At 44.0% G+C, this 110698-nt stretch overlaps 2 protein-coding genes, 1 non-coding gene and 1 pseudogene across 15 annotated transcripts; all 4 read left to right on the top strand.

Annotated features, from left to right (window-relative positions):
* Positions 1-10136: 10136 nt before the first annotated feature.
* On the top strand, positions 10137-10207 carry TRNAG-CCC (transfer RNA glycine (anticodon CCC)). Its single transcript has one exon. It is a non-coding gene; the product is annotated as a tRNA-Gly (tRNA).
* Positions 10208-10506: 299 nt separating this feature from the next.
* TIA1 (TIA1 cytotoxic granule associated RNA binding protein) lies at positions 10507-51328 on the top strand. 13 transcript variants are annotated; one of them, XM_062209594.1, is made up of 13 exons: positions 10510-10773; positions 29041-29137; positions 33207-33305; positions 33810-33864; positions 34037-34069; positions 35270-35357; positions 38567-38642; positions 44419-44527; positions 44923-45018; positions 45134-45218; positions 45848-45971; positions 46800-46942; positions 49860-51328. In XM_062209594.1, the coding sequence occupies exons 1-13, from the start codon at positions 10748-10750 to the stop codon at positions 50014-50016; spliced, it is 1188 nt and encodes a 395-aa protein (XP_062065578.1). In that variant the 5' UTR covers positions 10510-10747; the 3' UTR covers positions 50017-51328. The 13 variants fall into 13 exon arrangements, 12 of the variants coding, with proteins under 12 accessions (XP_062065587.1, XP_062065588.1, XP_062065589.1 ...); XM_062209596.1 differs by having other exon boundaries at positions 49856-51328; XM_062209593.1 differs by having other exon boundaries at positions 46797-46942.
* A 5925-nt stretch (positions 51329-57253) lies between these two features.
* LOC133772353 (acetyl-CoA acetyltransferase, cytosolic-like) lies at positions 57254-65357 on the top strand (annotated as a pseudogene).
* C13H2orf42 (chromosome 13 C2orf42 homolog) lies at positions 57292-106723 on the top strand. Its single transcript, XM_062209592.1, is given in 11 exon segments — positions 57292-57437; positions 69953-70226; positions 72800-73634; positions 75680-75790; positions 80311-80415; positions 83576-83680; positions 90754-90833; positions 90835-90862; positions 92471-92571; positions 93918-94080; positions 105703-106723. Coding segments are annotated over 9 exon segments (1725 nt in total). The 5' UTR covers positions 57292-57437; positions 69953-70226; positions 72800-72811; the 3' UTR covers positions 105912-106723.
* The last annotated feature ends 3975 nt before the right edge of the window (positions 106724-110698 follow it).

The following is a 110698-nucleotide window of genomic DNA, read 5'->3' as shown; positions in this document are numbered from 1 at the left end:
AAACCCAGAAGAAGCTCCTGGCTCCAGGCTTCAGATCAGGATAGGCTCAGCTCCGGCTGTTGTTGCCATTTGGGGAGTGAACCAGTGGATAGATAGAAGACCTCTCTCTCTCTCTCTCTCTCTCTCTCTTTCTCTTTCTCTTTCTCTCTCCTTCTCTCTCTGTAACTCTGACTTAAAAATAAATCTTTTTTAAAAAATATTTTATTTATTTATTTATTTGAGAGACAAAGTCACAGAGAGGGAGACGCAGAGAGAAAGGTCTTTGCTGGTTCACTCCCCAAATGGCTACAACAGCCAGAGCTGGGCCGATCCAAAGCTCAAAGCCAGGAGCTTCTTCTGGGTCTTCCATGCAGGTACAGCACTTGGGCCATCTTCCACTGCTTTTCCTGGCCACTAGCAGAGAGCTGGATCAGAAGAGGAGCAGTCAGAACTCAAACCAATGCCCATATGGAATGTGGGCACTGCAGGCGGGGCCTTAGACTAGTGTGCCACAGCGCTGGCCACTATTCATTCTTTATTTATGTGAAAAGCAGAGCAACAGAGAGATCTTCCATGCCCTGGTTCACTCCCCAAATGCCCACCACAACTGGAGCTGAGCCAGGCTGAAGCCAGGAGCCAAGAACTCCATCTGGGTTTCCTATATGGGTGGCAGAGACTCAAGTACTTGAACTATTATCTGCTGCCTCTCAAGTGCATTAGTAGGAAGCTGGATCAGAAGGGGCAGGAAAGACCTGGTATCCCAAGTGGCAGCTTCATCTGCTGCAGTACAATGCCTACCCCGATAGTAAAAACTTCTAACATAAAGATAGGAGGAACAAGTCACCTCTTCCACTACTTCTAGGAACTACAAACTAAAAAAAACAACTGTGTATATTTTGCTTCCTTTTTTTCCAAACTGCATTATGACCTCAATATCTCAGTGCACTAAGTCCAATCGATATTCAATAAATATGTGTTGGTTGATTGGAATGGGCTACTTTAGAAACCTTGACCCAGGTTTCATATTTGGAAACTTTGACTTCTGATATCAAAACCTTGGAAAACCTTGTGAAAGGGTTTGCTGCAGTGAAGAGACAGTTCAGAAAGCTCCCCAGGACAGGGAGGATGGAAGGCTGTTTAATTCTGTTCCCTTGCTCTTTCAAAATAATGGTGCAAATAAGATTCAAAAAGGCTTAAAAAACATGGGGGGGGGGATGTTACCTAAAAATTAAAAAAAAAAAAGTGTAATTACCAGGTAATATATAACAAATATTTAGTCTTATGAGTGTTATGCAAAACAATTTCCCAGGGAGCCTAACACTGAAGATTCTCTCCTTGACCAAACTCCACCCAGGCGCTTCTAAGCTTTCTTCAGCTGTACAAATGAACAAAGCACGAACAGGGGTTCTAGTAGCGTCAAGCTGCAACCCTAGGTTGACCCTACTGCACCCTCCCCCAAAGTACCTGCTTGAGAAAACTCTTGGCTTGCCAGGTGTTTAGCTGTTCCAATCAGCATCTGAAGATAGGGTTCCTGTCTCCCAGCCTCTGTGGGAGTCACATCACAAATTGCCTTCAGAGCCAGTTAACAAACCCAGACAGCTTTCACAAGTTCTAACCCTAACTTCTCACCCCCCTGACTCTGCTGCTGAGCCCCTTACCTATCCTCTTCCCTAATCCCTCATTCTCCCTTTAAAAGGTGCAGGTGCCTCAGTACCCAGGGAAGTTGACTTCTGTTCACACTGGACTTTTTTTCCCCTATTGTGATAATATGTTACAGATTAACATCTGTTCCTACTGAAACCCAGCCCCTAAGCCTTGCCCTGAATGCCCCTGTGAGATACCATCAGGCCCCTTGTCTTTCATGACCTCCCAGCCTTCCTCCATTAGCTTAAAGGGTTTCTGCCCCAGCTTTTGATAATCAACTTTCTTTTTTTTTATCTTTTATTTAATGAATATAAATTTCCAAAGTACAGCTTATGGATTACAATGGCTTCCCCCCCATAACTTCCCTCCCACCCGCAACCCTCCCCTTTCCCGCTCGCTCTCTCCTTCCATTCACATCAAGATTCATTTTCAATTCTCTTTATATACAGAAAATCAGTTTAGTATATATAAAGATTTCAACAGTTTGCCCTCACATAGCAACACAAAGTGAATCAACTTTCTTTTAACATTAATTCACAGAATGGAGGGTGTGGTGCAGTCTTCAAGGTTCTAATCATCAGACTCATGCGGTCATAGATTGCATCCTGATATTTGGTCTTGTCTCCAGAAGTTTCTTTTCCAGGAACTCCAAGCCCAGAGCACAAAAGCACCAGCTGCCTGTAACCTCCAAACTAACAGAAATTCACCTTGCCAGCATCAAAATCCCTAAAGGACTCCATATCGCTGACCAGTCGAAGGAAGTTCATGAACGCTGCAGACCAACTAGTAACTTGCACTTTTTTTTTTTTTTTTTTTTTTTTTGGACAGGCAGAGTGGATAGTGAGAGAGAGAGAGACAGAGAGAAAGGTCTTCCTTTTTGCCGTTGGTTCACCCTCCAATGGTCGCTGCGGCCAGCGCATCGCACTGATCCGAAGCCAGGAGCCCGGTGCTTCTCCTGGTCTCCCATGGGGTGCAGGGCCCAAGCACTTGTGCCATCCTCCACTGCCTTCCCGGGCCATAGCAGAGAGCTGGCCTGGAAGAGGGGCAACCAGGACAGGATCGGTGCCCCAACCGGGACTAGAACCCGGTGTGCCAGCGCCGCAAGGCGGAGGATTAGCCTGTTAAGCCACGGCGCCGGCCGTAACTTGCACTTTTTTAAAAAAATTAATTTATAGGCGCCGGCACTGTGGCACAGCAGGTTAAAGCCCCAGCCTGCAGCATCGGCATCCCATATGAGTCCTGGCTGCTCCTCTTTCAATCCAGCTCTCTGCTATGGCCTGGGAAAGCAGTAGAAGATGGCCCAACTCCTTGGGCTCCTGCACCAGCGTGGGAGACCTGGAGGAGGCTCCTGGCTCCTGGCTTTGGATCAGCTCAGCTCTGGCTGTTGCGGTCATTTGGGGAGTGAACCAGCATAATGGAAGACCTTTCTCTCTTTCTCTGGCTCTACTTTTCTCTGTAATTCCTCTTTCAAATAAATAAAATAATTCTTTTAAAAAATAAAATAAAACAAAATGAATTTATTTGTTTTATTAAATGTTGATATGATGTATGATCTATAGATATTTATTTGATTTACAAGACAGAATGAATGAAGAAAATTTATCTATGATTACTTAATCACATATAAAAAATAAATAATTAAAAAGAAGCCACGAAAGGCGCCCAGGGCAGTCTCATGTCACAGAAGTTGAAGGCAATGACTAGGCAAGTGCTCCCCAGAGAGAAGCAAATGAACACTTAAGACATTTCTACTTCGTTCTGGAGCAAAGGATTCAGATTTTTAAAAATAATTTTTAAATGTGTATAAGGGAAGAAATTTCATGCATTTCGTATAGGTACAGTTTTAGAGCATGATACCTCCCACTCTCCCTGCTTCCTTGTATTTAAGAACTTGGCACTTCTCAGCCACAGATTCAGACTATAAAAACCTTTACTCCTAACCCTTCGGGCAGCTCAGGAGTCAATTGAGGGCTGCCTGGCTCCTTGCTCTGCTCTTTGCAATAAACTACTTTCTTTCACCATCCTGGGGCCAGTAATTGGCTTTCTGCACATTGGGCAAGTAGATCCAGTTTGGGGGATTCTATAGCAACTCCACCAACCAGTTTTTGGGGCTGTTCTGTATCATTACCATTTTAGAGTATCCTGTTTCTTTGACAGTAGTCAGCTCCTAAATTCTGCCATTGCTCCATATGTTTTGATTCTTCTTTGGAACTGCCTGGAAAGAAAGTATTCTGCTTTCTTCTTCACATCTAGTTTCTTCCTTTTTCTCAATAGTCTAAGCGATATTTATTCTATCCTGGGAAAGACAGGAAATTCAGAAGCGCTATAAGAGAAGATAAACATACCTGACTGCATAAATCGCCACATTTTCTGTGTTCGTGGAAAACAATCCTTACAGAGTAGTCTGCGCTCACTTTTAACCTAAGGAAATGGAAGCTGTTTAAAGCTGATCGCTGTGCTATGATGGATAATGGTGAAATGTAGGAAACAATGTATTTTTTTTTTAATTTTTGACAGGCAGAGTGGACAGTGAGAGAGAGACAGAGACAGAGAAAGGTCTTCCTTTGCCGTTGGTTCACCCTCCAATGGCCGCCGCGGTAGCGCGTTGCGGCCGGCGCACCGCGCTGATCCGAAGCCAGGAGCCAGGTGCTTCTCCTGGTCTCCCATGCACTCCCTGGCCACAGCAGAGAGCTGGCCTGGAAGAGGGGCAACCAGGACAGGATCGGTGCCCCGACTGGGACTAGAACCCGGTGTGCCGGCGCCGCAAGGCGGAGGATTAGCCTAGTGAGCCGCGGCGCCAGTCGGAAACAATGTATTTTTAAAGATAAGAATAGTTAAATACACAGGGCTACATCCTTACAGATTATTATACAGCCATTAAAAATGTTGTTCTGAAGAATCCTTACATGAAAATACTACATAAGATAATGTGAAATCAAACAAGGGATTATGTATAAAGTGTTTCATAGTGGAGGAAGCAGATAATAAGGTACTTGAATGCATGAATTGAACACAAGAAGGGAAAATATAAAGGGGCCGGCATGGTGGCACAGTGAGTTAAGACACCTATTGGGCCGCCAGCACCCCATATCTGAGCGCCAGTTCTAGTCCCAGCTGTTCTGCTTTCAGGCCACTTCCCTGTTAATGCTGCTGGGAAAGCAGCAGAAGATGGCCCAAGTACTTGGGTCCCTGCCACCCACGTGGGAGACCTGGATGGAGTTCCTGGCTCCTGGCTTCAGCCTGGCTCAGCCCAAGCCCTTGCAGCTATTTGGGGAATGAAGCAGCACATGACAATTAATCTCTCTCTCGCTCTCGCTCTTTCTCTCAGTCTCTAGCTCTTTTGCTCTTGTTCTCAATCTCGCTTTCGCTCTGCCTTTCAAGTAAATAAATACATCATATATATATAAAAAAAGGAGGGAAATACATAAAATGTAAGTTATCTCTAACTTACATTCCCTGATGGCTAAGGATCTCTAGCCTTCAGGGAAATGCAAATCAAAACCACAATGAGGTTTGACCTCTCCCCAGTAAGAGTGGCTCTCATTACAGAAATCAACAAACAACAAATGCTGGAGAGGATGTGGGGAAAAGGGCACCCTAACCCACTGTTGGTGGGAATGTAAACTGGTAAAGCCACTGTGGAAAACAGTATGGAGATACCTCAAAAATCTGAATATAGACCTACCATATGACCCAGCCATCCCACTACTGGGGATTTACCCAAAGGAAATGAAATCAGTAAACAAAAGAACTATCTGCACCTCCATGTTTATTGCAGCTCAATTCACAATAGCTAAGACATGAAAGCAACTGAAATGTCCATCAACCGAAACTGGATAAAGAAATTGTGGGATATGTACACTATGGAATACTACATGGCGTTTAAAAAAAAAAAAAAAAGGATGAAATCCAGTCCTTTGCAACAAAATGGAGCAAGCTGGAAAACCTCATACTTAGTGAAATAACCCAATCCCAAAGAGACAAACACCGTATATTCTCCCTGATTTGGGAGAATTATTAGCACACCTAAAATGAAAGATATAGAAGCGAAATTGTCACTTTCAGAATCAGTGTCTTCAAGAGTCCTTGACCTGATTGTCGAGGGACAGTTTACCATTGTTACTTTTTACTGTGTATATCCTTTTTGTTTTGTTTTGTTGGGTTTTTTCTCTGTTTTCTTTCTTTCTCTCTCATTTCTCCTCTTCATACTATATGCTGAACTCTCTATGTAACACAGTTAATTATATGTATTTTAAGGCAATTGGAAAAAGATCCCAGTTAAAAAATAAGAGGGGGGAATAAGAGATGGAGGAGGTAGTTTATAACTACAGTCTAGTTCTGCATACAGTCATACAGACTTACCTCTAAGGGTACAGCCTAAGAATTAGTCATGGGGTTCCAAACCCATAAGAATCGGTGGTATAAACACGATCTTCACTATTAAAATGATCATATTAAATGTTAAAGGCAACAGATAGATCAGTCTAAGTTTAAATATATAAATAACATCAAGTACCCGGTAAAAATAATGGAATTAAAAAGGAAGGAAAGACCAACATGGGATGCAGTCCACACAGCACACTCCTAGAAGGACATTCGCAGTAAATAACACTCTGATCTCAGAAACAACCCTTAAGGCTTCCTGGTCGGGCTGAAAGGCCTGTGAGAGCGTTTCAGGCAAGGAAAGCCAAGACTCTGACAGAAAAAAATATCCTACACTGAGGATCTCTGTGAGACCTCAGAGGAAAGAAAGGGTCATCAAAGAAGAGACACTCTTCTCTGAAGGGAGGCCAGAACATCCGCTTTGCTTATGGCCCTGTCCAAATACTGATGGAGTCTATGGTCACAAAAGGCTTCCATAGCCTTGGCAGCCCATGGCAAGAGCCTCAGATGATCACTGCCATCACAAAAAAAAAAGAGTGTTAATTGTTAAAGGAACAACAGTAGTCACTGTGCACTTGCTCCCCAGGAAGGACTTCTGTCCCTAATGAATTATATGAGAATCAACTGCAAATTCTCTCCCCAAACTGTACTCTATATGTTGTGTGTGTTCATGGGTGCAAATTGTTGAAGTCTATGATAAGCATGGAATTGGTCCTCTGTATATAGTCATACTAAAAGTGAACCATAATGAAGAAGGAGATGGGAGTGTAAGAGGGAGGTGGGATGGGAGCTGGTGGGGGGGAGTATGAAGGAAAGAACCACTATATTCTTTAAGTTGTATCTATGTAAAAATGCATTCATTAAATAAAAATTTTAAAAAGTTATCTCTAGGGTATACAATTTTAGGCAACATTTATTTCTACTCATATTAATTTTCTGAATTCCCAAATTCTTTCTAAATATTTGTATTAATATTAAGAAGCATACAGAAACTTACAGGTAAATTTCATAAGGCTCAAAGGACTGTAAATGAGGCTTTCACTGGAGGGAAAAAAAGCCTAAACTTTTTCAGGTGGCAAAGAATAAAATTTTAAAAGTAAAAACAAAAAATAATGCATGAGAGGATTCTATCCCGGTTGCCCCTCTTCCAGGCCAGCTCTCTGCTATGGCCCGGGAAGGCAGTGGAGGATGGCCCAAGTGCTTGGGCCCTGCACCCGCATGGGAGACCAGGAGAAGCACCTGGCTCCTGGCTTCGGATCAACGAGATGTGCTGGCCGCAGCGGCCATTGGAGGGTGAACCAACGGCAAAAAGGAAGACCTTTCTCTCTGTCTCTCTCTCTCACTATCCACTCTGCCTGTCCAAAAAAAAAAAAAAAAAAAAAATGCATGAGAAAAATGCCGCCATTAGGACAAAAGGGTTGTGATTATTATCACAAACATTCTAAGAGTTCTACAGATGGATGGGAAGTGAACAATTCAATATAAATACAGACAAATGTATGAATAGGCAATTTGTCAAAGATGAAAGAAGTGTCAATGGTTTAAAAATTATATACATATAATATATATATGTATGTACATATATATAGAGAGAGAGGGAGAGAGAGAGAGAGAGAGAGCTCCACCCCAGTAGCAGTTTAGGTAAATGCGAACCAAAACAAGGATATACTATTTTTCATTTATCATATCGGCAAAAATTAGTAAAATACAATATCTTAGTGCAGAGAAAAGTGGGGTGGGACGGGGAGGTCTTAAGAACTGACTTTCCAGGCCAGCTCTCTGCTGTGGCCAGGGAGTGCAGTGGAGGATGGCCCAAGTGCTTGGGCCCTGCACCCCATGGGAGACCAGGAGAAGCACCTGGCTCCTGCCATTGGATCAGCGCGGTGCACCGGCCGCAGCGCGCCAGCCATGGCGGCCATTGGAGGGTGAACCAACGGCAAAGGAAGACCTTTCTCTCTGTCTCTCTCTCACTGTCCACTCTGCCTGTCAAAAAAAAAAAAAAAAAAAAGAACTGACTTTCAAAGCTCGTTAGTGGAGACGTGAATGGCTACAACCTTTATCTATGAAGATTATGTACATGCCATTTAATTCAGTGACTCCAGGTTTGGCAACCAATTTATATTTGTACCAGGATGCTACTGTAATGTTGTTTGTAAATGGGGGAGAGTAGAGTACCCTACATGTCCATCAATACCATGTATGGTAGTTTACTTGTTCACTTTACCATCGAATAAATGTAATTTATTCTGTGTGTTACTGGAGACAGCTGATCAGAAGTCCTTGTCTTCATGCAAAAAAAGAACACAGACAGGGGACAGGGAGTAGCAGTGAGCTGCTAGCCACATTTAATGAACGCAATGCCCCTGCTAGGCAGGCATCTCAGCAGAGAACTGGGGGCCCTGCCTGGATTCAGACTGGAGATTTTATGGACATGGGTATAGGCTCACCGTTTCTCCTCCACTCCCCTCTTCTGGGATCATCCTGGGCTGAGGGCTTTCCAGGTGTGGCAGGATTTGTGAAATTCCTCCCAGAACTTCATTAGCACAGTGTTATTGGTCCCGAGAGAGCAAGATTCCACTAAGCTGCCCCCGGAGAGGGAGAGGGCTGGAACCCACCTAACTAGGTTGTCCAACGAGGGCAATGGCTAGCTTCCCAGGTGTGCTTCTACTTTTCCTTTTTTTCCCCCCTCATTCAACCACACAAAAATTCCCATTTTATTCAGCCTCTGTCACATACTAATCTAATATCTACCATGCCACCTAGTATACAGGCTGTTATGCAACTACTGAAAAACAGTTAGATCTGTATCTGTTGAATTGGAAAATATGCTAAGCTTAAGTGAGAGAAGCAAGTTACAAAGTATTACCTCTGGCATTATTTTCTAAGTAACTGAAAATCCCAATTACTTATATACATGTGCCTCTCTATGCATATCAAACAATATATGGAAATTTACAAAAGGGGAAGAATGAAGAGAATTTTAATATTTTCCTTATATATCTATATTGTTTTACTTGTCAGAGCGAGCATATATATTACTTTGGTAACTTAAAAAAATACTGTACCAAAGAAGTACTTGTGCAATATCCATAGAGAGAAATTTTGTTGGGCAATGAAATGAAGAACTGATATGTGTTCCATGGATGAACCATGACAGCATAATGCTAAGTGAAAGAAACCAGCCACCTGTGTGATTCCAGGAAATGTCAAAATGGGCAAATCTATGCGACAGAAAGATGAGATGGGGAGTGGCATGGAATGGGAAAAAGGCAGTGACCGCTGATTAGTAAGGGTTTCCTTTTCGGAAATTAATTGTGGTGATGGGTGAACACCTCTGTGAGTAAACTGTGAATTAAAACTTAAGTGAGTATCTCAAGTAGGTGTTAAAAATACCCTTCATTATTAAAATGTGTCTTATTCATGTTCAAGAGATGAATATTTCATATATTTGAATATAATATAATAATATAATATAAATTGAAATATGCAAAGACTAAAGATAATTTCCAAAAATAGAAATCCAAAATGTATCACTACTTTGAAGAGGAATTTGTAAATTCCCTCTTTTTGGGATGCATAAATTCTCCTTTGTTTTGAAAATATTTCTATTACTTATAAAATGCAATATGAAATGCACAATGAGTACACTGAATCACATTTCAGAGCCCTAAATTTTCTAGTTCCTAAAAGAGGACTGAAGCTTATGTATTTTCATTTACTTTTAAGATTATTGTGACCTGTTTGCATACTGTTTCTTAAAATATTTTTCAAGGTACATTGATTATACCAAAGAAATGCAAATATAAAGAAATACCCTTTACTTGGAAATATTTTTCTGGCTCTCAAAAATTTGATTTTAGCTCTAACAAGGCAAACACTTCTTAACTAAATTCTTCTTTTTAAGTAAAAAAAAATTTAATTGAGCTTTTTCTGCGCTTAAAGAGTAAAAACATGTATTCAACTGTATTGGGATGAAAAAAAGATAGTTTCTTGTATGGATGAAAAGTAGATCATAGACTGTCAAATTTTCATTTTTTATGGGTAAATGAATATGAAATTCGTCCTGGCTTCGGAGAGAACAGCTGCTTGCATTTTCTCATAAGAGTTTCTTGTGAGCCCTATTCTCAACAGCGCCGCTGGTGTAGTGGTATCATGCAAGATTCCCATTCTTGCGACCCGGGTTCGATTCCCGGGCGGCGCACAGCTCTTTTGCTCTTCAGGAGTCCATTGAACAGTCAGGACGAATCCTGCTGACGGAAATATTGCGGTCATTTACCATCTCTGTAAGCTTCTATTTCATTAGAATTCACTATTAAAACCTTAGGATCCAGACGGCAGACAAAAGTTTAGGCAAGCTCCCTAAAAGGTAACCCTTACCCCTGCGCAGTCCGCGGCATGCCTCGAGTCAGTGCAAGAGCGGCTGCGCAACAAGTGAACCTATGGAAGGAGGGAGAGCCTTGCTGCCGCGAGGTTGAGCGCGCAAAGTTACTCTGCGCCTGCGCGGCCGGGGTCACTCCGCTGGCGGCCCCAGGGCTCCCGGCTGGCCGCCATCTTGTATCGGGGCTTCATTGTTCGCGCTGGGCCAGGCGGTCGAGGGTAGTCGCCGCCACGGGAGGAGGCGGAGTAACCTCTAGTCCACGAAGAAACCCTGCTATTCCGCAGCCATAGCTGCCCAAAGGAGTTGGGAGGTAGTAAAGGGCAGGGAGCTGGACCTGGAGGCGCCGCCGCGACAGCAGCAGCCATGGAGGACGAGATGCCCAAGACTCTGTGAGTCTGGGGCAGCGATGAGGGAGGCGGGATGGTGGTCGTCCCGGAAGGAGGCCTCGGCCCCGCGCCGCTGCCCCGCCTAGTGTTCTCCGTGGCCGCCGCGAGATCGCGCTTTCCCTCTCCTGAGCGCACACCTGGCTGCTTGGGACGGAGACCCGGGCTGTGAGCGGACGCTGCGGAGGGCGAGGGGTCAGCCCTGCGAGTGCGCCCCGGGTCTGAACCGCACCGCCGCGGGGCGCGGCCCCTCGCCGGCCCAGACCCGGAGCAGAGACTTTTCCATTCAAACCCCGTCTTGGAACTCGGCAGACCTCCCTTCCGACTCGTTCTCTTCCTGCTCTTCTTCCCGCCCCGTCCTGGTGTTTCTGTTTCTTGGTGATCCCCTCATTATCTTTGTAGTCCTCTCTGATTTTACTCCGGTCCTCCGCCCGCAACTCCTCCTGTCACGTTCTCGTTGATAGGATCTTTTATTCTCGCGGCTGCTCGTGTTCCCTTTTAGTGAAGTAAACTTTATTCTGGCGGTTGCCAGCTGGACAAAAGCCAGGTCTCCTTCGTTAACCACTCGCTGGCTTTCCTGCCGTAGCACCCCCGAACAAAAAGCCGAACGGGACGCCCCAAGGATTTTGAAACTGCTTTTTAAAAAATGGAACCTCCCCACCCCCGGCCCCGGGGAGTGGATTCACTCGTTTCCACCGTCGCCTGCTCCTGCTGGCATTGACATGTGGCGGAGAGAACGGGCGGTTTTTTGTGAAGCAACAGTTAATGAATATTCAGGTCCGGGGATTTCTAGAATTAGTGTTACAGGACCTGAGTTTGGGCTGTTTGTCTTCTAGCCCACCCCCTCCCCCTGCCTCTTTGTTTTTCTAAGCACTATTGCATGAGTGATCCTGCCTTTGTTGCATTTCTCTTAAAAAAAAAAAAAAAAAAAGCTCAGTGGGGGTTTTGGTTTGTTTAAAATACATTTTGTGTATATCTGAGGTCTACAGTGATATTATTGGATTCATCTAGTTAACATGTTACTGTAGAGAAACATTGCTGTGTATCATCTCATAGTTACTTTTCAATGGGTTCTTGACTAGCTTTTTGTTTTCATTCTTCAGAAACTGCCAGTTTGAGAGCCCTATGCATTAATCATGCAATTTTAGATTGTTTTTCCAGCTGTCTGGATATTCAAGTTATTCTAAAGCATTTATCTTTTGTAGGATGCAACAGGACATGGCCTTTGTTTTTGGAAATATTGTATCTGTAGAGGACTACTCTCAAAAATTATTAGCCTCCTTAGGTGTGAAAACCTTTTTTCTCCACTTGCCTCTTAGGTAGAACTAAAGAGAGTCAGCAGCTTATTGGGTTAAACATTTTCCTTACTAATGCCTTCAAATGTAAGAATCTTTCATTACTTTGAAATTTCTTAATTTCAGTAACTGCCAGAAATATGTGGGAACTTTTTAGTATTTTTGATTTGGGGCTATCAAATAATGAAGACAACTTCAGCTGTCTCAGGCCAGTCTATAGAAACAGGTAGTTGCATAGTACTAGCCTGGGGACAAAGAAGGAACCCATTGCAGGAGAAGTAGTGGAGTTTTATTCACAGGCAGCTATTGGCTGCTTATTATATACCAGGCTCTGTGTTGAGTGCTTTACATGCTCATTTACCCTCTTCAAAACTCTTGAAGTGTTTCCACTTCATAGCTGAGGAAAAACTAATCTTCGAGTTTGAGTAGCTCACCCATGATCATATATCTTTTGTTCTTAGATTTCTGCTGTCCTCAACTTTCAGCTGTTGATGTTTCTAATTGTGCTTTGTAGCCCTCAATAGAACATCCCTTCCAAGAATCTTCTCCTCCAAAGTAGTCCCTGCTCTAAGATGTCTTGTTAATCACTCTTTTGCTTCTACCTTCCACAAATCCAAACGCTCACTCTTCCCGAAGATTTCCCAGCAGGATTTTTACATTTAATGTAAAATGCTTGCTTTCACAACCCTGGAAGTTAGCACTTTAATATGTTCTTAGTACAGTGTCTGGTACATGGTAAGTAAATAAATTTGTCCCAAAAACTGGTACCATTTCAAGGAATGAATCAAGATTTTACTCATTCTTGAGAATAAAAGAGAGTCTGAATCTTAGTGTCACCTTGTTAAGTTGAAGGTTGCCAGTATTCAGTTTCTTGTCAGCAGTACTTTGGAAACATTGCAAGCAAAAAAAAATCTTCAAGTTTATACTGCAAAACTGTTTTGAAGAGTATCCAACGTACAATTAAGAAGTTCAAACATATGTAGGGAGTGGATGGGTAATGTGTACATACTGCTATTCTCTGCTATTCTCTACTCATGTATAAATTTGAAGTTTTTCATAATAAAAATGTATACAGTAAATCTGCATTGGCCTTGGTCACTTTACAGACTTTGAGTTTGTGATTTAAAAGGTACACACTTGATTAGAAATACATTGCTGGTGCAGAAGTGAACTGATGGACATTAATTCTCTCAAATCCCAGCACCTTAGCATCCTTTGTGTGGCCTTGTAATCCTTGTGAAATAGCTTCTCTTTTATGTTGAGTTAAATGCGCTTGTTGACTCTTATCAAAGGTTAGGTTGAGGTTAGGATAAACTAAAATAAGATATTTAAGAATCGTGTAATACTAAATTATTTAAGAATGCTAGAAATATATTCATTCAGTAATACTTAAGAGCATATACCACATGGCTGTCACTTTTCTGGGAGCAGGGGATACAACAGTAAATATAACAAATCTTAATGTTTATTTAACAGCACTTACATTAGTAACTGTGTTAGTGCTGAATGAGTGACATGGATAAATGTTAAGGCAGGGTCAAGGTGGATGGGGTGGGTACTAATTTATAGGGAGTGGTAAGACAAGAGATAAGTGACATTTGAATAGAAAACTGGAGGAGAGAGACATGTACCTAAGGGAGAGGCTCTCTAGAAAGTGCTAGGGATTCTGGGGAGACACACTTCTCAGATAACCTGAGGAGAGTGAATAGGAGAGAAGCAAGAGATGAGGTGAGAATGAGGGGGGCGGGGGGGCAGAATATACTGGATTATACAGGGCATTCATTGTGAAGGCTGTGTCTTTCTGAGTGGGAATGGAAGCCATAAGAGGGTTTTAGGCAGAGGCCTGATATAGTCTGTGTGTTTTTGTGTTTTTTTTTTTTTTTAATAGGCAGAGTGGATAGTGAGAGAGAGAGAGAGAGACAGATAGAAAGGTCTTCCTTTTTGCCGTTGGTTCACCCTCCAATGGCCGCTGCGGCCAGCGCATCTCGCTGATCCGAAGGCAGGAGCCAGGTGCTTCTCCTGGTCTCCCATGAGGGTGCAGGGCCCAAGGACCTGGGCCATCCTCCACTGTACTCCCGGGCCATAGCAGAGAGCTGGCCTGGAAGAGGGGCAACCGGGATAGAATCCGGAGCCCCAACCGGGACTAGAACCTGGTGTGCCGGCACCGCAAGGCGAAGGATTAGCCTGTTAAGCCACGGCGCCGGCCTTGATATAATCTGTTTTAACCTTTACAGTGGCAGAAATAAGTAGTCAGAAATCCAGACCAGGTGAAACATACAATGGTGGTGGCTTGTTACAAAGGAGTAACGGTGGAAGTGAGAGGTGGCTGGATTCTGAGCATGTTTTGAAAATGTTAACAGTAACTGCAGTGGACTGGATTTTTTTTTTCCTCCTAAAGATTTATTTACTTGAAAGGCAGAGTTAGAGAGAGAAAGAAATAGATCTTCCATCCATTGACTTACTCCCTAAATGACCACAATGGCCCTGGACTGGGTCAGGATGAAGCCAGGAGCCTGGAACTCCTTGCAAGTCTCGCATATGGGTGCAGGGTCCCAAAGATTACAGCCATCTTCCACTGCTTTCCCCAATACTCTAGCAGGGAGCTGAAACAGAGGTAGAGTAGCCAGGACTCAGATTGCTGGGATATAGAATGCCAGTGTTGCAGGCAGTAGCCCCAGTGAATTGGATTTGATGTGAGAATAACACATCAACAGTGAGTTTATTTACAAATATGTATAATCAGTCATCTAATAAGTTTCTTGCAAAATATAAGAAAAAATTTAAATAGTCCTGAAAGTATGTATATCCCTCAAGCCATCTGCAAACACAGTGTTAGATACATCTGTTCAAGGGTTTGTTTTGATCTCCAAGTGAAGGAGGTACTAGCTAATAGGCAGTTCCTGCTATCAGTGCAACAGATTATTTGTGAAAAGCAGACAGTTGTGAAGTACCTAAGGGAGTAAGGTTGAGGTGTTGATGTATTGTATCCTGTGTCACTATTCTACATAATTTCTTAATTAGTAAAACATAACCTTTTACCCTGAACTAGAAGAAGTGAGGTAAAAAGAGGTTATTGCCTAGCAAATTGCACATGTTCAGAAGTCATTCTGAGAGACTATAAGTTATCTCTCTCTCTTTTTTTTTTTTTTTAAGATTTATTTATTTATTTGAGAGGCAGAGGCAGAGACAGAGAGAGGTAGGTCTTCCATTCACTGGTACACCCCCAAAATGGCCACAACAAAGCCAGGAGCCAGGAACTTCTTTTGGGTCTCCCACAGAGGTGCAGGGGCCCAAGCACTAGTGCATTAGCAGGGAGCTGGATCAGAAGTAGAGCAGCTGGGACTTAAACCAGCGCCCATATGGGATTCTGACACTACAGGTGGCGGCTTTACCCGCTATGCCACAGCACCGGTAACAAGAATCTCTAACAGTTCCAGGCAGTAATCTGGACAGAAAATACTGATATGATTAAAAATAAAAATCTCTAAGGGAATTTATCAGTGGTAAAAACCTACTTATTTATGCTTTTTTTTTTTTTAATTTGACAGGCAGAGTTAGACAGTGAGAAAGGTCCTCCCTCCGCTGGTTCACCCCCCAAATGGCTGCTACAGCCGGCACGCTGTGCCAATCTAAAGCCAGGAGCCAGGTGCTTCCCCCTGGTCTCCCATGTGGGTGCAGGGGCCCAAGCTCTTGGGCTATCCTCCACTGCCCTCCCGGGCCACAACAGAGAGCTGGACTAGAAGAGGAACAACCGGGACTAGAACCCGGTGCCCACATGGGATGCTGGCACCGCAGATGGAGGATTAACCAAGTGAGCCACTGCACCGGCCCTTATTTATAATCTTCACAGGAGCCTCGTTGCTAAATTCTGCTTTTTAAGTTTTATTTGTAGGTTAGTTTTCTAGAGGTGTATTAATAAAAAGGAACACTTAGGTGTTTTGGATCTACTTTTTTTTTTTTTTTTTTAATTATTTATTTGAAAGAGCCACAGAGAGGCAGAGAGAGAGAGGTCTTCCATCCACTGGCTCACTCCCAATTGGCCACAATGGCTGGAGCTGTGCCGATCCGAAGCCAAGAACTTCTCCATAAACAAAATAACAGGGTCTTCCCACACAGGTTCAAGGGCCCAAGGACGTGGGCTGTCTTCCACTGCTTTCCCAGGCCATTGCAGAGAGCTGAATCAGAGGTGGAGCAGCCAGACTCGAACCAGCGCCTACATGGGATGCTGGCATTGCAAGCGGCGACTTTACCCACTAGGCCAGAGCACTGGCCCCTACTTTTTTTTTTTAAGCTTGTTGATTGATTTTTGAAGCTTTTGTTTTTCTTTTAAGATTTATTTATTTGAAAGGCAGAAAGAGAGATTGATCTTCTGTCCCCTAGTTCACTCCCCAAACGGCCACAACAGCTGAGGCTGGGTTGGGCCAAAGCCAGGAACCAGGAACTCTGTCTTGGTCTCCTGCATGGGTGTTACAGAAATCTGAGGTGGGAGGTAGATATATTAGGACAGATGTATGGCTGGAGCTGACAGAAGCAGAGCTTAGGACTTCTTCCCTCTCTAGACAAGATAACAGTGGGCAGTTGCTTTGCTGGTTAGTTGTGAGCAGACACTCTTCAAGGTCTGTGTTGGGAGGAGGGGTCTGCTTCTCTTTCTTTGTCTCTGGTTGCAGCCATATTTCCTCTACATGGGGAGCAGGGGCCCAAATGCTTAAGCCATCTTCAGCTGCTTTCCCAGACGCATTAGCAGGAAACTGGATCAGAAGCAGAGCAACCAGGACTCCGGCCCCCACTCTAATGTGGGATGCTGGCATCTCAAACTGTGGCTTTAACCCGCTGCACCACAATGCCAGTCCTGGATTCCACTTCTGGAAATATTTGATGTTAGCTTCAAACATGTGTAATGCATTTACACAAAGTCTTATTCCTGGCAGAATTTTCACTTAGTAATTTTGATGACTTTTTCCATTGAGTCTCACTTCTCATTCATTTCAAAAAGCTAAAAACCTTCAGAATACTAACAAAAATAAAACATTGGAGACTTACAGACCTTTCATGTGAAATTGCTGATTGCTGATATTTACCCAGATTGCCATATTTGTGTGTGTGTGTTTTTTTTTTCTAAACCATTTGAGAGAGTTGGTTGAGGATATGACACCTTGGACTTAAATACTCTACCATTAAGAACAAGGACATTGGGGCCGGCGCTGTGGCGCAGCAGGTTAAAGCCCTGGCCTGAAATGCTGGCATCCCATTTGGGTGCTGGTTCTAGTCTCGGCTGCTCCTCTTCCAATCCAGCTCTCTGCTAGGGCCTGGGAAAGCAGGAGAAGATGGCCCAAGTCCTTGGGCCCCTGCACCCATGTGGGAGACCCGGAAGAAGCTTCTGGCTTCTGGCTTCTGGCTTCTGGCTTCTGGCTTCTGGCTTCGGATCAGTGCATCTCTGGCCGTTGCAGCCATCTGGGGAGTGAACCAGCAGATGGAAGACTTCTCCCTCTGTAAAACTCTATCTTTCAAATAAATAAATCTTAAAAAGAAAAAGAACAAGGACATTACATAATAAGATATTTTTTCACATTAAGGAGATTATATTTCTCCTGCATTATGAGCTAACATATAGTGCATATTCATATTTATCCACGTGCCCAAGAAGAATATATTTCAGTTCATTACCTAAACAGTTAATTCTCTTCTGCTGTCTTTCCACTTCTGCACAGGATTGAGAAGTGATCTGAGGGGATTCTGTAAATACATGGGATACTTAAATCCATACTCTTAAGTTTATGGGACAGCTAAAAAGACACATTTTAATGTTCAAAAACAATTTGGAAAACAAGATCTGTAAGAAAGCTTTACACTTTTACTTTGCAGTCCAGCAGACTTTGTGAAAAAGACACTGGCTTGAACCTGCTCAGGTACAAATTTTTGTGTCAGTCAATATTTTAAAAGCAAATAACAAAGTAGCTGACTAGTTTATGCATCAAATAAATTTAAAAATGTATTAGGTACTCCCCGAATTTGCAGGAAGGGCACAGAACTTGCTTTAGAAAATGTTCGGGAAAGAGAGGCAGCTCTTAGTTCCTTGGTGATCATCAAGCCACAGACCATCCCCGGAGGAGTACTGCTCTTCTATCCACTGACGAGCAAATACCACAGCTTCCACTAGCACTGGACATGGGACTCCACTGCTGTGATTTATTACCAAAATGGATTCTTTCCAGTCTCTGCTTCTTTAAGGCCTGTGCACAGTTTCTGTGTTAAGATATCTAACTGGCCTAGCTGCATCACATGCACTTGCTCATGCTGCAAGGGAGGACACAAAACCATAATTGGTGTTTTCAGATCCTGTAGGGAGTCAGGCTTTGCCCTCGGGTGACGATTTCTCTAAAAATAGCAAAGGAGGTGTTTGGTAGCCAAAAAGAAAAAAAAATCCACTACACATACAACTGAAATTCATACTTTTAATAGGAAGTCCTTTGGCTTCAGAAACAAAAAAGAATGTGATAAAGTATGTGCAAATGAAAGAAGCATTTGTCTATGTAAATGAGGGTGAACTCTAAAGTATTCTACAAACTTTAAGAAACTTGTGGGCTTTTTTGTTTTCATGAAAATATCTTGGGTCTGAAAAGGGGCTGCAGATTTCAAATTTGGGCTGTTTCAAATTACAGTGCTTATTTAGCAAATAAACGAATAGTAATAGCATTGAGTTTCTAAAAATTTGAGGTAGGTATTGGCAGTTTACTGGTAAAAAAACAAGACTAATGTTTTCAGTCCTCATTTATATTTGCACAGACAAGAAAAGGAGATCTTGTCATTTCTTTATTAAGAAAACGTGCGGTGTTACCTGTAGTTTATTGTAATAAAGACACAGATTTGCCAGCAAATCTTGTATGTGATTTCCTCTTCAGACCATTTCTCTAAACAGCTGTGTATAGTTAGTTGATAGCTGCTCCTGGAGCTTAGGGCATGCAACTGATCATGTTAAGTGAATTCAAGTAAAGACAGCACAGACCTTAGTGCTTCTTTCAGAGTAGTTTTTTCTCACTGCCTTTTATTATCTATCTTTAAACTAGGTAGTATGACTCAGAAAACATTTCTCAGGAAACCTTAGAGACAGTTTTATGTAAAGAGCGATAGAATTTAGGTGCTCTAACCACTCTCCACTTGTCACTAGATTGTCTAGCTTCAACAGAGTAGTACCCCAGTTAGCTTCAGAAGAGCCATTTTTGTCTTACATGCAATCCTGAGGGCTTCTGTTTTCATTTATTTTTAATAAAAATGCATGAATAAACCTGTGTATGTGGCAGTTGTTCTTGATAATATTTTACAAATGTAAGAGATGAGAATAGACACAGAAGAGTTGAGAAGATAGTAGAGTTCTCACGTAATCTGCACCTGCTTTCCTTAGTGTTAACATCTTACAAAACATTGGCCTATGTATCAAAAATTGAGAAATTAACATTGATACAATGCTGTTAACTACAGGCTTTCATATCCCCAGTTTCCCCGCTGATATCCCTTTTCTATTCCAACGTTGGAATTTTGTTGCCATATCTCTTTATTCTCCTTCAGGCTTCGAGTGGATGTCTTTGTGACCTTGACACTTTCCAAGGACACTGGTTGTCCATTGTACAGTGACTACTTTTTTATTAACACACTTTGATAGAAACGAATCACTAAGGTTAGCTCACACTTGAGAGGAAAATTAAGTTACACTAACTAGATGGAGGTATATCAAAAGAATTTGTGGTCATATGGTAAAACCACCATTTCATTGGTTAAAACCAATAATATTTTAGAGAATATGCAAATACTCTGTTTCTCCTAACATTTCATCAGCTAATTTTAGCTTCCAGGGGTAGATCTTGCCCCTGGTTATTGCTGTGATATTTTACTGGTGATTTTTCTCTCATTCCTTCAACATTTGTTAATTTTCGTTCTGCAAGAGAAAGCCATTTTCCTCATTCAAGATCTGTTTTTTAAAGATTTTTTATTTGAGAGATAGAGTTTACAGACAGAGAGAAAGGTCTTCCACTCGCTGGTTCACTCCCCAAATGGCCGCAGTGGCCAGAGCTGGACCAATCCAAAGCCAGGAGCCAGGAGCCGGGAGCCCCCTCCAGGCCCCCAACATGGGAGCAGGGGCCCAAGTGCTTGGGCCATCCTTCACTGCTTCCCCAGGCCACAGCAGAGAGCTGGATCGGAAGAGGAGCAGCCAGGACTTGAATCGTCGCCCATGTGGAATGCTGGTGCCACAGGTGGAAGATTAACCTACTGCGCCACAGTACCGGCCCCATAATTGTTTCTTAAGGATTTTATTTATTATTATTTTATTTACTTGAAAGGCAGTTACAAAGAAGGAGACAAATATCTTCCATCTGCTGGTTCACTACCCAAATGGCCACAAGGGCCAGGACTGGGCTGGGCCAAAGCTAGGAACCTGGAACTGCACCACACACTGGTCCCCTGTATAATTGTTTTATATGCCCACTGTCCCCAGATCTAATTTAAATCTTGGTTAAATTTATCTTAGACTTTTGATGTGGCCGCCTCATTGGTATACTATAATTGGTATTACACACTCCATGTATCATTGCCCATCTATAAAATGACTTAGTTTGGGGCAGGTGTTTGGCACAGTGATTAAATTGCTCTAGGTATACCCACGTTCTATATCAGTGTCTGGTTTAACTCCTGGCCCCTCCTTGCTGATGCATACCCTGGAAGGTGATGGCTCAAGTACTTGGGTCCCTGCCACCCATGTGGGAGACCTGAATTGAGTTCAAGGCTTCTGGCTTCAGCCTGGCCCTGTCTGGTTGTAGTGGGAATTTGGGGAGTGAAGTAGTGAATGGAAGGCTTCTTTATATATCTCTCTCTCTGCCTTTCATATGAAAAGAAAATTTAAAAAAACGATTTTCTCGTGACTTAAAGCTTAATCACTGGGGGGCCAGCTCTGTGGCACATCAGGTAAAGCCACTGTCTGTAGTGCCAGCATCCCACTTGGGCACTGGTTCAAGTCCTGGCTGCCCCATTTCCCATCCAGCTCCCTGCTAATCTGCCTGGGAAAGCAACGGAAGATGGCCCAAGTCCTTGGGCCCTTGCGCCCGTGTGGGAGACCCAGAAGAAGCTCCTGGCTTCCAGCTTTGGATCAGCCCAGCTCCAGCTGTTGTAGCCATTTGGAGAGTGAAACTGCAGATGGAAGATCTCTTTCCCCTCCTCTCCCCCTCTGTAACTACCTTTCAAATAAATCCTTAAAAAAAAAAAAAGTTTAATTTGAAAGGCAGTAACAGAGATCTTTCATCCACTGCTTCATTCCCCAAATGGCTGCTGCAGCCCCGGCTGGGCCGGGCTGAAGCCAAGAGCCAGGAACGCCGTCTTGGTCTCCCACAACTTGCTAGCAGGGACCCAAGTACTTGGGCCATCATCTGCACAATACCAGGAAGCTGGATTAGCAGTGAAGTAGCCAGGGCTCAAATTGGTACTCCACTATGGGATGCCAGCGTCGCAAGTGGTGGTTGAAGATGCTGTACCACAGCACTGGCCCCCCAAAGCTCTCATTTTTTAGGTATGATTTTTTCATTTGGAATAGTTAAATAATCTCTGTAACTTTGATCTCTTATAAATACCCTTTCACACAAACCTTTCACCTAATGGTTTTAGCATAAATCAGTGATCCTTGCTTGAATCAGTTACTTCATTAGGGCTTGTACAGTGTTAATCTAATACTGTTTTTCTACACTTATTAACTAGCATTCTTTGTAAAGAACTTTCCTTCATTTGCTACAGCTGATACATTACATTGTTCTTGAGTTGCTATTGAAAAGACAAAATAAATGCTTAATTTCACCTTTAATTACTTAGTCACAATATAGATTTGGTATAATGATAACCTCTAATACTGTTAAATTGCTGTTGAATAAATCTTGCTATTTTTTGCTTTTTAATGTTTATTTTCACATATTGCTTATTACATTTTTCTTGTTACAATTTTACCTAAACCAGGCAAAAATCTTCCTGTAAGGCACTTTTTAGTAGTATATGCTTTTCAGATATGAAATCCCTTTGATAACATGCAACATTTAAATTTCTGTTGGTATTATACTTCTACTTACGGCATTTTATCTAAATAAACCTCAATTGCGTCACCCCACAGCCTGGAGAGAAAAACATTATGAAGTCACAAAAACGTTACCGGTAAAGTGTATTTGGCTAGTACTGATTCACTTTAAAATAGCCCTGAGAGGGGCCGGCACCGTGGCTCACTTGGTTAATCCTCCACCTGCAGCATCGGCATCCCATACGGGCACCAGGCTCTGGTCCCGGTTGCTCTTCTTCCAGTCCAGCTCTCTGCTGTGGCCCTGGAAAGCAGTGGAGGACGGCCCAAGTCCTTGGGTCCCTGCACCCACATGGGAGACCAGGAAGAAGCACCTGACTGCTGGCTTCAGATTGGCGCAGCGCGCCGGCCGTGGTGGCCATTTGGGGGGTGAACCAATGAAAGGAAGACCTTTCTCTCTCTCAGTGTCTATAACTCTACCTGTCAAATTAAAAAAAAAAAAAAAAAAAAAAGCCCTGAGAGCGCATTTAGCCTAGCAGTTAAAGCGCCCGCATCCCATGTCCAAATACCTGACTCCAGCTTTCTGCTCATTCAGACCCTAGGACGCAGCGGTGATGGCTCCAAGTGATTGGGTTCCTGCCCCAACATTTGAGACCTGGGTTGAATTCCCAGTTTCCGCCCAGCCCAGCCCAGCCCCTGCCATTGTAGGCATTTGGGGAATGAACTAGCTGATAGGACACACTCTTTTTCACACTCTTTTTCTCCCTCTTTGCCTGTAGGGTAAATTAAGGAAAAAATAGCATATAGGTGGATTCAGGACGAGTTTAAAGGAGAGAGTCAAAAGCTGAACTGAGGGGATGGGCATTGTGGTGCCGAAGGTTAAGCTGCTGTTTGTGATACCCAGATCCATATTGGAGTGCCAGTTTTCAGTCCTGGCTATGCTACTTTCATTCCAGCTTCCTGATGCACCTGGGAAGGCAACCCTGCCACCCACATGGGACATTCAGATGGAGTTCTTGGCTCCTGGCTTCCTCCTGGCCCCGCCCTGGCTGATAGAGTCATTTGGATAGAAAACCAACTGATGGAAGATTTCTCTCTCTCTTTTTCAAATAAAAATAAATAAATCTTTAAAAGAAATAAGTTAAACTGAACACGGAGGGTACTGAGTTAGTTAACAGGACAACCCTAGCTGTTGGAATAATCAAAACAAGGCAACCCATAATTTAAAAGCCTATATGGAAATTCATTATATAGTGACCTTGAGATAAGCACCTCTGTAGTGCATTTAATTTATTTTTTAAAAAGATTTAGTTATTTATTTGAGAATCATAGTTACACAGAGAGAGGAGAGGCATAGAGGGAGAGAGAGGTCTTCCATCCACTGTTTCATTCCCCAAATGGCCGCAATGGCTGGAGTTGCACTGATCCAGGAGCTTCTTCCAGGTTTCCCACGTGGGTATAGGGGCCCAAGGACTTGGGCCATCTTCTCCCGCTTTCCCAGGCCATAGCAGAGAGCTGGATGGGAAATGGAGCAGCCGGGACTAGAACCGGCGCCCAGGCCAGGGCGTTAACCCACTGTGCCACAGCTCCAGCCCCTCTGTAGTGCATTTTAAATATGATTAGATAAGTGATGCTTGTTTTGTCTTCCAAGGCACATTAGTAGGGAGCTAGATTGGAAGTGGAGCAGCTGGGACTCAAACCAGCACCCCTTTGTGATGCCAAAGCCACCAGCTCTGGTATAACCCATTACACCACAATGCCAACCCCAATGCTTTCTTTGTCTACCACCAATTTAGGATACTATTTTTGGGTACTGCCTTCAGAACTTAAGACCCATTCTTATGAATACTATTTTGATGGCAGGTTTAATCATTGGAGCATAGATTTTGGAGTACAGAGGGATGGGGAAAAGCTAGTGGCATCTCCTATGATTCCTAGTACATAGAAGCTGCTCTGAATATTGGTTAAATATGGTAATCGAGTAATTAACACATTTTAAATTCAATAAAAATATATGACATTTTCTTATATGTCTCTTAAATGGAATGTCCTTAGATTTATATCTATTAATTTGTATAAAATTGTTTAATCACCTTCAACATGATGCAGTGTATGTAAAGGATAAATATATTGAAATAATTTCCTTTTTTTTTTTTATTTTTTTATTTTTTGACAGGCAGAGTGGACAGTGAGAGAGAGACAGAGAGAAAGGTCTTCCTTTTGCCGTTGGTTCACCCTCCAATGGCCGCCGCGGTAGCGCGCTGCGGCCGGCGCACTGCGCTGATCCGATGGCAGGAGCCAGGTGTTTATCCTGGTCTCCCATGGGGTGCAGGGCCCAAGGACTTGGGCCATCCTCCACTGCACTCCCTGGCCACAGCAGAGAGCTGGCCTGGAAGAGGGGCAACCGGGACAGGATCGGTGCCCCGACCGGGACTAGAACCGGGTGTGCCGGCACCACAAGGCGGAGGATTAGCCTAGTGAGCCGCGGTGCCGGCCTGAAATAATTTCTAAGTTAAGTAAAAAAGAAGCTAGTGACATCCATCCTTACATACCTGAGCTTACCTCAGCTGGTTCTGTAGCCTGAAGTCAGTAGAGATCTATCACAATTCAAGAAATACAGGCCAGTGCCGTGGCTCACTTGACTAATCCTCCACCTGCGGCGCTGGCATCCTGGGTTCTAGTCCCAGTTGGGGCGCTAGATTCTGTCCCGGTTGCTCCTCTTCCAGTCCAGCTCTCTGCTGTGGCCCGGGAAGGCAGTGGAGGATGGCCCAAGTGCTTGGGCCCTGCACCCGCATGGGAGACCAGGAGAAGCACCTGGTTCCTGGCTTCGGATCAGCGCGATGTGCCGGCCACAGTGCGCCGGCCACAGCGGCCATTGGAGGGTGAACCAATGGCAAAAAGGAAGACCTTTCTATCTCTCTCTCTCTCTCTCTCACTATCCACTCTGCCTGTAAAAAAAAAAAAAGGAGGAGCCAGTTATTTGTGGACATTGTACTTCTGCTATCTAAAAGCTATACTTTATTCATGATTATTGACCTACTAGATGAAAGTATCACTTCTCAGGCGAGGCTTCACAACTATTCCTGGTACCTAGGTCTTTGCCTGTCCCTGTTTTTGCCCTGACCCCATCATGATCAGTGCATCATACTCTGAAATGTTATAAAGAGTTCAAAACTTCAGGGGTTCCTGACAGTTGGTATTAAATTTAAAAACAGCCAAAGCTATTTGCAAATGACTTTTCTGATAGGAACATTAGAACATTTCCAGCTGCATCAAAGGAGAATTTTTTAGGTTCTAGGAAAGAGTATAAAGGGCCTGAGTATATTAGTCAAGGTCGTTTGGGAAGTCTGTCGCTTATATGCTGAGCCCCCGAGTTCTCTAACCGTGGTGCACCTTGCGAGAGGTGCAGAAAATAGGGCCTACAGGCCTTGTCACTTCATCTATTCCTGCAAAGCCAGCTGCGGGCAGGACCTGAAATTCAGTAGCTCTGTAGCAGGCTAATTTTTAGGTTGATAATTTTGTATGGCTTGAGAATGATGGGTTTGTTTGTTTGTTTGTTTTTATTTGACAGGTAGAGTTATAGACAGAGAGAGAGAGAAAGGTCCTCCCTCCATTGGTTTACTCCCCAAATGGCCATCATGGCTGGCACTGTGTTGATCTGAAGCCAGGAGCCAGGTGCTTCCCCCTGGTCTCCCATGTGGGTGCAGGGGCCCAAACACTTGGGCTATCCTCTACTGGCCTCCCAGGCCACAGCAGAGAGCTGGACTAGAAGAGGAGCAACCGAGACTAGAACCCGGCACCCATGTGGGATGCCGGCGCCGCAGGCAGAGGATTAACTAAGTGAGCCACGGTGCTGGCCCCGAGAATGATGTTATAAATATCCAAATGACCATTTTTCTTAAGAGATTTATTTATTTATTTATTTGAAAAGCAGAGTTATAGAGAGGCAGAGAGAGAGAAAGAGGTCTTGCACCCTCTGGTTCACTCCCCAGATGGCCACAATGGCCAGAGCTGCGCCGATCTGCAGCCAGGAGCCAGAAGCTTCTTCCGGTTCCCCGACTTGGGTGCAGGGGCCTAAGGACTTGGGCCATCTTCTGTTGCTTTCCCAGTCCATAGCAGAGAGCTTGATCAGAAGTGGAGCAGCCAGGATTCAAACTGGCACCCATATGGGACACCGGCACTGCAGGTGGTGGCTTTACCCGCTAAGCCACAGCACCCTCCAAATAACTTCTGACAGGAAAAAGGTTCCCTACCCCTAAATGAGCTAACAATTTAAAAAAAAAAAGGCAGGCATGTGGAACCTTCTACTGGAAATTGCCTTCCCAGTACCAGCTTAAGTATAAGTCTTCCCCAAAGTGGAGTTAACGCTGTTCAAGTGCTTACTCAGTACAAAGAGCATTTGTAAGCCGGTAAAGGTAGAGAAGTGCTGGTGGATCTGATGGAGAGGGCCCTTGCCTGTTCTCAGCCCATTCTCGTGCCCTTGAGTGGCCATGAGCACGGCATGGTTGCCAGAAGTGTCTGATTCCCCTTTTGTTTCGTGGCTGTACATAGTGAACACCATTGCCATCGTGCATTAAGTACACATATAATTCCAAAACATGCTCATGCTTCATCACGCCTAGGATGAAGACATATACATCTGTGTACGAAATGTCGGGTACCAAAGTACACCGTGGATAGCGATTGTTTCCCCTCATGATCATCTGGCTAGCTGGGAGCGCCAGCACTGCCCTTGCTCAGCACGGCCAGAGAAAATCACACTGCGTATCACTAACCCAAGGAGAGATCCAGACACAAAGCATCCTTCCTACTGAGTGCATATTCCTTTCCCGCCATCATAAAGTCACAAACTCCTAAGTGGAACTTTTTTTTTTTTTTTAAACGATTTATTTATTTATTTGAAAGAGTTACACAGAGAGAAGGAGAGGCAGACAGAGAAAGGTCTTCCATCCACTCCCTGTTCACTCCCCAGTTGGCCATGGTGACCAGAGCTATTCCGAAGCCAGGAGCCAGGAGCTTCTGGGTTTCCCACATCGGTACAGGGGCCCAAGGACTTGGGCCATCTACTGCTTTCTCAGACCATAGCAGAGAGATGGATCGGAAGTGAAGCAGCTGGGACTTGAACTGGCACTCATATGGGATGCAGGTACTACAGGTGGCGGCTTTACCCGCTACACCACAGCACCAGCCCCCTAAGCCAGACATTGTAAGTTGGTACCGTCTGTATCTGTAAGTGCTGCCAAGTGCATGTGAGAGCAGGTGGAGTCACAGGCAGGCTGTAGGGGCCATCATCCTACCCTGTCTTTAAATGCTATTTGTTCCTGAAGAGTCAACAGTTTTTTGGTTTTTTTTTTTTTTTTTTTTTTTTTTTTTTTTTTTTTTAGGGTTTGCTTATTTGAAAGGCAGAGTGACAATAACAGCTAGGGCTACTCCAGGCAAAATCCAGGAGTCAGAATTCCATCTCCCATGTGGGAGGCAAGAACCCAAGTACTTGGGCCATTAGCTACTGCCTTATAGGGACGTTAGCAGGAAGCTGGATCGGAAGTGGAGTAGCCAGGACTCTTAGCAGGCACTCTCATGTGGTGTGCTAGAGTCCCAAACTGCAGCCTTAACCACTGCGCCATGACACCAACCCCAGCACTTTTCCTTTTGCCATCTTCCAGTGGCTTCAGAGTGAGAACTCTATGTGTTTGATAGAGAGAAGAAATCGAATCCATACTCAGTGGGCTTGTATAGATGTTTATTTTTCTGGTGGGAGTTTATACCTTTCAGATCCTCTGAAGGCTATCCAGCAGAAGGATGAGAACACTTCTTGGGAAACTGTATGGTTTGATTTCAGAAGTGATATAAAACTCTAACTCTGTAACATAGTAGACATAATCTCATTTCAGAATCCCATTTTGGGAAAATTTATGTGTAAACTCTTTACATAAAGATATAATAGGCTGGCGCCGCGGCTCAATAGGCTAATCCTCCACCTTGCGGCACCGGCACACCGGGTTCTAGTCCCAGTCCGGGCGCCGGATTCTGTCCCAGTTGCTGCTCTTCCAGGCCAGCTCTCTGCTGTGGCCCGGGAGTGCAGAGGAGGATGGCCCAAGTGCTTGGGCCCTGCACCCGCATGGGAGACCAGGAGAAGCACGTGGCTCCTGCCTTCAGATCAGCACAGTGCACCAGCCACAGCGCGCCGGCTGCGGCGGCCATTGGAGGGTGAACCAACAGCAAAGGAAGACCTTTCTATCTGTCTCTCTCTTTCTCACTGTCCACTCTGCCTGTCAAAAAAAAAAAAAAGAGTCATGTGGTCTTGTATAATTTATGTTAATTTTGTTAGTCATATTATCTGGTATCTCTCTATTCCCTTTTACCCTTCCAATCCGGATGTTCAAGGAAAGGTTTCCCATCCCTTTGGGAGCCTCCACACCACCTTGTATGTGGCTCACATGTAACTTTTCAAACATTTGTTCATTGCATAAGCAAAGTCTACCTAAATTAAACAGTATTAGTGGAATCATATGAATTAAAAATTGAAGGAAAATTAATTTTCTCAGTAATAGTAGAAGTAATTGCAGGGCTTCCCAAGATAGATTTTATCAAATATTCTGTACATCTAATAATTATTCACTGGAGAATTTTAAAAGCATATCTTCCTAAGATAAGTCTAGATATTTAGAAACATGCTTTAATTTGCAAACCCTTGACTCAAACATGCATATACGAAGAGACTAGCTTCCCCTCTACCAGCAGTGTCTAATATATTTGCAAATAACCTATTTTACCTTTATTTTGGAAGAGATTTTTAGATATTGGCAGATTTATAAGTTACTCCTAAATAGTATAGTTTGAGCAGAGATCTACCTATTCTCTGAAATCATTTTTTTAGTAAGCGACTTGAAAAAGAAGCAAATCTAAAATGATAAATTGTTTTTCTTTGTGTTTCAGATATGTTGGTAACCTTTCCAGAGATGTGACAGAAGCTCTAATTCTCCAGCTCTTTAGCCAGATTGGACCTTGTAAAAACTGCAAAATGATTATGGATGTAAGGGTATTTTACTTATTCAACATTATTTTGATAACATTCATTATGTAAAGCCCTTACTTCTGGAAATTCTTAGTTTGAATAGTTTAAATGCAAAGGGACTTTAGTGAACTGGTAATGAATCTCTTGGTGGCTGAATTAATTTGATTTACTAAATGAGGGAAGAAGAAAGTAAAACTAATTTCTAGAACAGATGAAAAGAATATGTATGCTCTTGTTTTAAGAAGCATTGAGGCATCCGAATTACTTACCGTGTGGTAGGCTTTTGGTGTAGCAGTTAAGATGCCCATTGAGATGCCCACTTCCCAAATCAGAGTGCCTAGGTTTGAGTCCCAGCTCTGCTGTCCATTTCAGCTTTCTGCTGATGTGCAACCTGGGAGGCACAGGTGATGTTGCAGGTAGTTAGTCCCTGCCACCCATGTGGGAGACCTGGGTTGAGTTCCCAGCTCCTGACTTTAGCATGGACCAGTCCTGACTGTTGCAGCCATTTGGGGTGTGAACTCCATCCTAGTCGCCCACAGAGGTGGCAGGAGCCTAAGTACCTGGGCCGTTTTCTACTGCCTTCCCAGGCACATTAGCAGGAAACTGGATTGGAGGTGCAGCAGGCAGGACTTGACCCAGTACTCCAATGTGGGATGTTGGTGTCACAAGTTGTAGCTTACCTCCTGCACCAGAGCACCAGCCCCTTCTGTAAACTTTTGGTTTTCTTTTTTCAGGGAAAGAAAATTGTGTGTTTGTGTGTGCGTATCTGCTACTTTTCGGACTTTTTTGTGTTCTGATTTAACTGTTTTATAATTCATATTTTAAAAAGTGATTGTTTGAAAAAATAAATAAAATTTAAACAATTTTAAACAAAAGTAGTTGAGAGTAGCATTAAGTCTCACAGTTAAGATGCCTACTTCTGCATCAGAGTGCTGAGGTTCAATTTCCCAGCTCTGACTGCTTTGTTTGTTTGTTTGTTTGTTTTAAGAATTATTTATTTATTTGAAAGGCAGTTATAGAGAGAAAGACACCTTCTCTACTGGGTCACTCCCTAAATGGCCATAACGGCCAGGGCAGGCTACAGCCAAGAGCCTGGAACTTCACCAAGGTCTTCCACATGGATGGCAAAGGCCCAAGCACTTGGGCCATTTTCTGCTGCTTTCCCAAGCACATTAGCAGGGAGCTGGATCAGAAGCAGGACTGGTACTCATAGGGATGTTTGCCTCACAGGTGGTAGCTTAACCTGTGCCAAAGCACCAGCCCCACTGCTCTGGTTCATGACTCCAAGTGTAGATCCTGGGAAGTAGCAGTGGTGGCTCAGATGATTGGATTCCTTGCTCCCAGCTTTGGCCCTGGTGCAGCCTTGGCTCTTGCAAACATTTGGAGAGTGAACCAGCAGATGAAAGCTCTCTGTTGTCAAGGCTGTCTCATAATACTGCAGGGTCAGGTACATATCAGAGAGCTGGAATCAACAAATATTTTCGTGCTTTCCAATCTATCACTTTTAAAAGGGATTTGCTTTGAATAAAGTAGAAGAGATATCTATACTTGAAGAGAAAAGACAGGGAAATGATGTGGAATTTAAAACCAGTCTTTCCTTGATCAAAGTTTCCTTCCTTATCCTAGTAATAGCATTTATGTAATACTTGCCACTGTCAGTTATTTTAATATATTATAAGAAATGCCAGATGGAAATATAAAGACATATTATTAAGAAGTTATTTCATGTGTGAGAAAATGAAGCAAAACAAGAATTTGTAATTTTATCTGTTTGAATACAAACCCTCTCCATTAGTTTATGTACTGATATTCTCCTTTCTCTCTATCTGGTCATATATTTCTTTCCCTTTCTTTCAATTAATTAATTAGATATAACTTCCATCTGCTTGTTTATTGCCCAAATGCCTATGGTGGCCAGGGCCAGGCCAGGCCAGAGCCAGGAACTGGAAACTCAGACAGGGTCTCCGACACTGGCAGTAGGAACCCAACCACTTGCACCATCACCTGCTGTCTCTCTGGGTGCCCATTAGCAGGAAGCTGAATTATAAGTGGGGCTGGGACTCAAACTCAGGCTCTCAAATATGAGATGCAGGTATCCCAACCAATACCCTCACTGTTCCCTCAGGCACTCACTCCTGCTCCTGTATTTCCATGGGTGAAGCTCACTAGACAAAATGTTAATGACTGCCTAACCTACTGAAAAGACCGACTAGGCTAGCCTTTGCTATTTGTTATAAACCAGGGTGCCTAAATTTGAATCCTGTCTCTACCTCTCCATTCCAGCTTCCTGCTAATGCATTCTCTGGGAGGCAGTGGGTAATGGCACAAATACTTTAGTCCCTGCCACCCATGTGGAAGATCTGGATGGAGTTCTTGGTTTGGGCCTGCCCTGATTCTGGCTGTTGCAGGAATTCGAGAAGTGAACACATAGGTGGAAGGTATCTCCCTCTCTCTCTCTGCCTTTGAAATAAATAAATAATAAGTAATTTTTAAGTTAAAAAGAAAGAAATGTAGACTTATTTTGTAAGTCCACATTCTAAAACTTCACTTACCAGAGATAGTTTTCAAGACCTATTTACTCATATTTCTGAAACAGATTTAAGGATAAGCTAAGGTCTTCTACCCAGCATGTCAGAAGCAGCAAAGACATGTATATTTGTAGCAATAAAAAGTAACATAGGGTGCTGGCACTATGGCATAGTAGGTTAAGCCTCCATCTGGGCTGCAGGTCTGGTTAGTGTCCCGGCTGCTCCTCTTCCATTTCAGCTCCAAGCTGCTTACGGCTTGGGAATGCAGTGGAAGATGGCCCAACTGCTTGGGCCCTGCACCTGCTTGGGAGACCCAGAAAAAGCTCCTGGCTCCTGGCTCCTGGCTCCTGGCTGCAGATCGGCTCAGCTCCAGCCATTGCAGACATTAGGGAGTGAATCAGCAGATGGAAGATTTCTCTCTCTCTCTCTCTCTTTCTCAAATAAATAAGTAAATAAATCTTTAAAGAACATGAAAACAGAAAAGTAACATATAACAGGGAAGGGATAGAAAAATGATAGAAACCAAAGAAAAACTATACATGTCTAGTCAAACTTCCGTAGCTGAAAGAAATGGTTATACTTACAAAGTAAGAAACTACAAATTCAGTAGTTGTAGAGGAAGAAACTACAATTTCAGTATTTATAGCTATATAACCACTTAGGACACTTTAAAAACTTTTAATTTGGGGCTGGTGTTGGGACTTAGTGGGTAAAGCCACTGCCTGCAATGCAGGCATCCCATGTGGGTGCCGGTTTGTGTTCTGTCTGCTTCATTTCTGATCCAGCTCCTTGCTAATGACCTGGGAAAGCATCAGAAGATGGCCCAAGTTCTTGGACCCCTGCTACCCATGTGGGAGACCTGGAAGAAGCTCCTGGCTCCTGGCTTCAGCCTGGCCCAGCCCTGGTTTTTGCAGCCATCCAGGGAGTGAACCAGCAGATGGAAGATCTCTCTCTCTGTAATTCTGACTTACAGATAAATAAATAAATATTTTTTAAAATTTATTTTTATTTATTTGAAAGGCAGAGTAATAATGAGAGAGAGAGAGAGATCTTCCATCTGCGGGTTCAGTCCTTGGATGGCTACAACAGCCGGGGCTGGGCCAGTCTGAAGCAAGGAGCCAGGAGCTTCTTCTGGGTCTCCCACAGGGGTGCAGGGCCATCCTCTGTTGCAATTCCAGGTTCATTAGCAGGGAGCTGGATCAGAAGTGGAGCAGCCGCAACTTGAAGCAACGCCCACATGGGATGGAAGCACGGCAGGTCGCAGCTTAACCCACCACCCATAGCACCAGCCCCATAAATAAAATCTTTTTGAAAAAAATTCTTAGTTTAAAATTTAATTATACAAATATCATAATAGCATGTCAAGAAGATAGCTTTCCATAAAATGTTTGTTTTTAAGTGTTTACTGTTTTCTCTTAAAATTTACTTATGGAATGGTCTCTTCATTCTCCATGACCCGGTAATTGAGTTATATAAAACTTAACTTTTCAAATGTGCCTAATTTTAAGGTAGTGGGGGAATAAAGCCTCACGCTGGCTTTTGTGGTTCTTCTCCAACAGACAGCTGGGAACGATCCCTATTGTTTTGTGGAGTTCCATGAGCATCGGCACGCAGCTGCCGCACTAGCTGCTATGAATGGGCGGAAGATAATGGGTAAGGTAAGCTGTCATGATTAAAGTAGGTGACTTGCACTGGGAAATTTAAGATACATATGGTCCTGTTTCCTTTTGGAAGCATTAAATTCACTTCATAGCAGAAGGTCCATTCATCACATTTCAGATTTAGAAGGGGGGAAAAGGGATTCAGAGGACAGAGGTCCATGTTTGTGTTAGTATTCTCCATGGTGCCTTGTAATGGTAGATACTAAAATATTTGTTGAATTACTGAAACTTGGATGAAATGTCTAGTAACATTGGATGCTAATGAGGAAAAATAAAAGAGAACAATTTTACTTGTACTTTAGATGAGAAAGATTAATTAAATGCTAACAGAAATGTATAAAAATTAGGATTTGTCAGCATTTAAGTGTAGGAGACTTTAACTGAATTGGCAGTCCCTTGAGTGTTTCATCTGAAACGTAGCACTTCCCTGTGTGTTCATAAATGCAACTCTGATTTTGAGCTTTATTTTCACAAAATATAAATGTAGAAAAATTTTTTTAGGAAGTCAAAGTGAATTGGGCAACGACCCCCAGCAGTCAAAAGAAGGATACAAGCAGTAAGTACATCCTGTAAACTTCAAACCTTTGTTTTTATTATACTCATTAGTTTTACTATAAAGCATATAAACATCATACATATTCGCAGTAATATTTTGATCGTTATCCTAAGATATGATTTAATGTGTTTGTGTTAATAAATTTAAGAACAAATCTAATCTTTGTCATCAGGTAGTACCGTTGTCAGCACACAGCGTTCACAAGGTAATTGTATCTTCTTAAACATAAAATGAAATATCTTGAAAGGGTATTCACTAACCATCTGAAGTGTTTTTGTTTGATGTTGGGGGAGGGAAGGGGTGGTGGTAATATTTCTATTTGTCTCTGGCAGTATTTTCCCCCCTTCTTCCCAGTGTTGACCAAGTGTGGCTTGTCCACTACCTTGGTGCTAGTTCAAGCTCTGTGCCCTTGGTAGCAGCTGATGCCTTAAAAATACTTTCACCATCTAAAGGGCAAGATACCCTGCTTCCTTGAGGTCTCCATCTGGACTTCCTATCCAGATCTTCCAAGTGCTTGAGTTGCTCCTGAAACTGTTTCCCAAGGAGCAGCGCAATATGTTGCTTAAGGCCTGCCAGAAAGGGGTAACTTCTTTCCAAATATGCCTTGTCAAAAGTGATATGTGTGTGTTCATTTTGAAGTGTTGGTCCAAGGATTTTGCATTTTTAAAGTGTTTCTTTTATGAGAACTGTCTCTCTTTTTAAAAAACTTCAAATATGGGTTGGTTATTTCTCTCCAATGCTTTTTGATGGTTCTGATATAAAGTGAAGGGATTATTGTTTTCATTCTGTTGCCTTCAGTCTTAGTTCACTTGCACATGGATTCACATAAACTGAATGGTGTAATGTCTGGGCAACCAAAACTGTTGGCTTTTGAGAAAACTGTCAAATACTTTAACATCAAACTGTTGCAATGCAAGGTATTTCTTTGATTGTTCTTCACAAAATATGGTTAAACCAAGTGTATCATGTAGCTAGCTTCAGTCAGTTGTCTTAACTGAGGCAAATCCAGTCTACATAACTCACAGTACCACTATTTTATTTTAATTTGTAAAGTCTTAGTATAGTGGTAAACCGAATAAAAGTAAACTACTGTTATAATGCTAACTAAGTCATTATACTTTTTTTTGCAGAACTGAAACTTGTTTATTATTAGTTCTTAGGCCAGTATAATAATTGACTATTAATAGCAATATAAATGTCAGTTTCCAGCTAGAGATATCAACCTTTTAAGGAGGTTCTTTCCCATGTTGTTACTGATTCATTGTATTTAAAATTTTATGGACAGGACTTGTATAGATATAGACTAGTGTTTTATTTATACTTTTTTATAAACCATGAATTATTTTAATATTTAAATTCTAAAGTTTTATTTTTCTTTTCACTTCCCCTTCCTTCCCCTTATAAGATCATTTCCATGTCTTTGTTGGTGATCTCAGTCCAGAAATTACAACTGAAGATATAAAAGCTGCTTTTGCCCCATTTGGAAGAATATCGTAAGTAACAAATGTTAATTAAAAACAGTCCTATGTAATTTGAAAATAATTTTATTGTTAATTTTGGGCATTGATTTTAACACTTGAATATAATACATTACATTGTTTAGAGATCATTCAGGAAGTTAAGAGCCAAAGATTGTTTTCCTATTGGTGGAGAGATCTTTCCACTTAGGCAATTTTGGTACTTTTTCAATTAGCATTAGCTTTTAAGAGAGAAATTTGCCATTGTATGTATTATAGTTTCTTACATAAATGTTTGCTAGCTTGGTGATGATCTTTGGTAAACTTGTGCTGGGACTAAGGAATTTAGACCATTTGGGCACTTCTGTGATACCATGCATTTTGTGTCTAGATAATTTAACAAAAAGAGACCTTAACAATTGAACCTTTTAAAACGCAGTTCCATGTTATTCCTTAGGTATTCCACCCCCACGCCCTTTTTTAACTGTTAACAATAATACTAGTGCCTTATAGTATTTTTGTGGAGCACTGTCTTGCTTGCATTTGTTATTAATCATACATTCTAGGCCCATTGTAACTGTCTCCCTCAAGATAGCGTTCATCATAAAAGAACTTTACTATTTTGGAAGGCATACCATATTGGAATAAGAATAAAAAGTTGCTCAAAATTCTTAGGAATAAATGTTGAATTTAGAAAATAATTTTTTAGGGTTTCTTGTTGCTTTGTTATTGTTTCAGCTAGAAGAGTAGTAAAAAGAAAATGGCTAGCTTGGTTTGAACAAGCAGCAGAGATGAGAAGGTGAGGATACTGGAAAGTAAATGCCAGTGGCATTGGTGATGAATCTTGGGAGTTTTATCCCTTGAAGAGTTGTAGTTCCTTGGTAAGAGAATGACAATGCATTGTGAACAAGGAATGGCCAACTTTGAAGGCATTCACAAAATTAGGGCTTATAAATGGACTCTTCTGGTAGACGACATTTTTGTTGTGAGAGCTGATGAGGACGATAAGTGAGGCTTTAATTTCTATTACTCTGTCTTAGAATTGTAATACTGGTGAACTTGCTTTTAAGAAGATACCTAGACATAGAGGGTTTAGTTTTTGGCCTCTCAAAGTCTCTGTAAATCTCTTTTCAGAATTTTGTGTGTTTTCATTTGGTGCAGAGAATCGTAAATTTCATCCCATTCTCAGTGTGCTCACAGGACCATAAGAGGATTGAGAACCCTGATTTATATCTTTGCTATAGCTTTTTCAGAGAGAACTAGTAAGAGTTGAATGTATTTCAAGGCTGATATTTCCTGAAACTTTAAGAAGAAAAAAATCAGCAGTGTGTACACATTAAGTTAGCTAAAAAGTTTACTAAATGCTTTGATTTGAAGTAACTTTTTGAGAACATGGTACTTTTAGTTTGGGATTAGCCAAAGGTCATTTAATAATTGACCTCCTAATTTTAGGCGTTTCATGACTTTTTAATTGTGGATTAGTAACCACTTTGCAAAATATATTGGTGTCCTGTTTTTAGTCTGCAGATTTTCTGGTTGTCCCATGGCTGTTGACATTCGCACTATTTTTCTTCATAGGACCTTTTTTAAGTTTTAGAATTTTCAGTTAAGATAATATATGAGGGTACTTGGAAAAGTTTAAGGAAAAATAGAATTAAAAGATAAGGGTTGTTTTGCTGCAAATGGTTTTTGAAGTTCTTTTATGATTTTTTTTGTAATAGATGTTTTCCATTAACTTTTGGAAGAGTCCTCATGTGTTTGAGCTTTAGGCTATGCAAAGAGTTAGCTTTCTGACGTTTAAAGGAACCAATTAGTAGCATATCTTTGCTGTTGTTATAGGTGCTGTATTGATAACTGTCTGTTGAAGGGTTCTCATGATTCTCAGATACTTTCTAGAGAGTACCTAAAACTGTGCTTGCTTTACAGAAGCTGTGTAGTAAGTGGCAGTCTATTAAAATATTTAAAAATATGCTTTCCCTAATTCACACAGTTTAAATCCTTCCTGTTTCTTGAGTTTAGAGTAGTCTAGCAAATAGTTGTAGACATATATCAGTTACCAAAATAAATGCATGTACCGTACAGATAACTCAAGTGTTTTTATATATAGAGAAGTGACTTACATTAGTTTTCCCTTTTCACCACCACCTCTTTGTCATTTTGACCCTAAACACTTAGTAAATAATTCCTAAATTGACCTAAACTATGCTTGTGTACCCTAATTAATATAAAATTACATTGCATGGCTTTTTGACTTTTGTTGTACAAGTGCCTGTTTTGTTCAAGTGTCCTGAGAGAACAAGCATTGTGACATACCTGGCTAACTTAAAAGCAAATTGCCTAGGAAGCAAAATTTGAGTCCAATTTTTTGAGGTATGGAGTTTTAGCTGTCATGGCTGGGTTTTTACTCAATCTCAAATAATAGGGCTCTGGTTATTTTGCAGAGTGTCTCTGAAGAATGGACAGAATTGCCCTGGCTAACTACAAGCTACGGTTCACAGTGGATAAATGTTGGCGTGCTTTTTTACTTTCTGACTTTTTAAAATTTTGCTTTTATATCTTGTAGTTTTCAATCAATCTTATATAAATGAATGCTATTAAGAAATTCAGTATAAAATCTTCTCTTGTATAGTTTAAAACTAAAGTGTGTGTCTTAGAATTTTTCTTCAATGATTTAACAGTTCTGAAAATGTCAAGTTCTCAAAATTTACCCTAGTCCAGAAAGGGGGTATAAAATTGATCTGAGAAAATGAAATAATTACTTCAGGGAATATATACCTTTTTAAATCTTTTAGTTTTCAGTTTTCTATTTTAAATTTTTAATGGTTAGGTGGAATACTCATGATATCCAATAGCAAATTATAAATTGCATGGTTAAAGAAAGCCATTCATTTAATGTGACTATGAACCTTACAAGTGATAAGTAATTCATGTGAATAGCTGCTTTCACCATGCTTCACATTTAAGTTTAAAAACCCTTTCGAAGTAGGAGGCCCTTTCTGTACAGCATATATATATGTGTGTATATATATATATATATTTTTTAAAAGTTACTGAGATTTGCATGTTTATAAAATTAAGCCTCATTTGCTAATAAATGATAAGTTTTATAGAATAAATGATGAATTTTCATTAAAGGTTCACTTTAATGAAGGTGAAAGAACATGAAAATGAGTTGTATGAAATTGTTTTATATCCAGAGGACTGTTTACAAGCCTGAATCCACTTCTCATGGTTTCTGTTTTCAGAGACGCCCGAGTGGTAAAGGACATGGCTACAGGAAAATCGAAGGGATATGGCTTTGTCTCCTTTTTCAACAAATGGGTGAGCTCAGTCAAAAGTGCCTGTGCAGTGCTTGAAGAGGAAAGAGTGGAAACAGTTGGCCTAATTATTCATCTTCCTTTCATCTGCTGTTGTTCATTTCTCTGAAAATTAGCATGCTTCTTAGAGGGTTCTTATTTGGTTATTTACTCAATATTTGCTTATTAGCACCTGATATATACCGGTACTGATTTTCACACTGTCGATAATAGAAATGCTTAAATTGTCAGCCAGCCAAAGGTAGATGTTGAAAATCTCATGTGTGGATGTAATTCATTATCTCCATTTGTATTTCCATGTTAATTTAAAAGTAGGTGATAAATGCTCCAATAGATGGGAACTTCTGCATGTTTTTAATTTCTCATTTTCTCCTCTCATTTGTGAACCCTCACGAAAATCAGTTTGCATGGGCTTGAAATTTCTGGTTCTCATAGAAAAAAGAAAGAATAGTACAGTACTAATTATGGAAAGGTTTCTACCAAGTATTGTTAGATAAAAAGTTAATTTGTGTCAAAAGGAAAAGAGACCGATTTAGTGAGAGGGGTGTATGTGTGATTTCCCTGAAGGGATAAACAAGAAATCTGTGATAGAATTTCCTGTTTGGTGGTAGGTTATCAGAACTAAACAGATAGAGGATAGGCTAAGAAGCTTCTCAGTATATTATACTTTTTGAAAAATGTTTATTTTTATTTAAATGTAAGAGCAACAAAGAGAGTGAGAGACCTTCCATCCATTGGTTTTCTCTCCAAATGCCCTCAACAACCAAGGCTAGGCTAGGCCAAATACAGAGCCAGGAGCTCTACCTGGATCTCCCAAGTGGGTAGCAGGGACTCAAATTCTTGGCTATTACCTGCTCACACCCCTCCTGTGCATTAACAGGAATCTGGACTTGAAGCGTGGGCAAGACTCAAACCCAAGCACTTCCATATGGGATGCAGGTGTTCGAAGCAGCAGCTTAACCCACCAGGTCACATTGCCGGCTCCTGTATTGTACTTTTTGGTGTTTGAACCTTGTAAATGTATTGCCACTTCAAATAATAAAGAACTTTGAACATTTTTAGTATGCTAACTGAATGTTCAAAATAGTTAAATATAGCAGAACCACACTTTCAAACACATAGATAGGCATGCTTGGTGGGAGAATTTATATGATTAGTCTTGGAATATTCCCCAGGGCCTCATTAACCTTGGGTTTTACTGTGTTTTTTTTTTTTTTTTTTTAATATTTATTTATTTATTTGAAAGGCAGAGTTACAGAGAGGCAAAGAGAGAGAGAGAGGTCTTCCATCCACTGTTTCACTCCCCAAATGGCCGCAATGGCTAGAGCTGCACTGATCCAAAGCCAGGAACCAGGAGCTTGTCCCGGGTCTCCCACGCGGGTGCAGGAGCCCAAAGACGGGCCATCTTCTACTGATTTCCCAGGCTGTAACAGAGAGCTGGATCCGAAGTGGAGCAGCCAGGACTCAAACCAGTGCCCATATGGGATGCTGGCACTGCAGGTGGTGGCTTTACCTGCTACACCACAGTGCCAGCCTTGGTTTTATTGTTTTACTTTTATATTACAACTATTGGCTGCCAATGATATGTATAGAAACACTACCTTATATGTTAGACTGCTTTAGAACAAGCCTTTAAAAGTTTTTTAATAGTGTGAAATATATTTTTGAAAATCTTATCTTTAGTAAATGGAATATTTGAAGTAAATAACTCCAGGTCAAATTTATGAACATCATTTATAATGATATACTATGCTATAGTGGTTCCTTCTGGATTCTTTTTCTGTTAATACATCTGTTTCCCGCTATGCCAAATAGTGTCAAACTGCCATGATTTTTCTAGTTCCTGTGTCTACTTGCATTGTAGTACTATCTGATTATTCCTAACTGAACTTTGACTACCCAGATATTTGTTGAAATTGCTTGTAATTATTTGCCCAAAATTTACTGTCCACATCAATAATTTGCTCTAAAATGTTTTCATACTTCTTTTCATACTTCACAGATCTAGGCAAGAGAATATAAGTACATAGCTGTATGTTAGCTGTTCTCATAGTATATCTTATGATCAGCTCATTTAAATAAGTTATGCCGTGTAGTCTTACATTCTCTACATGAAGTGAAAACATCAAATAAAGTAGAAAACTCTATGAAGAAAGAAGTCTAAGAAATTGGAGAGGGACTGGCGCTGTGGCGCAGCAGGTTAAAGCCCCAGCCTAAAGTGCCAGCATCCCCTATGAGCACCAGTTCTAATCCCCAGCTGCTCCTCTTCCCATCTCTGCTATGGCCTGGGAAAGCAGTAGAAGATGGCCCAGGTCTTGGGCTCTTGTACCCACTTGGGAGACCTGGAAGAAGCTCCTGGTTCCTGGCTTTGGGTTGGCACAGCTCCTGCCGTTGTAGCCATTTGGGGAGTGAACCAGCGGATGGAAGACCTCTCTCTCTCTCTCTCTCTCTCTCTCTCTCTCTCTACCTCTCTGTAATTCTTTCAAATAAATAAATCTTTTAAAAAAATAAAAAGAAATTGGGAAAACTCACATATTAGAAGGAAGTTGGAAGCAGTTAAAGTATCACAAGATGGTACATGTACCATCTACCAGTTAGGAGATTCTACTTTTCTGAGATATGAAAATGAAAATTATGATAGTGTGGTTGGATCTGCTCTACTGTTAAACATATTGTAATATTTGGGAAAGGAGAAAAATACTCTGTACAATGGGTTTATAACCACAATTAGTATGTGTTCCTTAGAGGATTGATTCATAGGTTTTCAGAATGTTTTTAGTGCTGTTTACATAGTAGGTTGGTGGTTGTAAGTGGACTAGGAACCCCCTTTTCCATTTAAGATTATGGAATAGGTGCTGGTGTTGTGGTGTGGCAGGTGGGGACACTGCCTGCAATGCCGGTGTCCCATATGGACACCAGTTTGAGTCTTGGTTGCTCCACTATCAATCCTGCTCCCTAATGGTGGGGCCAAGAAAGCAAAGGATGATGGCCCAAATCTTTGGCTCCCTACCACCTGTGTCGGAGACCCAGAAGAAGCTCCTGGCTTCAGCCTGGCCCAACCTTGGCTGTTGTGGCCATCTGGAGAGTGAACCAGTGAATGGAAGAGCTCTGTCTCTTTCTCTCCCTCTCTGTCTGTAACTGTAACCTTTCAAAATAAATATATATATTTTTTAAAATTATGGAATATAGGCTTCTGCTATATAAAAATCACTATTGAGTGCATATTTATTAGGAATTAGAGTCAGATGATCTTCATTAAATGTCTCACGCATATCTCAAATTTAACATCTCTTAAATAGAGTTTTTTTCTTTATTCCTCAAACCTGTTGCCCTCTTCTCTCCTAATCTTTCTCTCCATTTCAGTAAATGCTAGTACACTGTCCTTCCAATTTTCCCAAGCAGGAACCCAAGAGTTTTATCTTTGATGGGTCCCATTTTCTTTGCTGTGCCCTCCTCCCAGCCTGAGACCCCAGTTCTGTAGGGTGTTATTTTAGGTTCCATGTGCTATTGCACTGCTCCTGACTGGTAGCATGTTCTTTATCTGGAATATTGCATCAATCTCATGAAGTATCTTTTCTTTTCACTGCCCATATTCCTAAGCCATTCTCTTCCTAGCATTAGGAACAGTCTCCTTAAGACATGAATTAGATTGTAACAATCCTTACTTGAAATCTTTCCATGCCAGAGAAAATCTGTCCAGTCCGTTCTATGGCACTCTTCCTTTTTACTCTCTGGATTCCACTAAAACTAGTCTTCTTTCACATTCTTCTTTCAGATGCATTCCAAACTCTTTCTTGTCTTAACACACTTGGCAATGCTTTTCCATCTTCTGGGGCTTTCTTTCCCATCATTTTGGCTTGGCTAGCTTCTACTCCTCCCAGTCTCAGCTTGACTTCATTCCAAAGAGGACTTCCCTAACCATGCTGTCCAAGTCATTCCCCATGCCCATATCCTCTATCGTAGCATTCCTTTTCAGTCGTGGTACTGACAACAATTTGTAATTATTTTGTTTGTTGGCCAAGAAGAACATGAGATCCATGCAAGAATATAAAAGGACATGTGTGCTTGTTTACCTATATATCTCTCCCTCTTAACCTGGTGCCCAGAAACTAATAACGGCCCCGTGTTTATTTGTTGAATGAATGAAAAACCAACAGCAGTCATAAGTAACCTTGTTGGGTTGTGTAAAATAACATTTTCTTTCATAATAGTCTGAGTTGTTGTATCAAGTTTTTGTTTTGTTTTTTTAAGATTTATTTATCTATTTGAAAGTTAGAGTTACACAGAGAAAGAAGGAAAGGCATAGAGGGAGGTCTGCTATTCACTGGTTCACTCCCCAATTGGCTGCCATGGGGCCGGCACCGTGGCTCACTAGGCTAATCCTCCACCTGCGGCGCCAGCACCCTGGGTTCTAGTCCTGGCTGGGGCACCGGATTCTGTCCCGGTTGCTCCTCTTCCAGTCCAGCTCTCTGCTATGGCCCGGGAAGGCAGTGGAGGATGGCCCAAGTGCTTGGGCCCTGCACCTGCATGGGAGACCAGGAGGAAGCACCTGGCTCCTGGCTTCGGATTGGCGCAGCGCGCCGGCCGTAGTGGCCCTTTAGGGGGTGAACCAACAGAAGGAAGACCTTTTTCTCTGTCTTTCTCTCTCGCTGTCTAACTCTGCCTGTTTAAAAAAAAAAAAAAATTGGCTGCGATGGTTGGAGCTGTGCCGATCCGAAGCCAGGAGCCAGGAGCCTCTTCCGGGTCTCCCACGTGGGTTTAGGGGCCCAAGGACTTGAACCGGTGCCCATATGGGATGCCGGCACTTTAGGTGGCAGCTTTACCTGCTACGCACAGCACCAGCCCCAACTTTTTTTTTTTTTTTTTTTGGAAAGATTTTTCGAGTTAGAGTTACAGACAGAGAGAGGGAGAGACAGAGAGAAAGGTCTTCCATCCACTCTCTCACTCCCTATATGGCTGCAATGGCTGGAGCTGAGCTGATCTGAAGCCAGGAGCCAGGAGTTTCTTCCAGGTCTCCCTTGCATGTGCGGAGGGTCCAAGCACTAAGGGTATCCTCCATTGCTTTCCCAGGCCATAGCAGAGAGCTGGATCAGAAGAGGAGTAGCCAGGACACGAACCAGTGCCCATATAGGATTCCAGTGCCGCAGACATAGGCTTAGCCCACTATACCACAGCACCAGCCCTGTTGTATGAACTTTATGAAAGCTACCTCATCAGGACTTTTGGGCTTAGGACTTTCAGATGATTGACATTCCCAGTGTCTGATATCCAAATAAAATAAAGATGTTTTCATACAGCTGTTAAGTCACTGCTTGAGATTCCCACATCCCGTATCAAGTGGCTGGTTCAGGTCCCAGCTTCCCAGCTTCTGATGCACTCTACTGCTGATGCGCATCCTGGGAGGCAACAGTGATGGCTCAAATGCCTGGGTCCCTGCCACCCACATGGGAGACCCGGATTGAGGTCTAGGCTTCAGGTTGTAGCCTGTCAGGGCCCTGGCTGTGGCGGGCATTTGAAAGGAGTGTAGCAGTGGGTGGAAGATTCTCCCCATCTGTCTCTTGTTTCTTCAGATGAAATGAAAATAAATGAACAAAAAGGATTTTTGAAAAGGAAAGATACGTAGCATCATTGCATTTTAGGAAGGCTATCTTCTGTTGTCTATTCCATACAGCATTTTTACTTAAAAATCTTATGTAAAGTGCCAGCTTGTTGCTACTGCTAACAGTTGTCCTAACATCAACTAATGGTGGCTTCTTTGTCCTTTCTCATGTGCGGAACAGGATGCTGAAAACGCCATTCAGCAGATGGGTGGCCAGTGGCTTGGTGGAAGACAAATCAGAACTAACTGGGCAACCCGAAAGCCTCCAGCTCCAAAGAGTACATATGAGTGTAGGTGTATTGGAGAAGAAAAGGAAATGTGGAATTTTGGAGAAAAATACACTAGATTTTAAATGTTAGAGCTGTTCCCGGAGACTTATTGCAGAAATAGATGAGAAGCAAATCAAGACTACTGTTCAAAAATGTACTTAGTTTTCATTTTTGTAATTATAAATAATAAGTTATATTATTTCTAATGTCAAGTCTCCTATTAAGTAGAGAGTACTGGGTGATGTTTTAGACATTCTTGGGGGAGGTTTTATCCTGAACTCAAATGTAGTATGTATTATGTAAACATTTTGGTCAAGGTAAATGTTACCATTTACAGTGGTATAGTCAATATTGCTTTTCTTTTTTTGGACATTTTATTTCATGTATTAAAAATAGAAAACTTTTTCTTTCCTCAGCAAACACCAAACAGTTATCATATGATGAGGTTGTAAACCAATCTAGTCCAAGCAATTGTACTGTGTACTGCGGAGGTGTTACTTCGGGGCTAACAGGTATGGGAGCTTTACCTGTGTGGCATCTTGAAATTAATTTATAAATGGAGAAATTTAATATTTGTAGTATCTTTGTGTAATGTGGTTTCTTTTGTTTTTCTTTTTGTCCCAACAGAACAACTAATGCGTCAGACTTTTTCACCATTTGGACAAATAATGGAAATTCGAGTCTTTCCAGATAAAGGATATTCATTTGTTCGGTAGGGGTGGTTTTTTTGTTTCTAAAACATTTTGCCTCTAAATAACTTTGGAATATTTAGCTTCATGGTTTTCTTTCTTTTCATTCTTTCTTTCTTTTTTTTTTTTTTTTTTTTTTTAGATTGATTTATTTATTTGAAAGGCAGAGTTACAGAGAGGTAGAGACAGAGAGGTCTTCCATTCACTGGTTCACTGCCCGAATGGCCACAATGGGTGGAGCTGCACTGATCCAAGCCAAGAGCCTGGAGCTTCTTTCCGGTCTCCCACGTGGGTGCAGGGGCCCAAGGACTTGAGCGATCGGAAATGGAACAGCCAGGACCCGAACCGGCACCCATATGGGATGCCAGCGCCGCAGGCAGCAGCTTTCTGCACTACACCACAGTGGTGGCCCCTGCCCCCACCTCCTTTTTTTTTTTTTCTCCATTACTCCCTCCTTTGAACATAAGACCAGTGAAAGGCATCCTCCATTAAAACAAGTTTCTCTAGAACTACAAGATCTTTGGAAAAAATAGCAAAGGAAATCTGACATTTTTATTGATTATATGCAAACTGCTTGTTTTACTTCAGGCTCACCTTGATTTATAAAAATACATTTTATTTTCATAAATACTCTTAATACTGTTTTCAACAGGTTCAACTCCCATGAAAGTGCGGCACATGCGATTGTTTCTGTTAATGGAACCACCATCGAAGGCCATGTCGTGAAATGCTACTGGGGCAAAGAAACTCTTGACATGATCAATCCTGTGCAACAGGTGAGGGCCTTCAGCTCTGGGAGGTGTCGTGGGTTTGATAGCGAGGTGATTTTTAAATGAGGTTTATTGATAATCCTTATTTACATTTCTAGTTCAAGTGAGAGCATGTGAGGGCTCTTCCTCCATGCACTGTAGCTCCGGAGTGGTGTTCATGGACTACAGTGGTAATGTGAGGAGTGTGACTGCCTCAGCTGATTCATGCTCACACAATGAATTTTAAAATGCTCCGACAAACCTAACGGATTATTACATTTTTTTTTTTATACTTGGTAGATTTATTCATGTACTATTTGGAGAACTCAGAAGAATGTTTGACTCAACTGAAACAAAAATGAAGATATAAATACATATAGAGGGTCCTGGCATTTTCTTCCAGATGTAGCTGCCTTTTGTTTTCCAGGCAGCTGTGGTGGTTCCAACTTGGTCCCAAAAAGCTTTTATTAAGGATTTGTAAATAGAACACAGAGATGGGCGTAAGAAAATCCTAATTTACAGGTTTAATTTAACCTGAATATAGGACTCAGTAATCTTCATAAGTAGTATACCAGACACTTAAACATTATACTAAGTTTAATATCTTACTAAGGCATTACCTGCTACTTTACAAAGACTGTGCCATTCAGAGCATCACCATAGTGTTAGTAGAAGTATTGCCTCACTTTATTTTTTCCCGCAGTCACTTGCTAAACTCCTGTTTATCCTGTCATTTTAATTATAATTGTGCCCTATGTGTTTTGGCTAAGTATTAGTGATGTATTAGGACTGATTGTAAATACAGATAACTTAAATTAATACTAAATGATCTATTGTAATTTTACTTAATAGCAGAATCAAATTGGATATCCACAAGCTTATGGCCAGTGGGGCCAGTGGTATGGAAATGCACAACAGATTGGTCAGTACATGCCTAACGGCTGGCAAGTACCTGCATATGGAATGTACGGCCAGGCCTGGAACCAGCAGGGGTTTAAGTAAGCACGTTTGATCTTTTCTTTTACTAACCTTTGAAGACGTCAAAGGAAATTTTATAGTTTTAAATATTTCTCTAAAAATTTACCTAGAAATATGTTGTTTTGAATTGAACCAGTCATAAATTTAGATAATGGATAAGCTAATTTTTTATAAGAAAAGCAGTTTAGTAATTGTTAAGCTTTTTGTGTGACTAATGGTGACTTAGCCATGCTTAGGTGCTTCTATTAATGCTAGTTTTATTATGCTTCATTTTTTCTTTGCAGAAGGATTTATTTGTATACTTTTTTTTGACAGGCAGAGTGGACAGTGAGAGAGAGAGACAGAGAGAAAGGTCTTCCTTTTGCCGTTGGTTCACCCTCCAATGGCCGCCGCGGTAGGCGCGCTGCGGCCGGTGCACCGCGCTGATCCGATGGCAGGAGCCAGGTGCTTCTCCTGGTCTCCCATGGGGTGCAGGGCCCAAGGACTTGGGCCATCCTCCACTGCACTCCCTGGCCAGAACAGAGAGCTGGCCTGGAAGAGGGGCAACCGGGACAGGATCGGTGCCCCGACCGGGACTAGAACCCGGTGTGCCAGCGCCACAAGGCGGAGGATTAGCCTAGTGAGCCGCGGCGCCAGCCTATTTGTATACTATTAACATATCAAGATTCCTTATATTCCTGGCATTATACCATTTCTGATTTCTTAAAAAATATTTGTCTATTTGAAAGGCGGAGTTACAGAGGTAGAAGCAGAGAAAGAGAGAGAGAGATATCTTCCATCTGCTGGTCCACTCCCCAAATGGACACAGTAGCGAGAGATGGGCCCATTCGAAGCCAGGAACCAGGAGCTTCCTCCGGGTCTCCCACATGGGTGCAGGGGCCCAAGCAATTGGGCCCTCTTCTGCTTTCCCAGGCCACAACAGAGAGCTGGATCAGAAGTGGAGCAGCTGGGACTCGAACAAGCGCCAATATGGGATGCCAGCACTGTAGGCAGTAGCTTTACCCACTACACCACTGTGCCGAACCCCATTGTTTATTTTATTTGAAGGAGTTACAAAGAGAGATCTTCCATCCTCTGGTTCATTCCCCAAATGACCACAATGGCCCAAGCTGGGCCAGGCCAAAGCCAGGAGCCAGGAGCTTATTCCAGGCCCCCACAAGCTCTGAGGCCATCCTCTGCTGCTTTCTTAGGTACATTAGCAGGGAGCTGGATCAGAAGTGGAGCAGCCACAACTTGAACCAGTGCCCATATTTGATGTTGGTGTCATGGGTGACAGCCTTACTCGCTGTGCCACAGTGCCAGCTCCTTTTTCTTTCTTTCTTTTTTTTTTTTTTAAGATTTTATGCCTTTTTTTTGTTTAAATTTCTGATGGGGGAAACTGAAAATAAAAATACTTTTCAGTTTTAAAAACAATCTTGTGTTTGTAATGTTGAGAAAATATATGAGCTTACATATACTTATTTCTTTGAGTAAAATAAAAGTTAGCTCTGTGCCAGATGATCAAATTTTTTTCAGGTAGTAGCTGGGTGAATGTACATACAACCCAGGTAGAGATGAGAGATAGGTGTTTCTGAATTCAAAGGGAATAAATATATGTGTGTGTTTTTGTTGTTGTTGTTATAATTTATTTAAAGATTTATTTATTTATTTGAAAGTCAGAGTTACACAGAGAAGGAAAGACAGAGAGAGAGGTCTTCCATCCATTGGTTCACTCCCCAGTTGGCCACAATGGCTGGAGCTGCACCAATCCAAAGCCAGGAGCCAGGAGCTTCCTCTGGGTCTCCCACACAGCTGCAGGGGCCCAAGGACCTGGGCCATCTTCTACTGCTTTCCCAGGCCATAGCAGAGAGCTGGATCAGAAGTGGAGCAGCCAGGACTCGAAGCAGTGCCCATATAGGATGCCAGCACTGCAGGCGGTGGCTTTACCTGCTACACCACAGTGCCGGCCCCAGAGTAAATATATGTTAAGAGTATCTTTTTTTTTTTTAAGACTTTGGATTTTTTTAGTTTTTATTTTTAGTTTTAAGATTGATTTATGGGCCGGCGCTGTGGCTCAATAGGCTAATCCTCCGCCTTGCGGCGCCGGCACACCAGGTTCTAGTCCCGGTCGGGGCGCCGGATTCTGTCCCGGTTGCCCCTCTTCCAGGCCAGCTCTCTGCTGTGGCCTGGGAGTGCAGTGGAGGATGGCCCAAGTCCTTGGGCCCTGCACCCCATGGGAGACCAGGAGAAGCACCTGGCTCCTGCCATCGGCTCAGTACAGCGCACCGGCTGCGGCAGCCATTGGAGGGTGAACCAACGGCAAAGGAAGACCTTTCTCTCTGTCTCTCTCTCTCTCTCTCACTGTCCACTCTGACTGTTAAAAATATAAAAAAATAAAAAACATTGATTTATTTGAAAGGCAGAGTTACGGAGAGAGAGGAAGAGATTCCATCGGCTGGTTCACTCCCCAAATGGCTGCAATGGCCGGAAATGGGCCATTCTGAAGCCAGGAGCCAGGAGATTCTTCCACGTTTCCCACTCTGGTGAAGAGGCGCAAGTACTTGGGCCATCTTCCATTGCTTTCTTAGATGCATTTAGCAGTGAGCTGAATCAGAATTGGAGCAGGCAGGTCTTGAGCCACCCATAGCGGGTGCTGGCATCACAGGTGGTGGCTTTACCCATTCCACCACAGCACTGGCCCCAAGGGTATTTTTTTTTTTTTAGCTGTAATTTCTAACAAAATGAAACTGCCTACACTAGACTATGAGGATACTTGCTTTTACAAGGAGAAACTTCCACTTTTACCCTTGGTTTGCGTAACATGGCATTTACTGTTGTGTTGGGATTTTTTTAAAGTAGGTTTCCCCTTTCCCAGTGCATTGCTGTTGCATTACATGGTTTTAATCAGTGCGTTCCCCTTCCCCTCTGCTTCTTTCCTTCACATTCTCCCCCAGCCAGACGCAGTCTTCCGCACCGTGGATGGGGCCAAACTACGGCGTGCAGCCGCCTCCTGGCCAGAACGGCAGCATGCTACCGAGCCAGCCTGCAGGCTACCGAGTGGCTGGGTATGAAACCCAGTGAAAGAGGACTCCAGAAGCTAAAGCCAGTGGCTTGAGGCTACAGGGAGCATAGTAAAGCCGTTGTTTACTTAAAGATTTATCAAATCAGTCAGTGCAAATGTCAGATACAGTGTATTTATTTAAAAGATTCATTTTTTAATCATGAAATTACTTATCATCCACATTGTTTTAAAAAAGAAACAAGATGCTGGATGTCTGCCAATTTTTGCCTTCATGACCTTTTTTGATAAAGTTTCTCAGATCCTTGTTTCAAATACAATTGCAGGGATTGCTGCCACTTTTGAAAAATTAAGAGGCAGAAAATTGCACAATGTTGAACTTTTCTCCGCTAAAGTAGTGTGCAGTTCTAGTTTGCATTCCTAATATGATTTAAAACATGTAATATAAAGATGTAAAAAAAAAAAAAAGAAAGAAAAACCAAAACTGTGCAAAGTCTAGAAGTTCTTTGTAATCTTCAGCTTGTGCACAATTCTGTTTTAGGTTAAAAAAAAAAGTATTGTTTGAGCTATCCCATTTCCACTGTTATCTCCTTGGGGTTTTTAAATATAAATTATTAGTTTACATCATTTTTGTATTTACATTTTTTTCACAAATTTGTCTTGCCTTATTAAAGTTCTGTAAAATATACTGAGACAGAAAAAAATGATGTTCACTTCGATTGAATACTTTTCTCAGATGGATTGACAATTGCATTCATCTTGTGTTTTATATGAGAAGGTGCCTCAAGAATTCCCTGTTGGATTTGTTTAAAAGGATTTTTATCTTCTGTGATAAACTTTGCTGTGTACCCGGAACTATAAAAACAAAAAAATCTCTGAAATGTGATAAGTTCTCGCGCCATGTTAATTTCATGTGTCAACTTCAACATTTATATGTATTGTTTTATTATGTAAAATGTTTTAGCAAGTTTATATTTTGCACAGTTAGCAAACTTTGTATGTCATTTCCTTCTTAAAGGCATCATGCCGAGTTGACATGAGATTTATAAGGTTTTCAGCTGTTTGCATGTGAATATCAAATACATACTTTGGTAGTCTTTGAATGCAAAGTCATCTGCTCTTGTTTTTCAAGAATTTTGAGACACAAAATTCTATGTAAATGAAATGTGTTAATTTGCCATTTTCTAGTTAGATTTACTTAAAAAGAGTAAATCAACTTAATTTTAATATGTACAGATGATAGCTGTGAAACCGTAGAATATCCTTAGGTCAGGCTTGGGGTTCACTGTGAACTCTAAAATTAGCCTGGAGGACCAGCCAGGCAAAGCATTTTTTAGATGTTCAGAGGCCAAAAGATTTTAAAACACACACACACACACACAAAGGAAAAAAAAAAAAAAAAAAACAACACAGACCTTAAAATCCTACCTCCTTAAACAGCCTTCAAAGAAGAGAATCCTCAGTGCAATCATTATTTTGATGATTTTGGTACCTGTTTTTCTGGAGTTCCTAATTTTGTGCTTTGTCTGGGGTTAATTTTTTTTTTTTTTTTTTTTTTTTTTGGCTGCTTCAAGCATTAAGAGGTTTAACCTCTGATGGCGTTGTTCTAGTTTTGAAATTTCTAGTACATTTCAGAGTTTGTTAGAAGAGTTGTGGGAGATTTCCTTTGGTTTGGTTTTCAGTGAAGGTCACAAGCCTCCTTCCTTGACTCACAGAGAGGAAGGGTCTGGGGGTCCATATTTGAATATTTGGTGGCTTTGAAGACTTTCACTGAGCTCCCAGCATTTGATTTAGGAAGAGAAAAGGCCTGTGGAATTTTCCGTTTACGGGCCTGAATCTTGCAGGGGGGAGCACCTGACTACACTGGTCTCTAAGCCAACACCTGTAAACTAGAGCCCGGGGAGGCAGCTCCTAGTCTGTAGTTCTCTGGAGCTCAATTCTATGCAGTTGTGCTGATGTTTCATTAAGTCACTGTGTATTTTTAAGTATTGATGCATTACACAGTTGTTTTATGGAAGATGAGTACATTTTTTACGTACTTGGAGATAGTATTTCCTTGTTAACTTCTACACATCAGGGCATGCAGCCAAAAGCAGCTGAAATTAAATACTCAGAAAAATCAGGAAGCTGTCTTTTAAATGCTTCTAGCTCATGTTTCCATTTTAGGACCCTTACTATTTTTCTCTTTAAAAAAAAAAAAACAGTTATTTCCTGTACATCTCATGGACTGCAGGGTAAATTATTTGGTAGAAATAACTAATCAGAACAAAAGTGTAGCTTTTCCTTCATTTGGACTGTCTCAAATAGTAACAGTTTTTATTAGCCGGTGTATTTTCAGATTGCACAAATCTTAACATGTACATTGACTTCTCTTTGAGAAGAAAGTAGTAGTAGTCATGATGAGAAGGTTACTACTGAACAAACTCACACTGCTGACTGGTGGAAATCTTAGTGTTAAAAGATTTTTCAGTCTGAAAGTCATACTGGTGTTAATAATCAGGTAAGAGAATCAGAGTTTCATTCTCGGCAATATGCGTTCAGATTTTACTTTCTGGTACTGTAAAGAACTTGAAGTAATTCCCACTTAATGGGTTATTAATCCAGTATTCTTTACCCTGTTTGGATATTAAAGTTCCTTTATGTTTTCTATAACCTGTGGGATCTTCTTGCAGTGATTATTGTGTGTGAGAATTTTTTGTCTAGTTATATTGTTATATTCACTCAGATATTTGTTAATATTTTTCTTATTCCAGAAACCGTGGGTTGCCTTGGTTTACTGTTTAATACTACAAAGAATTGGCACTCTGAAGACTTTTCCAGTTATGAACCCATGGTCTCATTTTTCTTGTTCAGAATGAGATATACAGTCGGTTTTGTCCATGTTCCTTTGATTTGTGTGGTAAGAGTTCTGTTCCATTTGAAAAGGCAGTTGGTAAGGACGAGTTTGCACCTACAGTGCAAGTTAGATATAGGAAGGGCTGTAGGGTGCTCCTGAGAGTACAGTTGAACTAGAAAAGCAAAATGTGATTATAAGAAATAAAACAACAAACGTTTTTAATGAGAGAGTCATGATTTCCAAAAACAGTTTCTTTGTAGGGGATTATTACCTTTTATTGCAATCACTGCATTTTGACTGTTATGTGTAGAATTTGAAGAACATACCTCCAAAACCATGGATTTTAATTTAGGAGCCTTAATAAAATGTCTGAGTGTGTCTTAGTTGAATAGGATATCTTCCTCTGGAGACTGATCCATATGGATATATGGTAAGGAACGAACCAACCATGACACCTGCAAGTGTCAGCAGTAGCATACCTTGAGTATCCTTATTACAGATTTCTGCTTTATTCAGTTTTCTGTAGCACTGGCTTCAGAAATGAGATTTTTCTCATGATTGACATACTAATTACACTATGGCCTTTAAAGTTGGAGGCTAGTATTCTGGTAATGATTCGACTGTACAAGGGGCGGGGGAGTAAACTTTTTACTAGGTTATGGCATATAGAAAACAAAGATTGAGCACACTTTTGCATTCTGGATAAATGAGATCCCAAACTCCTTACCTTTGTTCAGCTCTAGAATACCAATTGCCAGAGTGATAGCCACCAGACAGGTTGTGGGAAGATCTCTGGATGAAAAAACTAAACAACTCCTGGGAGAAAAAGAATATAGGCACTGACATTTGAGGAAACCAACTGGCCACCCATCCCCTGAACTGCTTTAAAAAAAAAAAAAAAAAAAGATTTATTTATTTGAGAGGCAGAGTTACAGACAGGGAGAGACAAGAGAGAGAGGTCTTCCATCCACTGGTTCACTCCCCAAATGGCTGCAACTGCTGTCTGGGCCAGTCTGGAGCCAGGAGCTTCTTCCAGGTCTCCCATGTGGGTGCAGGGGCCCAAACACTTGGGCCATCCTCTGCTACTTTCCCAGTGCATTAGCAGGGAACTGGACCGGAAGTTGAGCAGCCAGGACTCGAACCAGTGCCCATATGGGATGCTGGCCCTGCAGATGGCAGCTTTACCAGCAATGCTACAGCACTGGCCTACAACTATCTCTTTAACAGTTCCAGACATTCTAGACAGTTCCAGTATTCTAGACAGTAGTTACTGATAGGAATAAAAATTAAAATCCCTACTCTTACAGAATTTATCAGTGGTAAAAAGCTTATTTATGCTTTTTTTTTTTTTTACTAAAATCTTCACAGTGGCCTCATTGCCAAATTTTGCTTTCTAAGTTTTATTTGTAGGTTAATTTTCTAGAGCTGTATTAATGAAAAGGAATACTTAAGTGTTTTGGATCTACTATTTTTTTAAGCTTGTTGATTGGTTTTTGAAGCTTTTGTTTTAATATTTATTTACTTATTTGAAAGGCAGAAAGAAAGAGATTGATCTTCTGTTTCCTGGTTCATTCCCCAAATGGCCACAATCAAAGTGTGATTTTCACCTGACCAAGGAATTTTTTAAATTTTTATTTTTTGAATGTTGCAGAGACAGAGATCTTCCAGCTGCTGGTTCATTCCCCAAACGGCCACAACAGCCAAGGCTGGGCCAGCCGAAGCCAGGACCCAGGAGCTCCATCCAGGTCTCCCACACAGGTGGCAGGGGCCCAAGCTCTTGGACCTTCTTCTACTTCTTTCCAAGGCACATTAACAGGGAGCTGGATTGGAAGTAGATTAGTCAGGGCTCAATTCCAATACAGAATTGTGGCATCATAACACAACGCTGGCCCCACCATTATATCTTGATGCCAGGGATGCTCACTGTGAATTAGTGACTTCGCTCAAGTTCAGATGGTGTGAAGAGCAGGCATACTGTGTCAGAACGTGACTTTAGAATGTTTACAATCCTGCAACTTCCATTTAGAAGAGAGGGCTCACAAGGAGCGTCTGTGCTGGAAACATTTCTTCAGAGGTCCTTCTTTGAAATGGAAGAACCCTGGGTGTTTGGCTTATGACAAAGAAACCTCTAGTTTTTTTATATGCCAGCGCTGTGGCATAGTAGACTATGACTTTGCCTGTGGCACCAGCATCTATATTGGCGCTGGTTCGGTCCTGTCTGTTGCTCTTCCAGTCCAGCTCTCTGCTATGGCCTGGGAAAGGAGTAGAAGATGGCCCAATGCTGGGGCCCCTGCACCAGCATGGGAGACCTGGAAGAAGCTCCCCAATCTGGCTTTGGATCGGCTCAATTGTGATCGTTGCGACCTTTCGGGGAGTGAACCAGTGGATGGAAGGTTGATTAACTCTGCCTCTCAAGGCAATAAATAAATTCTTTAAAAAATATTTATCTTGATCAACCTACCATATATACATCAGTAGCAGCTCCATGCTGTCACCAGTGCATCTGAGCATCTGCGCAGAGCCCTGGGCCATTCATCTGGTGGCTGAATGTCTGTGTCTTGTCCCAGCCAGACCACACGCGTGCCCCATTGGCCTTGTCCCATGACTGCTTCCAAGTCCAATGAACAAATAGTCCTTTATCCCCAGAGTAGGCTCAGAACAGTTGCTGCAGGCGCTGCAGGACCTGAACCCCTCTTAAAACCCAGGTAAATGCCACGGGGAACCAATCCCGCCCCCGAAAGGCTGCTGCAGCCTCTGCTTGGCTGCTTTGCTCGGCCTCACCGTGGCGCAGAGAGGGCGCTACAGCAGCAACGGCATTGGGAATCCAAGAAAAGATGCCAGAAAACTGAGAAACGGGGTTTCTCAGGACAGCTTTCTTTGGATTTTTTTTTTTTTTTTAAGTTATTTGAAAGGCAGAGTTACAGAGATCTTTGATCCGCTGGTTCACGCCCCAAATGGCCTTAGCGGCTGGGGCTGCGCTGATCCAAAGCCAGGAGCTTCTTCCAGGTCTCCCACGCTGGTGCAGGAGTCCAAGGTCTTGGGCCACCCTCTACTGCTTTCCCAGCCACAGCAGAGAGCTGGATCGGAATTGGAGCAGCCGGAACTCGAACTGGTGTCTATATGGGATGCCGCTGCAGCAGGCGGCGGTTTTGCCCGCTAAGCTAACAGCGCCATCTGGCGTTGCAGGATCATTAACAACATCCATGGCCTCCATTCCCTAGACAACAATAACAGCGCTCCCAGTTGAGAGAGAGACTGCTTTGAACCATCAGTTGGCACCGATATGATCATAAACCAGGCATGGAAAACACACATTATTGTCAGAATTCAATCAGGTGGTCCTGGACATACCGATGAGCACTTTTAAAACTTATCATTGAAAAGGAAGTAAGGCTGAAAAGTCTTCTGGAAAAACTGTGGTCCTCTCTCCCCCTTCCTACTGTTTAAGGAACAATCTTACTCCTGGAATGGATCACTTCTCCATAGACTTGGGAAGATAAAGTCTTCTCAATGGGGAAGCAACCTGTTCACAGCACCACTACTTGTGAGAAGCTAGCCTATGGCCAGGGTACAGAAAATCTCATTACTGGCGTTTCCAGAACACACAGGACTCCCCTGGAAACACACTGTGTTCGCGAGCTGTCTTCAGTCATGAATAACGATCATTTAGATTAATTTTGTTTGATTCCAAGGACCAGAACTAGTATATCCAGGAAGCCAATTTCTTCTTCTTCTTTTTTTTTTTTTCTTTTTGACAGGCAGAGTGGACAGTGAGAGAGAGAGACAGAGAGAAAGGTCTTCCTTTTTGCCGTTGGTTCACCCTCCAATGGCCGCTGCGGTAGGCGCGCTGCGGCCGGCGCATCGTGCTGATCCAAAGGCAGGAGCCAGGTGCTTCTCCTGGTCTCCCATGGGGTGCAGGGTCCAAGCACTTGGGTCATCCTCCACTGCACTCCCTGGCCACAGCAGAGAGCTGGACTGGAAGAGGGGCAACCGGGATATAATCCGGCGCCCCGACCGGGACTAGAACCCGGTGTGCCGGCGCCGCAAGGCGGAGGATTAGCCTGTTGAGTCACGGCACTGGCCCAGGAAGCCAATTTCTAATCATTACAGGGATAACATTTAAGTTACATGTTAAAGCACTGGGGTGGGCATTGTGACAGCAGTTTAGACCACCTCACTTGGGATACCAACATCACATATCAGGGTGCTCAGTTCAAATCCCTATGCCTCTGCTTCCAATCCAGCTGTCGCTAAAGCATCCTGGGAGGCAGCAGGGGAAGGCTGACATCTGCTACTGTAGAAAATCCGGGCGATTTTCCCATCCATTGCTAGTCACACTACTGGGGCTGTGCTGGTGCCTTCCACACAGGCAGGTTCAGCTAGAAACTGTCCAGCAACAGGGAAGTCCCTGAGCGCTGGCGTTTCCAGGTGAGCGTAGGTTCTACCCTCCACCCTCTTGCAATTCTCCGCCGTCTGCAAGAAGAAACTACAACTCCCATGAGACAACGCGAGCCGGGGTGGGCGGGCATTTGCCGCGCGTGGGAGGCTCTGACCAATAACGACTGTCGTTACAGAGAACACTTTGGCCGCGTTTGTAAAAGGCCGCGGCAGGCGAAGAGAGAAGAGGTGAGGGCGGTCATCAGCGAAGGGGCCCCGGGGCCCGCGGGGGGGCGCAGGGCAGGTAAGGGGGCCGCGATGAGAGAGAACTGGGGCGGCGGCGGGACAGGGGTGTAGATCTTGGAATCCCGGAGGAGAGCGTTTCTGAGGAGCAGGGTGCAGGCAGGGTGATGCTTCTCCTTGGGCCTACGGAAGACCGGAAGTGAACGGCCGCTCGGGGAGGATGCCGGGAAGCAGGTCCCGGGAGCTGTGGGTCCCGGAAGCCTTGCGGGCGGTGCGCGTCGCGGTGGCCTGACGCGCTCGACACCTGTCTCCGGGGTTCAGCGGCCTTTCTCCGCTCCTCCGAGGCGGCGCAGGGTTAGCGTGCCCCTGCTTCTTGTGTGTCGACAGGGCATCCAGCAGATTCCAAACTCGAAGTTAGAACCGGCTGCCTCTGACACTTTTGTCGAATCTGAGCCGGTTTCACCCCCTCCCTAAGTGGGTAAAACAGTGTCTTCTTCCCAGGGCGGCGTGAGTGGTTCACGAGGAGCCGCGCAGGAAGGGCTTACTCAGCACGGGGTGCCGCTGTGTACTCGTGGTGGTCGGCTCGCCTCGCCCGGGTGCGCCTCGCCAGCATTAGTCAGCCTCCCCGGTCACACAGGGCCTGGATGAAAAGCCACCGCCGTAGGGAGCCGTCCTGGGCCAACTCGGCCACCACCAGGCGCTCTGCGCCCTCTCGCTCAGGTTTCCAGTAGGAGAGTTGCATTGTTTCCGTCTGCCTGCACTGCCGCCCCCTAACAAGGGATGCTGGTCCATCAAGTTCAACTAGAACGACGCAGCGGCGCGGGAGCCTCTCGCGGGTGTGCCTCCCGCCCGCTCGCGCTGTCTCTTTAACACCGAGAATAGCATGTTCGCACAGAGAATGACCTCTGCTTCCATTGCACAGTGTTTCTTGACACTGTTCCCTAGCAATCCACAGATAGACCTGTTTTTTTACAACTTTATAATCTGTTGTGTGGTGACGGTATAGCTTGTGTAGTCCGTTCTCTCCTGATGAGTTGTTAGGCAGTTTCTCGTGCATTCATGGACAACTTTTTTGAGAGAGGTCTTCCATCCACTGGTTCACCATCTGACAGGAGCTGGACCGATGCAGAGCCAGGAGCCAGGAGCTTCTTCCAGGTCTCCCTCGAAGGTGCAGGGGCCCAAGCACTTGGGCCATCTCCCACTGCTTTTCCCAAGCCATCACAGAGCTGGATCAGAAGCTGAGCAGCCGGGACTGGAACCATTCCCCCCATACGAGATGCCTTTGCTGTAGGTGGCGGCTTTACCTGCCATGCCATAGCTCTGGCCCCTAAGGACAGCTTTTTTTTTTTTTTTTTTTTTAATTAATTGTGTAGACCAATTTTTTTTAAAAAGATTTATTTTATTTATTTGAAAGAGTTACACAGAGAGAGGAGAGGCAGAGAGAGAGAGAGAGGTCTTCCATCCAATGGCTGGAGCTGCGCCGACCGGAAGGAGGAGCCAGGAGCTTCCTCCAGGTCTCCCTCGCAGGTGCAGGGGCCCAAGGACTTGGGCCATCTTCTACTGCTTTCCCAGGCCACAGCAGAGAGCTATGTCGGAAGAAGAGCAGCCAGGTCTCAAACCGGCGCCCATATGGGATGCCGGTGCTTCAGGCCAGAGCTGAACCACAGCACTGGCTGGACATCTTTTAAAGTCAGTGTCACTGTAGGTACCAGGAACACGTGTGAAGCTGTAACTCATGAAATCTGAGAACTGAGATGGGTAGGACGAAGGATGTGCTTTATTTATATTTACGTTCCTTCAGAGACAATGTGGAGTGCCTCTTCCTGCACTGATAAGTTTCAGTTTGTTACTTGCCAAAGTGGTATCTTGTTTTAATTTGCTTCTTGCTTATTGTAAGGTTAAATAACTCTCTCTTCAGGTCATTTATCCATTTTTCTGAAAGATTTGTGGGTTTTTTTTGTTTTTGTTTTTGTTTTTCTGTTGATTTGTGGAGACTTTTATTTCGGGAAATAAGCCCTTTGGTATTTGGATTTCAGAGTTTTTTTGCTCTTTTTAAAAATAACGTCTTTAGGGACGGACGTTGTGGTATATTAGGTTAAGCCTCCACCTGCCACACAGCAATGCTCCCGGTTTAAGTCCTGGCTGCTCTACTTCCAATTCAGCTCCCTGCTAATGTTCCTCGGAAAGCAGCAGAGGATGGCCCGGGTGCTTGGCACCTGCACCCACGTGGGAGACCCCATAGGAAGCTCCAGGCTCCTGGGCTCCTGGCTTCGGCATGGCACAGACCCAGCCATTGCAGCCGTCTGGGGAGTGAACTAACAAATGGGCAGAATCTTTCTCTTTGTCTCCCTCTGTAACTCTGCCTTTCAAATAAATTAAAAAATAATAAAATAATAAAAAAAACTTGGGCCATCCTTGACTTAAAAAAAAATCTTTATTGAATATTATTCATATCACAAAAAATTCATACTCTTTAAAAAAGATTTATTTATTTACTTGAAAGGCAAAGCGACAGAGAGAGGAAAAGAGCGAGATCTTCCATCCACTAGTTCACTCTCCGAAAGGCTGCAGTAGCCACGGCTGGGCCAGGCTGAAGCCAGAAACCAGGAGCTCCATCCCATCTCCCACATGAGTGGCACACGCCCGAGTACTTGATCCATCATCGGCTGTTTCCCAGTCATATTAGCAAGCAGATGGATGGCAGGCAGAGCAGTCAGGACTCCAGGAGGCTGCAGTGTCCAAGGCTGGGCCAGAACAAAGCCAGGAGCCAGGACGTTCATCGAGTTTCTCACATGGATGCAGGGACCCAAGCCCTTGGGCCATCTTCACTGCTTTCCCTGTGCATTAACAAGAAGCTGGACTGGAAGTAGAGCAGCTGGGACTTGAATTGGCACCCAAATGGAATGCTGGCATTGCAGCAGTGGCTTGACCTGCTATGCCACAATGCCATCCCCCTCCCACCCTCTTTTAAAGATGTATTTATTTTTTGAAAGGCAGAGAGAGCCGGCACCGCGGCTCACTAGGCTAATCCTCCGCCTTGCGGTGCCAGCAGGTTCTAGTCCCGGTCGGGGCGCCGGATTCTGTCCCGGTTGCCCTCTTTCAGGCCAGCTCTCTGCTAAGGCCAGGGAGTGCAGTGGAGGATGGCCCAAGCTTGGGCCCTGCACCCAATGGGAGACCAGGAGAAGCACCTGGCTCCTGCCTTCGGGTCAGCGTGGTGCGCTGGCCGCGGTGGCCATTGGAGGGTGAACCAACAGCAAAAGGAAGACCTTTCTCTCTGTCTCTCTCTCACTGTCCACTCTGCCTGTCAAAAAAAATAATAAATAATTTTTTAAAAAAACAGTCTGTACATCACAGAAAGTACAGTACTGAAAAAATTATATATAAAAAAAAAGAAAGGCAGAGAGAGAGTGAGAGTGTGTTCTTCCATCCACTGGTTCACTCCCCAAATGACCACAATAGCCAGTGCTGGGCCAGGCCAAAGCCAGGATCCTGGAACTCCATCCAGATCTCCAGCGTGGGCAGCAGGGATCCAGGCACTCAGGCTGTCTTCCGCTGGTTTCCCAGGCACATGAGCAGGGAGCTAGATGGGAAGTATAGCAGCCAGGACTCGAACCAGCACTCATGTGGGATGCTGGTGCCTCAGGTGGCAGTTTAACCTGCTCCTCTGCAAAACCAGCCCCAGCTGTGAAAGCATTTTATTTTTAAAGTATTATGTCATGGCCGGCGCCATGGCTCACTAGGCTAATCCTCCGCCTGTGGCGCCAGCACCTCGGGTTCTAGTCCTGGTTGGGGCACTGGGTTCTGTCCCGGTTGCTCCTCTTCCAGTCCAGCTCTCTGCTGTAGCTCGGGAAGGCAGTAGAGGATGGCCCAAGTGCTTGGGCCCTGCACACCCGCATGGGAGACCAGGAGGAAGCACCTGGCTCCTGGCTTCGGATCAGCGCAGCTGCGATTGGTGCAGCACGCTGTTGCGCTATCTGTAGCGGCCATTTGCAGGGTGAACCAATGGAAGGAAGACCTTTCTCTGTCTCTCTCTATCACTGTCTAACTCTGCCTGTCAAAAAAAAAAAAAAGTAAGTATTATGTCATATAGATATACCATAAGTCATTTAACTAATTCCTTCTTGAGAGATCTTATGTAATTTCTAATGTTTTGCTGTTAGGAAAATGCTTCCATGATTAACTTTGTATTTCACACATGTGGGAATCTACATATAAGATAAATTCACATTAGTGAAAATGCTTGGTCAAAAGGAATATACAGAGGCAATATCACTGAAGTACAAATTTAGGACATTTTATCATATAAGTGACTCTTCAATATTGTTCAGTATTGCCAAGATTATGAAAAACAAGGAAAAACCAGAAACTCTCCAATGGAATGAGATCAGAGAGACAGGATGATTACATGTTCTGTGGCTGAGAATAGCAAGGGAACTCTCCTGAGCTCACAGCTTATTGTGAAAACAAGTTACCTGTCCCACCCTTAGCCGGCAAGACAGGATGGAGGATTGTGAATGAGCTCTTTTGATGGCTTTTGTCCCCGCCTGGTAACTGAATGCCAATCTGATTGTCAAGTTTTTTTTTTTTTTTCCCTTCAAATTAATGCTTAAAAAATCCGACTACCACCAGTCCCTTTGGGTTTTGCTCTTTTGGAAGCCTCCCTCCACACTGCTCTGGCTGGAAGTCCTTGATTCTAATACTTTTAAGTCTCTAAATAAATAAATAATGTTATCTGGTATCTTAAATTGGATTTTTTTTTTTTTTTTTGACAGGCAGAGTGGACAGTGAGAGACAGAGAGAAAGGTCTTCCTTTTGCCGTTGGTTCACCCTCCAATGGCCGCCGCGGTAGCGTGCTGCGGCCGGCGCACCGCGCTGTTCCGATGGCAGGAGCCAGGTGCTTCTCCTGGTCTCCCATGGGGTGCAGGGCCCAAGCACTTGGGCCATCCTCCACTGCACTCCCTGGCCACAGCAGAGAGCTGGCCTGGAAGAGGGGCAACCGGGACAGGATCGGTGCCCCGACCAGGACTAGAACCCGGTGTGCCGGCGCCGCAAGGCGGAGGATTAGCCTGTTGAGCCACGGCGCCGGCCCTAAATTGGATCTTGGAACAGAAAAAAGGGCAAAATCAAAAATTTTGTTAATGATAATATGCTAGTGTTGGGTTCCTATTTTTGACAAATGTCCTGTGGTAAAATAGGATGTTAACATCAGGGGAAACTGAGTGAGGAGAGGCTGGGAGCTCTGTTCTATCTGCAGCTTCTATGAAAATCTAGAATTATTCTAAAATAAAAAGCTTACTCTTTTCTTCTCCTTCTTCTTCCTTTCCTTCTTCTTCTCCTTCATTTGAAAGAGGCAGAGTTATAGACAGAGAGGGAGAGACAGAGAGAAAAGTCTTCCATCTGCTGGTTCATTCCCCAAATGGCTGCAACGGCTGGAGCCAGGAGCTTCTTCTGGGTCTCCCACATGGGTGCTGGAGCCCAAGGACTTGGGCCATCTTCCGCTGCTTTCCCAGGCCATTAGCAGAGATCTGAATCAGAAGAGGAGTAGCTGGGGCACAAACCACCACCCATATGGGATGCTGGCGCTGCAGGCAGCAGCTTAGCCCACTATACCACAGTGCCAAAGCTTATTCTTTTTAAAAATAATTAATCCAAGAAGGAGAGAGAGAGAGCTCTCATCCATTAGTCCATTGACCAGACACTAGACACTAGGGATGGCTAGGGCTGGGCCAAAGGTAGAGCCAGGATTTAGGAACTAGGAACCTAATCCAGGTCTCCCATGTGGGTGGCAGGAACTGAACCACTTGAGCTGTCTGCACTTGCTCCCAGGATCCATGTTAGTGAGAAGCAGGAGGCGGAAGCCAGAGCTGGGACTGAAGCCTGGGCATTCCAGTGTGGGCCATGGGCATCTGAACAGCTGGGCCAAATGCCTGCCCCCAAAGTTTACTCTTTTAAAGAAAGGACATTAGTGGAAAAAACTGGTAAATCCAAGTAAAGCCTGCAATAGAGCTTATAGCATAGCACTAGGAAAACCTTATTTTTGACAAATATCCCATGAGATGTTAATATTTGGGGAAAAGTATACAGGCGTTCTCTGTACTATCTTTGTAACTTTTCTATAAATCTAAAATTAATCAAAAATTGAAAGTTTTTATCAAAAAAATGCAGTTATAATTTTGAAAGTTACCAACAAATTACCCTCTACAGGACATAATACAAAAAGTCGTAGTGAGCAAAGATGAAAGAGTAGAATTCTCATGCTGGTGCTAAAGCTATAGTGTTTGTTTTTTAAAGATTTATTTATCTATTCGAAAGTCAGAGTTACACAGAGAGAGGAGAGGCAGAGAGGGAGAGAGAGAGAGAGAGAGGTCTTCCATCTGATGGTTCACTCCCCAATCGGCTGCAACAGCCAGAGCTGGGCTGACCAGGAGCCAGGAGCTTCTTCTGGGTCTCCCACGTGGGTGCAGGAGACCAAGGAGTTGGGCCATCTTCTACTGCTTTCCCAGGCCATAGCAGAGAGCTGGATCAGAAGTGGAGCAGCTGGGATGCAAACCTGTGCTCATATGGGATGCCGGTGCTTCAGGCCAGGGCATTAACCTGCAGCGCCACAACGTCGGCCCCTGAAGAGTTTTCTTTTTAAATATGTATTTATGTGACTGATTTGTGGCACAGTGGATTAAGCTGTTGCTTGCAACCCCAGCATCCCATTGGAGTGCTGGTTCGAGTCCCAGCTGTTCCATTTCTGATCTAGTGCCAGCTAATGCTCCTGGGAAAGCGGTGGATGGGCAGCTTCCGAGCCCCCAGGGAAGGGCTACAGTGGCAGGAGAGGTGGTTGTGGTAGGGTGAGTGCAGGCTGGGACCCCATGATCATCATCTTGGTGGTATAGACCATGATAGGCTGTTAAAGTAGTGCCGTGTCTGCTGTTCCTGTCTAGGACCTGGGCTCAGCTCTCATCAAAGCAGTCTTGAAGAGGGCCACTGTGGCTCCTGAGGTCATAGTTGGACATGTTTGGGCAGCAGGATGTGGGCAGAATCCACAACCCATTGTGGGTGCAAGAATTCCCTACTCTGTCCTAGCCTGGAACTGCCAAATGGTCTGTGGGTCAGACCTAAAAACTGATGCCTTGCAGCCCAGTCAATAGGGGTAGGAGACTCCACATTGTGGTTGCCAGAGGTGTGGAGAGTGTGAGCAAGGCGCCTCACTTGGTTCCCTTGGGCGCAGGAGTCCAGGTTGGTAAGACGCATACCATGTGCCAGCCTCACCGATGCTTTTAACAACTATCACATGGGATTACAGCTGAAAATGTAGCCAAACAATGGCAAGAAATCAGGACAAGGTTGCAGTCCCAGAATGGGACAGAGAGAGCACAGAAAGCTGGCCATTTGGACAGATTTTACCAATTGTTGTGTCTTCGAGAAAAGGACTTATTGAAGTTAAAACAGATGAGTCTCCTCACCACAGGAGTAACACATAGGCCCTGTCCAAACTAGGGCCTTACGTTCTTACAGACGGAACGGGAACAGTCACCCCAGCCAATGCTTCAGGAATAATGTTGGCGCTGCCGCCGTGGTTCTCCTGAAGTCAGAAGCTGGCGATTGTGGTTTAGACGTCTAGTACGGATGGTTTCCTGGTCACACACAGTTGTGGGGCTTTCCATTGTGGGAACAGGACCAATTCCAGCAATAAAACAAGCTGTTACAAAAGCAGGCTGGTCACTGGAGGATGTTGACATGTTTGAGATCCATGAAGCCCTTGCAACTATGTCTGCTGCAGTAGCTAAAGGACTTGGCTTTAACCCAGAGAAGGTCAGCATTCAAGGAGGGGCATGGCGTCCGGAGACCATGGCATCCTCCTGGAGCACCTGGTTGTCACATTCTGGTTACCCAGTTACACACATTGGAGAGAACCAGTGGACCTCGTGGCATTGTGGCCCAGTGTGGCAGGAATGGAGTGGGAATAGCAATGTGTGTTCAGAGAGGGTGAAGTCTTAAGAATTAATCAGGCCTCCACTATACTTGAGCCTCATTTCTTTGTAAACTAAAAAGACCAAAGTGAGGATAGAAACTGTTTTCTACTTCATAAGAACTCAAGTTAACAACTCGTTTTTTAATGTGTAATATTTGAGGTATAAGTCAATTCCATCTAATATTGTTATAAATAAAGGAGAAATCAAATCAATTAAAAAAAAAAAAAAAAAAGCAGGCCGGTGCCGTGGCTCAACAGGCTAATCCTCCGCCTTGCGGTGCCGGCACACCAGGTTCTAGTCCCGGTCGGGGCACCGGATTCTGTCCCGGTTGCCCCTCTTCCAGGCCAGCTCTCTGCTATGGCCCAGGAAGGCAGTGGAGGATGGCTCAAGTCCTTGGGCCCTGCACCCTCATGGGAGACCAGCAGAAGCACCTGGCTCCTGCCTTTGGATCAGTGAGATGCACCAGCCGCAGCGGCCATTGGAGGGTGAACCAATGTCAAAGGAAGACCTTTCTCTCTGTCTCTCTCTCTCATTGTCCACTCTGCCTGTCAAAAATTAAAAAAAAAAAAAAAAAGCAGTAGAGGATGGCCTTGGGCCCCTACTACCCACATGGGAAACCAGAGTGTTGTTCCATGCTCCTAGGCTTTGGCCTGGCCCAGCATTGGCTATTGCAGCCATTCAGGGAGTAAACCAGAAGATGGAAGATCTCTCTGTCACTCTGCCTGTCAAATACATAAAAATAAAGTCCTTTTAAAAATTATTTATTGGGGGGGGGGAGGCAGTGCTATAGCGCAGTGGGTTAAAGCCCTGAAGTGCTGGCATCCCTTACCGGCACTGGTTCTAGTCCCAGCTGCTCCTCTTCTAATCCAGCTCTCTGCTATGGCCTGGAATAACAGTAGAAGATGGCCCAAGTCTTTGGATCCCTGCACCCATGTGGGAGACCAGGAAGAAGCTCCTGGCTCCTGGCTTTGGATTGGTGCAGCTCCAGCCGTTGCAGCCATCTGGGGAGTGAACTAGCGGATGGAAGACCTCTCTCTCTGTCTCTGCCTCTCTCTGTAACTCTGCCTTTCAAATGAATAAAATAAATCTTTAAAAAAAATTTTTTTTTGAGAGCTGAAAGATAGAGATAAAGAACTGTTACCAGCCAGTCTACATCCCAAATGCATGCCTTATTCAGTGAGGCTGAAGTCAGGTTTTCCATGTGAGTGGTAGGAACCCAATCACTAAGCCATCACTTAAGGTCTGACTTAACAGGGAGCTGGAGTCAGGAGCTGGAGCCTGGAGTGAATCCGAGTACACCAATATGGGATGCAGGCATACTGACCAGCTTCTTAACTATTGAGCCAAATGCCTGTCCTGCCGTAGATCACCATGATCAACTGGTAAACCAATTCCTTCCTTAATGAGCAGAAATATTTTTCCACTTTAATATTTTAAATAATCAGCAACATAATTTTAGAAATTAATTTTTTGCTAAGTTTATATGTATGTGTGTATATGTATACATATATATATATACACACACACACACATATATATATATATATATGATGTAAGAAACACTGCATGTGGCTTTTTGTGAGTGGAAAAAAGGTCCTGAAGCTCAGAGAGTTCGGGTTTTGATCACAGAGATAACTAGTGATAAAGAGCACACTGAATCCTCCCTGTTCTGACTTTGGAACACCATTCTAAGAACGTCTGGCTGAGTGAGAATCCTTACAAAACAAGGTCACTGAGCTGAGAAGAAAATGCTATATGAGCAGGCTATGCCTCTAGCTTAGTGGGTTTTAACTGGGGTGGTTTTGCCTCCAGAAGACATTTGGCATTATCTGGAGACACTTTTGTCTTTTTGTTGTTGTTGTTGTTGTTGTTGTTGTTAGAGATTTATTTATTTGAAAGTCAGAGGTACAGAGAGAGAGGGGGAGACAGAGATCTTCTATCCACTGGTTCAATCCCCAAATGTCTGCAGCGGCTAAAGCTGGGCCAGGACAAAGCCAGGAGGTTCATCTGGTCTCCCACATGGGTGCAGGGGCCCAGGCACTTGGGCCATCTTCCACTGCTTTCCCAGGCCATTAGCAGAGAGCTGGATTGGAAATGGAGCAGCCGGAACTCGAACCAGCACGCATATGGGATGGGGGCACTACAGATGGTGGTTTAACCCACTGTGCCACAGGGTCAGCCCTACTTTTGTCTTTTTTACATGTGGGGGTAAGAGTACTGGCTGGCATCTAGTGGGTAGAAAGCAAGGATGCTGCTAACATCCTAAAGGAGGTAGGATAACCCTCACCACGAAGAGTAGTCCAGCCCTGAATGTCAGTAGTGCTGAGGTGGAGAAACTGCTATAGTTCTTACCTCACAAAGCTTTGTTAAGTGGATACTCACCAAATACTGCTGTTAGGGATTAGGTCGTAGCACCAGTGAAAGATGGACTCTTTTTTTTTTTTTTTTTTTTTTAAAGGCAGAGTGGATAGTGAGAAAGAGAGAGACAGAGAGAAAGGTCTTCCTTTTTGCTGTTGGTTCACCCTCCAATGGCCGCTGCGGCCGGCGCATCTCGCTGATCCGAAGCCAGGAGCCAGGTGCTTCTCCTGGTCTCCCATGCGGGTGCAGGGCCCAAGGACTTGGTCCATCCTCCACTGCCTTCCCGGGCCATAGCAGAGAGCTGGCCTGGAAGAGGGGCAACCGGGACAGAATCCGGTGTGCCAGCGCCGCAAGGCGGAGGATTAGCCTGTTAAGCCACGGCGCTGGCCGAAAGATGGACATTTTAAACTTCTTATTTGTGCTTTCCAATTTGTTAATCAGTAGACTACAGAAGATATGGAGGGGAAATATTTTATGAAGGCCATCCTTTGGGGTAAGGGTCGGAGTGGGGGTAAGCAATGCTAGCTGCCTATTTAAAAGACACAAGCAGGGTGGGCCTTTGGGGCAGTAGTTAAGGCGCAACTTTGTATGCCCATATCCCATATTGGAATGGCTGGGTTCGAGTCCCTGCTCTGCTTCTAATTCCAGCTTTCTGCTAATGTACAATTTGGGAAGCAACAGATTCCTGTCACCATCTGGGAGATCCAGATTGAGTTCCGGGCTCCTTTGACATGGCCCAGCTCCAGCTGTTGCAGGTAACTGGGTTGTGAACCCATAGATGGAAGAACTCTCTGTTTTTGTACCTCTGCCTTTCAAATATATAAACGTTAAAAACAAAAAAGATCACAAGCAGATTGCCCTTCTTAAAAAAAAATCATTGAAAATATTGGGGCTGGTGCTGTGACGCAGCCGTGTTAAAGCCCTGGCTTGAAGCGCTGGCATCCCATATAAGCGCCGGTTCTAGTCCCGGCTGCTCCTCTTCTGATCCAGCTCTCTGCTGTGACCTGGGAAAGCAGTAGAAGATGGCCCAAGTGCTTGGGCCCCTGCACCAAGTGGGAGACCTGGAAGAAGCTCCTGGCTCCTGGCTTCAGATCAGCGCAGCTCCGGCTGTTGCAGCCACCTGGGGAGTGAACCAGCGAATGGAAGACCTCTCTCTCTGTCTCTACCTCTCTCTGTAACTCTGTCTTTCAAATAAATAAAATAAATCTTTAAAAAAAATCATTGAAAACATGACTTTAATTAGTAATGTGCATGCTGAATTGATGCCTGCAACTTACTTTGAAAGGCATCGTATTAAGAGGGATTGACGGAGGGTGGGATGGATAGATATGTAACAAAGCAAATATAGTAAAATCTAGTGAGTATAGGAGGGAATCGTTTTCTGTATGTTTGGAATCTTTCATAAAATATTGGGTGTAAGGCCGGCGCCGTGGCTCAACAGGCTAATCCTCTGCCTTGCGGCACCAGCACACCGGGTTCTAGTCCCGGTTGGGGTGCCGGATTCTGTCCCAGTTGCCCCTCTTCCAGGCCAGCTCTCTGCTATGGCCCGGGAAGGCAGTGGAGGATGGCCCAGGTGCTTGGGCCCTGCACCCGCATGGGAGACCAGGAGAAGCACCTGGCTCCTGGCTTCAGATCGGCGCAATGCGGCGGCCATAGCGGCCACTGTAGGGTGAATCAACGGCAAAAAGGAAGACCTTTCTGTCCCTCTCTCTCTCTCACTATCCACTCTGCCTGTCAAAAAAAAAAAAAAAACAAAAAAAACAAAAACAAAACAAAACAAATTGGGTGTAAGTCACAGTAGAGATTCACACCCTTCTTAGAGTCTGTAGGTTGGCGGAAACTGCATTTTCTGACTGCTGGGCAACCTCATGCTTACCTCCTTTATTTTCAGTTGTACAGCCATCGTTTGGCTTGAATGAAATACTAATGCTCTGACATTCAAACGAAATAATGTGAAAGCACTTTGAAAAGCATAAAGCATTCTAAAGGTATGATATGTTACTATTAGGAAGGGTAAATATTTGACCAACAATAATGCCAATGACTCTAGGTGTTCTTGACAACCCAGTGATGATATTAACATTGTTTTACCTTTTTGTGGTTTTAACTATAAAACACTTAACTATTACCATAAGAATTTGTCAAGTATTCCTCAAATAATTGTGAAAGATTTAGATTCTTATATCTGCTTTCTAAGAGGCATGAATCATCCTATCTTTGTATGACTTTAATGGTTTTTCTTGTTTCCTTGTAGATGGCCAAGATTTCCATGTAGGGCAGTGGGAATCTTTGTGGAATACTGGGCAGGAGCTTTGCCATTGGCTGGTCAGGAAGGAGGTGGCAGAATGTCTGCATTGTTACACCATAGAGTTCAAACTTCAGAAGACTTTGGGTTATGCAGTGTCATTTACTCTGCAGGTGATTGTGCCTTTGCCTGTCCCCTCTGATCATCACAAACTAATGAAACACCTGTAGTTCCTATGAATGCAGGTTACACTGTTTTCCAGATACCCTGGCAGCTGGCACAGGTAGGACTGGACTGGGTATTATGGGGAATGATGAAAGGGAAAAAAATTAATCTTTCCTGTTCTCTAGTCTTTGCTAAAGTTAAACATCTCTGCATGTAAAAATTAGGTAAACTTAACTTCAGTTGTTATATAGGATCAAACCTGGACAAATGTTTTGGTGGTTACAGTGGGACTTTAAAAACTGTATAGAGGCCGGTGCCACGGCTCATTAGGCTAATCCTCCGCCTTGCGGCGCCGGCACACCGGGTTCTAGTCCCGGTCGGGGCACTGATCCTGTCCCGGTTGCCCCTCTTCCAGGCCAGCTCTCTGCTGTGGCCAGGGAGTGCAGTGGAGGATGGCCCAAGTGCTTGGGCCCTGCACCCTATGGGAGACCAGGATAAGCACCTGGCTCCTGCCATCAGATCAGCGTGGTGCGCCGGCCACAGCACGCTACCGCGGCAGCCATTGGAGGGTGAACCAACGGCAAAAGGAAGACCTTTCTCTCTGTCTCTCTCTCACTGTCCACTCTGCCTGTCCAAAAAAAAAAAAAAAAAAAAAAAACTGTATAGAGAGGGGGGCTGGCGCTGTGGCATAGCCGGTAAAGCCGCCACCTGCAGAGCCGGCATCCCATTTGGGTGCCAGTTTGTATCCCAGCTGCTCCACTTCCGATCCAGGTCTCTGCAATGGCCTGGGGAGACAGTAGAGGATGTCCCAAGTCCTTGGGCCCCTGCACCCACATGGGAGACCCAGAGGAAGCTCCTGGCTTCTGGCTTTGGATCAGTGCAGCTCTGGCCATTGCAGCCATCTCGGGAGTGAACCAGTGGATGGAAGACTCTCTCTGCCTCTGCCTCTCTGTAACTCTGCCTTTCAAATAAAATAAATAAATTGTTTTTTTTTTTTTTTAAATATTGTATAGAGGAGCTAGTCTTTTGGTACAAGGGGTTAAGCCACTTCCTGCAAAGCTGGCATCCCATTCGATTCCGAGCTGCTCCACTTCCAATCCAGTTTCCCTGCTGATGCTCCTGGGAAAGCATTGGAAGATGGCTCAAGTCCTTGGATGCCTACACCCACATGGGAGACCCAGATGAAGCTCCTTGCTCCTGGCTTCGGTCTGGACCAACTCCAGCCTTTTTAACCATTTGGGGAATGAACCAGTGGATGGAATACCTCTCCCCTACCCCCACCCCCTCCACTCTTTTGTATCTCTGCCTCTCAAGTAAATATATCTTAAAAAAATCTGTACAGAGGAGTGGGCATTGTGGGTTAAGCTGCATGGAGGTTAAGCTGCACTTGGGGATGCCTGCATCCTAAGTTCGAGTGCTGGTTCAAGAGTAGCACCTCTGGTTCTGATTCAGCTTCCTGCTGATGTTTCCTGAGAGGCAGCAGATGAAGATGGCCCTAGCTGTTGGGGCATTTGGGGAGTAAACCAGCGGATGGAAGATAGCTTTTTCATTATTCTCTCTTTTGCTCTGTCACTCTGCCTTTCAAATAGATGAAAACAAACATTTAAAAAATGCATAGAGACGGGTGAGTATTTAGTGCAGTGGGCAGCTTAGAACACCCACATCCCCTGTGAGGGTGCCCGGGTTCAGTCCCAGCTCCACTTCTGAGTCCAGCTCCCTGCTAATGCATACACTGAGAGGCAGCAGTGATGGCTCGAAGATTTGGACTTTGGCTGCCCTCGTGGGAGACTGAGTTCTGGGCTCCTGGGTTCAGCCTGGCTCTATATGGCTATTGTGAGCATTTGGAGAGTGAACCAGCAGATAGAATAACTGTCTTTGTCTGTTTCTCTCACTCTGCCTGCCCCTCAAATAAATAATGATAAAGATGTTATCTACCATTTTCAAATTGTACCACAAAACATTCATTTAAAACCTCAAATAATAGTGATGGAAACTTTGCCTTCCATATATCCATACATTCATACATTTCTTTCTTTCTTTTTTTTTTTTTTTGACAGGCAGAGTGGACAGTAAGAGAGAGAGAGAGAGAGAGAAAGGTCTTCTTTTTGCCGTTGGTTCACCCTCCAATGGCCGCTGTGGCCGGCGCACCACGCTGATCCGAAGCCAGGAGCCAGGTGCTTATCCTGGTCTCCCATGCGGGTGTAGGGCCCGAGGACTTGGGCCATCCTCCACTGCACTCCTGGGCCATAGCAGAGAGCTGGCCTGGAAGAGGGGTGACCAGGACAGAATCTGGCGCCCCGACCGGGACTAGAACCCGGTGTACCGGCGCCGCAGGTGGAGGATTAGCCTAGTGAGCCGCGGCGCCAGCCCCATACATTTCTTTTTAATTTTTGTTTATTCATTTATGATTTATATGAAAAGCAGATAGAGATGGAAAAAAAGAGATCTGCCATCCATTGGAGAGAGATTCTAGGAAGCTGGCCTCAGATGTGGAGCTTGGACTTGAACTCAGAGGCTCCAATATGAGATGCAGGTGTCGCAAGCAGCATTTTAGCTTCTAGCTCAACCACCCATCCCAGTGGAAGCTTTCTTTACATTTTACTTTCTGTAATAAACAACCTAGGTGATTTTAACTGTGTGTGTGTGTGTGTTAATGTATACTCATGCTGATGTATTTATTGCCTTTTCTAGGGTCTGTGAAACATGGAGCCAAACTCACTGAGGACTAAAGTCCCGGCTTTCTTGTCTGACTTGGGGAAGGCCACATTGAGGGGAATCAGAAAGTGTCCCCGATGCGGCACATACAACGGAACTCGGGGGCTGAGCTGTAAGAACAAGACATGCGGAACCATTTTCCGCTACGGGGCCCGGAAGCAGCCTAGTGTTGAAGCTGTCAAAATCATCACGGGCTCCGATCTGCAAGTCTACTCTGTGCGGCAGAGAGACCGAGGCCCTGACTGCCGGTGCTTTGTGGAGCTCGGTGTTTCCGAGACAACGATCCAGACGGTGGATGGGACCATTATCACTCAGCTGAGCTCCGGCCGGTGTTATGTCCCCTCATGCCTGAAGGCCGCCGCCCAGGGTGTTGTGGAAAACCAGTGCCAGCACATTAAACTGGCTGTGAACTGCCAGGCGGAGGCCACCCCTCTGACCCTGAAGAGCTCGGTTCTGAATGCAATGCAGGCCTCCCCGGAAACCAAACAAACCATCTGGCAGTTGGCCACAGCACCCACGGGCCCCCTGGTACAAAGGATCACTAAAAACATCTTGGTGGTGAAGTGCAAGGCAAGCCAGAAGCATAGTTTGGGGTATTTGCATACGTCTTTTGTGCAGAAAATTGGTACCAAAAGCTTGCCTGAGCGGCGCTTCTTCTGCTCCTGCCAGACTCTGAAAGCGAGCAAGTCGACCACCCCCAAGGATGAGGCAGCTCAGAGATGCATTCATTTCTTTGCCTGCATCTGTGCCTTTGCCAGTGATGAGACATTGGCTCAAGAATTCTCAGACTTCCTAAATTTTGACTCCAGCGGTAGGTGGTGTGATTGACACAATAACTGTTTTTCTCAAGTGGCAAAGGCAGGGTTGCCACTGATGCCTTTGGAGAGTGCCCTGGCCACCTTCAGAAGCAGCTGCTAGTTGATTCAGATGGAAAGCGGTCCTTTGCATTATCCCAGTCAGCACACTTACAGAAAGGTTGTTTGGTTGCTTGGATAACTGGTTAAAATTAAGGATCAAGAGACTTGATATTTTTTGTTGAGACAATAAACCTAAGCCAAGTTGTCCTCACTTTGATTTTTTTTTTTTCTCCTCCACAGATGCTCTGTAGAACATTTTTTGGTTCTTTGTTTAATACAAAGAACCAGGAAAAAAAAATCCCTTTTATTCTGGCTTCTTTGCTTTGAACATGAGGAAAACTAGTACCTTGCTCAAAAGATTTTAAAAGTGTCTTCATCAAGTTTTTTTTGTTGTCATTGATATACCTTTATCTTGTTAACACTTTATTTTCATTTCATACTGATCATTAATAATGATCTATGAACAAAAATACAAGTTGTGGGTAGTTTTTTTTTTTTTTTTTAATTTGCCTCCAGTGAACTGGCAAGTTTGTTTTGGTTTGGTTTGGCTTTTTAAAAAAGATTTATTTATTTGAAAGGCAGAGTTACAGAAAGAAGGAACGACAGAGAGAAAGAGATCTTCCATTTGCTGAGTCACTCCCTACTTGACTGCAATGGCCAGGGCTGGGCTGAAACCAGGAACCTGGGGCCGATGCTGTGGCTCACTTGGTTAATCCTCCGCCTGCGGCACCGGCATCCCATATGGGCGCCAGTTCTAGTTCCGGTTGCTCCTCTTCCAGTCCAGCTCTCTGCTGTGGCCCGGGAGTGCAGTGGAGGATGGCCCAAGTGCTTGAGTCCTGCACCTGCATGGGAGACCAGGAGGAAGCGCCTGGCTCTTGGCTTCAGATCGGTGCAGCGCCAGCTGTGGCGGCCATTTGGGGAATGAATCAACAGAAGGAAGACTTTTCTCTTTGTCTCTCTGTCACTGTCTATAACTCTACCTGTCAAATAAATAAATAAATAAATAAAGATTTAAAAACAGGAACCTGGAACTCCATCCTGGTCTCCCACATGGGTAGCAGGGGCCCAAACACTTGGGCCATCTTCTGTTGCCTTCTCAGGCATGTTAGCAGGGAGCCAGAATGGAAGTGAAGCAGCCAGGACTTGAACCAGTACTCATAAGGGATGCCAGTGTCACAGGCGGTAGCTTAACCCATTGTGCCACAACACCAGCCCTTAGGTAGTTCTTTAAAGAAACTTTTTTTTTTTTAATTTTTGACAGGCAGAGTGGACAGTGAGAGAGAGACAGAGAGAAAGGTCTTCCTTTTGCTGTTGGTTCACCTTCCAATGGCTGCCACGGTAGGCGCGCTGCGGCCAGCGCACCACGCTGATCCGAAGCCAGGAGCCAGGTGCTTCTCCTGGTCTCCCATGGGGTGCAGGGCCCAAGGACTTGGGCCATCCTCCACTGTACTCCCTGGCCACAGCAGAGAGCTGGCCTGGAAGAGGGGCAACCGGGACAGGATCGGTGCCCTGACCGGGACTAGAACCCAGTGTGCCAGCGCCGCAAGGCAGAGGATTAGCCTAGTGAGCCACGGCACCGGCTAAAGAAACTTTTAAAATATATAGGTTGGCAACTGTGTTGTTGCTCAGCAGGTTAAACTACCAACTGTGACAGCAGTATCCCATATGAGCGCCAGTTAGATTATTATATATAGTGGGCCATCTTCCACTGCTTTCCCATGTGCATTAGCAGGGAGCTGGATCAGAAGTGAAGCAGCCAGGACTTGAAGCATCACCCATATAGGATGCTGGCATTGCAGGCAGCAGTTTAACCCATTCTACCACAGCCCTAACCCCAGGAATTTATTTTTAAAGCAGGCAAACACTTGATCATTTGTTTTCAGGATTTGGATTTTTATGAATTACTTTTTCTCTAGTAGGAGCCCATATTTAACTCTTAAAATATTAGTAGTATTAGTAATCAGTAGTACTTGTAATTCAGAAGTCTTTTCTCTTTTAGGTCTTAAAGAGATTATTGTGCCCCAGTTAGGCTGCCATTCAGAATCAACTGTGTCTGCCTGTGAATCTACTGCTTCTAAGCCCAAGAAAAGGAAAAAGGACGAAGTATCTGGTGAGAGGCTGTTTAGTTGGTTTGTTTGGTGGTGTTATCTTTAGAAATTGTTTTACAGAGTTTTATGTCGTTCATGGAATCTCAGCAATTCTAAGAAATCATTCTTGTTCTTATGGCTTTTTTCCTAAAAAAGGTTTTATACTCCACTAATGATTCCTTGTCACCTCAAGCTAAAAATTGGTTTTATTGATCAAAAGTAAGATCAGCCAAACTCCACTTTTATTGTATGTTTGTTCAACCCCAAAACATTCAGGCTAATCTTAGATCTTAATCTACCTGATTATTTCATTGTGAAGTTTTCATCTATAGAGGGTTTTATTTATGTATAATTTTTTTAAAGATTTTTTTTATTTGAAAGAGTGACAAGGAGAGATGGAGAGAGAGAGAGAGAAAGATCTTCCATCCACTGGTTCACTCGCCAATGGCTGCAACAGCCAGATCTGGGTGAGGCTGAAGCCAGGAGGCAGGAACTCCATCCTGGTCTCCCACGTGGTGGCAGGGACCTGTGTATTTTGGCCATCCTCCTCTGCCTTTCCCAGGTGCGTTAGTGAGAAGCTGCATTAGAAGCGGAGTAGCCAAGACTCTAACTGAGACGCCAATATGGGCAGCTGGCATTGCAAACAGTGGCTTAATCCCTCCATCACAACGCTGGTCCCAATTTTCATTTCATTTTATTTTTTTTTAGTTTTAGGGATGTATTAATATGTTAGATTCTCAGGTTTACACCAAATGCATGGTAATTACTACAACAGAATTCTTATCAATTCTCATGTTAATGTGATGTTAATATAAAGAGAACAGATTCAATGTAGTTCATAGATACAATTCTAAGAATATAATGATTGTTTTCATTTTGTTGGAAAGTCAGAGAGAAAGCAAAAAAGAGACAGAAGTCTTCCATCTGTTGGTTTACTCCTCAAATGCCTGCAGTAGCCAGGGCTTGGCCAGGCTGAAGTCAGAAGTCTGGAATTCCATCCTGGTCTCCCATGTAGGTGACAGGGACCCAAGTATTTGAGTTATCACTTGCTGCCTCTCAGGGTTCTTATTAGCAGGGAGCTGAATCTGAGGTGGAAGAGTCAGGACTTTAACCAGGCACTCTTATACAGGATGCAGGTGTCCCACATGGTGGCTTAAATGCTGTGCCAAATGGCTACCCCATAGAGGGTTTTACAAAAAACAGTGTGACAGCGGTTAGTTGTATTTCCCACACTAATGTAAGAGTATAGTTTGCAGTTTCAGCATGTGGAGATTCATAACATTTAGATACTCCTTGAGATGTAATGGGGTACGTCATCAGCTGAAAATACTGTAAGTTAAAAATGCATGTAATACTCTTAGCACCTCATAGCTCAACCGTGGGGCACACTGTGGAGTATTGTTTTTTTCCTTCATGATCACATGGCTGATCAGGAGAGAGTATCATACTATGTATTAAAGCCCAGAAAAAAATAAAAAATCAGAATTTTAAGTATGATTTCCACTGAATGTGTATTGATTTTGCACCCTTATAAAATCCCAAAGTCATTGTTGAAAAAAAATTTCTTATGGCAAAAATAAAATGTTTTAATTCTAAAAAAATCATTAAGCTGAACTATCATAAGTCGGGGACCATATGTACACACACAATTTTGAAATTCAAATATTTGGGGCTAGTGCTGTGCTGCAAGCAGGTTAAGTGCTGCCTGTGACGCTGACATCCCATATGGGTGATGGTTCATGTTTTAGCTGCTCCACTTCTGATCCAACTCCCTGCCAATGAGCCTGAAAAAGCGTCAGAGGATGGCCCAAATCCTTGGGCCCCTGTACCCACATAGGAGACCTGGGAGAAGCTCCTGGCTCCTGGCTCCTGGCTTTGGCCTGGCCCAGCCCTGGTCATTGCGGCCATTTAAGGAGTAAACCAGCAGATGGAACACCTCCCTTTCTGTGTCTCTCCCTGTCTATCTCTGTAATTCTGCCTTTCAAGTAAATAAATATTTAAAAAATAAAAAAATAAAATTCAAATATTTAATGCCAGTATCAGTTAAGGTCTCATATGTGTCAATATGGAAATGCTATAGTACTGTACTACATAAGTGTCCAGAAATCTATATTCTAAAAAAAGTGAAGATATTACCTGGTCCATTTATATGTGTCAAACTCTGAACTCACTAGTAAACAGGGAACTGTGAACATTTAGAAATGCAAAATTAAAACAAGATACCTCTGCTACCAAATCACCAAATTTTTATGTGTTTGAAAGTCAGGGAGGGAGAGAGCTTTCATCCACTGTTTCACTCCCCAAATGATCACACAGTCCAGGCTGAACCAGACCAAAGCAGGAAGCCATGAGCTAATTTCTGTGTCTCCTATGTCGGTGGCAGGAGTCCAACTATCCGAGCTATCACCTGATGCCTCCCATGGTGTTCATTAGTGGGAAGCTGAAACGGACAGCAGCCCTGGGGCTTCAATATGGGATGTGGCATCTCAGGGAGAGGTCTGTCCACACATTATCAAAGATTTAAAAATGCTGAGACTGCAGGCAAAGCTGGCAATCCAGGCTCTCACGGCTGGTGTAAAGTAAATTGGTTTAATCATGGGTAAGTGAAGCTTGCAGTATCTGTTACTGGACCTTAAAATGGTCAGTGCACAGGAATCTTGGTGCTGGGAAGTTGAAGTAAAATGGAGAAACAAAGTGGCATGGTCATTGCCATGATTTAGAGAGACCCTCAGGCTGCAGTATCAGGTAGAGATTGTTGTTAAATGTTTACTTGTTGCTCTTTTTCTAGGAAAATTCAAAATTCTGAAAAGGAACAAAGTTCTTATCCTTTCATTCAGTAGTCTCACTTACAAATAATCTTTTTAAAGGAAATAATCTTGGTATAGGAAAATCATTTTGTCCAGAGATATTTATTTTATGATTATTTATAATATTGAAAACTTAGAAACAATTAGTGATAGTTAAATGAACCATAGTAAAGCCACTTTATCACTGAGTATCAGGCAGCTATGGAAAATGGTTGTAGGGACTGGTGCTGTTGCGTAGTGGGTTAAGCCGCTGCCTGCAATGCCCGCAACCCATATGGATGCTAGTTTGAGTACTGGCTTTCCACATCCAATCCAGCTCCCTGCTAATGTGCCTGGGAAAGCAGTGGAAGATAGCCCAAGTGCTTGAGCCCCTGCACCCACATGGGGGACCCGAGTGAAGCTCCTGGCTCCTGGCTTCAGATTGGCCCAGCTCCAGCCATCACGGCCATTTGGGGAATGAACCAGCAGATGGAAGATCTCTCTCTCTTTCTCTCCCCCTCTTCCTCTCCCTGCCTCTACTTCTCCTTCTCTGTAACTCTGCCTTTCAAGTAAATAAATAAAATGTTTTAAAATAATGATTGTAAAGAATTTGGGGGTTGTGGCATAGCAGGTTAAACTGCTATCTGTAGTGCTGGTATCCCATATGGGTGCTGGTTTGAGTCCTAGCTGCTCCACTTCCAGCCTAGCTCCTTGCTAATGGCCTGGGAAAGCAGTGGAAGATGGCCCAAGTGCTTGGACCCCTGTACCCATGTGGGAGACCCAGATAAAGCTTCTGGCTGTGGCCTGGCCTGGCCCCAGGATATTACCACCATTTGGGAAGTGAACCAGCAGGTGGGAAGATGCTTTCTCTCCGTCTCTATCTCTGCCTCTAAAACTTTAAAAACAAAAGACAGGGATTTCAGATAAATAATGAATAAATTTTTAGTGTAAGTATCTCCCATGCAATATTTGGAACATACTTAACTAAAAATTATTTTTCTGAAATTCAAACTAATTTTTTCTACTACATTTGGCAATATTGTTATGCTCACAGCTCCTTAAAATTACAAAACCAGCAAAACAAACTAAAAAGTAGAGGACCACTCACCAGAAAACTAATCATGGTTTTGTTTGTTTGTTTGTTTGTTTGTTTTTAATTTTTGACAGGCAGAGTGGATAGTGAGAGAGAAAAAGACAGAGAGAAAGGTCTTCCTTTTTTGCCGTTGGTTCATCCTCCAATGGCCATTGTGGCTGGCGCGCTGCGGCCGGCGCACCGCGCTGATCCGAAGGCAGGAGCCAGGTGCTTCTCCTGGTCTCCCATGCAGGTGCAGGGCCCAAGGACTTGGGCCATCCTCCACTGCCTTCCCGGGCCATAGCAGAGAGCTGGCCTGGAAGAGGGGCAACCAGGACAGAATCCGGCGCCCTGACTGGGACTAGAACCCGGTGTGCCGGCGCTGCAAGGCGGAGGATTAGCCTGTTGAGCCACGGCGCCAGCCATAATCATGGTTATTTGAGAAGTGGGAACAATGGGTGAATCTTTTCTTCTTTCTGTTTTGTAACGTCTAATTTCCATAATAAGCATAAAAAGTTTAAATTTTTATGTATAATGGCTAATGCAAATTTCTTCTAGAAACTATGAAGCCAACCTAGAAATTAGTAAGGAATATTTATATATTTTAGACTCTTTAGAAATCAATATCAAATCAATTTGTATTTTGTAGGTAATTTATTAAACACTGTCATGATTTATGGTTTAGGCACACAGATGAACAGTTCACTATTGCCTCAAGATGCAGTGAGCAGTAACCTAAGAAAAAGTGGACTGAAAAAGCCTGTGGTTGCTTCGTCACTAAAAAGGCAGGGTAAGTTCCCTTCCCTAGCATAGGCTACAGTGGTGGAAAGTCATCCTAAAAATCCAGAAGCAGTAGAAGTGTTGCCTGTTGTCCCTGAAAGGTGCTAACATAGACAATAGCAGGCATGAACCTGAGGTCTTTCCTGTTTTACTAGTTTCAAGTAATGCTCAAAATTCAATTGTGTGTGAAACCATAGAGTTAGAGAGCAGATTGGTTGGTTGCCAGAGCTTGGAGAGGGTTTGGGAGGGAAGTAACAGCGGTGGTGAAAGGATAGTAGAGGGGAGCCTTGTCATAACTCCCTTGTTTCTTCAGTGTGGTTGTCGTGTAAGTCTACACGTGTGGAAAAATTACATCCAACTCTATGCACACACATCACACATGAGTGCATGTGAAACCAATGAAATCTGAATGAGGCCACTGTGTTGTACTGTGTCATTTTTCTGATTGTGATGTTGTACTAGAGTTTTACAAAATGCTGCTTTTGGAGGAATCTGTGTAAAGAGCATGCAAGTTTTGCATTTCTTACAATTTCACATGAATATACAATTCTCTAAAAAAATTTTAAACTATGCAAGAAAAGCCTTAGAGATTACTAAAAGCAAGCAAACCATGCAGAAAACAAACCAAAACAATTAAATGTGTCTTTAAATCAGCAATGCCTGATTTGTTTTAGCAACGGGTATTTGCAGGATGTTTTCCTCTTACTGCTTATTGCCCACATGTAGTTGAGTCAAAGCTGAAGGGAAAAATGTGTTTTTATAATTACAAAAAATTAATATTTATTGAGAAGGACAGGTATCGTTTATTTTCCAAAGTCAGTGAAGCCTGAAAACGTACCTAAGAAGCAATAGCCTGGCCATTGTTCGGAATTTATGAGACAGAATGACTGAATTTGAACACAGTTTGTGTTTATCACTTTTCTACTCAGAATACTTAAGCTGATACATTTTGGTAATCAATCTTTTCTTAACTGTCCTTATAAATTGTATAAAGAGTTTAGTTCAACATTGGCAATATTGAAAACTTGCTTTCATATGGCTAGCCATGTAATGCAACTGGCTGGTTAAAAACTGGAATCATCCCTGCCCTTACATTCTGGTTTTGAAGATAAGACCAATATGTAATTACAGAATATAGGACTGAATATTAATTAACTTATTCATTAAGAACATGTACATTCTGGGTATAAATGTTTTTGGAAGGTCAGGAAATAAACAGATCAACTGACAGGTAGAAAATTTTTTTTAAAGATTATTTATTTATTTGACAGGTAGAGTTACAGACAGTGAGAGAGAGAGAGAGAGAAAGGTTTTCCTTCTGTTGGTTCACTCCCCAAATGGCTGCTACAGCCGGCGCTGCACCAATCTGAAACCAGGAGCCAGGCGCTTCCTCCTGGTCTCCCATGCAGGTGCAGGGACCCAAGCACTTGGGCCATCCTCCACTGCACTCCCGGGCCACAGCAGAGAGCTGGACTGGAAGAGGAACAACCAGGACTAGAACCCGGTGCCCATATGGGATGCCGGCGCCGCAGGCGGAGGATTAGCCAAGTGAGCCACGGCACCGGGCCCAGGTAGAAGATTTTTTTAAACCATTTATCATCACTGCCTGTAGGGAAAAGAAGTAAGAAAGTATCCTCGGGCCAGCGCCGTGGCTCAACAGGCTAATCCTCCGCCTAGCGGCGCCGGCACACCGGATTCTAGTCCTGGTCGGGGCGCCGGATTCTGTCCCAGTTGCCCCTCTTCCAGGCCAGCTCTCTGCTGTGGCCCGGGAGTGCAGTGGAGGTATGGCCCAAGTGCTTGGGCCCTGCACCCCATGGGAGACCAGCAGAAGCACCTGGCTCCTGGCTTCAGGTCAGCGCGGTGCGCCGGCCACAGCACGCCGGCCATGGCGGCCATTGGAGGGTGAACCAACGGCAAAGGAAGACCTTTCTCTCTGTCTCTCTCTCTCACTGTCCACTCTGCCTGTCCAAAAAAAAAAAAAAGAAAGAAAGAAAGAAAGAAAGTATCCTCAATACAAATAATCACATTTACCTATGATAATTTTAATTTTTTAAGATTTATTTATTTATTTGAAAGTCAGAGTTACACAGAGAGAGAGAGAGAGAGGGAGAGAGAGAGAGAGGTCTTCCATCCGTTGGTTCATTCCCCAATTGGCCGCAAGGTTGGAGCTGGGCCAATCTGAAGACAGGCTCCAGGAGCTTCCTCTGGGTCTCCCACGCAGGAGCAGGGGCCCAAGCACTTGGGCCATCTTCTACTGCTTTCCCAGGCCATAGCAGAGAGCTGGAACAGAAGTGGAGCAGCTGGGACTCAAACCAGCGCCCATATGGGATGCTGGCACTGCAGGTGGCAGCTTTACCTGCTATGCCACAGTGCTGGCCCCTACCTATGATAATTTTAATTTCAAATGGGTAGTAGGGATGATGATGTTTTTCTCTATATATAAAAAGGTGACAGGTTTCAGACACATAAAGATATTTTAGAGAAGCAATAGGATAGGAAGGTAGATCTGTGGAAGGTCATTCAGACTCAGATCCTTATTTAGAGAACAGGGGCAGTAATCACGCAGGATGATGGTCCTGCAACCTTTTGACTCCCAGCCCCAAACTCGGACCCATTAAATTCCATCATTTGTTACTGTATTTCCCAGTTACTCGGAGCTAGAAATTTACGTCTTTTGCCTTTATTTAAAAGTGAATTTTCATTCATTTTGGATCTCTGTATACAAGGTTTTAGATTTTAGGTATAAAGATATCAAAGCAACCCATGGTGAATGTATCACTCAACTCAACCTTGATATGAAAACATATCAACCTTTATTTGAAACAGCCTAATTTCTGAGGAGATTTGGGGCATGTAAATATATATTTATCAGGAATAGAACTAACCTATGGATGTCTAAAATAGCTATTATTCTGAGAAGGAACCATTCTTTAGCATGCAGTTAGTGTTAAAAGATTGCAAACTTTCTGTGGTTAATACTCTTATACCTGTTAGTCTCTAAAAGTTTTTCTAAGTACATTCTTTTGTAAAACTTAATTTATCTACTTTCCTTGAATTTCAACTTCTAGTGTTTTTTTTTTTTCTGTGCAAACTCAACTTTCTCAAATTTCAATTAAGTGTTTATTCTGTAAGAAAAGTGACTAAAGAGTTGTCTTTTCTTCTTTTCCTAGCCTGTGGTCAGCTGTTGGATGAGGCCCAAGTGACCTTATCCTTCCAAGACTGGCTGGCCAGTGTCACAGAACGCATCCATCAAACCATGCACTATCAATTTGATGGTAAGTGTTGATTACCCAACTGGGCTCTTGCTCAAAGTAGAAGGTACTAAATTGTTCTGTAATTTTTTTATTTTAATGTTTTATATTTTTTTTAAGATTTACTTTTCATTTATTTGAAAGGCAGAGTTACAGAGAGAGGAGAATAGACAGAGAGAAAGAGAGATCTTCCATCTGCTGGTTCACTCTCCAAATGGCCACAATGGCTGGGGCTGTGGCAGGCTGAAGCCAGGGGCTGGAGCTTCTTTCAGGTCTCCCACATGGGTGCAGGGGCTCAAGGACTTGGTCCACCTGCCACTGCTTTCCCAGGCATGTTAGCAGGGAGCTGGATGGGAAATGGAGCAGCCGGGACTCAATGCCAGTCCAATTGTCCTATAATTCTACTCTGTTTTGATAGAAAAAGTAATTGGACTTCAGTCTGGAGGGCTTTGGGCCCCAACATAATAGGAGTCCAAATTGAAAGAAAGGACTAATCATGTAATTTATTTATTCATTTATCTGAAAGAGTTACAGAGAGAGAGACAGAGACAGAGATATTTTATCTGCTGGTTCATTTCCCAAATAGCCACAATAGCCAGGGCTGGGCTAGGCCAAAGCCAGGAGCCAGGCACTTTTTCCAGCCCTCCCAAATGGGTGCCAGGGACCCAACTACTTGGGCCATCTTTTGCTGCTTTCCCAGGCCATTAGCACGGAGCTGGATCAGAAGTGGAGCAGCCGGGACATGAACTCATTTAGGATGCCAATGTCACAGCGGCACTTAACCTGCTATGCCACACCGTGGCCTCTACTCACATGATTAAAATGCAGGACTAGAAAAATGGATTTAGAAATCGAAGACAGTATAGCAAGTAATAAATAAATGCAAATGGCCTTGATCACATGTACGTTTGTGTGTGTGTGTGTATCTGTGTTTGGTGAGAGAGATACCAAACCTTTAGACCATTCTTATTGTTAAAATCAAAATATAGAGGAAAAAAGCTGAGAGAAAATCTTAACATTTGAGATTAAGATAGTTACTTGAAATTTTTAAAAAAGATTTTATTTATTTATTTGAGAGGTAGAGTTACAGATAGGGAGAGACAGAAAGAAAGGTCTTCCTGTTACTATGCAACAGCGCCAGCCCCAGTTACTTGAAATTGTATAGACAGTCTACTAAGGAAGATTGAAGAATACAGGCTAGATTTATTTATTTATTTATTTATTTATTTATTTATTTATTTATTGTGAAAGGCAGAGTTACAGAGAGGCAGAGACAGAGATAAAGAAAAATCTTCCATTGGCTGGTTCACTCCCCAGATGGCCACAACAGCCAGAGCTGGGCTGATCTGAAGGCAGGAGCCAGGAGCTTCTTCCAGGTCTCCCACATGGGTGGAGGGGCCCAAACACTTGGGCCATCTTCTACTGCTTTCCCGGGCCATAGCAGAGAGCTGGATCAGAAGAGGAGCAGCCAGGACTTGAACCAGCGCTCATATGGAATGCCAGCTCTGCAGGCAGCGGCTTTACCTGCTAAGCCACAGTGTTGGCCCCCAAGATTGTTTAAACCTACATTCAAGCATCACATCAGCTGAGGTCAGATGAGTTAGAACTTCTTTGAGAGCTCTAATTATCCCTACATGTAGTCCATAATCTGATTTCAGGATGAAAGGGCTTAAAATTCCAATGTGAGATGACTTCTTGAAAACATCTAGATATTAATATTTTTGTGCCTCAAAATCAGTGACCATATGGTCATTAACATTTTGCATTCAGTAAAGTAGGCAAAACCCATGGAGAGAATTTAAATCTTTCTATAGAATTCTAGAAAACTTTTCAGTCTGATTTTTCTTGGCTTGCTTTTTTGTTTCAAAAAGGCATTTAAGGGGCGGGCTCTATGGCGTAGTGGGTAGAGCCACTGCTTGCACCCATCTCATATAGGTGCTGATTACAGTTCCAGAGCTCCACTTCCCATCCAGCTTCCTGCTGATGTGCCTGGGAAAGCAGCAGAAGATGGCTTAGTACTTGGGCCTTTTACCCACATGGGAGGCCCGAAAGAAGCTTCTGGCTCCTAGCTTCGGATTATCCCAGCCCAGTTGCAGCCATTTGGGGAGTGAACTAGTAGATGGAAGATCTCTCTCTGTAACTCTGCCTTTCAAATAATAAATAAATCTTTAAAAAAAAAAAAAAAGGCATTTGAACTGTCTTTAAGAGTCTTTCTTGGGCCAGCTTTGTGGCACACTGGGTTGGGTTAATCTGCCTCCTGCAATGCCAGCATTCCATGTGAGCACCTGTTTGGGAAGTGACCCAGCAAATGGAAGATATCTCTCTCTCTTTCTCTCTCTCTCTCTCTCTGTAACTCTGCCTTTCAAATAATTTTTTTTAAAAGACTCCTTTAGTTGTACCAGGCAGATATAATTTCCTTGTTTATCCACATAGTTCTGTATTTTTTCTGTCTGCAGGGGCTAGCCCCCTTGGACAAAATTTTTTAAAAATATTTTATTTATTCAAAAGGCAGAGACAGAAAGAGAGAAAGAGATAGTTTCCATCTGCTGGTTCACTCCCCAAATGCCCACAACAACCAGGGCTGGGCCAGGCTGAAACTGGAATCTTGGAACTCATTCTGGATCTTTAGGCAGAATTAAGGAAAATTCTCAACTCAATTAATAAAAAAGTATTTATCTGTCTATTTATTGAAAGGCAGAAAGACAGACAGAAAGAGATGTGCCTTTCACTATTCACTGCTCAATTGTCCGTAACAGCTGTAGCTAGGCAACTAAAGCCAGGAGCTAAGCACTCAGTCAGGGTCTCCCGTATGGGTGGCAGAGACCCAAGTGCTTTACCACCACTGCCCGCCCCCACAGTGTGCACATAAGCAGGAGGTTGGAATCAGAAGCGGAGCAGCCGCTCCAATCCATCTACACCGATGTGATTTGGTGGCATCTTAACTGCTGTGCCAAGTATCTGTCCCTAAAGTCATTTGATGTACACCCCTGAATTCTCTTTCTGTTGACTTTTGGTCAAACTAATGTCTTGCAAGTTTCTTTAAGAGATTGTTATAGCTGGCGTTGTGGCATAGTAGGTTAAACCGCCGCTTATGACACCTGCATCCCATAGGGACATCGCTTCAAGTCCTCGCTGCTCCACTTCCAATCCAATCCCTGCTAATGTGCTTGGGAAAGCAAAGGAAGATGGGCCAAATGCTTGGGGCTTTGCATTCACATGGGAGACTTGAAAGAAGCTCCTGGATCCTAACTTCAGCCCTGCCCAGCCACAGCCCATGCTGCCATTTGGGGAGTTTACTAGTGGATGGAAGATCTCTCCTTGTCTCTCCTTCTCTTTCTGTCCACAACTCTCCCTTTGAAATAAATAAATAATATCTTTTTTTAAAAAAAGAGATTTGTAGGCCGGCACCATGGCTTAACAGGCTAATCCTCCGCCTTGCAGCGCCAGCACACTGGGTTCTAGTCCCGGTTGGGGCGCTGGATTCTATCCCGGTTGCCCCTCTTCCAGGCCAGCTCTCTGCTATAGCCCGGGAAGGCAGTGGAGGATGGCCCAAGTCCTTGGGCCCTGCACCCGCATGGGAGACCAGGAAAAGCACCTGGCTCCTGGCTTTGAATCAGCGCGATGCGGCGGCCATTGGAGGGTGAACCAACGGCAAAAAGGAAGACCTCTCTGTCTCTCTCTCTCTCTCTCTCTCACTATCCACTCTGCCTGTCAAAAAAAAAGAGATTTGTTACGTATGTTCAGAATCTTGCTTGCCTTGAGGCTATACTCAGGGAGGAAGGCTGATGACCATTGGATAAAGTCATGTCCTAATTTTGTAGTCCCTCAGCATTCGTGATGCTGACCATCCAGGTAGGAGCATACAGTTACTTGCTCAGACGGGAATCCAAGTAGCAGGTGCCTGTGGGTGGTGAACAGGAGCAAGTAGACACAGGTGACCAGCTCCTCCTAAACTCAGCTTCATTGTTCTCATCTCATCTTATTTAATATTCCCTTTAAAGTGAAAAGTCTGTACTCAAAATGCAGAATTTAGGTTCTTGTGCCAGTACTGTGGCATAGAGTTAAGCTACCGCCTGCAACATTGATATCCCAAATCAGAGTACTGATTCAAGTTCTGACTGCTCTGCTTCTGATCCAGTTCCCTGCTAATGTGTCTGGGAAAGCAGCAGCAGATGGTCCACGTACTTGGGCCCCTGCACCCATGTGGGAGACCCAGATGGAGTTCCAGGCTCCTGCCTTCAGCCTGGCCCAACCCCAGCTGTTGCTGGCGTTTGGAGAGTGAACTAGTAGATGGAAGATCTCTGTGTCTCTCCCGCTCTCTCTCTCATTCCATTTTTCAAATAAAAACAATTTTTAAAATTCAAAATTTGAAAACTTATCCTTGGTGAATGACAAGGATCTACTCTGTTTTGTTTTGTTTTTTAAATTATTTTTAAATGCTTGATTAACATGCAATACTTGTACAATTTTACTGGGTCTAGTGCAATATTTTTACAGATAAACACAGTGTAAATCTATCAAACTGGGCAACTAACCTTTCTATTTCCTTATCTTTGTGTTTGAGCTTAGCAGCTCCTCTCTTCTAGTTCTTTATACAGAGAACAGTGCATTAACATGAGCTGTGGTGGCCCCACGGTGCTGTGGAGCACTAGAACTTGCTACTTCTGTCTCAGTGCTTTGTTATGTATCATCCAAGCTCCCTCTAGTCTGTCCCTCTCCACTCTTCTCAGCCTTTATTTATCATTATTCCTAGCTCAGAGCCACTTTTTCCTTCAACTTCCATGTATGAGAATATCTACATATGGTGTTTGTCTTTCTGTGTCTGTCTTATTTCACTTAACGAGTACCAGTTCTACCAATGTAGCTGCAAATGTCAGTGTTTCATTCTCTATGGCTGAATAATAGTCCTGTGTGTGTGTGTGTGTATCACATTTTCTTTATTCATCTATCAGTGAACACCTAAGTTGTTTCCATATCTTAGCTATTAGGAACACTGCCGCAGTGAACACGGGGATGCAGGTATAGCTTCTGTTTGTTGATTGCATTATATATAATATTGCATATAATATATTGCATTATATAAAAATATAAATATATTATTTATATATTATTATATTATATTATACATTTATATAATATGAATTTATATAAATATAAACTTATATATTATAATTTTATATAAATATATATTACATAAATATGTATGCATTATATATATATATATCCAGAAGGGGGATAACTGGGTGATATGGTAGATCTGTTTTTAGTATTTTGAGGAACCTCTGTGATGTTCTCCCTAATGGTTGTATGAATTTACATTCCCACCAATAGTGTGTAAGGGTTCTCTTTTTTCTACATCCTAGCCATAATTTCTTATCTTTTGTCTTTTTGATACTAGCCATTCTGATTGGAGTGAGATGTACTGCTCTTTGGTTTTGATTTGCATTTCTCTATGGCTGGCAACATTGAGCATTGTTCCATGTATTTGTTGGCCATTTGTATTTCTTCTTTTGAAAAATGTCCATTTAGATCCTTTGCCCATTTGTTAACTGGATTTTTTTCCATTATTGAGTTGTTTGAGTTCCTTATATATTCTGGATATTAATCATTTGTCAGATGAATAGTTGCCAGATGTTTTCATCCATTCCCTTGGTTGTCTCTGTTGATTATTTCTTTCACTGTGCAGAAGCTTCTTAGTTTGATATAATCCCATTTGTCCAGTTTTGCTCTTGTTGTCTTTGCTTTTCAGGTCATAAACAAAAAATAACATTGCCTGAAATGATATCTTGAAATGTTTCCCCTATGTTTTCTTCTAATAATTTCAGTTCTTTTTTTTCCCAAAGACTTATTGATTTATTTGAAAGAGTTACACAGAGAGAGGAAAGGCAGAGACAGAGAGAGAAGTCTTCCATCCGCTGATTCACTCCCCACTGGCCGCAATGGCCAGAGCTGTGCCGATACAAAGCTAGGAGCCAGGAGCTTCCTCTGGGTCTTCCCATGCAGGTGCAGAGGCCCAAAGACTTGTGCCATCTTCCACTGCTTTCCCAGGCCATAGCTGGATCAGAAGTGGAGCAGCCAGGTCTCAAACCAGTGCCCATATGGGATGTGGCACTGTAGGCAGCAGCTTTACCCGCTATACCATAGCATTGGCCCCTCAGGTTTTTTAAAAAAATAATAATAATAATAATTTATTTATGTGAAAGGCAAAGTTTACAGAAAGACAGAGAGAGGAAGAGAGAGAGAGGGTAAGGACTTCCATCTACTGGTTCACCCCTCAAATGGCCATAATGGCCAGAATTGTGCTGAAGTCAGCAACTAGGAGCATCTTCCAGGTCTCCCACATGGGTGCAGGGGCCCAAGGACTTGGGCCGCCTTCCACTGCTTTCTTGGGCTCATCAGCAGGGAGCTGGATTGGAAGTGGAGCAGCCAAGTCTTGAACCAGTGCCCATATGGGATGCTGGCATTGCAGGCAGTGGCTTTACCTGCTACTGCACAATGCCAGCCACCCAGGTCTTACATTTAGGTCTTTTATCTGTTTGGAATTAATTTTTATATAAGATGAGAAGTAGGTGCACTGTGTTTTTATGATTACAAAGGATCAAGTGCAGGGCTGGTGACAGTGCCTGGTTCAGAGAGACCCATCAAAAGCCTTCTTTTTGCCTCTGTATAAGGAAACATCAGGGGTATTTGTAGTTACTCTCCATTTCTTCGACCTTTCCCTGTAGATCAGAAAGCTCACCAGATTTTTTTTAAGATTTATTTTATTTTTTGGAAGGCAGCATTATAGAAAGAGGGAGCTCTTCTATCCACTGGTTCTCTCCCTAAATGGCTGTAACTCCAGAGCTGGGCCAGGCGAAGCCATGATTTTGGAACTCCATCTGGGTCTCCCACTTGGGTATAGGGGCCCAAGTACTTGGACCATATTCCTCTGCTTTCCCAGGCTCATTAGGAGAGAACTGGATTGGAAGTGGAGAAACCAGGACTCAAATAGGCATCCATAGGGGATGCTGGCATTGCATGTGGGAGCTTAACCAGCTGAGCCACAGTGCCAGCCTCCTCACTGAATTTTTTTAAGTGACTTTCTTTTTACTTTTTAGGCAAACCAGAACCACTGGTGTTCCACATTCCTCAGTCCTTTTTTGATGCCCTGCAACAGAGAATATCCATAGGAAGTGCAAAAAAAACGGCTCCCGAACTCCACCACAGGTAGGGGTTTCCCCTTGAGAAGGGCACAAGTAAACAAACAGAAGGAAGGAGGAAAGAAAAGAATGGCAGTAGATATCTCAACCTTAGAGAATTGTGTTTGGAAAAAAATCTGTGTGGAACTTGGAGGGTAAGGACTTCAAGTAACATTCTTGGAGCATGAACCCATCACTAATCAGCTCCTGAAATAATGACCACATGCTTCAAAACACCCCCCTCCCCCATACTCTTCCAGTAAGAATTAATGGAAAGATTCAGAAAGCACAAATGAGGTAAAGGAAGAACAGTGAAGTGCAGTGACGGTGCTGCCAAAAGTCTGGTGTTTCTAGAGATGAACCAATTGCCACCAAAGCACTGCATGCGCCAGTGGCTATTCAGGTCAGCTTCTTGGACGGATATTACCGTGTATATCAGCAACAAAAGCATTTTCTCCTGGTTCCCAAGTTTTGGTGAAGGAAGATTTTGTTTTTTAGAGTAATTCTTAGGTTGGAACATTTTATAATTCTACATTACTCTGGTAGTTTTTGGTTTCACGTATTTTCTTTCTGCTAGAGCTCTCACATCCTTATTTGGCAGAATACAGAAATAGAGAAAAGGAAGAAGGGGAGGAAAAGATTGCTTGGTGGCCAATAGCCAAGAGCAGCAACTAAAAGCCAATGCTGTTTCTTCAGTAAGATTTTATGTATTTGAAAGGCAGAGAGAGAGACAGAGAGATCTCCCATCTACTGGTTTCACTCCCCAAATACCTGCAAAAGCCATAGCAGTATCAGGCTGAAGCTTGGGCCCTGGAACTCAGTCTGGGTCTCCCATGTGGATGGCAGGAATCCACAAACTCGAGCTGTCATCCGTTACCCCCAGGGTGTGCATTAACAGGAAGTTGCGATCAGGAGTGGAACCAGACTTGAACCCAGATACTTCCTGAATGAGATGTGGGCATCCCAAGCATTGTGTTAACTGCTATACCAAATGCTAATCCTGGTAAATTGTTATTTAGTGATATAGTAGTTACTTCTTGAGGTTTCCATCTGTTTTTACGTAGTGCCAGCTGTTCATCACTATGTTTAGAACCATCTGAATCTTTGCTTCATAACTTATCTTTTTGAAGCAGCATTTAGTCTTTATTTCAGTTTAAATTGTAGGCCAGATACATCCATTTTAACCAATCCCTTAGTTGTTTCTGCAGGCTTTTTGGTGGACCTGCTTTATAATCCTGCAGACAGCACAATGAACTGGTAATGACATTAGCAATCTTCATGTAATTACTTTAAGAACTATGGTTTGACTTCTGTTATGTCTAGGGTTGTCAGATGCTGTTTTATAATGGACTCCTGTACATTCTGTGCTTTACCAAAGCAACAGGTTTCTTAGGTACCAATAAGAAATAGGGTCTCAAAGAAGCATTAGAGACTTACATAAAGATATAGCAGAGATCTGTACCATTTGGTTTGCCACTTATCTGCCTGTAATTTGATTTGTTATATATTTGCTCCTAGAATTTCTTTTCAAGAATGCTAAGATTCTATAAGGGAGGAATGACACTGTGCTGAACTTTCTAGAAATAGAGGGACAGTTTTTTTGGTTATCTAATTTTGTCCTTTTTTTATATTGAAGCCTTTGTTCGGAAAGATGCCTTGCCACTGGGAACCTTTTCCAAGTATACCTGGCATATCACTAACATTCTGCAAGTTAAACAAATCTTAGACACCCCAGAGGTAAGGGTTTATTCTCACACTGGTGGAAGGGCAGAGTGGGGAAGGAGGGGGTGGGGGTAGGGAAACTTGCATACCAGTTGCTCCAGCGGAAGAGTTGCTTTTGGTCATGCTGAGAGGTTATTCAGAAATATCCATGGCTTTAGAGTTCTGACTGTGACTTTAATGGGCATTCCCTCTTTCTCAGAAAGGTATCTTAAATTGGAATATGCTTTTCTCTGCCTTTGGGATCAGAAAACCGAGAGAACTTTTCTTGTAAGTTAAATAATGATCCCCTGGTGGCTATGATGAGCCTAAGTATGACTGGCAGGCAGCTGGAAAGTATATAAATAATTTTAAGTGATACATTTTCTGGGATGTCAAGGTGAGTCCAACACAATTAAACCCTCCTAGCAAAACTGCACATTCATTCTCATTAGAGCAATGAGCCTTAATTATGGTTCTCTTTCACTAGGGAAACATCAGACATTTTAAAACATTCTTTCTCAAGCAGGTCCTAAATCCTCTCCTATGATAGCGGCATAATGTAGAGAAGGCAGCATAATGTGATGTCATACATTAGGATCTTAATTGCAGAATATTGTTACATTAAGAACAACATTGTTTGGTGGCTACAGAACTTCATGTGAACCCTCTATCCAGAGTTCTCGCTGACCTCTCCCGAGGAAATGCAGGATGACACTCTTTAAATGCAGCAGCTCCCAGCCTCGAATGTGGCATTCAGGAAGGCACTGAAGCGACCCAGGGTGCGGGCAGGTGAGGGCAGAGTGCTAGTGGTCGCTGAGCCTCTGTCTGGTGGGCATCATTTAACCTCCCACCTGGGCACTGGGAAGGGCATCAACTTGGTTTTGCAGATGAGAGAACGGTCTCTGAGAAATTCAGTAAGCTGTTCAGGGTCACCTTGCTGGTTGGTGGTGAGACAGAATTCAGTTCAGGTTCTGCCTGGCTCAGTCCCAAGGACAGTGTGAAGCACACAGGGATGTGAGGTAGCAGGGTATTTAGGAGAAAAATGCTGCTAGCAGAACAGTAGGAGAAGGAATACACCTCATTTTTAGAGCAGGTCTCTGCCAGTAGCAATCGTGTAGCCTTCAAAGTGTTAGAGGTTAGCTAGGATATGGTTTAGCTAGGGTTGAAATTAAGGTTAAAGAGAAAGAAAGACATGGATAATGTAAGAGAGAAAACACACATTTGTTGACCGGATTTACTTGAAAACACAGAGAAAGTTTTAATTAATTTGAGTGTAGCTAATGGCGAAAAAGGAGTACTAAAAGATCTCTTGGCACGCAAGTATATGTCCACTCTGAAAATTTTCCCTGTCTCATCTTTCTTGTTATTATGTGGGTGTCCAGATGCCCTTGGAAATCACCCGTAGCTTTATCCAGAACCGAGATGGGACCTACGAGCTGTTCAAATGCCCCAAAGTGGAAGTAGAGAGCATAGCAGAAACCTACGGGCGCATTGAAAAGCAGCCGGTGCTGCGGCCCTTGGAACTGAAGACTTTTCTCAAAGTTGGTAAGTGAATTGCACCAGTCAGCTGAGTGCATGACACTGTCGGAGGCTTTGCTTCTTGACCTTAAATAAGGAAGATGACACATTCATTCATCTGGCAAAGGCAACCATGGGATAAGGTGTGTGTTCTGTTTGAACTAGGGCTTTCAAAATAACATTACAGAGGTAGTGTATATTCTCTGTAGAGAAATCATAGACTTTATGGAGCATAAAGAACAAAAATAAAAACCACCTTTAAGGGGACCAGTGCTGTGGCATAGCAGTAAAGCTGCTGCCTGCAGTGCCAGCATCCCATATGGGTGCTGGTTCAAGACCTGGCTGCTCTACTTCCGATCCAGCTCTCTGCTATGGCCTAGGAAAGCAGTGAAAGATGGCCCAAGTCCATGGGTCCCTGTACCCACATGGGAGACCCAAAAGACTCCTGGTCCTGGCTTCGGATGGGCCCAACTCTAGCCGTTACGGCCATTTGGAGAGTGAACCAACAGATGGAAGATCTCTCTCTCTACCTCTGCCTCTCTGTAACTCTGCCTTTCAAATAAATAAATCTTTTTTTTTTTTTTAAGATCTTATTTATTTATTTGAGAGGCAGAGTTACAGACAGTGAGAGGGAGAGACAGAGAGAAAGGTCTTCCTTCTGTTGGTTCACTCCCCAATTGGCCGCAATGGCCGGAGCTGTGCTGATATGAAGCCAGGAGCCAGGAACTTCCTCCAGGTCTCCCATGTGGGTGCAGGGGCCCAAGGACTTAAGCCATCTTCTACTGCTTACCCAGGCCATAACAGAGAGCTGGATTGGAAGAGGAGCAGCCGGGTCTTGACCCGGTGCCCATATGGGATGCCAGCACTGCACCTACTGTGCACAGTGCCAGCCCCAAATAAATCTTTTTTTTTTTTTTTTTAAAAAGCCCACCTTTAAGCTCAACCCAATGGATGGCATCAGTGTTATGAGTTTGGTATGTACCCTATCAGACACTTATGTGTTCAAGAAGTTTCTAAAACATAGGCTCTTACCTAAGCTGCTTTTTTTCACTTAATATATCATGAACAGCTTTCCATATCTGTCTTCATTGTCATTTTAATGGCTTTTTATTTTTCTCTTTGTTTCAACTTTTTTTTTTTTTTTTTTTTTTTTACAGGCAGAGTGGACAGTGAGAGAGAGAGAGACAGAGAGAAAGGTCTTCCTTTTTGCCGTTGGTTCACCCTCCAATGGCCGCCGCGGTAGGCGTGCTGCGGCCGGCGCACCGCGCTGTTCCGATGGCAGGAGCCAGGTGCTTCTCCTGGTCTCCCATGGGGTGCAGGGCCCAAGCACTTGGGCCATCCTCCACTGCACTCCCTGGCCACAGCAGAGAGCTGGCCTGGAAGAGGGGCAACCGGAACAGGATCGGTGCCCCGACCGGGACTAGCACCCGGTGTGCCGGCGCCACAAGGCGGAGGATTAGCCTACTGAGCCGCGGTGCCAGCCTTTAATGGCTTTTTAAAATTATAAACTATACAGAAAATTTACCATTTTAACTACTTTTTGGTGTGCAGTTCTGTGACATTAAGTACATTCACATTGTTTTGCACCCACCACCACCGTCCATCTCCAGATCACTTTCATCTTCCCCAGCTGAAATGCCATACCCATTAAGCTGTGACTCTGCACTCCAACTCCTGTAACCACCAGTCTATGTCTATCTCCATGAATCTGATCAATTTATATACCTCATATAAATGGAATCTTATTGGTCATTTTTTAAATATTTATTTTCATTTATGTATTTGAAAGGTAGAGAAACAGAGAGAGAGCAAGACAGAGATTATCCCTTCACTGGTTCACCCCAAATGGCCACAACAACCAGGACTGGGCCAGGCAAAAGTCAAAGTTAGGAACCAGGAACTCCATCTGATTCTCCTGCCTGGGTGCAGGGGCCCAAGTACTTGAGCCATCTTCTGCAGTTTTCCCAAGTGCACTAACAGAGAACTGGATTAGAAGTGGAGCAGCTGGACCTTCAGCTGGCACTCAGATCTGGGATGCTGGCATCGCAGGAGGCAGTTTATCCTGCTGCAGCACAGTACTGGCCCTAATATTTGTACTTTTGTGACTGGCCTATTTCATCTAGCGTGTCTCCAGGGTCCATCCGTTTTATAGCATGTGTCAAAATTTCCTTCCTTTTTAGGGCTGAGTCAACATTCCATTCTATGTATATCTACTACTTTTGTTTAGCCATTCATCTGTGATGGACACTTGGGTTGCTTTTAACTTTTAGCTATTATGAGTACTTTTTAAAAAAAAAAAAAAGGGCTGGCGCTGTGGCTTAACAGGCTAATCCTCCGCCTTGCGGCGCCAGCACACCAGGTTCTAGTCCCGGTTGGGGTGCCGGATTCTATCCCCGTTGCCCTTCTTCCAGGCCAGCTCTCTGCTATGGCCCGGGAAGGCAGTGGAGGATGGCCCAAGTCCTTGGGCCCTGCACCTGCATGGGAGACCAGGAGAAACACCTGGCTCCTGGCTTCGGATCAGCACGATGCGCCGGCCGCAGCGGACATTGGAGGGTGAACCAACGGCAAAAAGGAAGACCTCTCTGTCTCTCTCTCTCTCTCACTATCCACTCTGCCTGTCTCTCTCTCTCTCTCACTATCCACTCTGCCTGTCAAAAAAAAAATATTTATTTATTTATTCATTTGAAACACAGAGTTACAGAGAGAGAAAAAGAGAAATCTTTATCTGATGGTTCACTTCCCAAATGGCCACAATGGCCAGAGCTTGGCTGATCCAAAGCCAGGAGCCAGGAGCTTCTTCCAGGTTTCCTACATTGCAGCAGGGGCCCAAGCATTTAGGCCATGCTCTGCTGCTTTCCCAGGTGCATTAGCAGGGAGCTAGATAGGAAGTAGAGTAGCTGAAAATCAAATCAGCACCCATGTGGACGCTGATGTTACAGGCGGCAGCTTTACCTGTGATGCCAAAGTGCTAGCCCCTACAATGTTATTTTTTTTAAAGATTTTATTTATTTATTTATTTGAGAGGTAGAGTTACAGACAGTAAGAGAGAGAGAGAGACAAAGAGAAAGGTCTTCCATCCACTGGTTCAAATCCAAATGGCTGCAACGGCTAGAGCTGAGCCAATCTGAAGCCAGGAGCTAGGAGCTTCTTCTGGGTCTCTCATGTGGGTGCAGGGGCCCAAAGACTTGGACCATTCTCTGCTTTCTCAGTCACATTAGCAGGGAGCTATATTGGAAGTGGAGCAGCTGGGACTCAAACCAGCATCCTTATGGGATGCTGCTACCTCAGGCCGGGGCTTTAACCTGCTGCACCACAGTGTCAGCCCTGAAGGCAAACTTTTCATTTTAGTCATGTGTAGTTCATTAACTACACATGAATCATTTTGTCTATTTTTATTGAGGTTTTGAGGTTTGTATAATAATTTAATAATAAGTATAACAAGCACCACTTAACAAGCACCTGCTTTGTGGTAGATATCATCTTTTTTAAAAAAAATACTTATTTACTTTCATTTACTTGAAAGAGCAACAGAGAGAGACAAGAATCTTTCATCCATTGGTTTACTCCCCAGTTACTCGCAGCAGCCAGGTTTGGGGCAGGCCAAACAAAGCCAGGAGCCTAGAACTTCATCTGGGTCTACCCTAAGAGCAGCAGGGACCCAAGCATTTGAGCCATCATCTGCTGCCTCCCAGAATGCATTAGCAGGAAATTGGGTCAGAAGTAGCATAGCCAGGACTCAAACCAGCAATCCAATATGGAAAGCAGGCTTAACCTGCTACACCACGAACCCAGTCCCCAGTTGGTAAGTGCTTCACATGCATTAACTCATGTAATGCTCATCACCCCACCAAGAGATAGATTCTGTGATCCTCATTTACAGAGGAAGCTGAAGTGAAGCCAGGTGCAGCCATGTGTCCAGCGTTTCAGTGTTGGAACTGCTGCAGTCCTGGACAGTTTGGGATGCCATGGCCTGTACTCCTAACCAGTTGCAGCCAACTGGGAAGTGAACCTTCAGATGGAAGACCTCTCTCTCTCTCTCTGTTTCTCCTCTCTCTGTGTAACTCTGACTTGCAAATGGATAAATAAATCTTTTAAAGAAAAAAAATAATGGCCCCAGAATGCAAGAGTATTGACACTGACAATTTTTAACAGTGTATTATTATATTGGTTCTATTATATAAGCAGTATACAGTTTATTTTTTAATTTTTTTAAATTATAATTTCTTTTTTTTTAATTTTTTAAACTTTTATTTAGTAAATATAAATTTCCAAAGTACAGTTTATGGGCCGGCGCCGCGGCTCAATAGGCTAATCCTCCGCCTAGCGGCGCCGGCACACCGGGTTCTAGTCCCGGTCAGGGCACCGATCCTGTCCCGGTTGCCCCTCTTCCAGGCCAGCTCTCTGCTGTGGCCAGGGAGTGCAGTGGAGGATGGCCCAAGTGTTTGGGCCCTGCACCCCATGGGAGACCAGGATAAACACCTGGCTCCTGCCATCGGATCAGCGCGGTGCGCCGGCCGTAGCACGCTACCGCGGCGGCCATTGGAGGGTGAACCAACGGCAAAAGGAAGACCTTTCTCTCTGTCTCTGTCTCTCACTGTCCACTCTGCCTGTCAAAAAAAAAAAAAAAAAAAAAACAACAAAGTACAGTTTATGGGTTACAATGGATTTTCCCCCCCATAACTTCCCTCCCACCCGCAACCCTCCCATCTCCCGCTCCCTCTCCCATTCCATTCACATCAAGATTCATTTTCAATTATCTTTATATACAGAAGATCAATTTAGTATATATTAAGTAAAGATTTCATCAGTTTGCCCCCACACAGAACACAAAGTGCAAAATACTGTTTGAGTACTAGTCATAGCATTAATTCACATTGAACTACACATTAAGGACAGAGATCCTACATGAGGAGTAAGTGCACAGTGACTCCTGTTGTTTAAAGATTTATTTTATTTGAAAGAGTTATAGAGAGAGGTAGAGACAGAGAGAAGTCTTCCATCCGCTTGTTCATTCTCCAGATGGCTGCAATGGCTGGAGCTGCGCAGATCCGAAGCCAGGAGCCAGGGGCTTCTTCCGGGTCTCCCACGCAGGAGCAGAGGCCCAAGAATTTGGGCCATCTTCTACTGCTTTCCCAGGCCATAGCAGAGAGCTGGATCAGAAGAGGAGCAGCCAGGACTAGAACCGGCGCCCATATGGGATGCTGGCGCTTCAGGCTGGGGCTTTAAACCACTGCGCCACAGCGCCAGTCCTAGTATACAGTTTAATAACAGTATATTATTGTAATTGTTCTATTTTATTGTTAGTTATTGTTGTTAATCTCTTACTCTACCTAAGTTAGAAATTAAATTTTTCATGAGTATGTACATACAAGAAAAATAACTGTAGGGTTGGGTTATATCTACTATGCATCTTTGCATCCCCCAAAGATAAAGGAACAGTATTATCCTTACTATGAAATCAGCACCCTTAATGAAGGCCTAATATTGATAAAGCAATTGTTTCACTGCAATTTCTGGGAAATCAGTGACATCACTTGCAAAATAATGACCATTTTGTTCCACTCACAACATTTTCTATCTCTCTCTTTTTTTTTTTTCTTGTTAAATTAGTTCGGATTTTGGGACCAGCATCTTGGTGCAACAGGTTAAGCTGCTGCTTGTGATGCTGGCATCCCATATCAGAGTGCCAATTTGAGTCGCAGCTGCTCCACTTCCAGTCCAGCTTCTGGCTAAGGTGCCTGGGAAGGCAGCAGGCGATGGCCCAAGTACATGGGCCTCTGCTGCTCAGGTGGGAGTCCCAGATTGAGTTTCTGGCTCTTGGCTTCAGCCTGGATTTTGGGGAGTGAGTGAGTGGGTGAAGGAATTCTGCCTTTATCACTCCCTCTCTCTGTGTCACTCTACCTTTCAAATAATATTATCTTGTTAGAGTGTAATTTACATCTCTTGGAAATTGATCCTATAAATTTACATATTAGAAAAATCCCGAAATAAAAATACTTGTTGAACTTTCTTTAAGATTTCCCAGATTTATTTCACCAGTGAGAACTTCCCAGGAGAATGTCATTAGCATTTCATGGCATGTTTTCCTGGGGAAAGTTGCTCTCTATACCACTATTAAATAGTGGGCTGTTGTTTATGGATTCCAGATAAATTTTATTATTTTAAGGACATATGTTCTTGGTTTATTGAGTATTTTTGTTAGGAACTGCTATTTAAAGGAGTTGATGTTTCTTTACCCATTTTGAGGTCTAGTTTTGTTTTAAAGACTTATTTATTTGGGGCCGGCGCTGTGGCGCAGTGGGTTAATGCCCTGGCCTGAAGTGCCGGCATCCCATATGGGCACCGGTTTGAGACCCGGCTGCTCCATTTCCCATCCAGCTCTCTGCTATGGCCTGGGAGAGCAGTGGAGGATGGCCCAAGTCCTTGGGCCCCTGCACCCACGTGGGAGACCAGAAGGGGCTCCTGGTTTCGGATCGGCACAACTCCGGCCGTCGCAGCCAACTGGGGAGTGAACCATCGGATGGAAGACCTCTCTCTCTCTCTATCTGCCTCTCCTCGCTCTGTGTAACTCTGACTAAAGATTTATTAAAAAAAAAAAAAAAAAAGACTTATTTATTTGAAAGGCACAGAGAGAGAGGAGAAAGAGTAAGAGAGATGTCTTCTATCCACAGTGGTTCACTCCCCAAATTGCTGTCAACCTAGGCTAAGCCAGGAGCCCAGAACTCCATTAGCAGGGAGCTTGATTGGAAGCAAGGCAGCTCGAGCTCAAAGCAGGACTCTGATATGGGATGCTCATATCACAAGCAGTGGCTTAGACCACTACCCACAATGACTTTTACTAATAGCTTTCTAATATCAAACTAATCTTACATTTCTGGACCAAATCCTGCTTGGTCTATTTTTTTTTTCTTCTACTATACACATAGACCTTATTTGTTGTTTTTTTTTTTTTTTTTTTGAGGAATTTTTATTCTCTTCATGAGTGATAACTGCCTACCATTTCATTTTTGGAGGCTTTTGAAGGGGGCAGGTATAGAGAAAATTATTTAGGAAAGCTTTGTATCAAATTAAACAGCTAAGTTATGTGTATTTTTATAAACTTTTGTATAGATGATAATCACATGATTTTTAAAAAAATTGTATTTATTTATTTACTTGAGAGGCAGAGATCTCTCATCTGTTGATTCACTTCCCAAATGCCTGAGGAGCTGGGACTGGCTAGGGCCAAAGCCAGGAGCCAAGAACTCAATCCATGTCTCCATTGGGGTGGGAGAGCCCCAATTACTTGAGCCATCAGTTGTTACTTCCCAGGGTATGCATTAGCAAGAAGATGGACTCAGGAGCAGAACTGGGACTTGAACCCAGGAACTCTTGGTATGGGATATGGAGATCCCAAAGGGCATCGTAACAACTAAGTCAAATGCCCACCCCAATCATGTAACTTTATATATATATATATAGGCAGAGTGGACAGTGAGAGAAAGAAACAGAGAGAAAGATCTTCCTTTTTCCATTGGTTCATCCCCAATTGGCCGCTGCGGCTGGCCGGTGCGCTGCAGCCAGCGCACCGCACTGATCCGAAGGCAGGAGCCAGGTGCTTCTCCTGGTCTCTCATGGGGTTCAGGGCCAAGCACTTGGGCCATCCTCCACTGCACTCCCAGGCCACAGCAGAAAGCTGGACTGGAAGAGGAGTGACCGGGACAGAATCCGGCGCCCCCGACTGGGATTAGAACCCCGGGTGCTGGCGCCGCAGGTGGAGGATTAGCCTATTGAGCCGCAGCACTGGCCCAATCATATAACTTTTAAAGTCTGTTCTAAATCTGTAGTTGTTCACTCTCTGGGAATTTGTCTGTTTTATGGCCTTTTTCAAACTGAAGAATTGGCTCTTTATCAATTATTTTAAACTATTTTATGTTTTTGTCTAATAATGTCTTCTGGCTCTTTTAAAATTTTCCTGTTTTATTAGTACTACTTTATTTTTATACCTTTTAATATGAGATACACAGTTGACTTTTTTTCTTTAAGATTTATTTATTTTGAAGGAGACAGAGAGAAAAGTCTTCTATTTACTAGTTCACTCCCCAAATGGCTGCAACAACCAGGGCTGGGCCAGGCTGAAGCCAGGAGCCAGGAGCTTCTTCTGGGTCTTTCCATGTAGGTTCAGGGGCCCAAGAACTTGGGCCATCCTCCGCTGCTTTCCTAGGTGCATTAGCAGGGAGCTAGATGGGAAGTGGAGCAGCCAGGACTGAACCAGCGCCCATATGGGATGCCGGCACTGCAGGAGGCAGCTTTACCTTCTATGCCACAGCGCCGGCCACATCAGAAGCATTTTTTTAAAGCTGAGTTTCTCGTGTTTAAATCTTTGGTTTTCTGGAATTTATTCTGATATAAGTTATGAGGTAAGAGTCCACTACCTGAGGCAGCCTTGTGATAGTGTGTGTTAAATGCAGCATCCCGTATCAGAGTACCTGATGGAGTCCCAGCTGCTCTTCTTCCAATCTAGTTTCCTGCTAATGCACCTGGGAGGCAGTAGGTGAAGACTCACATAACTGGGTCCTTTCCACCATGTAGGGGACCTGAATGGTTCCAGGCTCCTGACTTTGACCTGGCCCAGCCATAGCTATTGTAGGCAGTTGGGAAGTGAACCAGTGGATAAGTCTCTCTCTCTCTCTCTGTTGCTCTGCCATTCAAATAAATGAATAAACATTGTGTGTGTGTGTGTGTGTATGTCTGTCTGGGTATTCCAATACCTTTAATTTTCTTCCAGAAATATTTGGTTGCTACATATCATTTATTATAAAAGTAACCCACTTGTTTGTATTTCTTTTTTTTTTTTTTTTTTTTTTTTTTTTTTTTAATTTTTATTTTTGACAGGCAGAGTGGACAGTGAGAGAGAGAGAGACAGAGAGAAAGGTCTTCCTTTTGCCGTTGGTTCACCCTCTAATGGCCGCCGCGGTAGCACGCTGCGGCCGGCGCACCGCGCTGTTCCGATGGCAGGAGCCAGGTGCTTATCCTGGTCTCCCATGGGGTGCAGGACCCAAGCACTTGGGCCATCCTCCACTGCACTCCCTGGCCACAGCAGAGAGCTGGCCTGGAAGAGGGGCGACCGGGACAGGATCGGTGCCCCAACCGGGACTAGAACCCGGTGTGCCGGCGCCGCAAGGCGGAGGATTAGCCTGTTGAGCCACGGCGCCGGCTGTTTGTATTTCTTTTACTAAATGGAAATGCTGCCTTCACTTTCTAAATTCCTGCTCTGTATCTGTTGCTTTCCTTCTGTTATTCTTTTAAGCTGCCTAGACATCTATGCCAGTACCACACTGTTCTAGTGATTGCAGATTTTTAACATGTTTTAGAACTATGTAGATTTGAATTCTGTTGCTTTGTGGTTTCCTGAAAACTTGACTTTCTCATGATAAATCTCTCCTCTAATCTCATCCAGTTCTCTTTTCTGCTCAGTCTGGGCTCACATTAGGATTCTTTTTTTTTTTTTCTTTTTTTTTTTTTTTTTTTTTAAGATTTATTTATTGGGGCTGGCACTGTGGCATAGCAGGTAAATCCGTCACCTACAGTGCTGGCACCCCATATGGTTGCCGGTTCATGTCCTGGATGCTCCACTTCCAATACAGCTCTCTGCTATGGCCTGGGAAAGCAGTGGAAGATGGCCTAAGTCCTTGGGCCTCTGCACCCGCATGGGAGACCCAGAAGAAGCTCCTGGCTCCTGGCTTCAGATTGGTGCGGCTCCTGGCTTCAGATTGGTGCAGCTCTGGCTGTTGCGGCCAATTGGAGAGTGAACCAGCAGATGGAAGACCTCTCTCTGCCTCTGTGTCTCTGTAACTCAGCATGTAGTACTAAGAGGAAAAAGACTACAATATACATTTGTATTTAGGGTCATCTTCCTTTATCCTTGTTTGTTTACATTTACATAATCTTTGAAGTTTTAATGTTTACTGTTTTTCATGAAAGCCTTAATTTTTATTTTTATTTTTTTTTTATTTTTTGACAGGCAGAGTGGACAGTGAGAGAAAGAGACAGAGAGAAAGGTCTTCCTTTGCCGTTGGTTCACCCTCCAATGGCCGCCGTGGCTGGCGCACGGTGCTGATCCAAAGGCAGGAGCCAGGTGCTTATCCTAGTCTCCCATGCGGGTGCAGGGCCCAAGCACTTGGGCCATCCTCCACTGCACTCCCGGGCCACAGCAGAGAGCTGGACTGGAAGAGGGGCAACCGGGACAGAATCCGGCACCCTGACCAGGACTAGAACCCGGTGTGCCGGCGCCACAGGCAGAGGATTAGCCTAGTGAGCCACGGCGCTGGCCAAAAGCCTTAATTTTTAAAAATTTTATTTATCTGGGTCAGTGCTGTGGCGCAATAGGTTAATCCTCCGCCTGCAATGCCAGCATCCCATATGGGCACCAATTCTAGTCCCAGCTACTCCACTTCTAATCTGTCTCTCTACTATGGCCTGAGAGAGCAGTGGAAGATGGCCCAAGTACTTGGGCCCTGCACCCCCATGGAAGACCCAGAAGAAGTTCCTGGCTCCTGGCTTCAGATTGGCTCAACTCTAGCCGTTGCAGCCATTTAGGGAGGTCTTCCACCATAGGGTGGAAGACCTTTCTCTCTGTCTCTCCATCTCACTGTCTGTAACTCTACCTGTCAAATAAATAAATAAAATCTTTTTAAAAAATAAAAAAGGGGGCCGGCTCTGTGGTGTAGCTGGTGAAGCCACTGCCTGCAGTACCAGCATCCCATGTGGGTGCTGGTTCAAGTCCTGGCCATTCCACTTCTGATCTAGCTCTCTGCTATGGCCTGGGAAAGCAGTAGAGGATGGCCCAAGTTCATGAGCCCCTGCACCCATGTGGGAGACCCAGAAGAAGCTCCTGGATCCTGGCTCGGACTGGCGCAACTCTGGCCATTGTGGCCATTTGGCCGTTTGGGGAGTGAACCAGCGGATTAAAGACCTCTCTCTCTCTCTCTCTCTCTCTGCCTCTGCCTCTCTGTAACTCTGCCTTTCAAATAAATAAATCTTTTTTTAAAATGAATTAAATAAATAAATAAAATTTTATTTATCTGATAGGCAGAAAGAGAGCTAGACAAAGCTCCCATCCACTAGTTCACCCCCAAATGTTTGCAACAACCAGGCCTGGGCCACGCTGAAGCCAAAAGCTGGGAACTGAATCTGGGTCTCATGTGGGCATCAGGGACTCCCACTTGAGTCATCACTGTGCCTCAGAGTGTGCATCAGCAGGGAGCTGGAATCAGGACCAGAGCCAGGACACAAACGAGTGAACTCCAATATGTAGGCATCCAGGTAGCATCTTGGCCACTATGCCAAACACCCACCCCACCTTCATTCTGAGTGGCAGGTAGAAGTCGTTGAAGCTGAATGCTTTGTTTCATATCTGCCATCTGACTGTCACTGCAGCCTGTGGCATCAGTAAGAAAGACCTAAAATGATCAAATATATATGTTTTAACTTCATAATGATCAGCAAATGTGATACCCCCATCAACACAGAATACATAAACCCTATCAGCAGTCTTCTATTATCGGAGCTGAGGGGACTGGGCTCCAATTCAGCAAACTTCTTACTGCCAGGAATGCCAATTAGAATCAGGTGGAACAGTACTAATTTTCCTTTTGTGTTGGTTTGTAGGCAACACTTCCCCAGATCAAAAGGAGCCAACACCTTTCATCATCGAGTGGATCCCAGATATCCTTCCGCAGTCCAAGATTGGCGAGCTACGGATCAAGTTTGAGTACGGTCACCACCGGAATGGCCATGTGGCGGAGTACCAAGACCAGAGGCCCCCCCTTGAGCAGCCCCTGGAACTGGCCCCTCTGACCACTATTACTTTCCCATGAAGCCCAACAGGAGTCTTTTGCTGCTAAGTTTGCACATCCCCACCCCTCGACCACTTTAAATACTAGTTAGCTCCCTTAGGCGGCCCCATTCCTCAGTGAACGGCTCTCAGCTGAGAAGCAGCTGCGCAGAACATTCAGGTGGGTTCTGCGGAAGGGAAATTCTTGTGAACAGCCTCGTCAGTGCTGCTGTGTACAGTCTTCCTTATACCTTGGGCAGTATTTCTGGCTAGAGACCTAAAACGAACAAAAAGAAAACGAGCTCACCTTCCTTCTAGGCACTCACCTTTAGAATTTGAACTTTTTCTAATTCTCTAAGAAGTCAGCAGCACTCAACCTTCCACCAACAGTGCTGGAAAGTTAGTAACAGCCTGGTTAGGGCAGAGGGATAAGAACCATCCCAGCAGGGTTCCGGCCATGCTCTGTATTTTATTCTCAAATAAAGCACAGTGTCACTAGTTTTTCCAACTCTATCTCATGCTGGCCTTATTTTAAAAGGATGGACCTTTTGGGGAGTTTAACTGATAGCGAAATAGGAAAGACATTATGTATCCGGGGACAACTGATGCTTCATACTAATACTTATTCACTTGATATTGATTTCCTCCTTTATTCTTCAGAAAGATGAAGAGCTGGTAAAGTTCACACCCTGTCTGTGACTTCCTTGATCACAGAATGAAGGTGTACTGAAAGACACAGGCGTGGGAGCCTGTCTTCACGGAGGAGACAGAACAAACATTCCCTGTTCCTGCCATGTGCCAGGCCCTCTCCTTTACATTCTCACCTCGTCATGTAGCCTCTATTATTCTTAGAGTTTAGGCATTCTTCTTTTATAACACTAAAGAAATGGCTTCTCTAAGGTTACCTATCTTGCTGGAAACAGCATTAAAAATAATATTTAGTTTTACTCCAAAGTGCATATTCTTTCCACTCGATCATGTTGCTTTGATATAAATTACTTGTAATTAATTGTCCTTGGGAAGATGGAAAATTCCACATGAAGTAGGCTTTGGGTTTTTTGTTGTGAGTAATATAAGCCCAACTCTAACCAGCTTATGCAAAAATGGGTTCATGGACACTAAGATACGGCTGGACAAGCACACTGAGGTGGAGCTGGTATGGCTAGACCTCAGGAGTTGGGGAGCAGTAGAAGATGGCCCAGGTGCTTGGGCCCCTGCACCCACCTGGGAGACACACAAGAAGTTTCTGGTTCCTGGCTCCGGGTCAGCTCGGCTGTGGTCACTTGGAGTGAACCCGCAGATGGAAGACCTCTCTCTCTCTCGCTCGACCTCTCTCTGTAACTCTCTAAAATAAATATAATAATTCTTTAAAAAAAGAAGAAGAAGAAAAATTTAAAGTTTAGCTAGGTACGGAGAAGAGAAGAAATTAAAACTAGGAGACCGAGGGGTGAAACTCTGCCAGGTGGAACACCACATCCCATATCGAGTGCTTGGGTCTGAGGCTTGTCACTGCTCTTGACACTCATCTGGGAGACCTGGGTAGAATCCCTGGATCCTGGCTTTGGCCTAGCCCTGGCTGCTGCAAACATCTGAAGAGTGAACCAGTAGATGGGAGCTCTCTCTTTGTATCTCTGTTTCTTTCTCTGCCTCTCAAATAAACAAATATTTTCAAAAAGTAAAATTACAGGAGATGCACCTGAAGGGTAAGATTTTTCGTGTTAGGAGCAAGTACCTGGGTCTAGTAACACCTGAGCCACACGACATGTGCTGGGGCAGATGATCCACCCAAAGAGGCCTCTACTGAGCGCCAGTGTCTTCACCTGGAGCACCCCAGGACAGACTCACACACGGCCCATACCAACCATCCCAGACCTGTACTGGGCTCCAAGTCACACTGGTTTGTTTTTCTTTTTTTCTTTTTTTTATTTGACAGATAGTGAGAGAGAGAGACAGAGAGAAAGGTCCTCCACCCACTGGTTCACTCCCCAAACGGCCGCCCCGGCCAGAGCTACGCTGATCCGAAGCCAGGAGCCAGGTGCTTCCTCCTGGTCTCCCACGCGGGTGCAGGCGCCCAAGCACCTGGGCCATCCTCCACTGCCCTCCCGGGCCACAGCAGAGAGCTGGACTGGAAGAGGAGCAACTGGGACTAGAACTGGCGCCCACATGGGATGCTGGCACCGCAGGCGGAGGATCAACCAAGTGAGCCACAGTGCCGGCCCTTACTGGTTTGTTTTTCTAACAGTTTCACTCTCATCCTTGGTTGATAATTGTACTTATTTATGGAGTACAGAATGAGGTTTCAATACATTTACAGGTTAGGTAATGATGAAATTGGGGTAATTAGCATAAGAAATCACCTCTAACATTTATCTTTGTGGTGATATCTTTGTAGCACCACCCTACCCATCAGGTCAAGCATGGGCCTAGGAGGACCCATTGGAGCACTCCACCCACTCCCAGCACCCACACACCTCTGGGCCTCACTTCAGGCCTGTCCCACATTCTGCCAGAGTGGTCCTCGATACTCCCACCAGAACAGCACCCTTCACACGGCACCCACTGGCCTCCCTACACATTCACATTCTCTTTACTATGCCTTGCACACCTTTGCCATCAACCAATGGGATTTTCGGCCCAGCCCCTGCCTCTCCCAGCTGCTGGAGGGGAACATTCAAAGCCTGCTATATCTAGACAGCCCTCTATGTATGTACATGAGGGATCATCCTCAGACTGTGTTAACGGGCCTGAGTGCAACGGCTTAATTCCTCCTATGGACTGGGCTGTCTCACATCATGGCTAGCATGAGAACAACAACTCGCTACTCCTCCATCCAGAACACTCTGGTTCTGACTATTGTGTCCGTCTCTACCAGTACTGCTCTCATCTCAACAGCTTGCTAATATTTAAAGGCTGGAGGAGGGTCTCCAGAAACTCTGACTTCAAGAACCACCCACCCAAAAGATGGCCTGCCACCTGGCTCGCTCAGGGTACCAGATATCATTAGGTCTGGGACCTTTAGGGCTCAGCAATTTCCAAACCTGTAATTCACTTCATCTTGTACTGTTTGCTGTTGTGGATGGCTGTCAATTCCCAGCTGTTCTCTCCAGCCCATTTCGGCTAACACAGGCACACGTGTTGACACTCCAAACGCCAGCTACAGTGCAACTGTGTACGTCATCCAAAGCCAGCGCTTATCTCTGGTTCGCCCATGTCAGAAAGAGCCCAGACTACACCCTGCTTTAGAAAAACCCAGTGAAATCCCACTCTACTCTGCTAAAGTCGAGGGGATGGCACAGGGCTGCCCTCTCCATGGAAGCCATAAACCACAGCAACACAGAAAAGTTAGCCGCAGGGAGCTGTGTTTTCCCAGGATGGATCTGCTCACCTCCTCAAACTTTTTTATTTTTATCTGCCAGACTGTGATGATCTGGCTTTTCTCCTTGTAATGATGCTATTTTCTGGCGTCACTTATTTATCTCTTTAAAAATGTTACCAACCTTGCTCTGCCTGCCTGTCCTCTCACCGTCCATGAAGTGTCCTTCATCCACGTAGTTCTACAATCCCATCTACGACAGCCCTGAATCTAGGTAAAACGCATACTCTCATCCAGAAGTTCTGGGAAGCAGAGGGAGAGGGGGAGAGGATCCAAGACGCTGCAATTCTATCACCTGTCCAGGTGACTTGGGAAGTACTGGACTGCAGGGATGCGGCTGGGTGCCCCCTGACTAAGCAGCCACGTCTAATGCCGCTCCTGGGAGGCAATCCCTCCTCCCCCCTTCACTGCCACAGGAAGTGCTGGAGGACTGTGGCGCTTAGCTGGTGCAAGCTGCTTTATGGCACTCCCACGACGTTGTTCCAACAGATGTGGCACCAGCCTTGTTCCTCGGGGATTTAAAGCCGTTCCAATCCTACCTTTCCACAAGTAGAAAGCGGGTCCTGCAACCCTCATAAGTGTCCTGCAGCCTTTCCCCTTCTCCTTGCACCACTTCTGCCCCCCCGCCCTCTCCCACCCCGGCACTAAAAGTTCACATCTGAGGGCTTGGGTCTGAAGGCCAGTCTGCCACCCTCCACCGCCATGGGACCTTGGGCAGTAAGTTAGCGCTCTCAGTCCTGTTTCCTCCTCGGGAAATTTACCTGACAAGTAAATGAGATGCTAGGGTGAGCAAATCGCTCATTTTGCCTATTGCTTTAAGTCCCCTGTTCCGCTAACTTGGCTTTAAGGCTCCAGTGGCGTTTCCTGTCCCTTCCTAGGCATTTCTGTACTTCACGCCTGTCCTACAGTAACACTATAATTATGTTTCCTGAAACAGAAAAACAGGAATATGAAGGTTGACCATGGCTGGGGATGCTAACATTTTCTTCCTCTCTTTCCCTTTTATCCCCCGAATTTTCTAGAACGAACATTACTTGGAAAAGCTAAACAACGCAAAGTCAAAGAACACCGCCTTATTAAAATTAGGCTCCCGTGCTCCCCACGGACAGGGGATAGCGACGGCGGGCGGGGGAGCTCAGGCCACGCAACCGCCACCCCCGCGCCTCTGCGCGATGACGTCAGGCACGTACTCCTCTCGCCCGCGCTGCCGCTTCCGGCCTGTCTGGCCGCTTGGCTTCCACCAGGCGGCGCCGCAGGACGGTCTGTTACCGACGCCTCCTACGCAGCCGCACTGGCGCCTCGGACACGTCACCACCTTCGCGTCTTTTCTGGAGAGCGCGGGAATGCGATCGCCGGGCCGTGGTGACGTCACCGGAGTTCCCCGCGTGGTTCGCGGGGGCGGGGCCGGGGACGTGGCGCGCGTTCCTGCCGCGCGGGCTGGGGGAGGGGAGGGTGGC

Source organism: Lepus europaeus, chromosome 13 (assembly GCF_033115175.1).
Source record: "Lepus europaeus isolate LE1 chromosome 13, mLepTim1.pri, whole genome shotgun sequence".
NCBI lineage: Eukaryota > Metazoa > Chordata > Mammalia > Lagomorpha > Leporidae > Lepus > Lepus europaeus.
Note: the sequence above shows the minus strand (reverse complement) of the source record. Positions and strands in the feature narration are given on the sequence as shown.

What these genes read in the sequence shown, in the direction of transcription:
- TIA1 (XM_062209593.1), top strand. Translation starts at nt 10,748, where the DNA reads ATGGAGGACGAGATGCCCAAGACTCT. An exon ending in GGCGGAAGATAATGGGTAAG is followed by an intron (nt 33,306 to 33,809) that starts GTAAGCTGTCAT and finishes AAATTTTTTTAG; the next exon opens with GAAGTCAAAGTGAATTGGGC. An exon ending in GCCCCATTTGGAAGAATATC is followed by an intron (nt 35,358 to 38,566) that starts GTAAGTAACAAA and finishes TTCTGTTTTCAG; the next exon opens with AGACGCCCGAGTGGTAAAGG.